This window comes from Coenobita brevimanus, chromosome 67, assembly GCF_032717465.1.
Source record: "Coenobita brevimanus isolate Jiangsu-jjx chromosome 67, ASM3271746v2, whole genome shotgun sequence".
Taxonomy (NCBI): domain Eukaryota; kingdom Metazoa; phylum Arthropoda; class Malacostraca; order Decapoda; family Coenobitidae; genus Coenobita; species Coenobita brevimanus.
Genome location: NC_137020.1, coordinates 12,412,371 through 12,537,370, shown reverse-complemented (window position 1 = coordinate 12,537,370; position 125,000 = coordinate 12,412,371). Strand labels below are relative to the sequence as shown.

Genomic DNA, 125,000 nt, shown 5'->3' with positions numbered 1-125,000 from the left:
AAAAAGTTTATCTAATTTCCTCTCTCCTTGCCTACCAGCCGTGCCTGTCATCATCCCTCCTATTTCCTTTTCCTTGTTACTTCCGCCAGCGAAGTTGGAGGGGGTTATGTATTCACATAAGTTTGTCTGTTTGCCCACACGATATCTCCGAAAGTTCTCAATGAATTTCAATGATGTTTTGTGGAGGGGTGGACCATGGGCCAAGAAAAAATTGATTACATTTTGGGGTGGATCTGGATCCTATGTATTCCACACAATATCTCCACGGATCCGGATCCGGATCCATTTTAATGGCAATGGCGTTGGTGGAGGTATGCACTGTCTGAGTGCTTTCTAGTTCACATTTACGTCTGCCCTCTAAGGCTCTCCTTTTGTTTGCCCTTTTTGTCTTTTGTTCACAGTCTGCTACTCCTTCTCTAGCCCCCTCCCTCTCCCATGTCTTTTCTTTACCTTATTCTCCTGTCATCTGGTCTCTCATATTTTTACTTCTGCCAATGAAGTTGGAGGAGGTTATGTATTCACCTATGTTTGTCTGTTTGTCCACACGATATCTCCAAAAGTTGTTAGTGAATTTCAATGAAGTTTTGAGGAAAGGTGGGCCACGGGCCTAGAGAAAATTAATTAAATTTGGGGGCAGATCTGGATCCGGATCCGGATCCTATGTATCCTGCAGAATATAAATTTTCAGTGAAAGTCAATGAAATTTTGTGGAACCCCATGGTCCAAGAAAGAACTGATTAATTTGGGGGCGGATTCGGATCCAGCACAGGTGGAGGTATGTGCTCTCTGAGTGCTTTCTAGTTACATTTTTTTCATCCTGTCAAATGCTGTCTCGTATTTTTTCCAGTTTCCTGCCTCTGTATATCTTTGTGCATTTTCCCCTTTGCACTTGTTTTAGTCGTCTGCTTCTCGTCGTTTATTTTTCCTTTGCCAGTCGTGACCCATGGCTGCCTCCTGCCTTACACTGACACCCAAGAGCCTGTTCAGTGAAAACAATGACACTCACTGAAACAGGAAGATACACATAGTAATCAGCAAAACTACGTGCGTTACCTCTTGATGGATTTGCCAGCAAGACACAGGTGCAGTCGACGAATATAATTATAAACCTGGGTTGGGATGAGTGGAAGGGGGAAGGGAAGGAGAGAGGGAGGGAGGGGTAGGAGGTAGAAAATATAGGTGTGAGTAGAATGGGGGAGGGAGGGAGGGATTGAGAGGTAGGAGATAGAAAATAAAGTTGTGAGTAGGATGGAGGAGGGAGGGGGAGGTAGGAGGAAGAAAATAAAGGTGTGAGTAGGATGGGGAGGGAGGGAGGGGTAGGAGGAAGAAGATAAAGGTGTGAGTAGGATGGGGGAGGGAGGGAAGGGTAGGAGGAAGCAAATAAAGGTGTGAGTAGGATGGGGGAGGGAGGGAGGGGTAGGGGGTAGAAAATAAAGGAGTGAATAAGATGGGATGAGATGGTAATGGCTGGTGATGAACCAATAGATATGAATACCCTGTGAGGATAAACACTGATGATGTACAAAATCATTCAGTGTCTAATGGAGTATTCTGTAATATCGGTGCCTCACAACACCACAGCTGCAGCACACTGCATGAAATGTTAATATAATGTTCTAGTCTCGCTGTATCCACTTCCTTTACCATATTAACTTCTCCCTCATATATATCATATTGGTCTTTTTATGCGGCTTTGCTTACCTGTTTTTTGAAAATAATATCTCCCCCTTCCTTACTTTGTTATTTTATTGTTTCCCCTCTCTCTCTCTCTCTCTCTCTCTCTCTCTCTCCTACGTTCTTCAATAAACTCGGCCCGTAAACCTCAGACATTTGGGGTATTTAGTATGATTCCAGTGTTATTTTTTCTCTTATCCCCTGCTGCGTCTCTCAAGCCACTGTTGAACCCCAATACATTACCTGGTGGCAGATTCACCTTTTCCTGTACCACAATAACACTTGGCAATTAATAAGCTGGTCCCTTACCACAGACGTACAGTATTATGTGTATAAAGTGACCCAGTTACCGGCACACAGTCAACCAGTTACCGACATACAGTCAACCATTTTCCAGCACACAGTTAACCAGTTACCAGCACAGTCAACCAGTTACCAGCACACTGTAATCCAGTTGCCAGCACACAGTGAACCAGTTACCGGCACACAGTCAACCAGTTACCAACACACAATAATCCAGTTACCAGCACACAATCAACCAGTTACCAGCACACAGTCAACTATTTTTTTTTTCATGTGTCCTACTCTGGCATAGGCTTCACAGCTCGTTTCCAAGGCCCAGCAGTCCTCCCACGTTCTGTACACCTCCACATGTCACCACTTCGGCACTAACACCCACCGTCAATATTGAATACATGCCAGGGCTGTCTCATACAGGACTGGTGTACTGGTAGTAGCGGAAGCATTTTATGACATGGCAGATCAGTAAAGTCTGCATCAATGAAATTCAGATCCTTAAACTGTTCCCTGCCCAAACCGAGATTCGAACCTGGGTCCATCAGGACTGCAAGCCACCTCTTTACCAATTCAGCCACCGCTTCCAGCACACAGTCAACCAGTTACCGACAAACAGTCAACCAAGTACCAGCACACAGTCAACCATTTACCTGCAGACGATGGGTGAATGGCGGCAGGGAGCACATGCCATAAAAATATCGTGAAGTCCAATGCCAACACAAAAAGTTGATGGTATCTCGGCTAATCCATAGGCCTCTTCCACACTGGGGTCTTGTATGGCACCAACACAAAGTTTCTGATGGTGCTGCCACATCACTGACACCCTGAAGGAAAGACTAGGTAGTATGATGATACACTTTTCCTTTTTCTTTAAATACAAGAAAGAAGGAAACAAAGGACAGGAGCCCGCAAGATTGTTCCCTCCAAGAAATAACAAAAATAAGATAACAGAGCCAAATTCAAGGTCTGTTCATCTCGAGATACCTGGACACACACTGTTTGAAAGAAAGGAGATCATAGGCAGTAGGAAATATAGACAGAGGGAGACAGTTCCAGAGCTGACCTGTACAAGAGCACCTATCATTCTTCTATTTCCTCTCTCCTATTTTCACGTAATATTTCCTCATCTCATTGCTATCTCTCAGGCTGCTCTCTTTTCCCCTCCCGTTTTCATCCCTCCTCATATCCTCTTATATTCTGTCTACTTGTGTCTATTATTTCCGGGCTTGATTTCTCTTTCATTGACTTCCTTTAAGCACACACACACACACACACACACACACACACACACACACACACACACACACACACACACACACACACACACACACACACACACACACACACACACACTTGCCTCTGTTGCCTGCCGCACTTACTCACCTCACTTGCTTATTCGCCCTACTCACTCATTCCCCTTTTGTCACCTCGACAACAACAATAACAACAACAACACACATACACACACACACACACACACACACACACACACACACACACACACACACACACTTACTCACCTTACTCACTAGTGCTACTTTTCTTACCTCAGTCAATCACTTACTCATTTTACTCATCGGCTTATCTTACTCAGTTGACATGCCTTATTCACCACTTTGAATGACGTTACTACATGTCTCACGTCACTGACCTCTCCCCTCACTCACTCTCATTCACTCACATTCTTCTTTCATCTCCTTCGCTCATTATATCATTCATTCACCATACTCCCTCATTCTTTCCCGCACCTGCCTCCTCTTTTTTTTACTCACTCTCGTTCACCCACATTCTTCTTTCATCTCCTTTACTCATTATATTCTTCATTCACCTTTCTCCCTCAGTCTTTCATTGGCCTAATTCATCTCCGTCACTTCCTCTCTACTCCTTTCTCTCATCATCCATCTAACGTTGTATTGTTATTTATCTCTCTGTAAACCTATTCATCTATCGGCCTGTGCAACTGTCTGTCCGTCTGTCGTTCTATTTTTGTCTGTCAATTTGTAAGTCTGCCTTTTTATTTCCTATCATTATGTCTGTCCAGCAGTCTTTCTGTTTCTCCATTATACTTCGTCTATCCTTACAGTATACAGTAGTTTATTTCATCCATCTCTAAGTCTACTGTCTTTTCATTGGCCTCTCTGTTTTTTTTTTATCTATTCTCAAACTATGTATATCAGTTTGTCTGTCTGTCCGTCTGTTGATCTAGCTATCTATCGTTTCATTCTATTATCGATCAACAAATACATCCAGTTGTATATCTATCTATCCTTATAATTATCCTTCTGTGTCAGCCTAGTGATCTGTGTCCGTCTACACATTTGTTTGATCTGCCAATGCCCAGTTATCGATTTTTGTATGTGTGTTTGTGTATGTATATACTGTATGCATGTCCCGGTGCGTGTGGGTATGTATACTGTATATGCATGTATGTATGTGTATGCATTTATATGCATGTATATGTGTGTATATCTGCATGTATGTGTGTATGTAAATATGTGTGTGTGCATAAGCTTTTATGTGTATGTATACTGTATATGCTTGTATGTATTTGTATATATGCATGTATGTGAGTGTGAATATATATGCATATGTGTGTACATAATGTGTATGTAAATGTGTATGTATATATCCATGTATGTTTGCATGTATATATGCATGTGTGTATATAGATATATGCATGTATGTATGTGTGTGTTTGTATATATATGCATGTATGTATGTATGTGTGTCTTTATGGTTGTTACTATGTGTGTGTGCTAATTAGTTAGTGTGTGTGTGTATGTCTCTTTATGGTTGTTACTATGTTTGTGTGTTAATTAGGACGTGTTTATATGTGTATACAGGTGTGTACTTGTGGTGCAGAGGCGTGTCTTCACGTGCTGACGTCTATATAGCCGGGAAGCTCCGCTGCCTGGTTATTTATACATCCTCAGCTTCATCCTGCAGTCCATAAGCTTCAGGTTTAGGTGTGTCTGGAACCACCACCACCACCACCACCACCACTTCCACCACAACAAATCAGTGTACAATAATGCTTTCAAACTATTGCAAGCTTGTGTTGGGTTAACCCGTTGCTCCCGAGGGTGTGTGTCTATCCAAGCTGGTGTGTAACTTTATATTCAGTATAGGATAGCCCCTACCGGTATGTAGTGTAGTCTACGAGTTACTGACACCTACAGCTAACCCACCAGTGCACATTTCAATACTTTGGTATGGGCTCAGTACAAGTGTTGGCATATTGCACGAATTTAATGGTAATGACATATTTATAGTCTTGTATATAAAACATTCAGTACAAACTTCATTAATGAATGCAGCATAGTGCCCCCTGGAACATCCAGCCACCTCCACAAGGAATACAGCATAGTGCCCCCGTGAACTCCGGGACACCCCCACAAGGAGCCCACGGAGGAGCAGCACCGGGACTCGGTGCGACAACGGCCTAAGTCAGCCCGGGCCACACGCCCCTATGACCTGGAGCCCGCCCGCCATTGCCATAGCAGGAATACTGCACTACTTTCCAGGCGAACCTCCACCAACCAGCTTAGGGGTGGAGCTGTCTGTTCAGCTCCTGCCAGCACCCCAAAGGAGTTGGCCTGTAGCCGCTCCCGCCTTCGTCAGGAAATGGCCGGTAGCCTCTCTGAAGGTGTCTTCCTCTTTGAGTCGGCCTGCAGCCGCTCGCCCCTCGCTAAGGAAACGGCCTGTAGCTGTCCTGAGGGTAATCAGAAGACTGCTGGTAGCTGCTCCTGCCTTCTTCAGAAGGTGTTCTTCTGGAGACGGCCAGTAGCCGCTCCAAACCCCCTCCTGAAGGAGTCAGTCTGTAGCCGCTCCCGCCTTTGTCAGACAGCTGGTAGCCACTCCCGCCTTTGTCAGACAGCCAGTAGCCGCTCCCGCCTTCGTCAGACGGTCGGTAGCCACTCCGAAGGTGCCCCTGGGTTTGCTGGCAGTTACTCACCCTCTCAGGCCACGGCCAGTAGCCGGGCCTTGGCGCCTTGTAGCCGCGCCCCTGGGAAGCCACGGCCAGTAGCCAGGCCCCACGACTAGAAGCGGCAGAGAGCCACCCCGCTGCCCCAGCTTGACACCAGTTCCCCGACCCCCGATGCAGAGGGCGTAGAGGAGTATTGGAGAGGCCCTATAGCTTTCCCCAGCCTCTGCTTCCTACAACTAGCTCTGGAGGAGACCCACCTGATGGACCCCGATGCAGACCAGTGCCGCAGCCCCTCCCTGTCGGCGCCGCCTAGCCCTGGGGAGTGCAGCCCTTGGGAACCCCAGACTCTCCCTAGAACGCCCGGATGGGAACTCCCTATGCCTCGACGGCAGAGGACCTCCACCTCCATCAGGAGCCTGAACGAACAGTTCAGGCAGTTGTTCGGCCCCAGTCCTGAGGACCACACTCCCGTCCCCAGCCCAGAGAGTATGGGCCCCTTCGCCACCTGCAGTCCTGGATGAGAGCAGACGCCCCTGCGCATGATCCTGTGCCCCTTGGCACGGCCTCCCCTGGCGGTGCCCCAGCCCTGGCAGAAGTAAAGCCGGGTTGCCCCTCTGCCGCACCCTTGCCGCCCACGACCCATAGTGACAGTGACTGCCATTATAGTAGTAAAACAGTGACGAGGCAGAACAGTGAATTAATAGAACTAGACCCAAGTGTTAGTAAGCAGAATAGACACAGTGGAATGATAATGGTCTAACAGTGACAAGGCAGAACAGTGAATTGTTAATCACGAACCTAAGTGTTAGTAAGAGAGACTGACACAATGTAACCATCATACAGAAATAAGAGAAACACCCAAGCAGTGGAGTTTGTAATAATAATTAACCAAAAGTCCCTTGCAAGTAGATAATAACAAAGTGAACACGCTACCAGTAAACTCCGCCTTATACTACCATAATCACAATTAAACCCCAGTGCCTTACATCCTCCCCTAGTGAGAACCATCTCTAACCTCTCCATGCACTTAGAAACCTTGGACTGTACTAATTCAGAATAATCCGCCTCGAGTGTTTTCCCTGAATTCTCTAACAGTATCCTGCGAGATACTGTTTACATTATCTAGATATAAGTGTTTATAATCACACAGTATATTGTGTTTGTAACATCTGCTGTTTCCCCTGTCTGATTGAGTAATACACATGCAAGGTTATTGCCTGGAGTTTTTGTGTCCTGCCTCTCTCTTATTTGTCCAAACCCCCCGTCTCGAAAGAGAACCCTGCTACACGTTAGGCGTTTAATCCTGCATCATCCTTGAACATGCTTGGGGTTTCATTTACTCGGGACTTATCTTGGAAAGATCATATTACGTCTCTTGCAAATTCTGCTTCCAAGAGATTAGGTGTGCTAAGCCGACTCCGTTCCTTCTTTACCCCTGCACAATTGTTGACTCTATACAGGGGTTTTATCTGCCCCTGTGTGGAGTACAACTCTCATGTGTAGGGAGGCTCCCCACATACAGCTCTTCTCAATAGGGTGGAGTCAAAGGCTTTTCGTCTCATTAACTCTCCTCCTCTTACTGACTCCCTTCAACTTCTGTCTCTTCGTCGCACTGTTGCATCTTTATCTCTTTTCTATCGCTACTTCAATGGTCACTGCTCCTCTGAACTGTCTGCATGCATTCCTCCACCTCTACGACGGGCGCATAGCACCCATCTAGCAGCAAACTCTCATCCATTTTCTGTCCAACTCTCTAATGCAAGAGTTAACCGTTACTCCTAGTACTTCATTTATACAACAGATCAACTCTGGAACTGTCTCCCTCTGTCTGTATTTCCTGCTTCCTATGATCTCCAGTCTTTCAAACGCAGTGTGTCCAGGCATCTCAAAATGATCGGATCTTGAATTTGGCTCTCTCTTGTACTTTGTTTTTCGCTTGGAAGGAACAACAATTGCGGACTTGCGGCCTTTGGTTCCTTCTTCCTCGCATAAAAAAAATAAATAAATAAATAAAGCTCTCCATGCTGCTCGGTCTCTAGCAGCCTCCCTATTCAGTCCCTTATCCTTGATGTCACTCTCAATGACCTCATCCTAGTTCTTTTTCGGTCTACCTACCGCAACCCTACCCCTAACGTTTACACTTCTCATTTTCTGCATCCAGTTATCAATTCCCATCCTCTCCACACGCCAAAATCACCTCAACCTTCTCCTCCTCATCACAATACCAACACACTCCAGTCCCATCCTACCTCTTAACTCTTCCATCATAAACCTAGCCCCCACCCCCAGGCCTCGCATGCATTGCACATCCACCTAATAATTGTCATTTCAGTACATCTGAGCCTCGAATATCCTCTTCCTTTACTGTCCAGGTCTCACAACCTTACAGCATTACGCTCCTAACACATGTTTCATACAAAGAACCTTTAGCACGAATGGGGTGCAATCTCAGTGTCAGGAAAGACAACAGCTCCCTGAACTTTTTCCAATCATTCCTCACTCTAGGCACAGAGCTAGATCCAGCGCCACCTCCAGAACTTAACATGTCTCTCAAATAACAAAACTCTTCTACACATTTGAAAGACTTACCAGATAATTCCTTTCGTGCCTAAAAATCTCCACATGATCTCCCAGACACACTGCACACATGAAATCAGCATTATCTCAATTTTTTTTTTTTTTATGTAAGAAACAAGGAACCAAAAGCCTGGAGCCAGCACCTCATCTCTTTTGCACTGCATCTCATAATTATGCACCCACTTACTCTATCACAAACACTGCATAAAATCGAATTACTTCCCACAGCCTTGTGGCAAACCACACGTGGCCACTCTCCCTCTTCGACAGTATCACAGCCCTACAGTAGATACCATGACCTTTGTTTTATCTGCATTTACTCCAAGGCCTTGTGTCCCGTACCATCTCTCCACTTCCTGAATCTTTCCTCCGCCTCCTTTTCATTGTTTGCGATCAACACCAACTCATCGGCATAGAACAACTCCCACCGAAGTCCATTTCAGGAGTCATGTGAGAAGGCTTCAAGTATCATGATAAATGACAAGTGCTCAAGACTGACCCCTAATGCACAACGATATTCATAGAAAACTCATCACTCAAATCTCCAATCATTATTATCTGAGTGTGACACCCATATATATATATATATATATATATATATATATATATATATATATATATATATATATCCATAACCACCCTAGCCAGCCACTCCTCGATCTCAAGCTTTCGCATTGTCCACTTCACCACCTCACAAGGGACTCTGTCAATTCCCGCCAACAAAAACAAAGTACAGATTCTTTTTTTTTTCCTATATATTTTTCCTGAAGCTGTAGAACAATGAATATGACATCAGTGGACCGTTTGCCTGGCATAAACCCAAACTGTATCTCATCAATGTTCACTCTTTCTTTAATCATACCTTTTTAGGACTGTCTCCTTTACCTTTATTAACTGGTCCAAAAGCTTTATGCCTCTATAATTTCCTCTTTCCAGGGCATCGCCCTTCCCCTTGTACACATTTACAGATTCACTCTTCTACCAATCATCTGGGACAACACACTCATATAATTGTATTTATTAAGTCTGTAAATAACCCCACTCCTATATCACCTGAGGCCTTCAGCATTTTGGCAGTCAACCAAGACACCCCTGCTGCCTTCCCACGTGCATCCTGCCTATTGCCCTGCACACAGTAGCAGCATCAATCAAAGACCAAGGGCCAAACCCTGGATCTGCTGGCTCCAAACCTTCCCTGTCCCAGTCAAACTCATCATTCAACAACTGGTTATAATGCTCTCTCCAGACGTCTTTAATATCCCCACTGTTCAACACTATCTTGCCTTCATCATTCCTCACACACTACTCTCCTATGATATCCCTTTTTTCCCTCTTCATCTGATTTGCCTCCTAAAATACCATATTCTTCCTTTCCGCACTATTTAGCTTATCCAGTAAAAGTCTCTGAGACTCAGATTTTGCCCTGTAAACCTCTTTTCTAGCCCTATGCGTGGCAGCCAAGTATTCTTCTGTGGGAAATATTTTCCCCCAGAGCGGTTTTGCTCTTTACCTTTTAAAATAGTTGTCCTGTTAAAGGCAGAGGAAAACTTGGAGAGTGTTAATAATTTATTCAAGCGGTTTTATAACCCAGAGTTTACCTTCTCTTTAATCATTCTTATTATTAATAAACTAAATGCTACTGCATTTAACCCTTATGGACAACTGTATTGTAAATACATAGCAAATTTCCATTGACCTAACTACGCTTGTATGGTGAGTATGAAGTGCCTCACGTGAAAAACGAATGAGGGTTTAATACATATTTACCTACTGTAGATAAAGGGAATATTTGACTTTAGTTTAATTAAAACTAAGATTAAATTAAGTCGCATTCACCTCGTATATATCATGAAGTGATTTAACCATATTAGTCTTGTAATTAATTAATAGTTGGCACCTCTACAATCCTATGAGGGAGGAGAGACTCGCTATGTTCACGCACTCTGCTGCTAAAGCCAGTTCAAGTTGCACGCTGTAAAATACCTAAGGACGCTTGGATGCCCAGGCAACCAACCGAAACACCAGGCACATCGTCATCTGTTGCCCGACTCATTCTAGCTAAGTAACCTTTATGATTTGACCAAATCTTGGGGAATTAGCTGGGAGATAGGAGAATAATTACTGGTGAGTTGAAATATCAATTACACTTAAACCTCCTAAGAGACTTATGTGAATTTACATAAGGTAGTGTTAGACTAACACTTGTCAGATAAAGGAGTGTATAAAAGTTTCTGACTTCTTTTTTGTTACCACACCTTTTCCATTGCTGGAATGACTTCTTTTCTCCTTAACTCAGCTTTTACACCCCCATCCCACCACCAAGTTATTTAATGTATGGGGGGGGCCCTCGTCCATCCACACACTGAATCAGTAACTCTCGGGAGATTATTCCTGATAACACTGAACTGTTCATTAACACTTCTGTTCTTGACTCTCTTTTCAGCCATCATGCTACTCATCTCGCTATAGAAGGCATCCTTTACTGCTTGGTTTTTCAACTTCCATAATTTCCTCTTCGGTGCATGGGTTCTCTTTTTCATCATGAACTCCCTAAGCACCATGTTACATATCAGTAACTTGTGTTGCTGCTCACACTCTTCGCGCTTTATAACTTTAACATCCCTCACTAAGAAGAGGGATTATTAAAATATAGTGCTAGGTAGCCAAAGCCATTTGGCATTAAGGTTAGAAAAGAGAGATACAATAAAACAGGGCATGGGAAATCACTGAAAAGAAAAAAACAAGGAAACTACTGTAAACACAAAAAACCATAAACTAAAAGAAAAAAACGAGAAAACGCCTCTAAACGAAACGATGAAGCAAAAACGAAAAACTAAAGACAAGATAAAAAAAAAAAAAAACAGTGCGGGATACAGACATCAAACGTGCCACAGAAAAGGTCTGGGACTGACATGGTACTGACTTAACCTATCTCCCAAAAGTGGGGGACGACCAAGATCAAATAAAAATGCAAAGCACTGATGATGGATAGCCCCTTAATGAGGGCAATTTAAAAGTACATAGTAAACAAACAAGGAGGTGCCACAGCTCGGACAGATCGGAGGAGGATCCCTGGATATTAAATTGCCATGGGTTAGATGGGTATGGCCACTCTGTAGACGGGCCAACGCAGTCTCCCAACGGCCAGACCAAGGAACATCGGAGGATTTAACAGCATGAAGTTTGGCATTTATAGCTAAGGACCAGCAAGACTGCCATCTATGTGACAAAACTTTGGAGAAGGTGGAGAAGTCAGTGACAGGGACAGAATGGAAAGGGAGGAGAGGCGACCGGACAGCAGCACGAGCGAAAGTGTCGACACTTTCATTGCCTGCGACACCAACGCAGCTAGGCACCCAACAAAACCGTACAGACTAGTGCTTGACATACATCTGGAACAGCCAAGCTAGGATCCGCAGAACTGTAGGGTGAGACCGAGAGGCCAAGAGCAACAGAAGTCGGATTCTGAGAGAATCGGAAAACAAAACAAATGACGTAGATAGATAGGTAAAAGCCTGCCACATGGCATCTAATAAGGCATAAAGTCCAGCAGTTAAAATAAAATCACAGAAGGTAAACTGTATTTGCAAAAGCAGTCAGGAAAAGAGACAGCAAACTCTGTACCTTCCAATGATTTAAAACCATCAGTATAGGCCTGGATAGCAGAGGAATGTTCACGCAAATGAACACAAAAAGATGAGTGGAGGGCAGAGGAAGAAGCAGAGGATTTTGAGCAAGGCAAAATGGAGGAACAAACCGACGGACAGGGTAAAAACCAAGATGGAAAGACCGCTGGACAAAACAAAAAAAAAGCTTTCTCAATCGAAAGCAGGAAAAAAGCAAGAAGAGACTGAACGCAAATAGAAAATGGGGGACTAAAGAGGGGGTGAGCGGAACAGTAATCTGTAACAGAGGCAGGCAAGCAGAGGACTGACCGACCTACGCACTGATGAAACAGGTAAAATAACAGAGACAGAAAAGTGCGCGGCAATGAAACAGAGACGGGATCCCCAATTCAACATACAGGCATTCAACAGGAGAAGATTTAAAAGCACCAATGCTAAATGGAGACCAAGATGACGAACAGAATCTAAACGACAAAGTGCACAAATAGAGACAGAAGAGTAAACTTGACAACCACAATCCAACTTCGATAAAAAAAAGAACCGTACGAATACAGAGGAGAGTCTTACGATTATGCACCCCACGACACGTGCGATAGTGTTTGGAGAAGGGAAAGACGTTGCAAGGTAGACACCCTCAAAGAAAAAATGACGGCATTCCACATCAACCTGCAGTCAAAAACAAGATCTAAGAATGTAACTAAAGGCCTATAAGGAAGGGGCATTCCATAAAAGAAAAGAGGTGGCAGAGGGATAATGCTGCAATGAGTAAAGGGAACAGCACAATCCTTGGAAGTTGAGAAGTGAAAACTGTGAGCAGTTGCCCAAACCACAGCCGCCGTAATCACGGACTGGAGAAGACGCTGAAGAACAGCTAGATCAGAACCAGCAGCATACATATCAAAATCATCAACATATAAAGAGGAGTGTACACCCGATGGGAGGGAAGAAACAATACCATTAATAGCAACAATGAAAAGTGTGGTACTAAGAACACAACCCTGAGGAACACCTTCAAACTGCTGAAAAGAAGTAGATAAGTTATTACCAAACGGACATGAAACTTACGATTGGCTAAAAGGCTTTGAATAAAAACCCCTAAATTAGCAACGATACCAAAATAACAGAGGGTAAGGAGTATATGATACTTCCATGTAGTGTCATAATCTTTTTCAAGATTAAAGATTACTCCAAAAACGGTTTCATGACATGAATAAACGTCTCCAATTGGCCCAGAGGGTCCAGAGTACTCTGAGATTTACAGGAGCCAAACTGAACAAGGAATAAAAATTGCAGAGATTCTAAGATCCACATTAGCTGAAGATTGACCCTGTATTCCTGCATTTTGGAACGACAGCTCATCAAAGCAATCAGACAAGAATCTTGCAGAAGGTGACCAGCTTTGAAGGTTTAAGGAATGGAACAAACAGGGTAATGCTCCAAGCTGATGGGAACACTCCCTCATTCCAGATCTTATTATACAGTGACAGAGGAAACATAAAACGGCCAAAGACAGGTGTTTGAGCATCTTGCAATGGATCTCGTCAAGGTCTGCACACGTATCCCCAAAGGAAGGGATAGCATCGCCCAATTCTGAAAGAGAGAATGATCCATTGTAGGATTCTACAGTGGACAAATGAAATTGAGCAAGGTTTGTTCAATAACTGAGCAAAGAGTATGAAAATCCGAAGATACGGGGGAGCCACTACTATCGTGACTAAACTGAGTACCCAAAGCATCAATGATCATTGCAGAATTACCAACAGATGTACTGTTCTCGTGGAGAACAGGAGCAGGGGAGGGATTAGGTTTGCCAGCAGTCTTGCAGACATGTGTCCATATGGCTTGAATGGGAGAGGAAGAGTTAGTTGTGCAGACAGATCACCAACTCGATTTCTTAGCCTTTTTAACTGTACGCCGAAAGAAAACAGATGCCCAGCAAAAAAGCATTAGATGGTATAAACTATCATCAGTATCACGATTACGACAATAGCTCTTCCACTTAGCATGCTTAACACACAGGGCCCTGGAACAGTCAGGAGTCCACTGAGGGATGCACTTAGACGTGAAGGAGTCCATAGAACAGGGAATCACGACAGCATGGGCAGCTCGAAACATGGTATCAAGAAAAGTAGCAAGCAGACCATGGACATTGCCCACTGGGAAAGGGGATAAGGTGGCTCTAAGAGAGGTGAAAGTCGGCCAGTCAGCTTTATCAAGACACAAACGTGGGGGACGGGGAACAGATTATGTAGAGAGATGAAGACAACGGAAAATGGTCACTATACGGGCAATCTTTTAGAACAGACCAACCAAAGACTCAGGCAAGGGAAGGAGTGCAAAACGACAGATCGATACAGGAGAAGGAATTAGTCCGAGCATCAAAGTGGGTGTAGTTAGCTGCATTAAGAATAAAAATATCTTGGGGTGGAAATGAAAGCTTCAAGAAAACAGCCACGAGGATTCATCACTGTATCACTCCACGAGGAATTGTGTGAGACAAAATTTCCCAATTAAAGATGAGGAGAAGGGAGATGAGATATCAAATCCACGAAGGCGAGAAAGTCAATGGCTGCCAAAGGAGAAAAATAAAATGACAGGACCGATACCTAATGACTGAGGAACAATGGTGCCAGAGTGAACGGGAATGAAGTAGAAATACACAAGACATCAAACGAAACGGATGAACTAAAATAGAAGTATCAAGGATAGAATAAGGGGAGCTAATAATAGTATAGCCAGGAACTGGGAGAAGAGGAGCTGTGAGGCGAGTTTCTTGTAAACAAATTACTGCAGGTTGGTGAAAGGATAACAAAGGACGTAAATTATTACGCTGAACACGAAACTTTGTAAATTCCGTTGTAATATGGACATACGTAAACAAAAAAGATAACACTATCTATCTATCTATCCATAGCCCGACGCCCTAATCCCGCAAAGGGTGGCCGCAAACAAAAAGCCTCCACGTCGCTCTGTCACCCACCATTTGACTACCCTCCCCCCAACTCACTCCCCCCTCCCTCATATACCTCTCAAATCCATCTCTTCACCTCATCCTCGGTCTTCTCATCCCTCTCCCTCCCTCCACTTCACCTACATACACCCTCTTAGTCAGTCTTTCATTCTTCATTCTCTCCACATGTCCAAACCACCTCAGTGTATTTCTCCTAATCTTCTCAACCACATCCACATCAACCCCACAACGTTCTTTCACTTCTTCATTCATCAACCTGTCCCTCCATGTCACTCCACATGCTCCTCTCGAGTAACTCATTTCCACTGCTCTCGCTCTTGACTTGTTCCCCTCTTGCAAGGTCCATGCCTCGCTTCCATACGTCAGGGTAGGGATCAAAATACTATCATGCAGTGACTTCTTAACTTCCATATTCACCTCCCTATTTCTCATCACTGCTTTCAGTGAACCAACAATCTTCCATCCCTGCTGTACCCTTTCACGCACTTCATTCCCCAAAGTTCCAGCCTTCCTCATCACACTACCCAAGTACTTGAATGCACTCACATTCTCCATATCCTCGCCATCCAACATCACTGTGCATTCTGTGACTTCATTCCTCTCAAACACCATAACTTTACTCTTGTTTCCATTAATTTTCAGATTCCTCTTCTTACACACTGTCCCAAATTCATTCACCAAACCTTGCAACCCTCATTCATCTTCACTCAACAATACTGTATCATCGGCAAACAACAACACCGGAATCTTCCAAATCTCACCCTCATTCATAAGAGCCACCCCCACATCCACTGCCCTACCTTGCACCTCCTTTACAACCCCATCCATGTATATATATTAAACAGCTTTGGAGACATCACACAACCCTGTTTTAGTCCCACATTGAGATCAAAGAACTCACTCAGCTCACCATCCACTCGCACCGTAGCCGTAGCTCCTTCGTACATACTGTTCACAGCATTCAACAATTTCCCCTCCACTCCATATATTCTCAATACCTTCCACATACCTTGCCAATCTATTCTGTCATAAGCTTTCTTCAAGTCCATGAAGGCAGCATACCTTTTCTTTCCCTTCTCTAGATACTTCTCCACTAAACATCTTAAAACATATATCTGATCTACACACCCTTTTCTCTTCCTAAATCCCCCTTGTTCTTCTCCAACTAGCTCCTCTGTTATATGCCTAACCCTATCAATGAGTATTCTACCATATATTTTACCAGTCACACTAAGAAGGCAAATGCCCCTATGGTTACCACATACTTCTCTCTCCCCTTTTCCTTTGTATAAAGGAACAATTATACCTGATTTCCAGTCCTCCGGAACCCTTCCCTCTTCCCAAGCCAATCTACACAACTTACATATCCACTCCACTACAATCTCACCCCCGTACCTCAGCATTTCACCACACACTCCATCAGTTCTTGGGGCCTTTCCCATCTTGATCTTCTTCATTGCTTCCATTATTTCCTCCCTACTGATCTCTTCCTCCCTCTTTTCATCTCTCCTTCTCCCAGCCATTCCCCAACCACTTATACTTGCACTGCTTTCACTCCCTACATTCAACAAATCCTAAAGTGCTCCTTCCATCGCCTCAGTTTCTCTCTCTTTTCCACCAACAATCTATTATTCCTATCTTTCACTCCCCGACTATTACCCCTTTCACACTGCCTTACTTTCTTTACCTCCCTCCAAAACAATTTCTAACTCTCCCTCCATTTCACACTCAGATTCCTCCCAAACTCTTCATCCACTTTCTTCTTACTCTCGTTCACGAATCTCTTCACTTCCCTTCTCCTGCTCACATATCTCTCTCTCTTCTCTCTCTCACCTTCTTCCCTACCTCTACTCACTAGCCATTCACTATATGCCTTCTTTTGTTCCACAGCTCGTTTCTCCTCATCATTCCACCATGCTGTCCCTTGCACACCCCTACGTCTCCTCCTCACTCCACAAACCGCCTCACACGCTGCGCCTATCTCTTCCGTGAATATCTTACATACGTCTTCCACCCCTTCCATCTGCTCTAACTCATACCTTCCCAATCTTTCTTCCACGATGCTCTTATACTTTGCCATTTTCTCACTGACTTGCAATTTCTCCACTCTTCTCACAGGAGCTGTTTCTTCTTGTCTTCCCCTTCGTCTCCTCAACCACTTTCTTTGCAGCTCTACCTTGGCCATCACTAAGTGATGGTCCGAGACTCCATTCCCCCACCCTCTCCACACTCTTGCATCCACCACTTGTCTTCTCATTAGCTCATCCACACACACGTAGTCTATCATTGCCTTTCGTTCAACAAGTTCACCATCCATCCTCCTCATTACTCTCCATGTATACCTGTGGATCATCTTATGCCGAAAGTAGGTGTTTGCTATTGCTAACCCCTTACCAGCACAGATGTCCACCAAAGCACTACCATTCCCATCTACTTCAGCTGGCACACCCCACTGACCAACCACTCCACCACTGGTACATTCCCGACTTTGCCATTCATGTCTCCAGTCAAAAACACTCTCTCACTCCTCTCAAACTTGTCCATACATGCCTCTACACTCGCCCAAAACTCATTTTTCACTCTTGCCACTCGGTCTTCTGTCGGCGCATACGCACACACAATCGCCCACACTTGTATACCTACTTATATCCTCACCCATACAATCCTTGCAGCCATTGTTCCTTACTTTCTTATATTCTCCTTCCACTTCTTGCTTATCATCAGTCATACTCCCTCTCTTGGCTCCTCATTCTCATTAACTCCTGCACATATTCCTAAACCGTATTCCCATTCTCTCACCCTTTCACCTCATCATTTAGTTTCAGTCAGTCAACATATATCCAGTTTCGCATCCTCAAGCACCTGCACAATCTCTCTCTCTTTCACTTCATCATTCACTCCTCTCACATTCCATGTTCCCACCCTCAGAAAGTCCTTTGTCCATTCCTTAGTCGTCAACGTATGGTCCGTCCTGGTCCGAGGCGCTTTATTCGCTTGTTTATTAGTTCTTTTTACAGGGTGGGGCACTAACCCACCACGAACCCCTTTAGTCGCCTCATACGACAAGCAGGGATACTCCTACCCCCAGGGGGGGTGCAAGGCGGAAAACAAGAAAGCAGAAAAACAAACCACTCAAGATAAAGAACCTGTGAGAGAAAAGTTTATTAACTGGTGACAATGGTGTGAATGGGGGAAACGGAAGAACGGGAAGCAGACGCTGAACACATCCTGGCTTTTGGTGTCGGCATCTGTACTAGTTTTTCACCATCAAGGCATTTCTATTGCTGCAGCAGACGTGTAGGTGGTCGTCAAATAAGTCCGTGTTGAAGAGTACGGTGGGTGGCAAGAAACACTCACAAGAAAAGGAGAAGGCAAGACAGGCGAGGATGTGAGGGAGGCTGTGTATCGTGGGCAGAGGGTGTCTTAGGATTGATATAGACAGTCTGATGGTTCTGGTTTTATGTATGTTGTTTCTGGATCATATACATCTATGAAAACAATGAGGATCAGGTTATAATAATGACGGTGAAGATGATGATGATGATGATGAGCAGGAGCGTCAGGGAGAATAATGACACAGACGGATATAGCAGAGTGACAGAAGGAAGTCTGAGTCATACTAAAGTCAATGTGAATGGAAGTGTGAATGGGACTGAGTGAAGGTGTGAATGGGATTGAGTGAAGGTATGAAGGGGATTGAGTGAAGGAGTACAGATGAACCCTATTGACAGGGTATAATGATGATCTGCAGCTGTGTCAGCCATCACCACACTGGATGACTTTCCTTGATATGACCTCACAATCTGTCACAAATATCTAACTTCCTTTATTTTTTTAATGACAGCGTCAGATTTCAGTGTTTGTATTGCAGACCCGTCAGCTGCAGGGAAGCATGTTAGTGAGTGAAGGAGGGAAGTGGAGAAGGATGATTTAGTGAATGAGAAAGGTACAACACGTGGGTGATTAAATGGGAGTGAGAAATTGCAAGATAGTGAGAAAAGGACAGAGTATAAGAGCATAGTGGAAGAAAGATTGGGAAGGTATGAGCTAGAGCAGATGGAAGGGGTGGAAGACGTATGTAAGATATTCACGGAAGAGATAAGCGCAGCGTGTGAGGCGGTTTGTGGAGTGAGGAGGAGATGCAAGGGTGTGCAAGGGACAGCATGGTGGAATGATGAGGTGAAACGAGCTGTGGAACAAAAGAAGAAGGCATATGGTGAATGGTTATCGAGTAGAGGTAGGGGAGAAGATGAGAGAGAGAAGAGAGAGGTATATGTGAGCAGGAGAATGGAGGTTAAGAGACTGGTGAAGGAGAGTAAGAAGGAAGTGGATGAAGAGTTTGGGAGGAATCTGATTGTGAAATGGAGGGAGAGTAAGAAATTGTTTTGGAAGGAGGTAAAGAAAGTAAGGCAGTGTGAAAGGGGAAATAGTAGGGGAGTGAAAGATAGGAATAATAGATTGTTGGTGGAGAAGAGAGAGAAATTGAGGAGATGGAAGGAGCACTTTGAGGATTTGTTGAATGTAGAGAGTGAGAGCAGTGTGAGTATAAGTGGTTGGGGAATGGCTGGGAGAAGATGAGTTGAGAGGAGGGAGGAAGAGATCAGTAGGTCGGAAGTAGTGGAAGCGATGAAGAAGATTAAGCTGGGAAAGGCCCTAGGAATTGATGGAGTGTGTGGTGAAATGCTTAGGTATTGGGGTGAGATTGTTGTGGAGTGGATATGGAAGTTGTGTAGATTGGCTTGGGAAGAGGGAAGGGTTCCAGAGGACTGGAAATCAGGTATAATTGTTCCTCTGTACAAAGGAAAAGGGGAGAGAGAAGTATGTGGTAACCATAGGGGTATTTGCCTTCTTAGTGTGACTGGTAAAATGTATGGTAGAATACTCATTGATAGGGTTAGGCATATGACAGGAGCTAGTTGGAGAAGAACAAGGGGGATTTAGGAAGGGAAAAGGGTGTGTAGATCAGATATTTGTTCTAAGATGTTTAGTGGAGAAGTATCTAGAGAAGGGAAGGAAAGTGTATGCTGCCTTCATGGACTTGGAGAAAGCTTATGACAGAATAGATAGGCAAGGTATGTGGAAGGTATTAAGAATATATGGAGTGGAGGGGAAATTGTTAAGTGCTGTGAAGAGTATGTACGAGGGAGCTAGGGCTACGGTGCGAGTGGATGGTGAGCTGAGTGAGTTCTTTGATCTCAATGTGGGACTGAAACAGGGGTGTGTAATGTCTCCATGGCTGTTTAATATATATATGGATGGGGTTGTAAAGGAGGTACAAGGTAGGGCAGTGGATGTGGGGGTGGCCCTAATGAATGAGGGTGAGATTTGGAAGCTTCCGGTGTTGCTGTTTACTGATGATACAGTATTGTTGAGTGAAGATGAATGGGAGTTGCAAGGTTTGGTGAATGAATTTGGGACAGTGTGTAGGAGGAGGAAGCTGAAAGTTAATGTAAACAAAAGTAAAGTTATGTTGTTTGAGAGGAATGAAGTCACAGAGTGTGCAGTGAGGTTGGATGGTGAGGATATGGAGAATGTGAGTGCATTCAAGTACTTGGGTAGTGTGATGAGTAAGGATGGAACTTTGGGGGATGAAGTACGTGAAAGGGTACAGCAGGGAAGAAAGGTTGTTGGTACACTGAAAACAGTGATGAGAAATAGGGAGGTGAGTATGGAAGTTAAGAAGTCACTGCATGATGGTATTGTGATCCCTACCCTGACGTATGGAAGCGAGGCGTGGACATTGCAAGGGGGGAACAAGTCAAGAGTGAGAGCAGTGGAAATGAGTTACTTGAGAGGAGCATGTGGAGTGACGTGGAGGGACAGGTTGACGAATGAAGAAGTGAAGGAACGTTGTGGGGTAGATGTGGATGTGGTTGAAAAGATTAGGAGAAATACACTGAGGTGGTTTGGACATGTGGAGAGAATGAAGAATGAAAGACTGACTAAGAGGGTGTATGTAGGTGAGGTGGAGGGAGGGAGAGGGAGGGGTAGACCGAGGATGAGGTGGAGGGATGGAGTTGAGAGGTATATGAGGCAGGGGGGGTGAGTTGGGGGGAGGGGAGTCAAATGGTGGGTGACAGAGTGACTTGGAGGCGTTTTGTCTGCGGCCACCCTTTTGCGGGATTAGGGCGTCGTGCTATAGATAGATAGATAGAGAATGTAAGAGATGTTAATATGAAGTAAATGAGTGAGTACTTGAGGAAAGGGAGGTGAGGAACTTTGCTAGTAGAGGCAAGTGATTGAGAGATTGAGACAATGACGACTATGAGTCAATTCAGTTAGGTGCATGAGTGAGGGAATGTGTAAGTGGGATAGGGCGGGATAAGTGGTTGAGGTGAAATGAATGCATGATGTAGGTGGGTGACATGTCTGAGGTAGGTAAATGAGGTTAGGAAGTAAAGAAAATTGGTTAGTGCAATAACTAAGCAGAGTAAACTGGGTGAGTAACGTAGCTAAATGATCTACTTGATTAAGGTGATCAGCGGAGGTGAGAGGTGAGTCCGTGAAGTAAGACAGGTGAGTGAAGGTGAGTTACAGCAAATGAGGGAGAGAAGAGAGTGAGAAAATGAATGAGGTTCGTTATGGTGGTGTGTGTAGGAAGTGACTGAAATAAGTAAATGTTAATGATCAGTGAGTTCGGTAATGGTTATTAACACTTGATCCAGTGATCACTGAGGTAAGTTAGATGAGACGGGTGGATGACAGGAGTGAGAGGGGGACTAAAGTTAATGCGATGAGTGAGTGAGTAAGAAACAAAGTTAAGGGATGTGAAGAACTCAGATGAATGTAGGAGGTGAGTAGGAGAATGACAGAATGAAGTAGGAATGAAGAGAAGTGGTTAGTGAGTAACTGAGAGTGAGTGTGATGAATATATAAGAGAGACCAGGAAGGTGACGGCGTACTAGTGTGACGAAGACCCATGAGTTAGTAAGTAGGGAGAGTGTAGAGTGATGAAGTGAAAGAGTAAGAGAGGTAACAAACATGAGGGACTAAGTGAATGGCTGAGGAAGGTGAAGAATCAGTGGGAGAGTTAATAACTGGGAAAGAAGGAAGATCAGGATTGGATGAAGGTATGTGACTGATTGCATGATAGAAGTGAACACATCAGAAAATGGAACTAATGAATGGGTATAGAATAAACAATAATACAGGCATGTGAATTATTTAGGCATGTGTGACAGGACGATCGGGGTGAGTGACTGCGTGAGCGGGAGGTGAAGAAGGAGAAAGGAAGACTTAGTGGGAAATGGAAGAAAGTGGGTGAGTGGGTGCAAGTCACTGAGTTAAATGAGTGAGAATGAACAAAGAGCTGAGTGACTGAGCGAATGAAAGACTGAGTGAGACAGGTAGATTACGTGGAAGAGTGAATGAATGAAACAAGTGAGTCTGTGAACACCGGAAGAAAGAAAAAAATTAAAGAAATGAGTGAATTGGTGAGTGAGTGAGTGAATAAGTGAGTGAGTGAGTGGGGGAGTCAAATAAATGAGTAAGGAAACCCTAGGATCTGACTAGTTATTTAGTTAGGAAGAAGTGAGTGAGTGAGCGAGGGAGGTACAGAAGCTGAGAGTTCATGAATGACTATGTAGGTAAAAGATTTATGAGAAGTTAGAAGGCGTGGTAAGCCTAGAAGATAGTGGATAGATACAGTAAATGAGTTTGTGTGAGAGGCATAGGGGCTAACAAGGCTAGGGAACTGAGAAGCGATCGAGTTGGCTGAATGAATTTTGCGCGGAGCAGCGGAGTAATGCATGGCAAGTGTTTGGCATCCCCTTTCGTACGGGACAGTCGTGGGATTGCCTCCCAGATACGTGAGTCAAAAGCTACATCCCATTTTTTTTTTTCTTTAAGAGGAGTCAGAATTCCGGAGACTTGAATGCTAAGAAAATGGGAGAGTGGCTCACTCTACAAGGCAAAATTTGTATCTAATTCCTTCATTTTTTTTTTCTGGCTGTCTGTAGCCTAGTTAACACCAACTTGGGGTGGGAAGGAGGTCTGGCTGATGATGATGATGGGGAGGAGGAGGAGGAGGAGGAGGATGGAGGACTAATACGACGACGACGGGAAGGAGGAGCAGGAAAGTGGGTGAGTAAATGGATGGAAGTGAGTGGGAGGTCTTTGTAATTGATGTGGATTACTGAGTAAGTAGGATGTGAGGAAATGATTGTATAAGGCTAGTAAAATGAGTTAGTGAGTAAGCAAGTTAGGGATGCGATGGAATGTGTAGAGGGAAAAAGTTGCTGTGGAAGTGAGATGAATGATAGAATGATAGTGATGGTAGTTAGTGAGACTAAATGAGGAAGAGAAGGAGGGAGAGAGTTGAGTGAACGATTGAGGAAGGTGTGTACATGAGTGAGGCCGTTGAATTGAGTTATTCTGATATTAGAAGCTGGGTGTGAAGGAGTTCAGTAAAGAAACCATGTGGGTGAGTGAGTGAGGAAAGACAGGTAAATGACATGAGTGGGTGAGTGACGTGAGTGAGGAAGTAATGTGCATCAGTGAAGTGAAAAAGGTGTGTTATTTGATTACGCGAAAAAAGTGATTCAGTGAGGTGATCTTGTGACTTAGTGAATGACATGAAAAGGGGAGCTGAGTGGGCAACGTCAGTGAGCAAGAGAGTGGAGTACTATAAGTGTGCAAGGTAAGAGAATGAGAGAGATACTGAAGGAAAATGGGTAGTAGTTTTTTTCTATAAGAGGCTGGAGGGCCTAAAGAAAATAGACCCCCCACCCCAAAAAAAAGAAGAAACGAGAGTCAGACTGAAGATTGCGACCGTGCGACAGGCGTGGCCCTTTTACATGTAAATGTCTTGGTGTCCTAGGCACAGGGAAATACCTAATGCTGAAGACAGCTTCAGAGCTGATCTGTTGCCTACACGATGGAATTTCAGTATTGGTTACCTGTTGCATTAGCGAGCTAGACACAAAATAGGTGACAATGCATTGCCATACTGGTGGTATGCACATCCATCAATGGAGGGGGAATGCAAGCAGGCAATTCAAGCCACCATTGACCATTGAAGTAAAAATAAGAGATACGAAATACGAGTGAGAGGAGTGGATGAAGGAAGCACTGTAAATGTGTGTGTGTGTGTGTGTGTGTGTGTGTGTGTGTAACTATGCCTGTGATTGTATCAGTATCAGTGTTTCTCAGTTTGCATCCGTCTGTGTGCGTGTATATTAGTGTATGTGAGTGCGACCCTGTACGTGTATATATTTAAGTTAGAAGATGTGTGACCGTTATTAATTGTCTGTGTGAATATGTGTGTGTTTACATGTGTGTGTACTTGCACCTGAGTTTGTATGTGTACACTTAGGGGAAAATGTAGAGGATAAATAAAGACAGTGAGATGAGGAAGGACTAGATGAAATTAGTGTAGATCAAACACAATAAAGATACATTGCCTCATACACTAATTTCAGTCTATATAATCTATCTGCGTGTATCTATCTACCTACCAAACTATCCATCTAGATAGATAGATAGATAGATAAATATAGATATCTGGATATCTATGTCTATCTATCTATCTACCTATCTATCTATCTATCAATCAATCTATCTATCTTTCTATCTATCTATCTGTCTACCTATCTATCTATCTATCTATCTATCTATCTATATATATATATATATATATATATATATATATATATATATTATATAGTGTTACGAGATGGGAGTACGCAACACAAGATAACAATCTGACGCTGAAAAAAACTAAGGATAAAACAAAGTGAAACGGGAAATGAACAAATGGTAAAGTAATGAAAAACAATAAAAAGCTAACTCCAATCTCACAACGCAGGTCCGAAAGTAAATAAAATTAGCTGACGTTAGCAAGGGCAAAGTAAACACAATGAAAAATATACCTAATATAATACAAGCGAGGCGTGGACCTTGCAAGAAGGGAACAAGTCAGGAGTGAGTGTAGTGGAAATGAGTTACTTGAGAGGGGCATGTGGAGTGACGTGGAGGGACAGGTTGACGAATGAAGAAGTGAAGGAACGCTGTGGGGTGGATGTGGATGTGGTTGAGAAGATTAGGAGAAATACACTGAGGTGGTTTGGACATGTGGAGAGAATGGAGAATGAAAGACTGACTATAAGTGTATGTAGGTGAGGTGGAGGGAGAGAAAGGGAGGGGTAGACCGAGGATGAGGTGGAGGGATGGAGTTGAGAGGTATATGAGGGAGGGGGGGGGTGAGTTTGAGGGAGGGTAGTCAAATGGTGGGTGACAGAGCGACTTGGAGGCGTTTTGTCTGCGGCCACCCTTTGCGGGATTAGGGCGTCGGGCTCTAGATAGATAGATAGATGGATATTAATATTTACAGTATTCACAATGAGGTAATGAAAAACACAAAAGAATGAGGGAAAAAGTCAACCTGATAATACCCTGAGTAATCACACTAAAGACTAGGAACAAACTTGCCAAATAAAAGAAATAAAACATTACAAAAAGAAATAACTAAACGGCACTCAATTGCCATAAATAATAATAATAATAATAATAATACAGTAATACTTGCGAAAGGATGCTGATAAGAAGTGAAAAAGATGTTCAGAAATATATACAATACACAAGACATTGCTTCTCCTCCCTCTCTTCTCCAGTCAAACACACCCTCTCTCGATGCCAACCCACAAAAAACTGTCACCATCCAAAATCCTCAACCTTATATACGCTCTGGTCGCATGCACGCAACAGCGCACAGCTGGGGCCAGAAGAAAAACGTAAGAAAATAGCTAAGCAACTCAGTCTCTCCTCCCACACTCCAAACATCATAAATATCTCTGGTGAATACAAATCTCTGTCTCGCCAGTTCAAGCTCCACCAAAGTCACTGACACCAAAAACAATCTTAGTCATACCCGAGTCGAGAGGGCACACAGAATTAACTTATTCTTCATGAATGTGTACCCACTAAACAGGCAAGAACGTGAGCAAGTGCATGTGCGTGGATGCTGGCGTACACGGCATCAATACACATGCACACACAGCGACATGCACTACACATAATAAACACAAAAATATATATACACTCTTACACAAGTAACAATATAGATAGATAGATAGATAGATAGATAGACAGACAGATACATAGATAGACAGACAGACAGATAAATAGATAGATACATACATAGATAGTTAAGGCAATGAGGGTGTGTGGTAGTGTATAGATTAATTCAGGCTGTATGTAACCCATCTAGGTACAGTCGCCCCAAGAAGTGATGGCAGAGTTTCGGATTGATTCGGTCACTCTGCACTGCCATACGTTCAATGAAAACTAAGTGAATATAACATAAAAAAATTTGGCCATCATCACGTCATATCAAATAAAATATATATCACACAAAAAATTATTTAAATGAGTAACATGAGCCAATGATATATTAGAAGTTAACACGTAAACACGTTTCCCGATTTGACTGAATGTGTAATGTATTACTTCACGCGCGGCAGGTATTATAACCCCGTGTTCCTGATGTATTTGCTTCTCAGGATTTCAAATAAAAATGCTCTGGGTTCGAAGACCAGTTAAGGAAATTCTTGTGATTGCATTACACCACATTATTTTCAGATGCTCTGGTGATGATATGGCAAAAATAAGAATGCCACAACAACGAAACTGTTGTCAGTAATACGAGTGATACCCTACCTGCAGTAAAAGCAGGACCATTTTGCCTTTTGTTCCTTGTCTTCACGCTTATAATATTTATAATCAGCTACTTTATTCTCAGTGATGAAAACTTACTTTCATTTGCAAGGAGGTATGACAGATTTTACCCATTTCTCTTACATTAGGAAATAAAGTGGACCAAAACATGAGTTTACGAGTATACATTCTTGCAGTGCAAAAACACATACTGCTCCATCTTTCAATCTGTAACATCTTTCATTTGAAATAAACCGTTACATCCTCGTTCACTGAAAGTGCTGATATCGAATGTTTGAACTCAATGAGTTAATTGTTTATAAACCTCTGCATTTTCTTACTCTTGCCAATCATTTATGCCAGGAATGGGGAATGTCTGGCCTCCGGGCCGTATAAGGCCCGCAAGACCATTTGATCAGGCCTGCGAGGCAATTCATAAATTCATACGGTACCTCTCAGAGCTGAACATCAAGCTACAGGGCCCCAGCCAGCTTCTCAGCTCTCTGCTTTCAAACGTGAAATCATTTGAAGGTAAATTAAAGCTGTGGAAAGTGCAACTCAAAAGAAATAACACTGTGCATTTCCCCACTCTGTGAGGACAAAAGCCTTCTACGACTTCTGAATATGCTGGTGAATGTGCGAAACTAACTGAGCAATTTAGTGAAAGATTCAAGGACGTGAAAAGTACTGTAAACAACAAGAGTTGAACATCATTGCTATACCATTTAATGTGGAACCAGCTGATGTGCCAATTAACCTGCAACACGAAATAATTCAGCTGCAAAGCGATGATGAGCTGAAAGCTAGGTACAGCAACCTCCCACTGTTTGATTTCTACAGACATTACGTAAGTGCTGATGAATTTCATACTTTGAGGAGACATGCACTGAAATATGCATCTGTGTTTGAACTGACTTACTGCTGCGAGCAGTTCTTCTCAAAACTTACCCTTGCAAAGAGTCGACTGCGCTCTGGACTGACCGATGCAAACTTGGAAAACCAGTTGCGAGTACTGTCGCATCACCATCAGTACCACCTGACATCATACGCCTCACCAAAGAGAAGCAGTTCCAGCCATCTCATTAGAGGTGAATTAAATGTGTGACCCCGCAAAAAAAGTTGATTTCAAGTTAATAATTTTGTATGGCCCGCAAATGATGTTAAAAATATTCTAATGGCCTTTAATAGGAGAAAGGTTCCCCACCCCTGGTTTCTGCGCTAGTAGGCTATGACGAGTTGACGTGCTCCAAGGAGCTCAGACTCCGCAATTGTCCAAGGTTCTTTCTTTATATTTCATTCACTTGAATATAATAATTCTTCCAGAGATTTTTCTTAATGGAAAACTGGCCAAAAACAGGTGTAATAACTGCATGTCTTTTTGAGTAAAAGTTGTTCCTTTTGTGATTGTTGATCGACCCATTTAAAATAGTCCAACTGACTTACGCCGCTTTCTCGCTTTCTGTCGACGTCCATGGAGGAAACAAAAACAGATATAAATTACTTTAAATTATTCCCAAGTATTGTAAGCAAAATTATTTTGTAAATGATAATGGCTGATTTTGTTTGTACAATCTTCTTTTCAGTCTTACATTACTAAAAATTTTTGCCTGTTCCCATACTTGATATGAACTCCGCACATTATTCCTTCCAGTCCATGAGCAATAGTTCTGAATTTTCAATTGGTTCCATTTAGGATTTCCTATTATCGTAACAAACGCACTGCTTCCTACAATTTTGAAATGTACTGGTATTTTGGCATTTGATTATTGTTTTCTGTAACAATTTTACATAAAAGCTTTCACTTTGTAAAGATATGAGGAGGAGTATGTGCATCACCGCTGACCAATAACTTCTGGATACTCTGCCGTCACATCTTAGGGCGACTGTACAAATGTCTCTAGTAAATGGAGTCAAAGCCTAGCACAGTGGCAAGAATACAGTCACAACCAGGCCATGCCAGGAAAGAACACAACTCCATCAACCACACCAGGTATTGTATGCTCCCCTCTGTCATCATCAACAGTATTATTTGCTAGTAATGTTATTATTATTATTATTATTGTTATTATTATTGTTATTATTATTATTATTATTATTATTATTATTATTAGGTCAGATGTCGCTTGTGGTAATTGTAATGCTAGGTGTTTTAGGTTCGGCTTCCCGTTCCTTAAGCTGATTATTGTTAAACATTAGTTAGTATACATGTGAAAGATTTTGTTGGGTTGATAGGTGTAAAAACTGAGTCTTTGATGCATTAAAAACAACCAGATTATTTTTACCCCAGTCAGAGAAACGAGCCAAGTCAGACATTAGGTGTGCCATACCATCATCCCTTGTTTGTTGAAGTAACTGCTGAGATGGACGTTGCGGGAACCGAATGGAAAGGTGAAGGGTGGAGCTATCAGCATAAGAGTGGATAGGGTTAGATGTACAGCTTAGAAGGTCATTGATGAATAAAAGGAAGAGAGTTGGTGATAGGACAGAGCCCTGAGGAACACCACTGTTGATAGATCTAGGAGAAGAACGATGGCCGTCTACAACAGCGGCTATAGAATGACCAGAAAGTAAGCTAGAGATGAAGGCACAGATAGAAGGATAGAAACAGTAAGAGGGCAGTTTGGAAATTAAAGATTTATACCAGACTCGATCGAAAGCCTTAGAAATGTCAAGTACAATGGCAAAGCTTTCGCCAAAGTCCTGAAAGGAGGATGATCAGGAGTCTGAAAGGTAAGTGAGAAGATCACCAGTGGAGCGTCGCTGACGGAACCCATACTGACGATCAGAAAGAAGGTTGTGACAAGAAAGATGCTTTAAAATTTTTCATTTAAGACTTGACTCGAAAACTTTTGAGATACAGGATGTTAAAGCAATTGGACGATAGTTAGAGGGTTAGGAATGGTCACTCTTCTTTGGGACTGGCTGAATGAGAGCAAACTTCCAACAAGAAGGAAAGGTACAAGTTGATAGACAAAGGCGAAAGAGCTTGCCAAGGCATTTGTTGACCAAGACCGATGCATGCAAGCATGTTGGAGTCTTTAAACACGAAAACGAAACGAAAGAAAACATTATTTATTCAGGTATCGCGATACTGGAAGGATTTTTGTAACACAGAAGAGGACAGTAAGGTGTAATAAGCAAAACGAGTCGCTTAGGAAACTACGTTAAGGAGCTAGCATCAAAAAAAGTCGGTGGGAAAAGAAAAGACACAAATCCATATATATCTGTTTATTTAACCATCTATCTGTCTATCTATGTGTGTGTGTGTGTGTGTGTGTGTGTGTGTGTGTTTATTAGACACGTTTCTTTATGTGCGCGCGCGCGTGTGCGTGTGTGTGTGTGTGTGTGTGTGTGTGTGTGTAATAGACATATATACATATGTGTGTAACTGTGTGTGTATGTGTGTATAAGTGTATGTCTCTGTATGTATGTGCATAAATAATAGTCCCGTTTGTATATATGTATATGTGTGTGTGTGTGTGTGTGTGTGTGTGTGTGTGTGTGTGTGTGTGTGTGTGTGTGTGTGTGTGTGTGTGTGTGTGTGTGTGTGTGTGCACTCTTAGTAGTCATGTGTGTGTATATATGTTTGCAAGTATATATGTATTTATGTATGTATGTACGTATCTTTAATTTTCACGTTTAAAGAATTGTGTGCGTTGTGTGTGGATTTCTGTGCGGGGGTTGGTTCTGGAGTGGGTGGGAGAGCAGCCTCGTAGACAGCAGCCCAAGACACACTGAAGGACTTCCAGAAATGTTAATAAGCTGGCCCCAAGGAGGAGACCCAGAACACCGCCTGTGGGGTGGGTTAGATTGGGTTAGACTGGGTTAGGTTGGGTTAGATTGGGTTAGGTTGGGTTAGATTGGGTTAGATTGGTTTAGATTGGGTTAGATTGGGTTAGGTTGGGTTAGATTGTTAGATTGGGTTAGAATGGATTAGGTTGGCTAAGATTGGGTTAGATTAGGTTCGATTTGGTTAGGATTGGGTCAGACTTGGTTAAGTTGGGTTAGATTGGGTTAGATAGGGTAAGAATTGGGTTAGATAGGGATAGAAAGGGTTAAGTTGGGTTAGGTTGAGTTAGAGTGGGTTAGAACAGGTTATACTGGGTTAGGATTGGGTTAGGTTGGGTTAGATTGGGTTAGATTGGGTTAAATAGGGCAAGATTGAGGCAGATTGGGTTAGGATTGGATTAATTTGGGTAAGATGGGGTTAGATTGGGGTTGGGTTAGACGGGGTTAGGTTGAATTTGATTGGGTTAAGTTGGGTAAGATTGAGTTAAGATAGGGTGTAATCTTTCTGTGTGTCTGTCTGTCTGTTTGTCTATTCATCCATGTGTCTGTCATTCTCTCTCTCACCCCTCCCCCCCTCTCTCTGCTGTAGGTTAAATTGGATTAGATTGGGTTTTGCTCTGTCTGTTTATGTGTCTGTCCGTCTATATGTCTAATCATTCATGTACCGATCTATCATTATCTCTCTCTCTCTCTCTCTCTCTCTCTCTCTCTCTCTCTCTCTCTCTCGTTATCTGGGGTAGATTTATATTTTGTTAGATGGGGTGTTCTGTCCGTCTGTTTGTCTATGTACTTGTCTGTTTGTCTGTTTCTATATATATTTTTTCTTTCATGTATCAGTCTGCCATTCACTCTCCCTCTCCTTTCCCCCCTGCTCTCTCTCTCTCTCTCTCTCTCTCTCTCTCTCTCTCTCTCTCTCTCTCTCTCCTTGCCAACTGATCTGCGTTTCTATATATCTACACATATATCATCATTCGAGCATTACGGAGACAAATACAACTGATTAGAGAGAGAGAGAGAGAGAGAGAGAGAGAGAGAGAGAGAGAGAGAGAGAGAGAGAGAGAGAGAGCGAGAGAGAGAGATTAACAGATAGATAGACAGAATCTTAGACAGATAGATAGGTAGGTACGTACGTAAGTAGGTGGGAAGGTAAGTAGGTAAGTAGGTATGGAGAGAGAGAGAGAGAGAGAGAGAGAGAGAGAGAGAGAGAGAGAGAGAGAGAGAGAGAGAGAGAGAGAGTATATCCCTGCCTACTCACCAACGTCACACATCAAAGGAATAATTGTATATGCCCAATCTTCCTTCACTTCTTGGTAGGATAAGTCCTGTAGGAGAATTATTATTATTATAATTATAATTCTTATTATTATTGTTATTATTATTATTATTATTATTATTATTATTATTATTATTATCATCATTGCTTTTACTATTACTGCTATCATCACCATCGTCGTCACCATCATTATTTTCACTACTACTACTACTACTACTACTATTACGACGACGACGACGACGACGACGTCTATCTATACCTCTACCAGCACCAGCACCACCACTACCACCACCACCACCAATACTACTACTACTACTACTGCTTTGACCCACCTGGAAGTAGATTCTTAGTCTTGTGTAGTTATAATCTTTTTTGGAGTCACTAAACACTTCATACTTCACGTCCTCACACGGGGCATTGCATCCACACCCACTGACACCCTGAAAAGATGGAGGAAACGTGGAGGAAAGAGAGAGAAGGAGGGGAGGGAAGAGGAGAGATAAAGATGGGAGGGACGGGAGGGAGGAGGAGAAGTAAAGAAGGGAGGGATGGGAAAGAGGAGGTGAGATAAAGAGGGGAGAAAGGGGAGGGAGGAGGTGAGATAAAGTGGGGAGGGAGGAGGGGAGATAAGGAGGGGAGGAAGGAGTTGAGATAAAGATGGGAGGGGGCAGAAGAGATAAAGAGGGAAGGGAGGAGGGGAGATAAAGAGGGGAGGAATGGGAGAGAAGAGGAAGAATTGAAAGAGAAAGAGATAAGGGAGGGGGAAAGAGTTGGAGGAAAAAGAATGAGGGAAGGCTGGGAAGGAAGTTGGACAGGTAAAGGTGGGAGACATGTGTAAGGAAGGAATAAAGATTTGGAGGCAGGAGAGAAAGATGGAAGGGAGAAGGAAAAGTTGTGGAAGAGAAGGAAGGATAGATTTGGTCTGCTGTACCAATGGATGCAGGTTCAAGTCGCAGCTGGGGAAGGGAAAGTTTAAGGATCTAAATTTCATCAATGCAGACTTTACTAATCTACCATAAGACCCACCGACATGTCCAAAAACACACACCCTCGCTAATACCATTACACCAGTCCTACATGAGACAGCCTTAGCGTGTATTCAGTATGAATGGAGGGTGCTAGTGCCCAAGTGGTGACATAGGAGGACTGCTGTATTAAAACCTATGCCCAGAGTCGGATGCATAAAAAGAAACAAGAAGGAAAAAAAATGGAATAACTAAACTGTGTTGCTGCATTCCTTTCCTTCCAGAACCCAACGTCATTTTTTAATTTGAGAGAGAAAATATAAGATTCATATTCTTTTATGTTTTTATTTTTTACTTACCCATTTTCCATAGAAGAAGAATCGATGGAGCAATGTAATGGTGTGGTTGTAGTCTTTGGCTGAGGTGCAGGGCCGGGCTGCGGATGGCGACATGAAGGGAATCCAGCAGCCACCAGCCTCCCTCACCGCTCGCTCCAAGCATGCCATCTCACACCCCATCTCGGAATACCCTGGGCTGTCCTCACACGGGTATTTGGCCGTGTTGACGGTGTGGAACTGGGAATTTTAGAATTTTGAAAGATTTAGGGACATTATAAGCAGTTCTAGGGATTCTAAGTCAATCTGGAATGCTCATTGCACCTAATTCTAAGCGATTTATCTTTCATACTACCCTGGCCTGTTACTGGATGGGTATTTTGGCGTGTTGAGAGTGTGGAACTTTTTTTTTTTTTTTTTAAAGATTAGTTCCATGTATTTTAAGTGGGTGTCGGATGCTTGTAACGCCTGATTCTAAGTGATTTATCTTCCGGAGTACCCTGGTCTGTTCTCGTATGGGTATTTTGTGGTGGTGAGGATGGCAAACCATGAATTTTAGAAGGTGGTTTACATTATATTATTATTACACTAACTTGGCCTAAAATTGTTATCTTTCCATCTTTAAATCTGAACCTTAACAATAGATTAACAGTAGAATATGGTGCTAGTCACGAAAAAGTGCTATGTAAGAGATGTAGAGTCCCAGCAATATATTTTTCTGTCACTGAGCTACGTGAAACAAGTTGCAAAAGGACAAAACTCTGCATCATGTTAAATATGTTATTCTTGATTTACCCGAATCTCTCCTGCTGAGCAGATCCATCAACCACAGGCAAACAATCACCCATGCAGGACCTTCCCGTGCAGTGAACCTATGTTGCGGGGAAGAATGGTTCCTGGATGGACGCCGCATTTGCATCTTTCCACAGTTAACAGGGATACCATAGTACTGTACGCTCCACATCTCCCCGTTATTTAGTTATATGATTAAGTTTATGTGAAGCTACAGAAAGTGGTGAATGGCTTTGGCGTATCCAAATGAGCCAGGATTCCGGGGGCTTGAATGGTGAGTGAATGCGAGCATGGTCCATTGGATTGGGCAATTTTGGGCTGTCTGGACACTGCTACTCCTCACCCTGCCCTAGGGTGGGAAAGGAATCCGGGTGATGATGATGATGATGATGATGGTTACCACTCAACGATGAAAATGATTTCCTGGGTTACAGGAAACCATTAGGCTTGTCACTCAGCGCAGAGTAACCCCAAGTGGAAAGAGGAGTAATGAAAGGCAAAATCGAAGCATAGAATTATTCGGTAAATACTTAGTATTATGTCAAAGCCATTTTCACATATTTACTTATATGTGATTACTGCTGAGAGAGAGAGAGAGAGAGAGAGAGAGAGAGAGAGAGAGAGTTACATAGAGTACATAGATACACAGACCACACAGACCTTACGGTCCCTACGAGGTGGTCCGGCCTCAATCCTAATATAGTGCATAGGAGCAGGAGAAAAGGATAGCACAGCAGAAGGCTCTCTCCCCCACCCTCCAAACCCTCCGGCATTTGCCGTACAGGAAACAAGAGAGGAAGTAATACCTTGCAGGAATGAAAAACCTGAAGGAATTTTATAGGATCGGTAGAAAGTGGAATAATATGGAAAAGGAAAATTTGGGCATACAGCCACATACTTACTCTATGCATGCAATTTTTTATTTTTAATCAAAAGATGAATAAAATGTTGATCTATTATTTATATTCTATAATACTGTCTGTGTCTAATAGACACATGAATGCAGACGCGAATATGCAATAATTGCTCCATCCTAACCAAACGATACCAATTGCGTCGAGATACATGTCCAGTCTCTTTTTAAATATATTTATGGTACCACTCTCAATCACATTCCCAGGGAGTTTATTCCATTCCCTTACAACAGAGTAAGTGAAGAAGTTTTTGGTTGTATCAAGATTAGCCCTCCTTGCTTGCAACTTCATACCATTTCCTCGAGTTACGGTCTCGGCAATTACTGTGAATAGCTTGCTTGAATCAGTATTACTAAAGCCTTTTAGAATCTTAAAACATTCAATCCGTTGTCCCCTGAGTCTCCGTTTTCTAAGAGAGAATAGGTTTAATTCTCTGAGTCTCTCGAGGTATGGTTTATTCCTCAGGGACGGGATTAACTTGGTAGCCCTACGCTGGACCGCTTCCAGTATTTCTATATCTTTAGGCGCCCAAAATTGCACTGCAAACTCTAAGTGTGGCCTGACTATGCTTTTGTATAAGGGGATTACAATATCTTTGCTTTTATATGTAAAATGTCTTTTGATGAAGCCTAGGGCCCTGTTGGCTTTATTGGCGGCAGAGATACATTGATTTGAACATTTCAGATCGTCTGACATTAGTACGCCTAGATCCTTAACTAGTGAGGACTTGCTAATGATTTGGCCCTTCATTTCGTAATCATACCTTTTGTTTTTCTTCCCACACTGCAGTACCTGACATTTGCTTACATTGAAGGGCATTTGCCATTTTTCTGACCAGCTGATAATTTTATTAAGGTCATTTTGAAGGCTAATTCTGTCTTCTTCAGTTAATATAATGTTGCCGATTTTTGTGTCGTCTGCAAATTTAGAAATGAAATTGTTTAGGCCAACATCGATATCGTTAATATACATAATAAATAGGACTGGTCCCAACACTGATCCCTGAGGAACACCAATGGTCACTGGAGCCCAGTCTGACTCCACTCCATTTATAACGACTCGTTGCTTTCTCTCACTTAACCAGCAACGTATCCACCTATGAATATTTCCATCAATTCCAAGTGATCTTACTTTTGTCATTAGTTTATCATGCGGCACTTTGTCAAAGGCTTTCTGGAAGTCTAAGTAGATTATATCACGTGACCTGGTACAATCATTCATTTTAAAAAGTGTATCGTAAAACAATTAAATTTGTCACGCATGATCTCAGCATTCTAAAGCCATGCTGGCTGTTCCTAATTACGTTATTAGTTTCTAGGAACTCAACTATCCTATCTTTAATTAATGATTCGAAGATCTTTCCCAAGACAGAGGTTAGGCTAATTGGTCTATAATTACCTGGTTGATCTCTACTGCCCTTTTTATATATAGGGGTCACGTTAGCCAGTCTCCAGTCTACTGGAACCTTTCCTTGTTGTAGGGACTTGTTAAAGATAGATGTTAGAGGGCTGCATATTACATCCGTCACATTTTTTAGTATTTTAGGGTAGAAATTGTCTGGGCCGGGAGTCTTATTACTGTTCATTTTATTAAGTTTATTTCTCACTTCATTACTGTTAATATGCATATCACTTAGTGAATTTTGGATTGACATTTGATGCTCTTCGATGGTGTCATTGGCGTCTACTGTGAAAACTGGAGAGAGAGAGAGAGAGAGAGAGACTCACATATAACTAAACACACATACATACATGCACACATACAGTATCGACACAAACGCACATACATAAACACACACACACACACACACACACACACACACACACACACACACACACAAATAAACATACATGCATACATACATACATACATATATACACACACAAACACACACATACATAAAACACACATACAGTATATCTACCTGCCTGCATAACTACCTACACCTACCTACCTACCTACCTACACACACACACACACACACACACACACACACACACACACACACATCATCATCACCAGCCGCTGAGGTCCACTGCAGGACCGGCCTATCCCTACCGAAGCAGGGACGATACAGCCAATGTATCTCCACCCAGTGGCTTAGGCTGTCTGGTAGAGATTGTATGTAGGGTGAGAAGTGCTTGTGAGTGTAACTGTAATGTTGGAGTGGCTTTGGATGTGTGTGTAGTCTGTGAACCAAGTGTAATCGGCCCGCCTTAAGCCAACTGGGTGCAAGCATACTAATATACGACACTGGTTCAACAAGAGTACCCCTTATGTCCGCTAAAGTAGTAAGTGGCTAGGTGAATGCTTCCCAAAGTTTTTACAACTCTGCTGGGAGGCGGACCCGCGTCCACCGGCATCCGAGACGAACACTCTTCCATTGTACCACAGAGGCTCCACATACACACAGGCATTCATACATATATACACTCACAAACACACACATACATAAAACACACATACACTGTACCTACCTGCCTACCTAAATACCTACACCTACCTACTTACCCTTACACACACACACACACACACACACACACACACACACACACACACACACACACAAAATAAAAAAATCCCTTCTGTCTATTAATCGTGCTTAATGGGGAGAGTTTGGTTCGTTCTTGAGAATTGGGCTCTTAATGAGGTTGGTATCGGCTATAATTTGACGGCCGTATCTAGCTATCTATCGATCTACCTATCAATTTGGATGGCTTTCTATTCGTCTATGTATGTTTGTATTCATGTACAGGGTGACCCAGAAAAACCTCCCACATTTCAAAGGTAAATGAAAAAAAAAAGGGTAAAAGATAAAATATTATTTGCACCCATGAAACTTCATTCAATACAGTTTTTATTCATCATGTTTTAAAGATGACATCCTCCAAATGGTGGCCGTCATTGTCTATACACGCTTGGAGGCGATTTCTGAAGGCTGCCATGGCTCGACGGGTCATGTCGGGTGGAACAGCGGCTATCTCCTGCTGAATAGCAACCTTAAGGGCTTCAAGAGTTTGGGGTCGATGAGTATACACTTGTGGTTTAAGGTAGCCCCACAGAAAAAAATCACAAGGGGCGAGGTCAAGGGAACGGGCTGGCCACCCAACATCGCCACGCAACGAGATCACCCGATCCGGAAACATTTCCCTCAGCACTTGCAATGATCTTCGAGCTGTGTGTGCCGTAACTCCATCTTGCTGAAACCACACATCGAGGTCTTCAAGCTCAAAGTGTTCGGGTTGTGGCCTTAGAAAGTTTTCGAGCATGTCAATGTAACGGTCAGAAGTTACGGTAACAGTTACACAACCCTCTTCAAAGAAATAAGGACCCACGATGCCAAAATCGGCAACAGCGATGGGGCTACCTTAAATCACGAGTGTATACTCATCGACCCCAAACTCTTGAAGCCCTTAAGGTTGCTATTCAGCAGGAGATAGCCGCTGTTCCACCCGACATGACCCGTCGAGCCATGGCAGCCTTCAGAAATCGCCTCCAAGCGCGTATACAGTAGACAATGACGACCACCATTTGGAGGATGTCATCTTTAAAACATGATGAATAAAAACTGTATTGAATGAAGTTTCATGTGTGCAAATAGTATTTTGATTACCCTTGGCAACTTTTTTTCATTTACCTTTGAAATGTGGGAGGTTTTTCTGGGTCACCCTTTATGTATGTATCTCTATCTATCTATCTATCTATTTATCTATATCTGTCTGTCTGTCTGTTTGTCTATCTATCCGTATATATGTTTGTATTCATGTATGTATCTGTCTTTTTATGCTTATCAATCTGTCTGTCCGTCTGTCGGCCGTATCGATCTATCTACCTATCTGTCTTGTGACTATGTTTGTATATATATATATATATATATATATGTCTGTATGTATGCATCCATGTATCTCTCTGTCTGTCTGTCTGTCTGTATTTATTAATTAAAGTATGTCTATCTACTCGTCTATGTATGTTTTTATTCATACATGTATGTATGTATGTATGTATGTATGTACCTATATCTATCCATCTATCTCTCTGTCTATTTGTCTACGTAATGTGGTCGGTATGGGTTTTAATGTTACCGCCATATGTCTATCTATCTACCTATGCATCTGTCTGTTTGTCTTCTTATCTATCTATCCATCCGTCATTTTATCGATCTTTCTATCCGTCTCTCCATCCATCCATCCACTTACCAACCTAATTTTCCATCTCTCTCTCTCTCTCTCTCTCTCTCTCTCTCTCTCTCTCTCTCTCTCTGTATGATTAATGATATTTGCTAAATCAGTCGATGTCATTTACCCTGATATAAAAAAAGCATTTGATAAAGTGCCACATATTTGACTTGTCGAGAAACTGTGCGTCTATGGTATTGATGGTATTGTATTAAGATGGACTGAAAGCTGGCTTACAAATCGTAAACAAAGCGATGTAGTGAATGGTAAGGAATCAGACTGGAAAAATGTTTTAAGTGGAGTACCACGAGGCACAGTACTGGGTCCTAGATTGTTTTTGGTTTATTTAAACAACACTGATGAAGGCGGTTTTTGTAAAATATCAAAATTTACTGATGATATGAAGAATGGTAAAAGAGCAGATACCCAAAAAAAAAAAAAGATCTTCATAAATTACTTCTATCTATCTATTGCCAGACGCCTTAATCCCGTACGAGGTGGCCACAAACAAATCGTCTCCACGTCACCGTCCCCCGCCATTTCACTGCCCTGCTCCCAACTCACAGACCCCTCTCTCTTATACCTCTCCACTCCATCCCTCCATCTCATCCTCGGCCTCCCCCTCCCTACCCCCCTCCACCTCACTAACATACACTCTCCTCGTCAGTCTCTCACCTTCCATCCTCTCCACATGGCCAAATACCTCAGTGTGTTCCTCCTAACGTTTCCTATCGCATCCACATCCTTACCACTACGCTCCTTTATATCCTCATTTGTCAGCCTCTCTCTCCATGTGACTCCACAATAACTCATTTCCACTGCTGGCACTCTTGACTTGAGTCCTCCCAACAACATCCAAGCTTCATTTCCATACGTTAGAGTTGGTATCACAATACTGTCATGTAGTAACTTTTTCACTTTCATGCTCACTTCCCTGTTTCTTATCACTGCTTTCAATGACCTAGCAACCTTTCTTCCTTGTTGTACCCTTTCAAGCACTTCACCCTCCAAACTTCCATCCTTACTCATCACACTCCCCAGGTACTTAAGCGTACTCACATATTCCATTTCCTCGCCATCCAACCTCACTGTACATTCACTGACTTCCCCTCTCTCAAATTACTTAAGTGGAGTTAAAAATGGAAAATGGATTTTTTTTCATTCATTTATTCATTGCCAGACGCCATGTATCCCAAACGGGGTGGCCAACGGCTTAGAGTTAATTGTTTTACAGGGAGGGGCACTAATCCTCCACCAACCCCACTTGACACGTAGGGATGCCAACAGCATCTGGTGTTCCCAGGCGGTCACCCATCCAAGTACTAACCAGACCCAACGTTACTTAATGGAGAAGAGATAGAAACTTAAAAAAAGGAGGAGGAATTATAATATTAACTAAGAAAAATCTAAAAGTCAATGAAATAAAACTAGATATACCCTCACAAGTAGAACTGATTGCAGTAGAGATCAACACATCTGAAGGGAAAGTAATTGTGGCCAATTTGTACATGCCACCCAGATCAAACACAAGGGAAAAAGACGAATATGAGGACCTGGCAAAGAGTACAATTCAGAGTTTAATTTTAATACTGATAAATGCTAAGTTGTAATACTGGGAGTAAAAATGAAAAATTTCGTTACACAATGAATCATTTCCAACTCACGAATGTAAACAATGAAAATGATCTACACATAATTGTAACATGTGATCAGAAGCCAACAAAATAGTGCACAGAAGCAATACAGATAGCTAAGAAACTAGTTGGCTTTATTGGCAGATCATTTCGGTTCACATCTGAAAAATCTTACCCTGTATGGTTTCTTAGTGTGTCCACATTTGAAGTACTGTGTGCAGTTCTGGTCACCAAATTACAAGAAAGATATAGAGATATTAGAGAGAGTGCAGCGACGAGTGGCAAAAATGATACCCAGACTGAGGAACAATCCATACGATGAGCGATTAAATGCGATAAAGTTATTTAACCTATCAAAGCACAGACTATGAAGGGATGTGATTCAAGTATTCAGATTATTAAAGAAATTGATAATATGGATGTTGGCAAGTACTTTCCAGTTATCTCTCAAACTATACTAGAGGTAATAGGTATAAGATTATTGGAAAGCATTTCCAGTCTATTGATGTCAAACATTGTTTGTTTAACAGGGTCGTTCACATTTGGAATAAACTGTCCAGTGATGTTGTTGACTGCAGTACAGTGGTGACATTCAAAAATTGCTTAGATAAGTATCTCGCTTCAAATCTCCAGCTGAACACCTTCATGACTGATTAATAATGTACGCTGTTTTCCTCTATTTCAGTTCATGATGAAACTGTAACAGGAAACACTATGTATAAAAATAATGATACTTGAGGCTTATTGGGATTTGCAGTGTATTGATATAGTAGGACAATATACAGTTTACTGCTTTTCAGCCTGTCCTATGAAATTTCCATGTCAGCTTTTCCATGTTGCATGGTGGTCCTCCTCACGTTTTTCCTGTCATCTTCGACTGCAGGGTTGTTGGTTGGGGGAGGGGGGACATTCCTGCTTTACTATCTTTCTACTTTTCAAATTACATATAATAATAGCCTTCTTTGCAACAAGCAGCCTCACTTCCATACATTAGAGTTGATATCACAATACTGTATGGAAGTGAAGCTTTGACCTTGTTGGAGGGACAGAAGTCAAGAGTGAGAGCTGTGGAAATAAATGAGTTATTTGAGAGGAGCATGTGGAGTTTCATGGAGAGACAGACTGACAAATGAGGAAGTGAAGGATCGTTGTGGTGTGGATGTGGATGTGATAGGAAGCGTTAGGAGAAACACACTGAGGTGGTTTGGTCATATGGAGAGGATGGAGAGTGAGAGACTAACGAGGAGAGTGTATGTGAGTGAGGTGGAGGGGAGGTGAGGGAGGGAGAGGCCAAGGATGAGATGGAGGGATGGAGTGGAGAATATATGAGAGAGGGAGGTGTGAGCTGGGAGCAGGGCAGTGAAATGGCGGGGGACAGGGCGACATGGAGGCGATTTGTTGCTTGTTTGTGGCCAGTGGCCACCCATTACGGGATTATGGCGTCTGGCAATAGATAGACAGATAGATAGAATAATAATAAATAAAAGTTAGTATGCTATTTCATTTAAATATCTCAATATTTTACAGTACTTCCCATAAGTATATGCAAATGGTTTGCGCTTGCGCTTTGTGACACTGCGCATGCTAAATATTTGTCAAATTGCGCACTTGCGCTTGCGCAAGGTAGTGAACTGTGGATTGCGGATTGTGTTTGTGCAAGGTCCTTTTTCGGTTGTGCTCCCCATCAGTGATAATAATAGCCTTCTTTGCAACAAGCAGCCTCGAAGGGACCATTAGGTCTGTTGCTGTTTGCTTTCCTTTGTACTCCTTTGTGTCCATCTGTCTATCTATCTCGATCTCTATCTCTATCTATGTTCACAATGAGTTCATACTGGTTATGTGACAGCCATATTGGTTCCACCGTGTCCCTGTAGATTTTTCACCTCTGACTCGTCCCCCCAATCCCGGCAGATTTTGGAAATTTTTTTTCTTGGCTCAAATCTTCGATTTTTGTGAAAAACAATGGCAAATCACAGAAAAAGTGCTCACCTGAGCTTAGAAAATAAATGGGCTATAAAGGTGACCCTTTAAACACCTGGTACCGTAATGTGTTCTCTGAAGCAGCGCTGCGGCCGTTGCGTTTTTTATGGTAGCGGTAACTATTGCAAACCACTCACAATAGGTAGATATTTGTTCACTTGGTACGACTTTATATATAGTACAAGAATATATTGGTATTCACACAATAATATAGGCAATATAAGTGTTGTTTCACCAGTGGTGTAGCCAGAAAGTTCGCAAGGAGGGGGCGGGAGAAAGATGTCTGTAGATTCTTCAAAGGTGGCGAGGGGCGATTAAAGCGAGGCTCTGAAGCTGGGAGGTCTGGGGGGACACTGTGAGCCCCTGGAATATTCTTGAAAATTAAATACTTTTAGGTGCTTTCTGAGGCCTATGAATGTATGTACTGGATTATTTAGATGATAACTCATTATAGTGAAAATGGCGAAAACTAGAGCAAGAAAATGATTTTGGCTGGCAAAATAAGCTTTTTTAAAGATCTAGGAATAAAAGAACAATAATGCATCTGGGAGTCTCATGTGCATTTTCCTCGCCTTTGAGAGCATAATAATCCTAGCTAAGTTAGTTGGAACCTGGAAATGTCAACATTAATATGACAAAAGGTGATAAAAACTTTTTATTGTATTCTAAAGGAAAGCAATATAATATCCAACATTTCACAAATATCTTGGTACCTCAAGACCCAAGTATCATATAACATTAACCCGCCCCATCCCGACCACTTTTCCACCACTGACTCCCCCCAATCCGGACCACTTTTGGAAAAATTTGTTTTTTGCTCAAACCTCCACTTTTGGTGAGAAACATCGAAAATTCATAGAGAAATCGCTCACCTGAGGTTTAAAATACTCGATACAGGTAACAGTACCTCCTTACCTAACTGGGTTTTCTAACAGGCTGGCACCAAAGCAAACGAGTTCTATGGGAGGGTAACTATTTCACACCACTCATAAACGGTATTTATTTTTTTACTTGGTACGAATTTATATGTAGTACGAGAGTATATTGGTTTTCAAACAGTAATATAGGCATTATAAGCATTGTTTCACTCACCAGCTCATCACCATACCTGACCTTTTTTTGCCACATTACCTGATCATTATTTCTGACTGTTTCTTCCTCTAATGCTATGTAAAGTTTGTCCTCCACATTGTCATTGATTGGGGAATCACTCTGGCCCTGAATTTCGTACCGTGGCATGACATGGCTTTACTGGCCAGGTCACTGATAACAGGTGAATTGCTGAGACAATGGAGTGCAGGGGGGGGAGGAGGTCATGCTGGGTAAGGCATTGTCCCTGCCTGGCATCTTGTAGAGGAAGGTGTCCTGTGTATACGTACCAAAAATCACTCGCGAAAATTGAAAATTGTGTAAATTAGGGACCTTGCAATTGATTTGCGTTTATGTATGTCGACGGGATTGGCAGTGACAAAACGTGTGGACGTTAATTCACGTCGACGGGACGCTGCGGGTTAAGAACCACATTCATAGCCCATACATCATCTACAATTATAAATGTGCCACGCATTGGAATTCTACCTACTGTACCTGTACCTGGTTAAAGTAAAAGGGTATGCATTTAAAATATGCTAATATACGTAGACTTCTCTGCTATTTTTAATTTACGGTTCTAAGAAAAAAATTTTAAACTATATATATATATATAGATATACACACACACACACACACACACACACACACACACACACACACACACACACACCTGATTTCTACTTTAATAAAAGGCAATAAAAGCTGTAGCACCCATTCAAGCAGATCATTTTCATTCTTTGAACAGATATTGCTTAAGAAATCATAGTTTTGATTTATTTAAATAGAAGGAAACCCTGATTAACAAAAACATAAGACACTGTCGAACTCAGACAAATAAATATAGTTTCATTCATACTGATACTCTACAACTGCTATATATACATATATATATATATATATATATATATATATATATATATATATATATATATATATATATATATACTATATATATATATATATATATACATATATATATATATATATATATATATATATATATATATATATATTTGACTTGTCCGACTCTGGGCAAAGACTCAGGGCCCATTTCTCGTGAGCAGTGACGTATCCCAAGGCCCAGTAGGCCTCCTACACCTCCATATGTCACCACTTTGGTGCTAACACCCATCGGCCATATTGAATACATGCTAGGGCTGCCTCATACAGGATTGGTATACTGGTATTAGCAGGGGTATTTTTACGACATGTCAGTGGGTCATCTGGTAGATCAGGAAAGTCTACTTTTAGGAAAGTCAAATCCTTAAACTATTCCCTGCTCCAGCTGGGATTCTATCCTGGGTCCATTAGGATTGCAGGCCATCTCTCTACCAATTCAGCCACCGCCTCCCCCTAGTTACATAAATATGCCATCAGCAATTTTGCATGCCACGACAGTACTGTACATTCATAACAGGTGATTCAGTCTTCTTGCTTTCCTCTTTGAGAACCAATTCAAAATTATGTCTGCAGATGCTGACTCAGCACGATTCTCTCTCTCTCTCTCTCTCTCTCTCTCTCTCTCAGGTGTTTTATTTATTTATTTTTAAAGATTTATTATTATTATTTTTTTTTGCCCCAAAAGATTTCAAGACCCCCAAGGGGAGGGGTGGCCACCTCCTCTGCTCCCCCCCTTCGCTACGCCCCTGTGTTTCACTAACTGAACACATCAACATACCGCAGCTTCCTTGGCGACGTTACCTCCTCATCACTTCTGCTCGTTTCTTCCTCTGGCGCCACTAATCATTGTCCTCCACCTCGTCATCGACTGGGGAATCACTCCTGCCTTGAATTTCATCATCAGAGAGACTGTGGCACAACATGTCTTTACTGGCCAGGTCACTCCTTACAGGTGGGCTGCTGAGACAATGGCGTGAGGGGGAGGGGGTGGTCAAGCTGGGTCAGGCCTTGTTGCCACCTTGTGGCGGGTAGAGGAAGGTCTCCCACATATGAGTACCAAAAATCCCCCATGAAACTTGAAAAATCTGCAAATGATGGACCTCGCAACTGCAAAACGTATGGGTACTTCGATGAGACTCGGCGTGATGAAACGTTGTCATGTACCCATACATCAATGAGACGCGGTGGGTTAATAGCAGGCGTGCAGGATGGACGTGATAAATACAGTTTCCTGCAATTCAGATCTAATGGAATATCATTGCCCTCCCCCCATCCCCCACTAGTAATTGGAGTGTGTTGCTGTTGTCACTGTTTTTGTTGCTGCTGTTGTTGTTGTTGAGTAACCCCGGTCTCTCTGGCCATTTAGAACCATCAACATACTTGACCTCTTCCTTACAACTAATCTTTCTGTTTACGCTGTTAACCCCTAATGCGCGGCCAATGGACAGCTAACCTTCCCCGGGTGGCGGGGTTCGATCGTGGTCTGAGTACCTGTAGGAAAGTATTAGTAAAAAATCAGAGATTAACCCTAGAACATTATACTTGGTATGGCAGATAGTACTTACATTCAGCTTTCTCCTGAGACAGGTGTTGAGCCTTCTTGGACTACCCAAGGACTTGTGGAGACTTGCAAAGTTGGGTAACCAAATCTTCACTTTCACACCTCCAGCAACCTGGTTTTCCCTCTACCACAGCCTCATTCTGTCACAGTAAACTTTATACTACAACGTACAGGTAGTTTGGAATCCGCATTTGTACAATAAGCACTGAAAATAAGGCTAAAATAAATGAAACGTACGGCCGACATGCAGCGCGGCGGTGGTCTTCCCATCACTCAACAAACATTTCCATTTTCACAGCTAAGAACATGTATACTACATTATTTTCAATCATATTACTTCCCAAAAGATCACCGCAGTGCGCTTTTTATTCTGCCCTACGCCCGTCACTTTATTCTCGTTCCTGTCGGCTGCTCGCACTGACTCGGAAGAGCTAGAACTCGCCATAATGTCATTTTGAAAGCCTGCGGTAAACTGACGCTAAACAGGGGAAAACCGTGCAAAAAAAAGCTAGTGTGACAACTGGGGAAACAAGCATTTCCTATTAGCATAAACTGCTTGTGAGAGGAGAGCGCAGATTTACAGTTCTGAGCAGTCAGAGCGCTGCCATGTATCATAGCCAGGCTGGCCGGGCCATGGTGGGGGGGGAGGGGGGAAAAACACGATACTTGGCAACAACGGAGGTCAGTAGTACAAAGGTAAAGTATGCTAATTGTAGCTAAAGGGTGGTGGTACTGATAGACAATACCAGCTGGAACATCCTTGCCCGCGTTTATTCAAAATTAACTCGAATCGCAAACGCGACGATCCGCCGTTATGTCCTTTTTGGTGAGCGTCGCAAACGCGACGCCCCTCGTTTTAGGGGTTAATCTCTCTTCTCCATTGGGCTCCTTCGATCACAACCTATCGCCTTATCCTATCCTATTGCCCCAGTAAAGCCTGTGAACCCTCCCAAGAAGCAGCAGCTGTGACATTTTGGAGCTGCTAATTGGTAGGCCCTCAGGTAGTACTTCTTTGACATTCTGTGGAATGATAATTGCCTCCATGGCCAAGTGCCACCTGAATGTGCCTTGCACATTATGGAGGTCATTCTCTCGGGCATCAAAACATACATTCCTTTCTCATATTCTGTGACTAATGCAGAAAAAAATTAGTTTAACCTGCCCCGTCCCAACCGATTTTCCACCACTGACTCCCACCAATCCTGACCAATTTTGATTTTTTTTTTTTTTTTGGCTCAAACCTCCACTTTTGGTGAGAAACATCGAGAATGCATAGAGAAATCGCTCACCTGAGGCTTAAAATGCTTGACACAGGTAGCAGTACCTCTTACCTTACTGGGTTTTCTATTAGGCTGACTTCAAAGAAAATGAGTTCTGTGGGATGGTAACTATTCCACACCACTCATAAACAGTATTTATTTATTGATTTGGTACGAACTTATACCGTATGTAGTATGAGAGTATATTGGTTGTCACACAGTAATATAGGCAATATAAGCATTGTTTCACTCACCAAACACATTGACATACCTGACCTTTTTTGGCGACATTACCTGATCATCATTTCTGACTGTTTCTTCCTCTAATGCTATGTAATCTTTGTCCTCAACATTGCCATCAATTGGGGAATCACTCTGACCCTAAATTTTGTACTGTGGCACGACATGTCTTTACTGGCCAGGGCACTGGTAACAGGTGAATTGCCGAGACATTGACATGCCGGGGGGGCGAAGGTCATGCAGGGTAAGGCATTGTCCCTGCCTGGCATCTTGTACAGGAAGGTGTCCCATGTATACGTACCAAAAATCACGTGTGAAAATTGAAAATTGTGCAAATTAGGGACCTTGCAATTGATTCGCGTTTATATATGTCAACGGGACTGACGGTGACAAAACGTGTGGACGTATATATACGTCAATGGGACGCGGCAGGTTAATCACGTTTGTTCTAATGCTGTTCACAACAAGGAGAAGGCCTACAACAGGTACTGGGGCCAACCCACCCATGAGTCTCATCTCATTTATGTTCTGCCCAGAACCATGCTACAGTTCATCGCTCTGCTAAAGATAAATTCATTTGTTCTAAATGATCTGAACTCTGCAACTAAAATTCTTCTTCAATAGTAAAGCACCTATTGGCCAAACGAGGATCAATCTTTCCCCAAGAATATGACATGCACTGGCCATTGTAGATCAAGGTCCAGAAGTACAGACTGGCTTACCTTTTGTGCTGCTGGGACTGCTCAATCTGCTGGTGTGGACGTGGGTGTGGCAGTGGGAGTAGGAAATGAATAAATGATGCAGGGTAGACACTGATAACGCTGACTGAGCAGTGCCCGCAGCACACAAGATCTTGCCCTGTTTTGAGAGAGAGAGAGAGAGAGAGAGAGAGACAGACAGACAGACAGACAGATAAAGAGATAAGACACACACACACACACACACACACACACACACACACACACACACACACACAGGAGGATATCATAAATAAAAGTAGTGATCAACCGAAGCTATTTTACAGCTACATCAGAAGCAAAACTAAAGTAAAAGATAAAATACATTCCATTACGGACGAGGGAATCACCTATACACACGAGAAGGATATTTGTGAAACACTAAACAAGAAATTCCAATCAGTTTTTACAGAGAAAAAAAAGTTTGAGAGGGATTATGTGGAACATGCATGCCCACACATACTACCAGATATACAAACATCAGAAAAAGTAACACAGGGGGAGCTACGTAAATTAAACAAAGGAAAAGCAAATGGTCCTGATGAAATTTTGTGTTGGGTACTACCTGAATGTGCAAAGGAGTTAAGGAGTTAAGTAAACCATTATTTATAATTTTCAAGAAATCCTTGAGTCATGCTTGGGGTTTCATTTACTCGGGACTTATCTTAGAAAGATCATATTACATCTCTTGTAAAATCTGCTTCCAAGAGATTGGGTGTGCTAAGCCAACTCTGCTCTTTCTTTACCCTTGCACAATTGTTGACTCTATACAGTGGTTTTATCCGCCCCTGTGTGGAGTACAACTCTCATGTGTGGGGAGGCTCCCCACATACAGCTCTTCTCAACAGGGTGGAGTCAAAGGCTTTTCATCTCATTAACTCTCCTCCTCTTACTGACTCCCTTCAACCTCTGTGTCTTCGCCGCACTGTTGCATCTTTATGTCTTTTCTATCGCTACTTTAATGGTCACTGCTCCTCTGAACTGTCTGCTTGCATTCCTCCACCTCTACGATGGGCGCGTAGCACCCGTCTGGCAGCAAACTCTCATCCCTTTTCTGTCCAACTCTCTAATGCAAGAGTTAACCGTTACTCCCAGTCTTTCATTTATGCAACAGGTCAGCTCTGGAACTGTCTCCCTCTGTCTGTATTTCCTGCTGCCTATGATCTCCAGTCTTTCAAACGCAGTGTGGACAGGCATCTCAAAATGATCGGATCTTGAATTTGGCTCTCTATTGTATTTTGATTTTCTCTTGGAGGGAACTGTTACTGCGGGCTCATGGCCTTTGGTTCCTTCTTCCTCGCATAAAAAAAAAAAGGTAAACTACCTGATATTTGGAAGAAAGCAAACATTGTTCCCTTATTCAAGAAAGGGAATAGACAAAATCCACTCAACTACCGACCAGTATCACTAACCAGTATTGTAAGCAAGGTATTAGAAAAGCTTATAAGAAAAGCTTGGGTAAATCATCTAGAAGAACACAATATGATAACAGAAAGACAGTTTGGTTTCAGAAAAGGAAAATCATGTGTTACTAATCTGTTGAGCTACTATGACAGAGTAACAGACACATTACAGGAAAGGGAAGGATGGGTGGACATCATCTATTTAGATTTCAAGAAAGCATTTGACACAGTACCACACCAAAGACTTTTATGGAAACTGTACCATCAAGGAGGAATTTGAGGCAAACTGTATTGTTGGATGCAAGATTTTCTCATAAAAAGAAAAATGAGAACAGTACTAAGGGGATATTACTCATCATGGAAAGAAGTGACTAGTGGAGTACCACAGGGTTCAGTGCTGGCACCAATCATGTTTTTACTGTATATAAATGATATGGACAATAAAACTGGAAATGAAAGCTATTTAAATATGTTTGCAGATGATGCAAAAATACAAAGGAGAATTACGAACATAGACTCTTGTAAAGAGCTACAAGAAGAATTAAATAAACTTCATGGATGAAGTAATACATGGCAAATGGAATTCCATGTGGACAAGTGTCATGTAATCAAGTTTGGTAAAAGTGGAAAAAGACCTGATTGGGATTAAACGTTAGGAAATAAAACCCTACACACATCAGAAAGAGAGAAAGACTGAGGTGTGATTATCAATAGCAGACTATCTCCGGTAGACCACATAAGTGAGAAGGTACGGAACGTGTATCCACTGCTTGCAAATATGAGAATAGGATTCACATACATAAATGAAGACATGCTAAGAAAGATAATAACATCATTCATCAGACCAACCCTGGAGTATGCATCAGTTGTCTGGAGTCCTCATCTCAAAAAACACATAGACAAGATTGAAAAAGTTCAAAGGGCCGCTACAAGATGGGTACTAAGCTTAAGGGATCTAAGCTACAAAGAAAGACTAAAAAAACTGAATCTACCAACACTGCAGGAGAGAAGGAAAAGAGGTGACATGATTATGCTATATAAATGGATATCAGGGAAGGAGAAAATAGACATAATGATTACTTAACCTATGGGGAAGCATCAGCAAGAGGACACTGGAAAAAACTGCATAAGAAGAGAGGTGATAAAGATATAAGGTAATTTAGTTTCCCAAATAGAGCAATTGATCAGTGGAATGCATTACCGAATGAAATAGTGTGTGCCAAAACAATTCACAATTTTAAGGATATGTACGATAAATATCGTTTAAGACACGGGACAGTACGAGCTTGACTCATTCCTGTAAAGACACAATTAGGTAAGAACAATTAAGGAAGAACACACACACACACACACACATGGGGGAGACAATACAAGAGTTGGGCGTACATCACTGAACTCCGCCTTGAGGATACCTAAGTTGTATCTATTTATGGGTCAAGCTCGTATCAGGCAAATTTAAGTGATGATTCAACACAGTGAAACAAGTTATAGCAAAGAAAGTGTAGCCTTATGTAAGTAAACATCTATAAATCAGTGTCAGGGAATGTGCTGATTTTCCTTACGTGAGCTGGACAACACGAAGGTTAGCAGACTACAGAGTGATGCAAAAACTGTAAGCAGAGATTTTCTTTTCTTTGCGATGGGTTCATATTTCTGAAAGATGCTTTTAGAAAGTGCTAAGAGAAAAGACAAAGGTAAAAAACAGGATGATGACTTCTACCCAGAACTGGTACTTACAAGTTGGTTGAAAACGTAAATAGATTAGAGAGAACTTTTCAAATGGAAATCGACGAAATCAAGAACGAGCTGCGCAGACAGAAAGAAAAAAAAGTGAGGAATCAGTAAAGGAAATAAACAGATAAGTCACAACAATAAATGAACTATCAGCTGAGGTATAATCACTGTGAACGACGGATAGTGAAATGGAATGTGCAGTTGTCAACCATGAGAGAATTATGGATGATTTCGGAAATGGTACGGAGACAATCAGGCAAGCAAGCAGTCTTATAGACCAAAGAAGTAATACTGAAGAGAAAATAACTCAGGTAAAGGTAATGGTGAGAAATTACGGAGATGAGGTACAAACTACGTATGCTGAAATGGTGAAAGTAAGGAATGATTTAGATATAGATGTAGAAGAAAGAAGCGTAAGAAAGGAAGTGAAAAATAATAAAAAATATTCCCAAAACTAGTAAGGGAAGCTGTAGAGATTAACAAATTTATAGTAATCAGTGGCATAGGTAAAGTATAAAAAAATAAAAAAATAAACAGAATATCAAGGGACAAAAAGGAAAAGGAAATTATAATGAACATCCTGAAGCAAGTATCAGAGGATATCTGTGATAAAGATATAGAAGAACATAAAAGGCTAAGGAAATATGAGAGACAGAAGTCAAGATCCCCAAAAGCAACATTCTAGTGCGGAAGCACTGTAGAGGAAATATTAAAAAATGCCAACAAACCTATGGAAAAAGAGGAATTTTAAAAGGTATGGATAAAAAGATGCCTAACTCAAGAGGAATTGGGAACACTAAAGGAGAAGAGGGAGGAAGCAAAAACAAGAACCAGGAAAGATCAGAGTAAGAGAAGAGTAAGTTTTTTTTTTAACAAATTAACTGGACTGCAGGTACGAAAATGGTACATAACAAGCAGGGAATAAAAAGAAGGAAGGTAACAGACTCAAGCTATGGCAAGTATGTAAAGAAGATGGTTAAGTAGATGTACTCAAGTGTAGAGGGAATGGCATGAAAGATTACACCAGAGAAAAGGAACCACATATTATTTGCCTAACTGAAACAAAATTTACCCCAAGGATATCAAACGATACCCTAAACTTGGAAGAATACAGTATATGGAGAAGAGGTAGGAATGGAAAAAAAGAAGGAATTATAATATTAACAAAGAAAAATCTACAAGTCAAAGCAATAGAACTAGATATACCCTGGCAAGTAGAACTGATTGCAGTAAAGATTAATACATATGATGGGAAAGTAACTGTGGCAAATTTATACATGCCACCCAAAACAATCACTTGGGAAAGTGGCGAATATGAAGACCTGGCAGAGAGGACAATTCAGAGTTTAAGAGCATTACCACATAGAATGGATGAGAAATCTGAAAGAATTATATTAACTGGAGATTTCAGTACAAATATAAATTGGAATAATCTAGATGTAAGAAGCCTTGAAAGCAGTTGGGAACAAAAGCTGTTGGATCTTGTGCAGGAGTTTTTCCTAACACACCATGTAAAGGAAAACACCAGAGGAGGACTTGATGATCTATCAGTACTGGATCTTGTATTTACTAGGCAAGATAATGATATTGACAGCATAATATATCATCCTCCATTCGGCAAAAGCGACCATGCAGTATTAAACTGCAACTTCAGGATTGCATATGACATAGTTAACAGTAATGAGAATTACAAAAAAGAGCCAAAACTACAAAATGGGCAACTACCATGACCGAAAGAAGTACTTGTTAGAAATAGACTGGGAAAACGAGCGTAGAGGAGAAGATTGAAATGTTATATATAAAAAATTCTGTGATTCTATGAAGTAGGTGTCCAGAAATACATCTAACGGCACAGAGAAACAGAGAGGAAAATAAAGAAATGGTTTAATACAAAATGTAAAAAATCAAAAGTAATGAGACTTCTTGTTGAATGGATACAGAAGACACAATAGTGAGAGGGCATATAACAACTATAAACAGGCAAGAAACGATTATACAAGGATAGGGAGAGAAGCCCAAAGACAGTTTGAGAAAGACATATATAAAAGTAGTGATCAACCGAAGTTTTTTTAGAGCTATATCTGAAGCAAAACCAAAGTTAAAGATATCATACAGTCCATTATGGACGAGGTAATCATCTATACACAAGAGAAAAATATTTGTGAAATACTAAATAAAAATTTGCAATCAGTTTTTACGGAAGAAAATAATTCTGAGAGAGATGATAAGGAATATGCATCCCCACACATATTGCCAAATTTACAAATATCAGAAAAAAAAAAAAAGAGTTAAGTAAATTAGACAAGGGAAAAGTAAATGATCCTGACAAAATGTCATGTTAGGTCTATATGAATGTGCAAAAGAGTTAAGTACACCAATATATTTAATATTCAAGGGCTCTTTAGGTCAAGGTAAACTACCTAATATTTGGAAGAAAAACATTGTTTCCCTATTCAAGAAAGGAAATAGACAGAATCCGCTCAGGTACCGACCAGTATCACTGACCAGTGTTGTAAGATACTAGAAAAGCTGACAAGAAAAGTTTGGGCAAACCATCTAGAAGAACACAATATAATAAAGGCAGTTCGGTTTTAGAGAGGGAAAATCTTGTGTTACTAATCTATTAAGCTACAATGAAAGAGTTGCAGAAACATTACGGAAAAGAGAAGGACGGGTGGACGGTATCTATCTAGATTTCAAGAAAGCTTTTGACAGAGTGCCACACCAAAGACTTTTATGGAAACTGTATCATCAAGGAGGAATCCAAGGGAACCTGTACCGTTGGATGCAAGATTGTCTCAGAAAAAGGAAATGAGAGCAGTACTAAGGGGTACTTATTCATCACGGAGGGAAGTGACTAGAAGAGTTCCACAGAGCTCATTGCTGGCACCAGTTATGTTTTTAGTGTATATGACATAGATAGTAACATTGGAAATGAAAGCTATCTAAATACATTTGCTGATGATGCAAAAATACAAAGAAGAAAATTACTAATACAGACTCTTGTAGAAAGCTACAATTAGAATGATATAATCTTCATGAATGGAGAAACAAATGGCAAATGGAATTCAATGTGGACAAGTGACATGTATATAAGTTTGGTAATCATCATCATCATCCGGACCTCCTTTTCCACCCAATGGCAGGGTGAGGAGTAGCAATGTCCGGACAGCACAAACTTGCCCAATCCAAATAGGCCACTCTTCCATTTACTCATCACTCAAGCCCCCGGAACCCTGGCTCTACCGGATACACCAAAAACATTCACCACATTCTGCAGCTTCACACAAACGTATCCGATTGAGTCAATCTGGACGCTGCCATGCTCACAAGGGGTGCCAATATCCCTGATCATGCACTTCTCCTCACAACATTCATCCAGCCAGCTCGATCTCTTGTCAGTTCCCTAGCCCAACCGACTTTCAAACCTCTCGTCCTCAAACACTCATCCACCATATCTCTCCACTTTCTCTTTGGCCTACCTCGTCTCCTCCCTCCTTTAAATTCGCTCAGGTATACCTTTTTCACCACTCTATTGTTCTCCATTCTTTCCACATGACCATATCATCTCAGGACACTCTCTTCGATTCTGGTTTCCACTGACTTCCTCACTCCACACCTTTCACGAATCACATTATTTCGTATCCTATCCACCCTCTGTACTCCACATACATTCCTCAGCAGACCCATCTCCACGGCTCTTACTCTTGACTTTTCATTTTCATGCCACACCATAGTCTCACACCCATATGTTAAAGCTGGCACCAATACTCCCTCATGTAAGCCTCGTGCAACTGCAGCACTAAAGCACTTAAGCCTCTGTTTCTTATCAAGGCCTTCATTGCACCAGCTACTTTTCTTTCTTGTGTCACTCTACTTTCAACTTCTTTTCTACATTTTCCTCTCATTTCTATCACTGTACCCAAGTATTTGAACTCTCTCACCAATTCCAGTCTCTCTCCATTCACTGTGACATCACACTGGGAGTCACCATCTCTCTCAATAACCACCACTTTACTCTTCTCTACATTTACTCTCAAGGCACGACGCTCACAGACATCAGCAAAACTCTGCACTAGCCTACCAAGTTCTTGTCCTGTACTTGCAAGCAGTACTGCATCATCAGCATACAACAAATTTGAGATATTCCATCTATCACCATTCATTACCAACGCCATCCCTCTCTTCATTACTCGTATTTTTACTACTCTCATCACCCCATCCATATATACATTGAACAATCATGGGGACATCACACAACCTTGTCGCACGCCCACACCGATCGTGATCCATTCACTTAGATGCCCATTAACCCTTACAAAAACTCTTGACAGCACCTGGCAGCTCACCATCTACACCATACATGCGCAAAACTTTCCACAATCCCTCTCTGTCTACTTTCTCGTATGCTTTTTCCAGATCCATGAATGCCATAAACACCTTATGGTCCTTCTCACAAACCTTCTCTGCTATCTGTCTCACTGGTAATACTCGATCCACACATCTTCCGCCACTCCTAAAGCCTCCCTGTTCATCACTCACTAGGACTTCTGATATCTCTCTTACTTTGTCTATAATAATTCTACTACACTCAATGAACTTATGCCACGATAATTCTTGCACTCACTTCGCTCACCTTTATTTTTGTCCACGGGGTACGATCACAGCCTTTTTCCACTCTGCAGGCACAGTTTCACTCATCCATGCCTTCTTACATATCTCCAACAAGCACGTCATTCCACTCTCTCCACTACACTTAAGCATCTCTGCATACACCTTATCAACCCCAGCTACTTCCCGATTTTTCAGCCGTTTCACAGCGCTCTTCACCTGTGCGACTGTCACGTCTCCTGGCACTGCATTCCTTCTCTGCACCCCCCCCCCCAACCAATAATGTTTACAGCCCCCTGCTGTCTCTATTCCCATTCATATAAGTTTGGTAAAAGTTGAAAAAGACCAGGTTGGGATCATAAGTCAGGAGGTTCAACTGTACACATATCAGAAAGAAAGAAGGGCCTAGGAGTAATTATCAATAACAAACTATCTCCGGCTGACCACATCAGTGAGAAGGTACGGAACATGTACAGTATACATAGTTTGCTAATATGAGAATGGCATTCACATCCACAAATGAAGACCTGCTGAAAAAGATAACGTAATTCATCGCACCAACCCTGGAGTATGCATCAGTAGGTAGAACCCTTATCTCAAAAAGCACATAGATAAGATTTAAAAAGTACAAAAGGCCGCCAAAAGATGCGTACTAAGCTTAAGGAATCTAAGCTATGAAGAAAAACTAGAAAAAATGAGTCTACCAACACAACAAGAGAGAAGATAAAGAGGAGACATGATTATGCTCTATAAATTCGTCTCAGAGAAAGGGAAAGTAGACATTAATTAGTAAAGAACTTATGGGGAAGCATCACCAAGAGAACACTCCAAAAACTACATAAAAAGAGAGGTGATAATGACGTAGGGAAATTCAGTTTCCGAAATAGGGTAATTGATCAGTGCGGTGCGCTACCGAATGAAATAGTGTGTACCAAAAAAGTTCATAAATTTAAGGATATGTATGATAAAAGTAATTTAATACAAGGGGCAGTACAAGCTTGACTCATTCCGGTTAAAATACAATTAGGTAAGATGACAGTTAGGTAAACACACACACACACACACACACACACACACACACACACACACACACCTATCTATCAATCTATTTATTTATCTAAAGAGAAGCGATTTTCCCAATCATCTCGCGCGTTTGGTCATTGATTATGCTAGAGTTATTGGGTTTATCTAACAGCAGTTCCGCAATGCCGAAGCGTGGAGTGGGATGCACAAAGGTAGTTACGAGGGGTATTTACAACGTAAATTAGTTTTCCCAGGACGCACAAGGGCATTAGAATCCCCCCGTCCTGTCATCAAAAAGCAATTCCTGGTTACGAGAGGTAAACCGTAGGAATTTACTTGTGTCTAGTTAACCCTGCAAACAAAAATAACGGTTACGACAAGGGATTATTTGTATGTTTCGTATCCACCAATATGAAGTTAGGGGAAGCTTTTGTTTGTGTGTGTGTGTGTGTGTGTGTGTGTGTGTGTGTGTGTGTGTGTGTGTGTGTGTCTCTCTCTCTCTTTCTCTAAACCATCGGACAAAATTATCTGTATGAAAATCTAACATGCTGAGAGAGAGAGAGAGAGAGAGAGAGAGAGAGAGAGAGAGAGAGAGAGAGAGAGAGAGAGAGAGAGAGACTGATACTGATACATTTTTTGGCCTCATGTAATACAATTAGAAACAATATACATACATGTGAATTCTGAAGCCCAGGTCTGTTGAGTTGGAGCTCTAATACAGACTTCGTACTAGACTTACCATGCAGAAGAAATACAAACGAGACTTACAGATAGCCTAATACAAACTTATATACAAATTTCTAACTTTAGTTCTCACAATCATTACACACATACATAACATTATGGTTATACATATACAAGCACATCGTATATAATGAAAAGATATATACACAACTAGACAGGTTATGCACAACTAATACGGATAATTTTTACAGTGCAAGAGAAAATAATGAATTAAAAAAAATAGAGATACAGTACCAATAATTATTTAGAAACCTTTGTTTCATATTATGCTTAAAAACATCACATGATGTAATGCACCTTAAATCTTCTGTTAGCTGGTTGCAACATTTCACTCCTCTAACCAATATACAATGCTGTGCATGGGATGTTCTACATAATGGGAGTTTCAGATCATTTGGCCTTCTGCTGTCTGGATTCTGTGATATAAACTGAAAACCACTGTCAATTGGATATAGGTACAACACTTTATATACAAATATGAGAGTCTGGAGTGACAAAACGTCATGTAATTTAAGTAATTTTAAGTCCTTGAACAGAGGGTTTGTGTGGGCATAATGCTGGCTGTTGGTCATAACACGGATCAACTTTTTGTGTGTGACGAATAGACTATCAAGGTAAGTTTTAAATGTTCCTCCCCATTTAGATGAGCAATACAACAGGTGTGGATAAGCTAATGATAAGTAAATTTGTCTTAAGCATTTAATGGTAATAGTATTTCGAATATTATATAGTACACCCATTATTTTGCTAAATTTAACCATTACTCCGAATACCTGAGACTTCTATTTTAATTTTTCATCAGTTATAACACTGAAAAATCTAGACTCTCTAACTTGATCGAACATGAGGTTGTGAATAAATACATCAATATGTGCTGGCTGTATCATTAAAGAATGTGATAACATAAAATGTGTTTTACTAATATTTAAAATTAATTAATTACTTCTTATCCAGTTAGATACGTTAACAAGTTCTTCATTCAATGTATTTTGAATTTCCCTAAGGTTTTGGCCTTGAAGAAAAATGGTCGTATCACCAGTAAACAGCAGGAATTTTAGTTTATCAGTACTATGTGTAATATCATTTATAAATAATAAAAATAAAAGAGGGCCCAAAATTGATCCTTGTGGTACACCATATTTAACTTGTGTATAAGAAGACGGTGTGTTGTTGTTTACTGTACACTGTTTCTTGTGGCTTAAAAAACCTTTGAACAATTCATGTGCCGTACCACGGATTCCATAAACCATTAATTTTTCAAGCAAGACAAAATGAGGTATGGTATCAAAAGCCTTGGATAGGTCACAAAATACTGTAACTTGGTATGCCTTGTTGTCTATTGCACTATAGATAGTTTTGCAAAGATGATGCACAGCAAATTCGGTGGAATATTTAGGACGAAAGCCATATTGATATTCAGATAATAAAGAACAATTAGATAAGTAATCCACAGGTCTACTTGCTATAATCTTATCAAAAATTTTACTAAAACATGGGAGGATTGAGACAGGTCTGTAATTAGTATGAATAGTTTTCTCACCTTTTTTTATGTATAGGTATTACTCTAGCAATCTGGAGGTACTTAGGGAAGCAGCCTTCTTTAAAAGATCTATTGATTATATATTCTAGAACAGGAGAAATTTCATTATTACATTCTTTTATTATTTTCACACTAATATCATCATATCCAGATGACGTTAACTTAGGGTTGCTAATAACTGTTCCAATTTCCGAGACAGTTGTTGGTCCGAGAAAAAATGAAAATACAGAAGGTTCGGGAAGATAGGAAGTAAATGGTACTGGAGATTGCTGGATATTAAAGGCTAATCTACTAGTAATATTACAAAAAAATTCGTTAAATGCTTCAACTATTTTATGATAATTACAAATGAATTTATCCTGAAATGTAATAAAATTTGGCCATTTATTATCACTATTTCTCCCCATTAAATAATTAATAATCTCTCAGGTTTTCTTGCTATCTACTGCATTTAGTTTTGATTCATAATAAGTTTTTTTAGCTGCTCTTATTAGTGAGAGAGAGAGAGAGAGAGAGAGAGAGAGAGAGAGAGAGAGAGAGATCAGTAGACATTTAGACATGTATTTATCTAAATCGACACATTTAAACAGACAGACAGAAGAAAGATAAATAAACAGACAAGAAGATAGACAGACAGACAGATAGATGGATACACAACCAACTGACCTGCCTTACAGTAATCTGTACATCTGGGCTCCATTGTGGGTAGACAGAGAAAGAAGATGTAGCCATTCTGACTGGTCCACCTCCCCCCTGACCATGGACCAACAGTTTCCAGCCTCTCTCTTCTCCTGATGGCGGTCCAATGGTCTTTAAACGGGCGTAGAAATTGTCACTGGGTCCTCTTGTGTGTACCGGTCCAGCTGTTCAAATATTCAAATAAAAAAAAGATAAGAGAGAGATGGCATCTGGTATCAGGGAAGGTCAAGGTGGAAGGAAAATAACATACACGATCATTACTGTTCCCTAACAAACTGAGACCTTGCATGTATTTTTTTCCTTCCACAGTAGGATATTTTCAACCATAGCTCCATAACTACAACACCTACAACTTTTAATGAACCCACCCTGGGTGAGCAATATATATATATATATATATATATATATATATATATATATATATATATATATATATATATATATATATATATATATACAGTATACACGTTGGGCCCCGCATGTGCACAAAATGCCAGTGATGTACATATATGTCATAGTTGAAGTATTTGCCAAAATTTAAATATTCAATTATAGCTCTAGATGTTTGCTTGGGATACTCCCGCTATGAGTCATCTCTGCATTCCTCCTCCCATGAGGTTCCCTACCAACTCAGTCTCACTTTGTGAGTGAGTGAGCACAATTGAGCATCGCAGTATTCCCCAACACGAGATTGACGAGCTCCTAAACATCCCCTGTGATGGAGAAAGTGATTCTCCCATTGATTATGATGTTGCTGATTAAGACTATGTCCAGCATAAGTTGGAATCAAGCAGCAGGGATGAGATTCCATCCCCAAGAAAGAGGAGGTATATGGTTGTCTGCATGGCTGTATCTCACCCTGCACCACCACCACCACCATTTCTCAGCTCACCACTCAGCTTTCGCTCCATGGACGATTCCTCTAGTGATGAGGAATATGAGGCCGACCCCTCAGGTGAACGTTGGCTGCCTTTGTGGGTAGGATCACTTAGGATAACCTACAGGAGTGGGGAAGAACTATTTAGTAAAAAGTAGAAGATGATTATTGTCTTGTTCTCTTCACATGGCGAGCGACGATACCCACCACCTCCAGCCTCACACCACACTGCCTTTCCCAAAACCAGCACTTTCAGTGCACCTGAACCTCCTTGTGCCCCCTCCCCACACCCTCCCCGGTCTTTCTCACCACAAACTCAAATGGTGGGGAAACGAGCAAAAGGTAAAATAAAAGGGAAGGGGTAAAGGAGGAAGGAAGAAATGTGAGAGTCATGGGGAAAGTGAGAAGGCAAACTCTATTCCCCAACCTCCTCCTCAACCTACTACCGAATTTACTCCCAATCCTGATAATGGCGACAGAGGTGGCCCCATTGATGACGAAGGTGGAACCAAAGGAGGGGATGCAATCATGTGGGAGTAGGAGGATGGGAGCAATTTCGTTCCCATCATTTATCCCTTCATAGGTGGTGATACGGCAGGTTGTACTGTGCCAGACCTGACTCCCACCTCAAGGAGATTTGATTTCTTCAGGATTTTTTCTATGATGGAGCTAATTTTGAGAATCGTTCTCCTCTCTGACAGCTATGCCGCCTTCTGCCATGATGCAACCCCACAGACACCCAACAAACGACTCTTTGAAGCAGACATAATGAGTGACGAACTGTACCTCTTCCTGGCCTTCGTTCTCCTGATGGGACTGATCAAGAAAAACCATCTGTTGCTGTACTGGACTGTCGACCCCCTTCTGTCAACACCTTTCTTCGGAAGAGTTATGGGGAGGAATGCGTTCCAGTACATACTAAGCCGCTTTCATATTTTGATGCTAAGGACCCCAACAACACTGGCATCACTGACAGGATGAGGAGGATTAGGCTCGTGTTTGATCATCTGAGGGCGCAGTTCTCTGCCTCTTTCTCTCTCAACAGAAACCTGGTCATACACGAGAGTTTCGTGTTATGGAGGGGAAACATTGCTTTCAAGCAGTACATCCAAAGCAAGAGACACTGCTTTGGGTTCAAGATTTTCGTCATATGTGACTGCAAGACTAGGTATGTGCAGGACATAGTCCTGTTCACAGGGGCACAGACGGACATTATGGAAAATAGAACAGTCAGACTGTCAGGGGCTGTGGTGAAGGCAATAATGCAGAAGTACTTCACTGTGGGCACGTCTTGTACCTGAACAACTGGTACACTAGCCCGATTCTCACTTGGTACTTGCACCAGCATGAAACAAGTATCTGCGTGACAGTAAAGAAAACCCAGCAGCACATGGTGCAGGTGGTCCAGTAACTGCAAAGGAAGGAGGTGGTGTTTTACCAGGCAAGCAATATTCTCACCACAACCTGGCACCACAATTGAAAAGTGAACCTGTTATCGACCTTTCACCCCATCTGATGCACCTCACCAAGACCGTGGACTACCTCAGCAAGAGATGGGTTCACATTTGGAAGCTGTAGGCGGTAACTGATTATAATATCAACATGCGGCAAGTGGATCAGTCTGACTCCATGATTTTAAGTGTGGACTGTGCCAGGCCCACGATGAAGTGGTACAAAAAACTTTTCTTCCATCATCTGCATAAAACGGCACTGAACGCCCACCTCCTCCACCCCAGCACCACGGGAACTAGTGAGACCTTCGAGGAGTTCATCAGAGAGCTGTGTAGGGAGCTGATTGGCACCCATGGGGGTGACTGTGGGCCTTGCCAACACCCACATGGCGGTGACAACCCCCTGCCACTCACCGAACGCCACTTCCCTAAACTTATCACCGCACAAGGCACGAAAAAGAGTCCCCAATGCAGTTGCCACATCTGTCAGCACAGCACAGCATGGCTACAGACCCAGCAGAAGGACACTAGGTACAAATGTGTGGAGTGTGATGTGGGGTTGTGCCAAATTCAATGCTTTGAGGAATATCACACCCTCCTCCCCTTCTAAGTGTTTGAAACCTGTGTTATGTGTGACAAAAAAAACTCCTATGAGTTTTACTGTAATCTTGATATAAATTAGTGTAAGTTATTTCATAAGTAACTGTAATGTATACATAAACTAGTGTAAATGATTTCATAATAAGTGCAGTGTAAGTACTTCATATATAACTTGTGTCAGGTGTCTTGTCTGTTCGAGAAAACACACACATACTGAGTACAATGTGCAAGATTAATTCGTTGTGTGAAAAAAAAGGTACAAATGTAAAATATATATGTGTGGGCAAACACTTATGTGAAAACTAGAAAATCCAAAAATACAAACATAATCAGAATAATGCCACTCACTCACTCGAAAGTCATAATGTGCCCTGCAAATAATTATGCTTGGGGACAGTTCCCACATCATCTGTATACCTTCCAAGAGTGTCCCTGGGTCATTTGGGATACTTACTTATGAAGAAAACAAAGATCTTCTACCTCAACTCGCTGTGTTTTGGCAGAGGCCGATGATGTCTACAGGCGTTACTCTGAACATTTCAGCTGCTCAGTGGGAAGGAATCAGCCTTATAATCCATCTTTTCGGCTTCTTTGAGTACTTTTATGGTTGTTCTCCATGTTTCCTCATCATTCCTAACCTATCTAGCAAAAAAAAAAAAAAAAAAAAAGGTCGAAATTTGGCTGGCACTGGGATGCCATGAAGGTCCCAAGTCGGCATGCACGTGGTGGGTTAAATATCAGAATACTCTCCAGTTCTCTATTTTAAATTGCAGTGTCACCAGATTTCTAAAGCCGTGTTTTTGTCGTCCAAGCTGGAGCTTGGCATTCAAAGCGCGTCTTGGGATGCTTAGTTTCTGTCCGCAAAAATTGTCCAGGATACGGAGAACCGAAAAATTACATGCCAATTGCAAAGTAAACAGAGGGGTTCGCCAAAGATCTTCTGACGAATATACAACTTACACGTAGCCGTTATTTGTGCTGAACTGGCTCTATATGTCGCTAATATTAGCCACCTGCACCCTAATGTTATGTACATAGTGCTAAATTCATTATATTTATCATTTACGTGTCTTTGCTGGCCATTCTCACTCTCCCCAAGCTACACCAAGACTGCTCCCGACCACGCTTGGGTGGAATACGAAGACGGTCTTGGTTTCAATGACAAATGCTTGGGCCGGCTTTGTATCATTTTGGCCAACAAAAACAGCGCAGCTTGGTTTCACCAAAGATGGCTTCGAATCCGATCCGTTAGCTTGGATGACAAAAATGTGGCTAATATGGAGGCATTGTGGAGGTAGGTGATGATGAATGGAAGCAATTTTGAAGAGGTTACTCAAGCTGTGTCTGTACTCATTTTTTTTTCTTTGGGTATAACTGGTCATACAGCCATATTGGCAACAAAGGATGGAGTGCTTTGAAAATGACTTGTCAACATCACACCTTCGTCATCACCCCCAAACAAAATAAGGTATGATTGTTGGTTTATATTAGTTTATGACTATTTTTATATGAAAAGAAGGAACAAAAGGCTAAACCCCCCAAAATGTTCCCTCCAAGAAAAAATAAAAGCAAGACTACAGAGAGACAAATTCAAAATTGGTCAGGTATAGGTTGGCATAATGTCAAAATTTGGCTTTTCTGATGATTTTTTTAGTTTGACTGGCCGAACTGTCTCATATGTTCCCGACAAAGATGCGCAGTGGCCAAATCATTTCTTGCTGTACTTGTCCTTGAGAAGACTAGTTATATCGGAAAAAATGGAGACCCCCCTCCAAGGGGGGAATAACACCAGCCATGAGCCGATACATATCTAGCACAGCTCAGAATATGACCTTGCCTTGACCTACTTTCACCAATTTCGAACTCGTAGGAGATTTTCATTCCTACTACACACCTGTAAAATTTTGTGATCATATCTTGAGTGGTTGCAAAGTAATCGTGCTAACAGACAACAGATACACATACATACAGACAGACAAATTGTAAACAATACCATTTTCGCTATCACAGCTTGTTATAAAAAAAAAAAAAAATGCAGGCAAGGCATGGGTGGAGGTGGCAGGGGCTGGGTAGTTGCTCATGGTGGAAGGGAATCGGACTTGTGGAAATAGAAATAATTGCTCATGTTCCTCCCAATGCATTTTTTTTTACTGTTTTTTAAATTTTGTTCAATTAGTCAATCAGCCTACATACCTACTCCTCACACTGGGCATCACAGAAAATGGGTTGAGATTCAAACCCTGGCAGGGAATCCAAAACATCTATTGCAGTTATCTGAGGAGTAGGGGTTAACCCTCCCGCGTATGAAGATGCGATTCGCGTCCCATGGATGTTTCGTGGTAAACACAAATTGACACGAATCACGTGAAAAAGCAGAAAAAAATTTACCCCAAATTAAGGTTTAGGCCGACTTGCATCAAATTTTGGTGCGTTCTAGCATGCCAGTCTCGCCTCCAAAGCAAATACTTGGCAACACTGTGGCTGCTCTGATGAGACAAGGTACAGCAGAAATCGTCAGTACCTCACAACCAGCCGGACTGAATGGTAGCGCTGTGTCAGTCGTTCCTTTAACCCGCCCCATCCCGACCACTTTTTGACCACTGGTACCCCCCAGTCCTGACCATTTTTCGACCCTTTTTTTTTTTTGCTAAAACTTTCGCTTTTGGTGAGAAACATCGAAAATTCATAGAGAAATCGCTCACCTGAGGTTTAAAATACTCATTACAGGTAGGAGAGCCTCCTTACCTTACTGGGTTTTCTATCAGGCTGGCACCAAAGAAAACGAGTTCTATGGGAGGATAACTATTTCACACCACTCATAAACGGTATTTATTTAATTACTGTTACGAATTTATATGTAGTACAAGAGTATATTGGTTTTCAAGCAGTAATATAGGCATTATAAGCATTGTTTCACTCACTAATACCTGACCTTTTTTTGCCACATTACCTGATCATCATTTCTAACTGTTTCTTCCTCTAATGCTATGTAAAGTTTGTCCTCCACATTGTCATTGATTGGGGAATCACTCTGGCCCTGAATTTCGTACCGTGGCATGACATGGCTATACTGGCCAGGTCACTGATAACAGGTGAATTGCTGAGACAATGGCGTGCAGGGGGGGAGGAGGTCATGCTGGGTAAGGCATTGTCTCTGCCTGGCATCTTGTTGAGGAAGGTGTCACGTGTATACGTACCAAAAATGACTCGCGAAAATTGAAAATTGTGGAAATTATGAACCTTGCAATTGCAGGACGTTGAAGTACGTCCCCGGGATTAGCTGTGACAAAACGTGAGGACGTGGAAGTACGTCCCCGGGACGCCGCGGGTTAAATCCTCCATTTTCCCCCTCCCGCCCAAGGCAGAAGCCATTAACGAAATATTGTGATTGTACAGTGTTTTTAACTACATTGTAAGGTGATTGTGTCAATGAACATATTGTTTGTAAAGCATTAGGGCCCATTATAAGCCATTAGGCCTAGAGGCAGGACTCAGATTTGTTATATCAGGGTTTGCCATTCTGCTTCACCCTGCCCGTAAATGATGTGAGTATTTTCCTTTATAGTGGAGCCAATACTTATATTGTGTGAAACATATAATGCCTTGATTAGTGAGATAACTGACCTACCTTAACAAGTGTTATGTACGCCATAGAGATACGCTATAGTTGCTAAGGAAACAGGCGGTCACACACACCATATTGTAGAGTCGGGAAGGGAGTAATAGAGGAGGTTGGGATGGAATCATTGCAATAGTGTTTTATATTGCATATTGTTTAGTGTGAAATGTATGTATAAAATAGTGCAGCAAGAGTTCATTGAGAAATATTGTGTGCATTGACTGACCTAGCACACACCTAGAGAAAGGATCAGAGACAACGAATATGCGACACAACCACAGACTTTAGTGAAAAGATATTGTACCAATCTCAGACAGTGTTGTATTGCATATGGTTTAGTGTGAAATATATGTATAAAATAATCCTGTGAGTGTTCACTGAGAAATTTTGCGTGCATTGACTGACTAGCGCAAACCTAGCATAAGGATCAGAGACAACAAATACGCAACACAACCACTTATACATACGTATGTTGTGCAGCGAATGTTCATGGAGAAATCTATTGTGTGCATTGCATGTGTTAGGGAAACGTAGCGCAAGGAGGAGAGAAGAAATACGCCACACACACACACACACACACACACACACACACACACACACACACACTACATAACTCCTCATCTTCAAAGCCTTCAAGGTCCTGCCGGCAGCCCAACACCTCTGGAGGAAGTGAGTTATCATATATTGCTGATTTGTATATTGACCTATTTCTATATTTCTATATTTTTAACACAAATAAGTATTGTTTTTATATATACACACATGAGATGGAAGAAAGTTCAGCTTCAGTATCAGTGCCAGGAAAATAAGATTAGTGGTCATGTCAAGTTTCTAAGAGCACTTTCAACAAGCTTATGATATTTTATGTGTAAACTTTGAATAAAAAGTAAATAAATAAATAAAACCTAGCGAGCGAAAATTTGTAGGTGTGGGTGAGGCAGGGGAAGAGAGTGTTTTTATCTCGCTTGCAGGTGAGGAGGAGTATTCTACTTATGTCGTCCATTTACTCGAAAAATATTGGACATATCGATTTCCTGAAAGAACCATGATAAAGTGCATAAAATTCTACGCATGTACATGAAATAGCAATGTAATATCTTTGATAAAAAATCGTTGTTACATAGGCAGGAATATAACAGTTACTGTGGGTGCATGACGAAAGTGCAGCACGGGCATGGGTACCCAGTAGTTTTTTGCGCTTTACTCAGAAACTGTGAGGTGCATGAAAAATCTGTGAGTCCATGAAGTTTTACACAAGACTTTGAAATAAAAACATAACCTCTGTGAGAAAACTTTTGCTCTAGAGCTCCCTGAGGAAAATATCAGTTACCTGTAGGAAATTACTTTTATCTATCTATCTATCTATCTATTGCCAGACGCCTCAATCCCGTTTGGGGTGGCCACAAACAAATCGCCTCCACGTCGCCCTGTCCCCCGCCATTTCACTGCCCTGCTTCCAACTCACACACCCCTCTCTCATATACCTCTCCACCCCATCCCTACATCTCATCCTCGGCCTCCCCCTCCCTCTTCCCCCCTCCACCTCACTCACATACACTCTCTTCGTCAGTCTTTCACCCTCCATCCTCTCCACATGGCCAAACCACCTCAGTGTGGTTTAGTTTTTAGCTATTTTCTCGAAGACTAAAAATCGTATTAAAAAAGCAGCAGAGCTTATTAGAAAGCTGATGAAATTCTGTTTCTAAACATATACTAACATTTTTTTTTTTGTATGATAGAAAACATCCAAGCTATGATGTTGGGACGTGAGAGTGATGTTCCAGAATGTTTATTCACACCGGCCAAATGTACTTTTATTTGTACTTTTCTGTACTTTTTTTTTTTTTTTTTTTTGCTTATCGGCTAGAACAAACATCGGTGAATAAGGTGATGTAGATTTTATGGCAACATATATATGGTTGGGTGGCAAAAGTAAGGCGAGAATGCTTGTTTTCATAGGCGCATGGGGGGGGGGGTGGCGGCAAAGAACGGGGTGGAATAAAATCGTGAGCCAGAATACTTACCAAAACTTAGCATGCGTGAGAGGATTACGTTGTTATTGCTTAGGAAGAAGAGGGTACAAATTGCAGAGAATAAGTCGCAAACAAGGAGGTACTGACCGAGGCGGTAGGTGTAGCACAGACCGTTGATGGAGAGTACAGGAAAAAAGGAACCTTGACTGTCACACGTCTGGTTGCGACCAAAGAAACACTGAAAGAGAGAAAGATTATTAGGATTTGCCTCTCTCCCTCTCTCTCTCTCTCTCTCTCTGTGCCACTACAAAAACCACCACCATCACTAGCCTGCTGTCAGAAATTTTTTGCACCCTTTTCTAACGAGTGTTAGTCTAACAACAACAAATATTAAATTTAAATACTAGAAGCCTCTTAGGAAATTAGGGTACAATTAATATTCTATCTCACCAGTAATTATCTCCTTATATCCTAGCTAGTTCCTCATATTTGGCCAAATCATAAAGGTGGCTTGAGGTCTCGGACGGTTTGCCTGGGTCTTTCCGAGGATCCTTGGTGCTTGTTTTTACAATGTGCAGTTCGAACGAGCTTGAGGAACCGAATCATAAGTGGTGAATCTCTCTCCCCTCATAGGATTCAGAGATGCCTAATTTTATTTAATTACATTTTCCTAAATATAGTGAATTACTTGATGAAATTTACAAGGAAAATCCAGCTTAAGCTATTTTTTTTTTTTTTTTTCAAGATAAAGCCAAATACAGTAAATTCTCGATATAACGAAACCTTTTATAGCAAACTTAGGATATAATGACCCACCATTGCCAGAGCGAACTTCACTGGATTTAGCAACCAAGGGTCGCTATATCTGGCGGAAGTTCGCTCCCTGGCATGGTATGTGTGCTGTAACAGTAGTACATTACATTATGGGCATTGTATTTGTATGTACAACTTCATACAGTATGTTATTTACTGTACATGTACTGCATAACTACATAAATCGTTGAATTCTCCATGGGAAACTTCATAGAGTAAGTTGTGGTTGCACACATAGGACCAAACGACTCTAAGGATATAGCAACCTTGGGTCGGTAATCCCTTGGTTAATAATGACCATCAGATATAGCAAACTTTTAGCTATAACGACCCACCCCTCCCCCCAAATAATTCGTTATATCGAGGATTTAATGTACTCACTTTATCTATACCAAAATATGATAGACCTTCCTCCATTTTCCTGTCAGAATACCACGTGATCCTACCATGCAGGCGCAGTCATGGCAAAGGGAAACTTCCTAAGTATTCACACGTACTTACAATATAGTTGTCCAGAAAGGTTAAACGTAGTGACACTTAATTTATTGATAATTAGAATTATTAATGAGAACAAGAGCTAAATCTATGGGTTAAACCACTCATAATAGTAACAAAAGTTCTCTGGTTTTTTTCTCTGTATTCAACAGGGACAACTGTCTCAAAAGGTAAAGAGTGGAACAGATACCTGCTCTGGGGAAAAATATTTTCCCTACTCTAGTAGCAGCCAATGAGTCTGAAGGTTTCATTATCGTGCCCTGGCAACCTAACGATCAACATCGCATCTGATTTTGTGTGTTATACTCATAGGAAACGGGTGTCAGTATTATTTGAATGGCCAAATATGCAGGCAGTAATGAAGAATATGGTTAATTTACTTGATTTTAAGTTTCAGAGAAGAAATACTGTAGCAAAGTATTTTCGTTAATTTAAACTGTAGCTCTAACATTCCACAGAGAGAGAGAGAGAGAGAGAGAGAGAGAGAGAGAGAGAAATGGAGAAATGAATTTCCCGAGCTAGGCAACTAAGGCCATATAGCCCCGCTGGGGTTACAGGAGGGAGCTACCCCTCCCGGCAACGGTAGCCCGGGCGAGGCTCGAACTTGCGACCTCCCGATCACAAGCTCAGCGCGCTACCACTGTGCTACTGTGCCCCCCAGAGAGAGAGAGAGAGGCATCCAGCAGAGTTACCACCTACTGACATACCATATAGACCCATTTGTGGTCATGTAATAAGGATCAGTTTTGATTCGTAGTTTATTTTATGCCTCTATCATGAGAATGTGTGAATAAATGAGTGAGTGTGTGAGAACGATTCGAGGTTTAGGAGTGTCGTAATTATCAATGTTACATTACGAATCACTTGGAAAAACGATACTGATGCCAGTATGGATGGCATGAGTACTGCACTCAAAATCTTTTCATAACATTAAAATGATATAGACTGACTCAAAATAATAAAGTGCAAGTACTCTGTATACTTTGTACAACAATAAATACTGTACTTCAAATTCAAAAGACTGACCACCAGCAAAAATCAGCAGCATTGCAATGTCACATATTTTGCAGATAATAATCCAGGGAATAAGGATACAAGGTAAACTATGTATTATGGTATGTCAGAATGCGATGTAGATATTTTGTAATATAACTTATAGTGGATCAGCGGGGTTCACCACTTTGGTCCACGGAGGGCAGTGTTCAAGCCCTTTATAAATTATAAGCAGCGTCTGGTGAATGAATTTGGGACAGTGTGTAGGAGGAGGAAGCTGAAAGTTAATGTAAACAAAAGTAAAGTTATGGTGTTTGAGAGAAATGAAGTCACAGAGTGTGCAGTGAGGTTGGATGGCGAGGATATGGAGAATGTGAGTGCATTCAAGTATTTGGGTAGTGTGATGAGTAAGGATGGAACTTTGGGGGATGAAGTACGTGAAAGGGTACAGCAGGGAAGAAAGGTTGTTGGTACACTGAAAGCAGTGATGAGAAATAGGGAGGTGAGTATGGAAGTTAAGAAGTCACTGCATGATGGTATTGTGATCCCTACCCTGACGTATGGAAGCGAGGCGTGGACCTTGCAAGAGGGGAACAAGTCAAGAGTGAGAGCAATGGAAATGAGTTACTTGAGAGGAGCATGTGGAGTGACGTGGAGGGACAGGTTGACGAATGAAGAAGTGAAGGAACGTTGTGGGGTAGATGTGGATGTGGTTGAAAAGATTAGGAGAAATACACTGAGGTGGTTTGGACATGTGGAGAGAATGGAGAATGAAAGACTGACTAAGAGGGTGTATGTAGGTGAGGTGGAGGGAGGGAGAGGGAGGGGTAGACCGAGGATGAGGTGGAGGGATGGAGTTGAGAGGTATATGAGGGAGGGGGGGGTGAGTTGGGGGGAGGGGAGTCAAATGGTGGGTGACAGAGTGACTTGGAGGCGTTTTGTCTGCGGCCACCCTTTGCGGGATTAGGGCGTCGGGCTATAGATAGATAGATAGTTAGACTTTATTAACCCCTCTGTGGCTGCCGACGTCAAATGACACTTGGCCGTAGCATGGAAGCTGGCTTCATTCGAGCATGGCTTTTAGAAAACAGCGAAAATTTTGGGGAAGTGAACGAACGTTCTGAACATATTGAGACTGACCTTTACTACACTCCCAGACACCATATCCATCAGTTTAGTGCACGCTGCTATGATGAGTGGACGTCAAGATATTGCACCTGGCCCTACCTTGACCCCCTCTCACCACCGCACTCTGTGCACATGTAAGGAACTAACTAGCCCTGAAATCAAGTCTAAACTGTTCCCCAAGAGTGGGGAGAATGATACAGACCAGACTGAGTCAGAAGATGGCCACAATAGCAGGGAGGAATGAAGCAGCGAAGACAGCGGCGAAGAGTGGTACAAAACATCTCCTGAAGAAGAGGACGACAGCAACGATTCCTCTGAGGGCGACGTTGCTACTCCACTACATCGTGAGAGAGCTGCACCTCCACCAAGAAGGCGGAAAATGGTTGCCAAAGAGCTCTTTCTGAGAGGAAAGAAAGCTAAGGAGAGGAGTGGCGCAGAGGACGATGAAGCGAGAGTGCAGGTGCACTCAGCCTGCACGGCCTCCCTCGTGCCACCACTTCCCGCCACTTTATATTCCGTCTCACCACTTCCCTCAGCCTCATGTGCCATCTCACCACTTCCCTTAACCTCACGTGCCCCCTCACTACCACGTCATGCACCGGGGACATCATCCTCTGAGCCTGGGGTGAAGTCAGTGCCTCGGTGTGCATGTAAGGTCTGGAGGACTGTATAACAAAGTGGGAGGCAGACCAGGCAGCAGCCGGGAGTGCAGGTGTCCCCTTTCCAAGCAGCCTAAGGATGGAAGGAAACGCAATAGTTCAGACCAAGGACTTTTGCCTTTGACAACACGATCTCTGGTGTTAGGCACACGACAGGGCTGATGGCGACGAGCTCTATCATGAGTTTTTTCCTCCTCTTCTTTGACGAGCAACTCATGACAATAATTGCCACAGAGACCAACCGTTTTTTTTCATCATACGGCGGCAGACGTGGCACAGGAAGAAACGTATAAGACAAGACATGGGACGAACGTGACAGTGCCAACCTTGTATGTGTTCATGGCACTGACGATGTTGATGTCCTTGGTAAAGAAACATGCATTTGTTGACTACCGGACCACCGATGTCTTGACACGGTCGATGCATTCAGCAAGTACATGGCACGAAACACATACCAGAACATCCTACGGTTCCTTCATATCTCCGACAACACAACCTCGAACCCAAAAGACAGTTTGCGAAAGATCAGAATTGTTTTGGAAAACGTCAAAGGCAAATTCAAATACTATTTTGGAGCTTTTCAAAAGACTGTGATTGACGAGTTGTTGATGTTGTTCTGGGGGCGTATATCTTTCAGGTATTACATTCCATCTAATCATCGTTTTGGCATCAAGATACTTGTGCTGTGTGATTGTGATACGGGTGTTGTCCTAGATATACAGCGGGGCAAACACCGTTATTCCCCATCATGATCATCTTGACATTTCTGGTACAGTTGTGAAGCAACTGATGGAAGATTATGTGGGTAGACATATACTCTTCACAGATAATTGGTACACGTCTCCTGATTTAGCAATGCACCTGCTATCACGAGGCATTGGTTCCCGTGGCACAGTGCGGCCAAGTAGACGTGATATGCCACGCTTCCGTGAGGAGCAAAGCACAGTGCTGTTGCAATGTAGCATTGATCTCCTTTCCCTGCGATGGCGAGACAAGCGTGATGTGCACATGCTATCAACGGTGCACACAGGTGCTCTCGTCAACACAGGGAAAGTTGATCATGCGACAAGCTAGTGTATTCGAAGGCCAAATGCAGTCACAGACTTCAATCATAACATGCACTTGGTTGATAAAAGTGACGTGCAGATTGGTAGTGTGAAGAGCATTAGTCGTTCTATCAAGTGGTACAAGAAACTCTTTTTCCACACTCTAAATCATGTCAAAACAATTATCAATCTTTCTAAATCAAACTTTCTTCATAGACAAATTAACAATCTACTAAACAACCCAAATGATAACAAAATATTCTGGTCCGTCCATAATTCATTCAAATCTAACTTCACTACCACCTCTTCCATTTCACTGTTACTGTGTAATGACGGAATATTTTAGTCATCAATAAATGACCCCAGTGAAATAAAGGAAATAATAGAAAACCACCAGAGTAATGCTAGGAAATTTTTGACATTATGGAAAATGGGTAGCGTGATCTTATTAGAGGGTTTATGGAAAATGGGTAGCGTGATCTTATTAGAGGGTTTATGGATAATGGGTAGCAAGATCTTATTAGAGGGTTTATGGATAATGGGTAGCGTGATCTTATTAGAGGGTTTATGGGAAATGTGGTAACGTGAAACTTTTGACGAGTGCGTGAGCCGTTATATATTAAGCACACTTTGCGGGCCACTCAATCCCGTCTGTACCATACCACTCCTTAGAGGATAACAAAGTTCAAAACTCGTAATGACTTAACTTAAGTTTACCAAGCATTAAGAACTGAGACAAATTACTCTTCACTGTGAATAAACCCAAATGAGATGATAATGAGGATCTACATCACTGGAGATTTAAATATTTTCAAGTTAATGTAATGGGGTGTATAAAAGCCCGCGTTGCCTAGAGGCAATGAGGGGATCCTCTCTTTGGCTCAGTGGTAACGTGCGCGCGTATCAAGCGCGAGGGCCCGGGATCGAATCTCAGCCAGGACTATGATTAAGTTTCATATCAGTTGTTACACTAAGTTAATATTGAAAGAACACAGATACACACATCCCGTGGTCACAATTGGACTCGCGGGAAAATTAAAAGAATACGGATGAACTTGGATATACTAACCCCGTGTTCACAGTTGGACTCGTGGGAAGAATCGAAAAATACTGATACATGAATATATTAATCCCGTGGTTACAGTTGGACTCGCGGGAAGACTCAAAGAATAATGATACACGTGAATATATTAATCCCGTGGTCACAGTGGGACTAGCGGAAAGATTCAAAATGTACCAAGATATTATCTCCAGATTAAACTTGTTTAACTCAAGAATCATATTCAGAAATTATATGAAGAGTTGTCAAGTGGATTGTAATCAAAATGGACCAGCCGATATATTCCTTACTTAAGCTACGTGAACTAGGTAAAAGGGGATGGGGTGTAATTGTGTGAGGAGTTGGCAGAGGCTTGAAACAGACGATCAGCAATGTTGAAGAGAAGCGGCGGTCTGGTTAATCAGTACAAGAAGGATCAGGGGATAATATGAATTTTTTAACTTCCGAATATGAGGACTTATTGCACGAGGGAGAGGAGAGGGGGGGAAGGATGAGAGTTCGACACCAAACTGCAATGTTCAAGAGAAGCGGCAGTCTGGCACTTGTCTTTTTTTTTTCTTTTTTCTTTCCGGGCTATCGACCACTGGGGCCAAAGCTCATGGACATTAAGGCCATATATATATATAAAAATACTTGGGTAGTGTGATGAGTAAGGATGGAGGTTTGGAGGGTGAAGTGCTTGAAAGGGTACAGCAGGGAAGAAAAGTTGCTGGTTCTTTGAAAGCAGTGATAAGAAACAGGGAAGTGAGCATGGAAGTGAAAAAGTTACTACATGACAGTATTGTGATACCAACTCTAACGTACGGAAGCGAAGCTTGGACATTGTTGGAAGGACACAAGTCAAGAGTGAGAGCAGTGGAAATGAGTTATTTAAGAGGAGCCTGTGGAGTCACGTGGAGAGACAGGCTGACGAATGAGGATATAAAGGAGCGTTGTGGTGTGGATGTGGATGTGATAGGAAGCGTTATGAGGAACACACTGAGGTGGTTTGGCCATGTGGAGAGGACGGAGGGTGAAAGACTGACGAAGAGAGTGTATGTGAGTGAGTTGGAGGGGGGAAGAGGGAGGGGGAGGCCGAGGATGAGATGGAGGGATGGGGTGGAGAGGTATATGAGAGAGGGGGGTGTGAGTTGGGAGCAGGGCAGTGAAATGGCAGGGGACAGGTCGACTTGGAGGCGATTTGTTTGTGGCCACCCCAAACGGTATTGAGGCGTCTGGCATTTTATTTATATATATATATATATATATATATATATATATATATATATATATATATGTATATATTGAGGTATTGAGGCGTCTGGCATTATATATATATATATATATATATATATATATATATATATATATATATATATATATATATATATATATATATATATATATATGGCATTATATATATATATATATATATATATATATATATATATATATATATATATATATATATAGGAGACGTGTTACCTCGTCACGACAAGCGTGGACAACAGAAAAATCACGCTTGTCGTGACGAGGTAACACGCCTCCTGGCTGAATCACTCCTCACTCACCACCTACAGCCCACACTGGGCACACATGACTGCTCCACGCCCCTTCTCTGTTTTTAAGGTTTGACTTATGTATTGTCTTATTACATGTATTTCTGTTTAAATTTTCCTTGTACTTAGTAGCATCCCACCAACGTTAGCTATGTATAATTCATTTCCTCATCTTATCATAATAATTCTTCACTTGTATTTTATTAGACATGGTGTTTTACTTTGGTTTTTTACTTTAGTTTTCGTATTTTTATCATAGACATGGTGTTTACTTTGATTTTATTGTATTTTCTATAGGTTTGAAAATGACAAACGAGTTGTCAAAACGTCACCAATTTATTAAAGATGTTCCTGATTACGTTGGTGTTTATCTTCATATTGAGACTACGCTTCCCCCATGGTGAATCTATTGCATATATATATATATATATATATATATATATATATATATATACAGTATATATATATATATAATAATTTTTATTTTATTTGTTTTTTGTATTTTTATTTTTATTATTTTTTTTTTTAATATTTTTTGACCTTACATTATTCATAAACAAAAATACCTAATCTAAATACCCTAAAACTAATCACCTAACAGACAAATCGCTAACCTATACTAAATCCTAAGAGACAAATACCTAGACCTATAATAATGGTAAAAAAGCCTCGACCAAGAGAACACCATCGACTGCAGATATGTAATGCCTTTCTACATTACATACCTGCACTCATCACCTGGTGACCGTCAGTCGAGGCACAACCTAATATAGGGAACATTAATATATGAAAGGGAACCAGACGAGTCAGGAACATTTCCATATACGTCAGCTGTCGGCCCTAATTAGAATAACTTAAACAAGATTGTATAATATATTTACGTAATATGTACAAAACGTGAAGGACCTCGCCCAACCGACCACCATCGACTGCAAGTGCCCAATACCGTTCTATATTGCACACTTGCACTCATCAGCTGGTGACTGTCAGGCGAGGAACCGGGTTTAATGTAGGAGAAATCAATATTAGAAATACATCAGTGGGAAGGAAGAACTATTTCAAATATGTCAACTGTCAACCCTAATTAATAGTACACTATATACATATTTACAGTCGATAGAAACCATATCCATACGGTAAAAAAGTCACATCACTCTGATCAGTCCGGTCTCTCTCAAGAAAGCCATCAATTTATTAGTCATAACAATGTCCCCATCACCTAGGATGGTGGAAAGGGTGAAGGGGACATCTGCTGCGCCGCAGTAATTTATAAGTGAAGCCCTTTCACGAATAAATCGCCGACAACGCAGGATGATATGACTGATAGATAACACCGCATCATAGATGTCACAGTGCGGTGGGAATCGTCTTTCCATATAAGGTTTCATGTGCGTTAGGATGGTGGCATTAAACCGCAAATGAGCCAAAACTTTTTCTTCCAGGTGACTGGGACGGTTGGCAGTGTCCCAGTCGCCCAGGTATGGCTTGCATGTTGGAATATTTAGTCTGGTCCACTGACCTTGCCACAGAAGATTTATTGATTTCTTTCCGAGAGAGAGAGACTCGACCATAGATCACGAGGAACGTCCCAAGTCTCCTCGAGCTCTACAGCCGACTTTGCAAGTAAGTCAGCCTGCTCATTGCTGTAGATACGACAATGACTAGGCACCCAGATCAGTATGAAGGACTTGTTGCATGAATGCAGTTTATTAACAATGCGGCCCTGGATCTCATTAGAATCCGTAGTGCAAGAAGCAATTGCCTGAAGGGCTGATGTTGAATCTGAAAATATGACAAATGAGTCATACCTAGAATTGAGAGCAGAGTCTATGGCTTTGTCAATAGCAAAAAGTTCGGAGGTAAACACAGATGTATGAGGGCACATTCGGTCGACCATACACTTGCACCCACACATTCACTCGACTTACAACCGTTGGTGTACAATTGGTGGGACCTCAAGTGACGCACGATGATGTTACAAAACAAGTGGTGGACCTCCGCCTCCGGCGCCTTGGCCTTTGGTGCTGGGAGCCATATTATGTCAACGGTAAAGCTGGGTGGCTCCCAAAGTGCTATATTTTTTTACATCAACTTGTCAAAGTCACTGAGGTCCACACCAAGCTCCTGAGTCAGTAAGTGGAGGCGAATGGCAAGTGGACAATGCACCCCCCGCAGAAGGTGGTGGTATTGACACGGGGGTACAGGCCACATTGCCGATATTACTTTTCCTATATGTTCTTTGTCCATAGGACAAGGCCAGATGGTCACGGCATATATGGAGGGGAGGCACATTCGCCTCCACTTCCATTCGAGCTACTTGGGTACACCGGACGGCTCCAAGAAACATTCATAAACATTTATTCTGCAATATATCCAAACCTTTCAGCGTGGCATCGGATGCCAAGCGATACACCTGTGTGCCATAGTCTAGCTACGATCGAATAAGGGACTTATATACAATTAAAAAAGATTTTCTGTCGGCACCCCATGTAGTACCTGCTAGGTACTTGTGGACATTTAATGGTTTATCACAACAAGCAAGCATGTTATTAACATGAATTTTGAAGTTCAAACGACGGTCAAAATGTAGTCTCCAAAACATTACATAATTTTGAAAAGGTATCGCCTGATTATCCAAAGTTAAGCACAAATTAGGTACGAGTTGTAAAAACTACAGCGGCACACTTAGGGACAGAGAACTTAAATCCTCACTGCAAGGCCCATTGGTGAACGGAATCAAGGGCTGCTTAAATCCTCCCAGCCGAAAATTGTGCATTATGGGAAGAGTGCCATATTGCACAATCTTCAGCATAGAGCGAGTATTAAAGATTCCTCAGGACGGGAGTTGATGACAGAATATCATTGATCATAATGCTAATTAAAGTGGGACTAAGCACACTTCCCTGTTGCACCCTGTTTTCCTGCATAACTATATCCGATGTTACGTTATAGGGCAATTTGACAGAGAAAGTCTTGCCTCTTAAGAACTTTGAAATAAAAATAGGCAAATTTCCTCTTAAACCATAAGCATAGAGCTTTATCAGCATACTGTGTCGCCATGTCATGTCATAGGCTTTATGGATGTCCAAGATCACCCCTATCATGAATTCTTTATTGGCAAACGCCTCTGCAATACAATGCTCCAAATTCATTAAATGATCTAGTGAACTTCTGCATTTACGGAAGCCACATTATTGATCATTTAACAAATTCTTCGACTCTAAAACAAAAAGAAGCCTATTATTAACCATACGTTCCATGACCTTACATAGACAAGAAGTAAACACAATAGGGATTCATAAGACGACCAGCCTCTTTGGGTATCGGTATGATGTGCGCAAAGTGCCATGAGTTTGGGAACATTTGAGATGCCCAAATCTCATTGTACAATGCTAACATCTTAGTCAGGCTGTCCTGATTAAGATGCTTGATCATACCGTATGTGATGGGTCTGGTCCAGGGCTGGTGTCTTTACAGGATTTAATGGCAAGGAGCAGTTCATATAGCGTAAACTCTTGATTGTACAGGGAGTCTACGTCTTCTGTGGCAAAGTCTATTAACTGTAGCTCAGCCGTGTGTTTATGATGTTGAAAACGCTGGTCATAAATGGCTGAGCTACTTACATGAGAAAAACTCCGGGCGAGGATGTTAGCAAAGTCCACGGGCTCGTCACGGATGGTGCTGTTCACCTGCAGGATGGTGACAGGCAAGTATGGGCCCTTATTATTAAATATTCTAATAGTGGACCAGCCTTTACTTAATGGTGTTGTACGAGTCACTGTGGACACAAAGGACCGCCAGGAGTCACGTTTGGCCCTTCTTATGTTTCTCCTTGCCTCAGCCCATGCCTGTTTGTACGCAATTAAATTTTCCTCAGTGGGCTGACTATCAAAAATCCTGTATCTTCTATTGCGTTTCCTTAATGCTTATCAGCAATCCGGCGTCCACCAATGTGCTTTATGCTTCGCATGAACTGTAGAAGTCTTGGGAATAGCAGCCTCAGCTGAGTGTAATATGGATTTAGTTAAATTTTTGACCTTAACATCTATGGTCTCTCCAGATATATCTAACATGGCGATCCATGAGAAGGATCCCCAATCTGCTTTCTTACGGTATAATTTTGGAGGTGGAGGGTCCGAAACGATGTCGCGTGTATAAGAAAGACAGATGGGTAAATGATCACTTCCCAAAGAGTCGTCATAAGGGTCCCATGAGAAATCTTGATGTATACCAGGGAAGGCCAGAGATAAGTCAATGGCCGAAAAGTTACCAGTACGATCATCTACACGAGTCGCTCTACCATCGTTCAGAAGACAGAGGTTGGACTGTAGTATTAGGTGGGCTACTTGCTCCCCACGACCATCAATCCTCAAGCTACCCCATTGATAGCGATAGGCGTTAAAGTCGCGCAACACTAACTTGTTTTCAGGCAGATGTTCAAATAGTGAATTTAAAGCATCACTATTAATGAGGCCATGTGGAGGACAGTACAGAGAACAAATAGACAGATACATGTTATTAAATTTTACTCTGCATACGACAGCTTCCAGAGTAGAATTTAGAATCACTTCCATTTGTGGGTGTGATTTGTGTGTGTATGACAACTCCGTGACCTTCATATCTTCTATACAAATGGTAGTGTTTGAACTGTGGAGGATCAGGATGATCCTTCAGGTGCGCCTCCTGTAAACAAACAATGTCTGGCCTGTGTAGGGAAAGCAAGATTGCTATATTTTGTAACTTATTACCGACACCTTTACAATTCCACTGTAATATAGTGAAAGCAACAGTTTAAGATTTACGAGGGTGGCCAGTGCTCTTAGTTTTTTTTATGCCACCTGGCAACAGGCGAGTGGCTACCGGGGGACCTTTCCCGGTGCTTGCTGACGGAAACCTCCATATTTTCGTCAATAACAAGGCTCCCAGACTCCACCGAGGAAGAGCTATTACTCATCTCCCTCGCTGGACCAGGAGCAGGAAGAACATGAGGACGTGACTGTTTGGTGAGGGTGGTCAGATTAATTTCATCAGACTTGTCAGACTTCGATTTTGGTCGCACCAACTGCAAAGGAGCAGCGGCAGCCTGAGAGTAGGAAGTAGCGACAGGAATGTCTGTAAGAGAGTTGGAACGTACAGGGGGTCTAGACTGAGAGGTAGGGCGAGTGGCATGAGGAGTGAAGGTAAGGTCAGTCTGTGTTTCCACTGTGCACATCACGGGACGGGAAACAACCGCCGATGCATAGGAGATATTAGGCTTGGGAGTTGCATGCAACTCCTTCACCTTCTTCCTAGCATCGTAGAAGGAAATGCCCTCTGTCGCTTTCACTATGCAGACTTCCTTCTCCTCCTTCCACTTCAGACAATCCCTCGAGGAAGTGGAGTGAGCATCCTTGCAGTGAAAGCAGCACTCAGTCTCGGATGTACAATTGTCAGCAGAGAGACCTACAACCATGCACTTGCCATACACGAAGTTCGAAGCCCAACAAGTCTTTTCGTGGTGTCCATAGAGCTGACATTTTCCACAACGAAGGGGATTGGGAAGGTATGGTCTCACACTGATAATTTCGTATCCTACTTTCACATTAGTAGGAAGAGATACTTTTCCAAATGTCAAGATTACTGTGGCTGTCTCGTCCTTTTGCCTTCCTGGAATCGAGTTATAAAATGGGCATCAATTACATCTTGCTGAGCAAGTTCACGGATGATGTCGTCCTCTTCCATTACCATGAGGTCCCTGCATGTGATAACATTTTTGCAGGAATTCAGAGGATGAGGGATCCTCGGCTCAACACCATAACAATGAAATTTGCTCAACTTCATCAAATCCTTAACCTGGGACGAGTTTGCAGTCTTTACTAGAAGATCTCTGCTAGCAAGTTTTTTCACCTGTTCCACTTCTTCTGCACATCCATCATTCACCTTCTTGATAATGAAGGGATTGAGGTTGAACAGGGGAGTAGAACCAACTGCGTGCAGCAAAACAAAACAGGCGTTTTTTAAGTCAGTGTCTAGTGGAGGGCGTGTCCGGGGCCATTCAGTCTGGGGGCTGTCTGTCTGTTGAACAGTCGAGTCGTCAGGACCATCTCCCGCCCCTGAAGGGGGGGGAGAAGGCAGTAGAGGCATCCACTATAGTAACCACTTCCCTCTTTGGGGGAAGTGGGAAGGAGGAGAAGAAACAAACAAGGGACAAAAAAAACTGGGCAAGACACCTAAGGCAAAGATTGCCCTCTCAAACTACTCCAGGGAGGCCCGACCGTGTTGATTCACGCCCCAGAGCGATCATTGGGGGGGAGGGGCTGCGTGGCCAATAAGCAAAGGTAATCTCAGTAAAGAGGAACAGACACCTACTGTTCCTAGCTAATAGGGATGGGAGGATAGTGAGGAACTAGCTATCCTAACATCACCAGAAGGGTGAAAGAAGTTAATTGCTGGTGTGGCAGCCCTGAAAAATAGAGGAGAGAGCAGATGAAAACACGTCTGACCTCCCCGCAACCATGCATCAAAGTCCCGGCACTTGTCGCCGTCTTGTTCCTTTTTATACTAAATCAAGACAGTGTTCGGGAATCGGCTAAAATTTTAACTAATTCTATCTATCTATCTATTGCCAGACGCCTCAATCCCGTTTGGGGTGGCCACAAACAAATCGCCTCCAAGTCGCCCTGTCCCCCGCCATTTCACTGCCCTGCTCCCAACTCACACACCCCCTCTCTCATATACCTCTCCACCCCATCCCTCCATCTCATCCTCGGCCTCCCCCTCCCTCTTCCCCCCTCCACCTCACTCACATACACTCTCTTTGTCAGTCTTTCACCCTCCATCCTCTCCACATGGCCAAACCACCTCAGTATGTTCCTCATAACGCTTCCTATCACATCCAAATCAACACCACAACGCTCCTTTATATCCTCATTCGTCAGCCTGTCTCTCCATGTGACTCCACAGGCTTCTCTTAAATAACTCATTTCCACTGCTCTCACTCTTGACTTGTGTCCTTCCAACAACGTCCAAGCTTCACTTCCGTATGTTAGAATTGGTATCACAATACTGTCATGTAGTAACTTTTTCACTTCCATGCTCACTTCCCTGTTTCTTATCACTGCTTTCAAAGAACCAGCAACCTTTCTTCCCTGCTGTACCCTTTCAAGCACTTCACCCTCCAAACCTCCATCCTTACTCATCACACTACCCAAGTACTTAAACGTACTCACATTTTCCAATTCCTCAATATCCAACCTCGCTGTACATTCACTGACTTCACCTCTCTCAAAGACCATCACTTTACTCTTCCCTACATTCACCTTTAGATTCCGTTTCTTACACACTCTCCCAAACTCATCCACCAAGCCTTGCAGCTCCCCTTTGTCTTCACTGAACAACACAGTATCATCTGCAAACAACAGTACAGGGAGTTTCCAAACACTATCCTCTCTCACCAGGGCCACTCCAACATCCACTACCCTACCTTTTACCTCTTTTAATACCCCATCCATGTACAGATTGAACAACCATGGAGACATGACACATCCCTGATTCAACCCAACTTTCAAAGAGAAAAATTCACTTAGTTCACCATCCACATGCACTGCAGCCTTCGCACCGTCATACATACTCTTCACAGCATTCAACAACTTCCCATCTACTCCATATATTCTTAACACTTTCCACAATCCTTGTCTATCCACCCTGTCATATGCTTTCTCCAAATCCATGAAAGCCGCATACAACTTCTTTTCCTTCTCTAGAAACTTTTCCATGAAAGATCTAAGAATGAATATCTGATCTACACAACCTCTTCCCTTCCTAAAGCATCCCTGTTCTTCTCCAACTAATTTCTCTGTTCTTTCTCTAACTCTGTCAATAAGTATCCTACCATACACTTTTCCTATTATACTAAGAAGACAAATGCCCCTATGATTACCACACACTTCTTTTTCCCCTTTTCCTTTGTACAAGGGAATAATTATACCTGACTTCCAATCCTCCGGGACTCTACCTTCCTCCCAGGCCAATCTGCACATCTTCCACATCCATGCTACTAGTATCTCTCCCCCATGCTTCAGTATTTCACCACACACTCCATCAATTCCTGGGACTTTCCCCGATTTAACTTTCTTCATTGCTTCCACAACTTCTATCCCACTGATTTCTTCCTGTCTTCTCACCTCCCTCCTTCTCCCAGCCATTCCCCAGCCACTTATACTCGCATTACTTCCATCCTCTACGTTCAACAAATCCTTAAAGTGTTCTCCATCTGCTCACTTTTTCTCCCTTCTCCGCTAGTAATCTACCATTTTTATCTTTCACTCCCCTGCTAACTTCACTTCCACCCTGTCTTACTCTTTTCACCTCTTTCCAGAACATTTTCTTACAGTCCCTCCACTTTACACTCAAATTCCTTCCGAATTCATCATCCACTCTTTTCTTACTCTCTCATACTAATCTTTTCACCTCTTTCTTTCTACATATAACTCTCTCTTCCGCCTCTCAACTTCTTCCACGCCCTTATTTCTCATCCATTCATTGTATGCTTTCTTCTTTTGTGCCACAGCCTGTCTCACCTCTTCAGTCCACCACGCTGTTCCTTGCACCCCCCTCCGTCTTCTCTTCCTTCCACACACCACATCACATGCTGCACATATTTCTTCTGTAAATATCCTACACACCTTCCACGTCTCCCATCTGCTCCAATTCATATTTGCCCAATCGTTCCTCCACTTCTCTCTTATACTCTGCCATTTTCTCATCCTCTTGTAACCTTTCCACTCTCCTTGCAACTACTCCTTCCTCTCGTCTTTCCCTTCTTCTATTCCTCCATCTTACTTGAATTCTAATTCTGTCCACCACCAAGTAGTGGTCAGAAAGTCCACTCCCCCAACCTCTATACACTCTTGCATCCATTACACATCTTCGCATCCTTTCATCCACACACACATAATCAATCATTGCCTTCCTTTCATTCAGTTCACCACCCACCCTTCTCATCACTCGCCATGTATACCTGTGGATCATTTTATGCCTGAAGAGGGTATTGGCTATCACCAACCCCCTCCCAGCACAAATGTCCACTAATGCGCTCCCATTCTCATCTATCTCAGCAGGCACACCCCACTCACCAACTATTCCATCCACCTTCACATTCCCAACTTTACCATTCATATCACCAATCAAAAACACTCTCTCATTCCTTCCAAACTTATCCATGCACACTTCTACATTTGTCCAGAACTCTTCTCTCATTCTTCTAGCACGATCTTGCGTTGGTGCATACACACACATAATCGCCCACATTTGTATTCCAACTTTCAACTTTACCCAAACAATCCTTGACCCAACTGATCCATACTGTCTTATGCTCCTCTTCCATCTTTTACTCACAACTACAGTATACATACTCCTTCCTTTGCCCTCTCATTCTCACCTACTCCTGCACATATACCCCATCCATACTCCCATTCTCTCACACTTTCTCCTCTCCATTTTGTTTCAGTTATTCCACATACATCCACTTTCGCACCCTCAAGCACCTGGACAATCTCTCTCTCTTTCACCTCATCATTCGCTCCCCTTACATTCCAGGTTCCAATAACCATGTCCTTTGTCCGGTCCTTGGTCGTCATCGTTTGGTCAGTCCTTGTCTGAGGCTTATTGTTTGTTTTTTTAGTTAGTTGTTTTCCGGGGAGGGGCACTAACGCTCCGCCAACCCTTTTAGTCGCCTTTTACGAAGAGCAGGGATACTGGGGGAGTATTCTTGAAAAAAAAAATAAATAAATAAATACTTTTGCACTTGACATACGTAGCAAAATGACTTACGATGTTGAAATTTTTGTGATAAGTGTACAGGAACTACTATCATAACGAAGGCAAATCAGTTAGGAATCAGAGCAGTATTATTACCCGCATCGAGTTATATGCCTACGTGACTGTAAACACGTTTCAATAACATAAATCTCGCGCTTCACAAACGACTATCTTCAATATTCTTATTTCAGACATTTTCAATTCATCACTGCATAGTGCAAAAGGGGAAATCTAATAACTTCAGCACATAAATCTCTAGATTAGAATACGAAGATAGACATTCGCGATTTTTAATTTCTACTAACTTTCGCGGTTACACGTCTTTGTTGGCATGGAGCTGGTTCATTATTCACATTAATACTTGACTTAGTACTGTCAGTATCAGAAACATGTTCATATTATGAATATCAACTAAGACTAGATTTCAATATAAGATTTAACGGTTAAATGATCTGTACAGACTATATTTATAATAATGCCTAAGATTACACCCACAATACTAGCCTATACCAACTTATACTAATACTTAAAATTATGGCACTACAACAGTACCCCAATGGAAATCTAGCACATGACCCATGTGGAAAAGCCAACCCTCTTGTTGATATTTTAAAAACAAATTCAACCCTAATTACAGAAAATCACAATATTCCTGTACTTGATTTTGATTCCCCTCAAATACCCCCTTTCAAGATTCGCACAAGATACATACAAGCTGTAAGTAGACGAAGCTACTGGTCCAGATGAAATTCCTTCAATTGTACTTAAAAATTGCTCCTCAGTGTTGGCTCCTGTGTTGGCAAAATTTTTCCACTTATGCATCTGTACCTCATGTTTTCCAGCCTCTTGGAAAGAAGCAAATATCCATCATGTTCCTAAAAAGGGGACCACTTCTGATCCATCAAACTATAGACCAATCGCTATAACTTCCGTTCTCGGTAGTTTTTGAGACACTAATGAATAAACACATACCGTAGTCAAGCATCTAGAAATCAATAAATAAATCAATGATCGGCAGTATGGATTTAGACAAGAACGTTCAACTGTAGACATTCTTTACCTTCTTACCCATCAGATTAACAACATAATAGACCAACATGGTGAAACACACACAGTAGCACTTGATATTTCAAAAGCATTTGACAGAGTATGGCACTGGGCCATATTGTCTAAGATGTCACACTATGGCCTTGCATCACAGGTTCCTCTAATTTCTTCTTACCTTCATAACGAAAAATTACGGGTCATGGTAGATGGAATTTATTCCCACTTTCATTCCATAAATGCTGGCGTACCTCAGGGATCTGTTTTGGCCCCAAACCCTCTTTCTCATTCATATAAATGACCTCCTACTGTACCTGTCACACACAACCCATTACACTCTTATGCTGACGACTCGACACTTCATAGTTCTTTCACATTTAGTACCTCCTTTACACAATCTGGTATTATGAATTCCCAAATAAACACAGCAATTTCTCTGAATCAGGACGTTTCTAAAATTTATCAATGGAGACAAACAAACCTGGTCTTATTTAATGCTCAGAAAACTAAATACATTAATTTCTCCAACAGAAAGAATTCCTCAGACTCCCAAATAATTTTAAATGATGTCAATATTCCTATATCTACTACAATTGATATCCCAAGTGTCACATTAAACACCAACCTAAGCTGGACAGCTTATGTTAAATCCCTTGCTAAAAAGGCTTCTAAAAATTTGGAATTTCTGTACAGAGTTCGTGAATTCTTCACTGACGAGCAGTTGGCCACAATATACAAAAGTCATGTGCGTTCTCAGATCGAATACTGTTCGCCACTGTGGAGTGGATGTGGAGTAGTTGCATTGAGGCATTTGGACGAAATTCAGTATGAAACCATTAGATTAATCAATGATCTTGCTGTTAAGCAGGACCTTCCTTCATTATCAGTACGTAGATATTGCATCTTTAGCATTATTTTACCGATATTTCTACTGTAAGTGTTGACGAACTTGCTTCAACTGTGCCTCCCCGTCACATTATCTCCCGAAATACTTGGGCAGCTGGGAGCACCCATGAATTCACACTCTCTCCCCTGCAATGCAGAACCTCTGCCTATCGAAGTCATTTTTCCCCAGAACTACTACACTCTGGATTTCACTTCCTGGGAGGTGCATCCCGCAAACATGTAATCCACTTCAATTTAAATCCAGTTGTTATAAATATTTTATGAATGGAGGATGCCTTTAGGCACATGGACTTTTTTTTTTATTTCCTTTGCTTTTCCTTCCTCCACTCATTGTCTCTTAAAAAAAAAAAAAAAAAAAAAAAATGGTAGACGTGTGCATGTTCAATACGCATCACTACTACTGCCAGAAAACCGGAAAGACAATCTCGATGCGGAAGATCGTGCATGATTGTGTGTTTGACTATTGCAGGAGTACGGTCACCAGTCGGCAGTGCCATGGGGCATACAAATGTGGTAAAAGACACACCAGACAGACTCGCTGCAAAGAATTGGGCCGCACAGCACTATATGGTGAAGTTGCCGCCACTCACTGAAGCACAAGGTATGGCGAGAGGGTCAAGAGGTGCAAAGTTGCTCTGCCATGTCTGTGCAACAACTGACAGGAGGCAATGAGAGTGAAAGCTCACCACCTGGCACTGCAACGGATGTAAGGTGCCTCTCTGCCCTCACCGCTTTCCAAAGTATCATCCCTTGGCGAGATACTAACTCACTGATTTTCCAAATAATGCAGTGTAATTATAAGTGTGACTGTACGTAACTTTTACTGTAATGTGTTTATTTCTAAAAGGAAGGAATTGCTATAGTGAAAGATGAAAGTAAGTGTTTGGAAAAGTAAGGGAAAATAAGTAAGCCTCGAAGATAAAGTGAAATTCAGAGACGGTGACTTATCTATGTTTACTAATGACCTGCGAAGGGACGGCAGAGAGGGGTAAATGTTGGCCTGGCCTGACTCCAGATCTAGCACTATGCACAAGAGGTTAGTATTTATTATTGATTTATTTTTTTATATTGTTTCATCCGTTTAGTGTATTTTGTTTGCCTTCATTTATTTTCCATTTCTGTTGCTCTTGTATTTGATTGTGAAGGACTTAAATTCGATGTTGAATGCTGCTGAAAGATATATTTACAAGCGCAGGGCACCAAAATGCTTTCTCAAAAGTGACCATGCTAATACCAGACAATATCGTCTTTTGACCGTGTGAATTTTCGCCAGAAGACAAAGGGAGACACATGATCTCGACTTAGACAGAAAATATCATCTATCTCCTCCCTTGCGACAGACAGACAGCAACTAACTTTACGAGAATAACAACATACATGATAAACAAGAAATACGTAAAAGGCGACTTAAAGGGTTGGCGGAGGGTTAGTGCCCCTCCCCGGAAAACAACTAACTAAAAAAACAAACAATAAGCCTCGGACAAGTACTGACCAAACGATGACGACCCAGGACCGGACAAAAGACATGCTTATAGGAACGTGGAATGTAAGGGGAGCGAATGATGAGGTGAAAGAGAGAGAGATTGTCCAGGTGCTTGAGGGTGCGAAAGTGGATGTATGTGGAATAACTGAAACAAAATGGAGAGGAGAAATTGTGAGAGAATGGGAGTATGGATGGGGTATATGTGCAGGAGTAGGTGAGAATGAGAGGGCAAAGGAAGGAGTATGTATACTGTAGTAGTGAGTAAAAGATGGAAGAGGAGCATAAGACAGTATGGATCAGTTGGGTCAAGGATTGTGTGGGTAAAGTTGAAAGTTGGAATACAAATGTGGGCGATTGTGTGTGTATATGCGCCAATGCAAGATCGTGCTAGAAGAGTGAAAGAAGAGTTCTGGACAAATGTAGAAGTGTCCATGGAAAAGTTTGGAAGGAATGAGAGAGTGTTTTTGATTGATGATATGAATGGTAAAGTTGGGAATGTGAAGGTGGATGGAATAGTTGGTGAGTGGGGTGCGCCTGCTGAGATAGATGAGAATGGGAGCGCATTAGCGGATATTTGTGCTGGGAGGGGGTTGGTGACAGCCAATACCCTCTTCAGGCATAAAATGATCCACAGGTATACATGGCGAGTGATGAGAAGGGTGGGTGGTGAACTGACTGAAAGGAAGGCAATGATTGATTATGTGTGTGTGGATGAAAGGATGCGAAGATGTGTAATGGATGCAAGAGTTTATAGGGGTTGGGGGAGTGGACTTTCTGACCACTACTTGGTGGTGCCCAGAATTAGGATTCAAGTAAGATGAAGGAATAGAAGAAGGGAAAGACGAGAGGAAGGAGTAGTTGCAAGGAGAGTGGAAAGGTTACAAGAGGATGAGAAAAAGGCAGAGTATAAGAGAGAAGTGGAGGAACGATTGGGCAAATATGAATTGGAGCAGATGGGAGACGTGGAAGGTGTGTATAGGATATTAACAGAAGAAATATGTGCAGCATGTGATGTGGTGTGTGGAAGGAAGAGAAGACGGAGGGGGGTGGAAGGAACAGTGTGGTGGACTGAAGAGGTGAAACAGGCTGTGGCACAAAAGAAGAAAGCATACAATGAATGGATGAGAAATAAGGGCGTGGAAGAAGTTGAGAGGCGGAAGAGAGAGTTATATGTAGAAAGAAAGAGAGAGGTGAAAAGATTAGTAAGAGAGAGTAAGAAGAGAGTGGATGAGGAATTCGGAAGGAATTTGAGTGTAAAGTGGAAGGACTGTAAGAAAATGTTCTGGAAAGAGGCGAAAAGAGTAAGACAGGGTGGAAGTGAAGTTAGCAGGGGAGTGAAAGATAAAAATGGTAGATTACTAGTGGAGAAGGGAGAAAAAGTGAGCAGATGGAGAGAACACTTTAAGGAATTGTTGAACATAGAAGATGGAAGCAATGCGGGTATAAGTGGCTGGGGAATGGCTGGGAGAAGGAGGGAGGTGAGAAGACAGGAAGAAATCAGTAGTACAGAAGTTGTGGAAGCAATGAAGAAAGTTAAATCGGGGGAAGCCCCAGGAATTGATGGAGTGTGTGGTGAAATACTGAAGCATGGGGGAGAGATAGTAGTAGAATGGATGTGGAAGATGTGCAGATTGGCCTGGGAGGAAGGTAGAGTCCCGGAGGATTGGAAGTCAGGTATAATTATTCCCTTGTACAAAGAAAATGGGGAAAAAGAAGTGTGTGGTAATCATAGGGGCATTTGTCTTCTCAGTATAATAGGAAAAGTGTATGGTAGGATACTTACTGACAGAGTTAGAGAAAGAACAGAGAAATTAGTTGGAGAAGAACAGGGATGCTTTAGGAAGGGAAGAGGTTGTGTAGATCAGATATTCATTCTTAGATCTTTAGTGGAAAAGTTTCTAGAGAAGGGAAAAAAGTTGTATACGGCTTTCATGGATTTGGAGAAAGCATATGACAGGGTGGATAGACAAGGATTGTGGAAAGTGTTAAGAATATATGGAGTAGATGGGAAGTTGTTGAATGCTGTGAAGAGTATGTATGATGGTGCGAAGGCTGCAGTGCGTGTGGATGGTGAACTAAGTGAATTTTTCCCTTTGAAAGTTGGGTTGAAACAGGGATGTGTCATGTCTCCATGGTTGTTCAATCTGTACATGGATGGGGTATTAAAAGAGGTACAAGGTAGGGTAGTGGATGTTGGAGTGGCCCTGGTGAGAGAGGATAGTGTTTGGAAACTCCCTGTACTGTTGTTTGCAGATGATACTGTGTTGTTGAGTGAAGACGAAGGGGAGCTGCAAGGCTTGGTGGATGAGTTTGGGAGAGTGTGTAAGAAACAGAATCTAAAGGTGAATGTAGGGAAGAGTAAAGTGATGGTCTTTGAGAGAGGTGAAGTCAGTGAATGTACAGCGAGGTTGGATAGTGAGGAATTGGAAAATGTGAGTACGTTTAAGTACTTGGGTAGTGTGATGAGTAAGGATGGAGGTTTGGAGGGTGAAGTGCTTGAAAGGGTACAGCAGGGAAGAAAAGTTGCTGGTTCTTTGAAAGCAGTGATAAGAAACAGGGAAGTGAGCATGGAAGTGAAAAGTTACTACATGACAGTATTGTGATACCAATTCTAACGTACGGAAGTGAAGCTTGGACATTGTTGGAAGGACACAAGTCAAGAGTGAGAGCAGTGGAAATGAGTTATTTAAGAGGAGCCTGTGGAGTCACGTGGAGAGACAGGCTGACGAATGAGGATATAAAGGAGCGTTGTGGTGTGGATGTGGATGTGATAGGAAGCGTTATGAGGAACACACTGAGGTGGTTTGGCCATGTGGAGAGGATGGAGGGTGAAAGACTGACGAAGAGAGTGTATGTGAGTGAGGTGGAGGGGGGAAGAGGGAGGGGGAGGCCAAGGATGAGATGGAGGGATGGGGTGGAGAGGTATATGAGAGAGGGGGGTTTGAGTTGGGAGCAGGGCAGTGAAATGGCAGGGGACAGGTCGACTTGGAGGCGATTTGTTTGTGGCCACCCCAAACGGGATTGAGGCGTCTGGCAATAGATAGATAATAAAAAAATACGTTTGGGACAGTTTTTACTTATTTGTTCCGGATTTTTTTTTTTTTTACTCTTTTTGAGCATTTTACATATTCCTTGCCTTGCACTAGCATTTTACCATTGTTTTAGGCATACACGTAATGTCTGTCTGGCTGGAAAGGCCTCCACTCCCTTATCCCCAATCAGATTTGGTCAGATGGTAATCCCGGCTCGCCTCGACTTTCAACCCTCATGGGAGATCCGGTACACTTTATGACTCATCCTTTTTACTTTTTCTCGCATAGGTCTAAAAATAGAATCTCTCACCTCTCTTTTCCCACAAACTCCACCACCCAGACAAAAAAAAAAAAAAAATGATGCTATAATAAACATAAACACCAAAAAAAATGAAAATAATTTCATATTGTTTTTCTTGTTCAAACCACGTATTATTTACTGAAATGTTTCCTGATACTTGTATCTTGTAATTTCACGTCATTTGAACACCACTGATTTTTTGTGTAAAAAAAATATATAACACTTTGTGCGATGCTGCACTGCTTCAAGACCACGCTGGGAACGATATCATCTGTTGATATTATCGCAACTTCCGCGTTTAATTGCACGCCGCAGGATGGGTCTAGGAAGCTGGAATTTTGCACTGGAAAGTGCATCGAAACTTGTTTTTCAATATGGCAAAAAAAAAAAAAAAAAAATCGATTATCAAAACTTTGAAAAATGACTGCAGGGTGGGCCTGTGGGGCGCGATATTATCCACTCGTTAGGCCACGGAGGGGTTAATTAATAAAAGAGCTGCCTGAGACAGAATTTATTCTTTGAAACTCAAAATCAACTATAATTAACGGTATTCTTCATTACTACCTGTATACTTGACCATTCAAATAATACTGATAACTGTTTCCGAAGTGTATCATAATTATACACGAAATCGGACGCAATGTTGATTTGTAGGTTGCCATGGCACGATAACGATACCTTCAGACCTTTGACTATACTGCCACCACAACCACCACCACTACTGCTACTGCTACCACAACCATCACCACTCCTACTACTACTGCTACTACTACTATTACTACTACTACTACTGGTGCTGCTGCTGCTGCTGCTGCTGCTGCTGCTGCTACTACTACTACTACTACTACTACTATCACTCCAACAACTTCTGAACACCAATAATACTACCCCCACCACCAGTCACCAACACATCTACCTCTACTACCACACCTGAAATAGCTGGTCTTCGATGTGGTAGCCAATGCGTTCCCACAAAGCGGCCGTGTCATTGCTAAGTTCCATTAGGTCAGACAGGGTCACCTCGCTCTCTCTCACGCCCAGGATATTTCCGGCCGCTGCAATGAGAGGCGAGGCGCGTTCTGGGCTGAGAGAGAGAGAGAGAGAAAGAGAAAGGGTTTATCAGTTTCTTCAGTCGCAGTCAGACGAAAGATAGAGAGAGAGAGGGGGGGGGAAGATAGACATGACGAGATGTTAATATAGATAGACAGGCAGATTGATTGACAGTGTGTGTGTGTGTGAGAGAGAGAGAGAGAGAGAGAGAGAGAGAGAGAGAGAGGGGGGGGGAAGTATAAAGCGATAACTCTTTTACAACTGGAACATACTGTAGTATATCAGGGAAAGTGAGACGTAGGAATATGTCTCCTTGCTTACTAGTCAAAATTATCCCCAAGTCTAACTACAGATGAAGGAGAGTTAGGATTGAGTCTCCTTGGTTACTAGTCAAAAATACGTACTTGTAACTAGCCCTAGGACAGAGCGTGACGTCAGGAAAAGTGAGGGAAGTGGTTCTTTTCACTCTCATAGCCACCTTGACTGGCTTGCTTAGGTAATACTGCACCCTGTTGGTCATCTGTAATATTATTTTGATTATTGGAAGATTAGAAAGATGCTAGATAGATTAGGTTAGATAGGTAGAGATTACACAGATTAGAAGATTAGATAGATATTACATTAGAGGATTAGATGGATAGATATTAGATTTGAAGGTTAGATAGATAGATAATAGATGGATTAAAAGTCTGGGTAGATAGATTTTATATAGATTAAAAGGTTAGAAAGGTGTTAGATAAATGAAAACGTTAGATAGATACATATTAGAGAATTAGAAGGTTAGGCAGGTAGATATTAGATGGATTTGAGTTAGGTGCATAGATATTAGGTAGATTAGAATGTTAGAAAGAACAGATTAGGTTAGATAGATACTGGATAGATTAAAACGGTTGAGAGATTGATAGTAGATAGATTAGGTTAGATATCTATTAGATTAGAATATTCAATATATAGTTATCAGATAGATCAGAAGGTTAGATAGGTATACATTAGATTGGTTATAGATATTGGATGGATTAGACGTTTAGACAGATAGATATTAGATAGATTAGAACTTTAGACAGAAAGATATTAGACAGAATGAAACGTTAGAGAGATATTTGATGGATTAGAAGATTAGATAGACTTAGATTATAGGTTAGACAGATAGATATTCAATAGATTAGAAGGTTAGAAAATGATTTAGTTTAGGTTAGAATAGAAATATTGTCAACTTCACCATTAATATTCTCTCTTTTGGCCAGCTACAATAATTTTTAGATTATTAGAAGGTTAGAAAGATATATGATGTATTAGAAGCTTAGATAGATTTGTGTTTATCTATCTATCCATTTATCTTTGTCTAACAGCATATCTATCCGGTATTAAATATCTATCGATTATTCTACGGTTTCCATCTGTCCATTTGTCTCTCTATCCATCAATCTATTTGTATATCCATCTGTCTATTTATTTATGTCTATTTATTTTAGAGCTAAATTACAATCTGTCTGTCTCTATCTGTCAGTATATCTATCTATCCTGTAATAAATATATATCAGTATCAACCTATCAGTTTGTCTGTTTGTCTATCTATCTATCTACCTACTGTACCTATCTATCTGCCTATATGTCTGCATTTATCAGTCTATCAATCTACCTATGTATCTCTCGTTATATTACAAACTATCTGTCTATCGGTTATTCCGTATATCTGTCTATTTCTCTATCTATCTATCTATCTATCCTGCCTGGTGATAGATATAAGAGTACTGATAAGATAGATAGCACTGACCTGAGCGAGAAAGAGAGCAGACATGGTGAACAACGTCAGAAACCAGAATGTTCTTACAAATGCGTTCGTCCTTCTTCCACACACCTGCCTCATCCCCACCACACCTGTCGATAGAACAGTTGTGTCCTTAATTACCTTTGACCCCTGTGACCTTGATGTCTGAGGTATTTGTGCCCCGGAAATAACAGGCTCGATATCTGGGTACCCTTCTACCGGTTCACCACGTCTGGTTACCTTCGGATTCAATTTGGTTGAGTTGATGGGTTGGTTGTTGGTGGCGACTTTCATCCACTCACCTGAGATGGTGCTGCCTACTTCTTCCTTCACTCTTCCTTCATCTTTATCTTTCATTTTCTGCGCCTGCCCTCCTCTATTCCCAATTCTCTCATCTTTCCTCTTCTTTCCTTTTCAGGTGGTTTTATATTGCATGACAACCCTATGGGTGGTAAACATATAATCAGCCCATACGTGTTCCCTACGTGTCAACAATTGGTTGGCGGAGGATTTGTTCCCCTCCCAGTAAAACTAATTCAAATACAAACGGCTACCCCTTATGGGATAATGGCGTCTGGTCACAGACAGATAGATAGACAGATAGGTAGAGCTAATGAGTAGAATAATTCTGTATGTATGTATGTATGTAAGTATGTACGTTTGTCTGTGTGTGTGTGTGTGTGTGTATTTACCTATTTGTAGTATACAGGAATTGAGCAATGCTCGTGTTGTCCTGTCTCCAAATCCACATGTGTGTCAATCTGTCTATCTGTTGATCTATCTCTCCATCTATCTATTTATTCTTTGTGTATGCATGTGTGTATGTGTTATGTGATCTCTCTCTCTCTCTCTCTCTCTCTCTCTCTCTCTCTCTCTCTCTCTCATCAAGTTACATTTCAGACAACTGCTCGGCTAGCCCACTTGGAAGTGATACTTCTTTTTTAGTGTGTCCCTACATTTGTTTCTTTTATTTGTATGGATTTACTGTTTAGAGGCGTTGGAAGGGAAAGAAGGAGGGAGGAAGGGAGGGATATATATATATATATATATATATATATAATATATATATATATAAAATGCACGACATTATGTACGGGTACGGTGAGTTAACGAGGCATCTGACGACATAGCGTGGAAATTGCACAGTGCACAGTGTGGATGTTCAGGGGTGGTGCGGCAGCCTTGCCTTGCGCTTTTAAGTTAGGCTCTGCCCACTCCACTGTGCAAGGAACTTTCCCATGCGACCCAAGTACACAAGTTACCTCCTGAAGCAGTGACCGCTGGTCTATCTATCTATCTATATACCTAGGCTGCTTCCCCCAAGGAAAGGGAGGTAGCCGAGACAGGACGACTCACTCTCCATTTACTCATCCATTCAAACACATTTATTCGCATCTTAGCCCCAAAGGGGAGAACGGACAGATCCTCACTGCATCACAACGCACAAGGGTCAACTGCGCAATGCAATCAGTGACATCCACAGCAGGGCCCGACAGCAGAACTGGTTTACCCCTGCCACATCATAACAGACCCATCCCCTTACCCGCACCTGACCTGACTAGCTGATCAGACCAAAAGCGGGAGAATATCCCCTCAGGGCTGCGTCATCACTGTACCGCTGGTACATTAAAAAAATCCCGATGGTGGTAATTAAACTAACAGGGGCCCTCAGTGATCCACAGCCCATCATAGGTCTAAAGTAAGAGTTGTGACCTTTAACTCAGGTCACTCTGTGCAGATCCTAGTCTGTGCTCATACTACTGTATTTGCATTTAATAAATTGATAAATATATAATGATGTGATGCGACGCTATATATAGGTACGCTAAGTTTACAGTGTCTTGTAATCAGGGGGGGACTGAACTTATGAGCAGCTGGAAAAAGTAAGTTATTTGGACAGAAACAGAGTCAGCTAAGGATCCTTATGCAAGTACTTGTCTATTTTGTTTTTAAATGTCTTAACAGAGAAACTGTTCATGGTATCTGAGGGTAACCTGTTCGAGATATTTACAACCCTGTTGAAGAATAGGTATTTTGCTTCATGGCATTAGAAATGCTTTCCCATAATTTTGCAGCTATTACTCCTGGTTTGATTTGGCCGGTTTATTTCAAAGTAATCCCTCCAATATCCGACGTAATGGAGCCAAAGGCATGTCCGGAAAGTGGTCCTGTCCGGATAGTGGGCACCAGCCTCCTGGACTTGTACTTAAGGACACTAACTCAGAAAAACACCTATACAACTCCCTCTGGACATGCATAGCATCTATTTAAGATCCAAATCACACCAATAAGGGACATAAAAGACTGAAATAAATGCAAAAGAACCATAAAATGAGGTTTTTGAGGTAGGTTTATACAATATTAAACATTCTGGGTACTTAGAAGTCCCTGGCTCCTGGACTGGTAGTTATGGACTCTAACCTAACCTAACTCAGAAAAACACCTCCCTACTGCACATCCATAGCACCTAAGACACTACATATTCACACCAATAAGGGACATAAAAGAGTGAAATGAGGTGTTAGAGGTAAGTACAGTATGGAAAATACAGTACAGTACAGTATGAAACATTCTGCATACTTACAGCAAGTCCCTGGCCATCTCGATGAATAACCGCCTCCTCTCAGACTCTGACAGTAAGAGGGATTTCCTGAAGCACTTGCAGTACACTTTTCATGAAGTCTTGCACTTAACTTAGTCATTCTCACTCAGAAGTCCATTCTCTTTACACTGCGCATTCTTGTCTTACTTATGCTCCATTGTAACTTAATAAGTTTGCACACTGCACTTTAAGTCTTTCCACTCATAAAACCATTTTCTAAACAAATCACACTCAAGTTAATTTATGTTAAATTTACAGTCCAAAAATTATTTGTCTTTTCACTCAGATTTCTAATTTCTTAACAATACTGTATGCACTGTTTTTCTTTCACTGCACAACACTAAATTCCCGTGTGGTCTAGTGGAGAAGTTCTTGCCGTTTAATCACTGTCAGAGTTTGAGAGTAGCACAGGGAGGTGACCTACGGGTGCGTTGCTGGGTCGTGGTGATGGCGTACCCACTGCAGACGACTCTGAAGATAGACGCAAACTCATGTCGAGCAGTGACTCCACCGTGGCTGATGTGCTGGGCTGTGGCTCAGAGCATAAGGGCCTGTCTTGGGGAGCAACGGAGTGGAGCCAGGGCTGGGCACAGCAGGGGTCACTGACCTGAAAAAGCTGTCGATCGTTGACTGATACAAGGAACGACGATTCTGACAATTAATGATGCACTGCCTGAAAGCACGCACTTCTTCCACAAGTCCCAAGGGCCCCATCTCCCTGTCGCAGTCCAGGTGTTCCAGGTAGTCCAGAATGAACTCTAGGTGTTCCCGGAGTGCACTCACCTTGGGGATGGCTGGAGTAGTGTCATGCTGAGAGGAGTCCGCATCATTGTCTCCGTCCCGTTGGAATCTTCAAGCTGGGTACTGACACCTGCAACTGAAGATGCGATCCTGATATCAGACAAGGTCTGATACCCAGGATCGCCCTCGTCGTCATCCAACTGCTCACGCACTTCATCCACATCAACATCGTCTCCATGTGCATGTAGACGTGCATGGAAGTCATCCACGTCGAAACCTAGGAAATCGTGCTCCACATCCATTCCAAGAAGCAGACGAGACCAACCATTTTCTAGAGTCTTGACAGGAACTTCCTTCCATCCACTGGCCCAGTTGTAAATGGCAGACTTGATGTTGTAGCAGCGAAGGTTTTCCAAAGTCTGCTGGCCTCGCGTGTCCCATCCCTCCCTTCGCTCATCCTCGTCCTCGAGAACAACCATCACCTTGTTCAGGAACTTCTGTCGGTATAGCTGCTTCGTTGCCATGATCACTCCTTGGTCCATTGGTTGGATGAGAGCAGTAGTATTAGGTGGCAGAAACATGCACCTAATGCGGCCATTCTCAGCCACCAAGTCCTTGTTGCACGGGTGGGCAGGTGCATTGTCGAGGAGAAGGAGGGCCTTTACCTGGTTGCGTGGGATTCCCAGTTTCTCCGTCTGGTAATGTATGACCTCCTTGATGAAATGGTGGTGGAACCAGTCTTTGAAGATGTGGCCTGTGAACCATGCCTTCAAGGAATGGTACCAGATGACATGAAGGACATCCATCACCCCACGAAGACACCGAGGGTGCTTTGCATGGCCAACAATAACTGGCTTAAGCCGGTGCATGCCGTTAGCATTAGCACAACACAAAGCAGATATCCTTTGCTTGGAGAGCTTGCGGCCAAATACACGCTTCTCCGTCTCCTCGGCTAGAGCGTTCATAGTCAAAGAGAGATAGAGTAAACCAGTTTCATCAGCGTTGTAGACTTGACTGAGAGTGAGGCCTTCCCTGCTGATCAAGCCCTTCACCTTGTGCCGAAACTCCTCTACTCCATCCTCGTTAGCATCCAAAGCTTCACCATGAGACTTATGGTTGGTAAGGCCATGTTGTAACTTGAGACTTATGGTTGGTAAGGCCATGTTGTAACTTGAAGAGCCAACCCTCGGATGCCTTGAAGTCTAGGGCATCGTGAAGCCTTGCGAACTTCTCAGCAGCAGTCTTCAGCTCCATACCACATACCATCACACCAGCACCACATTGCTGTCGATACTAAATCAATGTGGAGCGGTCGACTTCAGCAGACTTGGGAGTAAACATTATCTTCCTCTCCACGTTGCGTTTGCTTTTTAATGAGAAGTCAGTCATGTACTGCATGAGTTTGTCTCGGGATCTCTTGATATCAAACAAAGTAGATCGGGCCAGGTTGAACTCATGAAGGATGCGTGATGAAGACCATCCTTCATCTACTTTCTCCAATATCTCCCTCTTCTTCTCCAGAGTCAAAACCACTCTCTTCCTCTTCTCAGGCGGCAGGGCCATCATCATACACACGAAGGAGAGGCACGAGAGCAGCAGGAGAACCTGCAGCAGGTAAGACACCACCACAAAAGCGAGCACGTGGGCAGCCATGACAATGAGCGTACACTCACAAGAGACGGGCGGAAAGTGGGGAGGATGCAGGGGCGCTCTAGCGGATGTCGGAGGAATGAGGCACCAAAACAAAGCTGTTCCGCGCTGCACGCGCCAAGTTCAAATTACGGGCAGGGAAAAGTTGGATTTTTTTCAAATTTTTTGCGGTTTTCAGACCATTTTGGGAATATTGGATCCCGGGATGATTATGTCCAGTAAGTGGAGATGTCCGGAAAGTGGGCTTCCGGATAGTACAGGGATTACTGTAATTATTCATGTCTAAGTTGTCATATCCCTTCATGATTTTGAAAAGCTTCATCCTTTTGTGCACTATGACGCAATGTGAGTCATAGTCCTTGCAATCTGAAGAGTAACTGATGATGCAACATGATGTAACTTCCTTATAAATGATCGTAGAAACTTTTCCTTTGGCTGAAATTGCGTCAGATTTTAGTGAGTCAAAGGTGAGGGTGGCCAGGTCTGAGGGAAATATATGGCAACACCCACCAGCTTATCACAGGGACAAGTGGCATATTTTTAGCTCAGTGTCCTTTTGGCAGTCAGCCTAGGTTATTCCTTGTTTTCTATTACCGCACCGTCCATACCTTACGTGTATTATACTGATAGTGTGTTATGTCTACTGCAGTGTGCTTGTGAAGAAGGTTTATAAGTGTTTCTCATATATTTTCAGAGAAAGCCAGATCTGAAATTTCATAACCAATTTTTATTGTTCCCCTCCCATACACTGAAACTACAATGGCAGGCAAAGGCTTTTCGGAGGAGGAGTATTTGAAATACTTGTTTAGTGGGAGTGAAACTGAAGAATCCAGTGACAGTGAATCTGATAGTGAATTTGGTGAGGAGGAGAGAGGGAGAAGAAGGGGAGAGGGAAATCCTCCCCCAAGGGAACAGATAAACCCAAAGCCACGGTCAAGGCAGCGGCGATTAGCACAACAGGCAGTAACACCATCATTACCACCACTCCTTTCACCATTGCCACCATTGGTCTTACCACTGCTATCACCACTGCCACCACTCCTGTCACCACTGCCATCACTCCTATGACCACTGCCACCACTGATATCGCTGCCACCACTCCTACCACCACTGCCACCACTGGTATAACCCCCTGCCCCCACTGGAACCACCATGACTATGGAGACTGAGCTGTATTATCGCCACCTCTCTTTCACCCCTCCACCACAAACACTGACCTCGTTACGCCCAGTCACCCTACACTCTCACAACACTCCAACCTGCCCACATCTCACAACCCATCCAAGATATCTCTATATCATCTTCCCCTACAAAATCAAAGTCACTGTCCCCTTCAGACTTCATTCCCCCTGAATTTCAGCCATCATCATCATCATCAACATCAGTAGCACCAGAATCATCTCCTCCACAATAGTTTCCACCACAACCATCTTTACCACAACCATCTCCTCCACAACGATCTCCACAACCATTTCCACCACAACCATCTTTACTGTAACCATCTTTACCATAACCATCTTCACCACAACCATCTTCATCACAACCATCACCATGATCACCTGAACCTTCATCCACCCAGCCATCATACACACAATCATCATCACCATCTCCCTCCCCACCACAAAGACGAGGGCGACGTGGGCCTAGGCGAGGTATTGGTGGGTGGCCGAGAGGTAGTGATCTGGCTCGGGGTTGTGTGCACCACACACGTACACAGCCAAGCATTTCTTCAGGTGAAGACCATCAGGATGAAACCTGGAGTTCTGGGTCATTCACACCCAATGCTGGCCCCTTCACTGAAATCCCAGGTTTGAGAGTGGCAGCACCAAGAACACCATTCTAATACTTCCAACTTTTTTTACAAGGGAGTTGTTGCTCTACCTGACGGTCGAAAACAACAACTATGCAAGGTTCCTGGGGACTGCACTAGATGTTTGGTACCTTTGCAACAGGTTCCTCGAGTTATACTTTCTTATGGGGGTTTGTGAACTGCCAACCATAAGACACTATTGGCGGTCCACAGTGGTTCACGATTACCCCATATTTCGGCGGTCAACGAATGGAAAGCGCTTCAGGGTCATCCGAAGCACTTTCATGCTTCAATTGTCTTGCCATACCCGAGAACAATCAAGACCAGCTAATAAGGATTCACACAGTGATGCAGTATCTCCTTCAAAGGATCCATGAGGTTTACATCCCATCCAAACATCTAAGCCTGGGTGAGGGATCTCTGGGTTGGAAAGGGCGGCTCTTCTTCCATGTATATAATCCTATGATGCCCCCAAAGTATGCCATCAAACTTTACATCATGGCTGAGGCAAAGAGTGGCTACATTTGGAATTTTGAGGTATACACAGGGGAAGAAGAAATCACTAGAAAACACAGTGTGGGGTCTCGTTGAACCTTTGAAGGGCAAAGGATACAAGTTGTATATCGACGATTATTACAACTCTGTATCACTGGGCAAACGCCTCTTCACAGAGGGAGTGTATGTGCCTGGCACAGTATGACTTGCAAGGGGAGCAACGTGGGAGCTGCAGGACATCAGCAATGTTAGACACCTTCCTGACAATGGAGTGGAAGCTAGGCACAAAGGCAATGTAATGGTGTTGCAGTGGAAGGACAAACGTATTGTAAGTATGGTGTCCACCTTCCACAGCGACACCACCATTCCTAAGCAGGTGCATGGGAAGGTAAAAGACCCAGATGAGAAATTCCACCACATTATCAAAACCCTGAACAAGCCCATCATGGTGGAGGACTACAATTGGCACATGGGTGGGGTGGATCATTTCTATCAGATCATCCAGTACTATCTTGCGCCAAGGAGGACGGTCAAGTGGACCAAGAAACTGACCTAATTCATTCACATGGCCCTATTCAGTGCCTACACCCTCTACAAGAATGACAACAGGCCTTTGACCCTCCTAGAATTCCAGGAGCACATGTACGACAAACTCCTGGCATTCTGGGGGGAGGACTGACCTGCATCAGGTCTTGCCCTTCACCATGCTCCTGACCTTCCCTCACGACGAAAAACACCAATACCTGTAGCAACCTCTCCATCAAGTGCAGCCTTCACTGTACTTGCAACAATCACTCCACCTCCTGCAACAATTGCTCCACCTTCTGCAACCATTGCTCCACCTCCTGCAGTAGCTGGTTCGTCAGGAGTAACTCGGCCAGTTACTGCCACGACCGCTCCACCTCCCACAGTAGCTGGCCCATCAACTTGGACAGCTCCTGCCACTGCACCTCCAGCAGGAGTACGGAGGCGAGGAGATGGAGGAACACTGCCGTCCAAGCGCCGTCGATATGTGGATTACAGGACATGCTTGGACTCAGCACTGCACCACACCTTAGAGAGAATCCCCGACAGGAAAAGGTTGCGGTGTTTGCTGTGCTATTAGCACAAGAGGAGGAAGAACACCAGCTATACATGTCCTGTTTGCGATGTGCCACTCTGCACAGGATTATGCTTTCATCAGTACCATACTGATGAAAGCATACAGCAGTAAATCACATCGGAAACACACACACACACACACACACACACACACACACACGTTGTGATCGTATCTTTCCTCCTCTCTGCAACTCCATCTCCTCTCAAGAAACACTACAACACTGCTAGAGGACGTGAGTAACCAGTTTATTTGTCTAGTTTTTATACTATTTTGTATTGTATGGTATAAAATGTGTGTTTTATATATTTCTCATAGGGAAAATGTGGTGCATGTCATTGCTACTCTCTCAGTCATTTTATTCGTAAAGTATAGGTCGCATTAAAAATCTGAAGAAAGCATGATCAAGCTGATAATTTCTTATGCATACTTTTGTAAAGCATAGTAACCTATGTGTGCAAATAATTATTTTCCGAACAGTTCTTAATGACAAACATACTCAGCCTATGGGCCGGAGCATATGAGCTGTTGCTGCACTCAACCCTTCTCAATAACAATAAGGGTTATAACACTCTGAATTATATCATGGGCTTCCTGAACCTTTGGGCTAAAAAACTGGATGTAATTTACATATATTTTTGTTACAGTGTCACTAATAACATACGAAATAAACAACTCTGATGTGTTTGGGCAATTTTTGTAGTTTTTTTTTTTTTTTTAACTTACTGGAAAACTATTGGACGTATCAAATCGCAACCAAGCTCATTTGAAAGATCGTGAAATTCTGCATATAGAGATGTCCTTAGCAACTGCACATCATGGGAAAAATTTTTCACAGTGATGTTGGAAATTCATTGGAAGCTAGTTTTCACATGAATAAGGTTTATTCTCGCTTCATTTGTGTACATTTATTCATCTGTTTTATGTTTTTTTTTTTTTTTTGCTTATCTGATAGTATAGACATCAGTCAAGATGATGGGCTACGATATACTGTATAACAATATAAGCATTTTCCGAGGGTAAAATTGACCATAGAATTTTTTTCCTTTCCGCGTGAATGGAGGCAACCTGAGCGGAGTTTTGCTTCTGTGCAGGGAATGGAAACTTATTGGAAACTTATGGTGCGTGAGAGGGTTAATAAGGTCGCCTCTCATCCTGCGATTCGTTAGAATGAATAATATAAGGTCATCAAGGCATTCCTCATATGGTTTGTTTCTCAGTCGTGGTATCTTTTTTGTGATTCTTCGCTGTATTTTCTCTTATTTTTCTGTCCTTTCTGTAGTATGGAGACCAGAACTGCACACAAAACTCGAGATGGGGGCGCACTAGTGAGCTGTGCAAGGCAAGTATCACTTTTCCCAATTTAAAGTCAAAAGTTCTTCCAATAAAACCCACTAACTTGTTTGCAGTTTTAACTGCCTCTCTGCATTGCCTACTTGGTTTTAGGTCTTTTGATATTCCCACATCAAGATCCTTTTCATTGTCTGTACTTGATAACTGGACATTGTTCATTTTGTAATTTGCGTGGATGTTGTTATTTCCAATATGAAGTCTATCTATCTATCTATCTATAGCCCGACGCCCTAATCCCGCAAAGGGTGGCTGCAGACAAAACGCCTCCAAGTCACTGTCACCGACCATTTGACTCCCCTCCCCCCAACTCACCCCCCCCCTCATATACCTCTCAACTCCATCCCTCCACCTCATCCTCGGTCTACCCCTCCCTCTCCCTCCCTCCACCTCACCTACATACACCCTCTTAGTCAGTCTTTCATTCTCCATTCTCTCCACATGTCCAAACCACCTCAGTGCATTTCTCCTAATCTTTTCAACCACATCCACATCTACCCCACAACGTTCCTTCAGTTCTTCATTCGTCAACCTGTCCCTCCACGTCACTCCACATGCTCCTCTCAAGTAACTCATTTCCACTGCTCTCACTCTTGACTTGTTCCCCTCTTGCAAGGTCCACGCCTCGCTTCCATACGTCAGGGTAGGGATCACAATACCATCATGCAGTGACTTCTTAACTTCCATATGAAGTACTTTGTATTTTTCTATGTTGAATTTCATGTGCCACTTGCTCACCAATGTATTAAGGTCATGTTGTAACTACTCCCACCGTATCGTTGTAGTTACTTTATTGGTTATTTTAGTATCATCAGCAAATTTGATTATTTTACAATCTAAACCCTCATCTCTATCATTTATGTAGATAATAAAAGGTATCGACCCAAGTACTGAGCCCCGGGGAATGCGACTAATCACAGTACGTCATTTGGATTCCTTTCCACTTATTACAACTCGCTATTTTAGGTTTGAAAACCAGTCTTGTAACCAATACTGCGTATTTCCTTTTATTCCATGGGCTTCTATTTTGCACATGAGACGCTTGTGAGGGATAGCGTCAAATGCATTTTGAAAGTCGAGGTAAATTATATCTGCTGCACTTGAGTCATCATATGATTTGTAAACATCGTGGAAGAAGTCCAATAAGTTAGTTAACCTGTGGATTGTGAGCCACAGCTCAGGCGGGGTAGCGTTGCATTGCAAGCCACAGCTCAGGCTGTGCTGGTCATGCATCACTGCTAGCTACTCCACCTCTATGCACACTTACACATGGCGCTACACAGACGGAGAGAGAGAGGGATCTTTTTCTTTTCACTGGATGATGCCCTAGATGTTTATCTTCAAGTTTATAATAAATAAAAAAAAAAAATCATTTTTTCACTTCTCCTCTACATAAACTTACGCATGGCCCTACACGAAGACGGAGGATTTTTTTTTTTTTTTACAAGATGATCCCTGGATGTTTATCTTCAAGTTTATAATAAACAAAAACTAAGATTTTTTTTTCTTCATTTTTTGTGCATCACAGGGTAGGATAAAGAAATGTAATTGTGCAATCCAAGGGTTAAGCCCGAACGTTGATGTCTGAATCCATGCTGCAAGTCTCGGATTATATTGTTTTCTTCTAGATAATTAACTATTTTATCTCTTATGATTGTTTCCATTAATTTGCACACTATTGATGTTAAGTTGTTAAGTTAACTGGTCTGTAGTTTCCTGGGTGCGACTTATTTCATTCATTCATTCATTCATTGCCAGACGCCATGTATCCCAAACGGGGTGGCCAACAGCTTAGAGTTAATTATTTTTACAGGGAGGGGCACTAATCCTCCACCAACCCCACTTCACACGTAGGGATGCCAACAGCATCTGGTGTTCCCAGGCGGTCACCCATCCAAGTACTAACCAGACCCAACGTTGCTTATTTCCTTTTTTGAAATTTGGTGTTTCATCAGCTAGTTTCCATTCGCATGGGACCTTCCCAGTATTTAATGATTTATTAAATAAGACAGTGAGTGGTAGTAAATAACTAATTTATTGCTTCTGAGAATTCTCGGTGATATTTTATCAGGGCCAGGAGTTTTGTTTATGTTTGTACTATTTATGGCTGAAAGGATATTGCTATTGTGGATAGTGTAGTTAATGAGAAAAGTGCTGTTTGCATGGTTTATAGCTGACAGTAGGGTTCTTGTGGTATTTTCTACTGTAAAAACAGATTCAAATTAATTGTTAATAATGTTTGCCATTTCAACCACAGTTTCTGTGTTGTTTGCCATTGTTTGTTTCTAGAGGGCCTTTTGCTTTAGTCATAACCTTTTTCTTTCTAATATAACTGTAAAATTCTTTAGGATTTGATTTGCACGTATTAGCAATGTGGATCTCCAGTCCTATGTTGCTTCATTTGATAAGTCTTTTCAATGCACGGCGTAGATTATCATACACTAATTTATCATCAATGATTTCTGTAGTTTCATATTTATGGTACGCAGGTTTTTTGGGTATTAGGCTACTTTTAATTTCACTGGACGACCACTTTGGTTTACTGTTACCAGCTGGACTCCTGTTACATAGTGGTACACATGACTTCACTGCTTCATTAAATTTTTTGGTGAATATTTCCCATGTTTGGCTTATGTCATCGGTTTCAGCCATCTGATTCCAATTCGTGGTTGTAAACAGTGCTCTGGTGAAATCTGCTCTATGATAGTCTGGAACTTTTCCTTTTCTCTGTTTCTTTCACTTTTTCAGTAGTAATATTAAACTGGATAATCGAATGATCCCTGGTACTAAACTCAGGTCCGATTTCAACGTTGTTAACTAGTTTATCACTTCTAGTTAAGATAATATCTAGGGTAGTGTTATATTTCGTTGGGATTTCTACGTGTTGGTAAAGGGTACTATCTTGAAGATTCGAATAAAGCTCATGTCCTGAGTGAGCAGTTAGTTGTTCATCCCACTTTGTTACTGGCAGATGGAAGTCACCAAAAATTACACTATCCTCTTGACAACAGATACCCAAAATTTGATAGTAAAGTTTTTCATCTGTGTCAGCTGACTGTCCTGGAGGATGATAGACGAGACATATATTCATTTTATGTGATTTAATATTTAATTGATCATAACTGGCATCTACTGTATGTTGACAGTACAGGGTTTGGACGGCACAAGTGGGTGGAGACTAGTTTTCATGTATAGTAAAACACCACCACCAGCACGGTATGGTCGCTCACAGTTGAAATATTGTACGCAATTTTTTTTTTTATATGCTTGACTCTGGACATAGACATCTCAGCCTGCTCCCAAGGCCCAGTAGTCCTCCTACATATCGTACACCTCTACATGTCACCACTTAGGCGCTAACACGCACCGTCCATACCGAATACATGCTAGGGCTGTCTCATACAGGACTGGTGTATTGGTATTAGTGGGGGTATTTTTACAACATGTCGGCGGGTCTTCTGGTAGATCGGTAAAGTCTGCCGTAATGAAATTCAAATCCTTAAACTGTTCCCTGCTCCAGCAGGGATTTGAACCTGGGTCCAGTAGGACCGCAAGCCACCTCTTTACCGATTGAGCCACCGCCTCTACTGTGTATTCCGCTAAAAAGTCACTGTCAGATGTCTTAATCCAGGACTCTGTGATGCCAGTAATGTCATAATTTCCTAGGTAAACAAGAGATTTCAAATCCTCAAATTTGTTCCACAAACTACATGTGTTAACACTGCAGACTCTAATTCTATCCCAAATAGTTGATGGACTGACTTTATGGGTATTTACTTTGAGGTTGCTGCTCCTGGATGCTCCGTGTTGTCTTACTTGAAAAGGGCAACTTTATCATGTGAAAGCCTACTTAACAGTGCCGCTCCTACTGAGTTGAAACGGAGACTATCTTTCTGGAAAAGAATATGTTGATCATAGAACTGTTCCCACAGATTGACAAAGTTTACTCTTTCTTGTGTGCAGAGAGATTTTAGATGGTTATTTGTGCTGAAGGCCTTGTCGTAGAAGCTATTTTCTGCATTTATCCTTGGGAGTACGCTGGATATAGTTATATTTGTGGACTTTTTTATTTTAATCGCTTGATCATCTCATGATATTATACTAGCATTTTTTTTCCATCTGTTGTGCTTCAAATCGTTTGTACCGACATGAATGAAAGAGAGTTTCATTGCTTGCGTCTTTTGTGACCTCATTGCAGGCTTCTGTTATATCACGTAATCCACCTCCTGCAAAATAGTACCTCTTCCTGGTGCTGGGGGCGCATCCACGAAATTCCTCCAGCTGACCGTGTACAATGGAGTCCCCAGTAAGCCTTGTTTCTTAAGTCTCGTTAACTACTTCAGCAAGGATCTGGTAGCAATTGTACTTAGTTATGAGCAGGTGCTTCCTTGTACTTTTTACTGGTTTTGCACAATTTCTTACGTAGTAAAGGGGACTACACTTGGCGAGGGAAGTACGGAATTGCTGGGCGAAGAAGATACACTATCATTTGTGACTGCCTGATGGGCGGGGACTGGTACGGGCTCGGTTAGCAAGTGTCTTCCTGAATATTGTCATTGATTCCCTGCACTTGCTGCTACAAACGCTTTCATTGTCTCAAACTCTGCCTTGATTTCCCTGTAATTTCCCTGTGATTCAGCTAAGCCTTCTTCAAGGTCTTTCCTCATGATGCATAGTTTGCACACAGGTGACGAAAGGTAATCTGAAAAATATTGGTGAGCAAAACGACCAGTACACTCATGACACTTGTCCAACATGGACGGCATTGTGAAAGGTAATATTTCTAAAATACCATGACAAGAAAATAGAAAAATTTACAACTGCATAAGGATATTATTATAAATGTATAATTTACTCTATAAATGTGTTACGTCCTTACCCCACATTGCCACAGGCTCCAGCAGCAGTAGTACAGTACAGGAAGGACGTTGCCCAGTGAATTATTCTTCCTATGGTCAGCCTTAGGTGTCCAGTACACAAGATCAGCTAAGGCGAAAATAAACACTGGCTTCTTAAAGTTCACTGTCTTTATTTTCCAAATAATTCCACTTAATTCTTTCCAACTTCACTGTTCTCACAAGCACTGGAGCTATACACACTTTACTAACTGCTGTTACACTTAATGCTTAACAACACTTCAAAGTTATTACACTTAATGCTTGACACTCCACTGTTTTCTCAAGTTCCAATGATATACAGATTTCAAAAACTGGTCACTATTTACCACTATTTTCACAAGTACTAAAAATACACAATCTTCACTGACACTTGACACTGCACTATACCAAAACCGACCGCACTTCACTCAAACTGACTTGACACCCGACTAAACTCGTTCTAGTCTCTTATCCATCCTTACATTGTTCGAGCATCATCTACTTCTCCAACATTCTCGGACGTGCTGGTCTTGCATCAGCCCCTAGTAACAACAGTTACCAACTACGAGACATCAAACATGCCAAAGTCTTCTTACATTACATAACACTCTAAATCATTTACCATACGAACTTAAATTACATAATTTAACAAGCAATCACTTAAATAAATCACTATAGAGAAAAAGACCACAAACATTAATGCATAACTTACGAAATAACTGCGCTCACAAACAGCAAGAAAACTGGCAACTCTGACTCGTACCGGAACTTACGGTACGAGAAACGTCTCGAAGGTGCGAGACTACCTAACTGGCAAATCTCCCTTCATAACAAATGAAATACTGAATTACTAGGGAGATACGCTTTCTATATACTAACTTCCATTGAAAAAAAGGAATAGAAAAACCTCTTACTGTGATATTATCTAACTTAACATGAAATGTAGAAATATGCTATAAACTGATTCACTGAAAATAATAATAGAATAACAGGAAAAATCGAAATGAAACGTAGCTACTGTACACTTATCAAACAATTGTTTGTACAATGTATATACTATATTACTAGTGAAACATTATACACAGACTTAACACACAATTGTATCTCTTTACACAAGACAGTGTTAATTACCAAAACAGCAAACAACCAATCATACACTAGTTAGACCTTACAGTTCCAAACGTAAACACCTGATGGTCAGAAAGCACAGTCCAGACAAAAAAAAGCTCTAACTGGTGAATACACTTTCAATATGCTAACACCCTTTACAAGTAAGTAAAGATAATATACTAGTTATGGTGTAATGCTAGGTGTAAATAGGCTCGACTTCTCGTTCCTATTTCACCTAACGTGGAGCGGGGTCCTCTTTTGACCCCGGAGCTTAGTGCCATAAAGAGAGGCAGGACACAAAAACTCTAGGCAATCACCTTTACACGTATCTTACCACAATCAGACACATGACAAATCAGCAGATATCACAACATAACATATAGCAAAATAAAACCTTATCTAGGACATGTGTATCTCGCAGGATACTTGCTTATCCGATATTAATGCCAACACAATCAATCCTAGTGTATTCAGGGTACAGTGAATATAGGCGCGCGCGTGAGGCGCGGAGAGTGAGTCTCACAAGGGTGGGGAGAAAGGGGGTGGGTGCGGGGAGTGACTTGTGACGGCTAGGAGGGAGTTATGGTAATACTGGAGAGAGGCAAGTATTAACAATGAGGATTACACGTTTTCCAATAGCGAAGGGACTTTGGTAATTGATTTTATTCTTGGTTTACACTTACACTAGATACTGGGACGAGAGGGTGTCGTACAGGGGAATATCACTAACACCTTCTCGTATTACTTCTTTAGAGCTCACAGCAGTAGGGGTGTATTACTACGGAGGAATTTCCAGGTGGCACAGTCTTACTAATTGTATATAAGGGACATCACTCATAAATACAGTTCATCAGATCTTGGTTCGCACACTCGTCCTTTATTCTCTCACTGTGATCTTACTTGCCCCGATTTTCACTATATTAAGTCACTGCACGATACTACACTAGGCAAAGTCACACTTAACCTAAATCACTTGCACTGTTTCTGGGCAGCGTCACATGTATTCATCGTGGGGGCAGGGGCGGGAACACACCGTCGGCAATCCTGCCGGGCTAGGGGCACCGCCAAGGGGAGGCGTGCCAAGAGGGCACGGGACAACTCGTAGGGGCGTCCTCTCGCGTCCCGGGCTACCCGTGGCTTCCGGGCTGGGCTCAGGGGTATGGCCCTTGGGACTGGGGCAGAATAGCTCCAGGAACCTCTGGTGTAAGTCTCGGCCAGAGGTGGGAGCCTTACATCGTCGTGGGGGTATATGGAGATCGCGCCCGGGTGTCCTGGGGAGGATCGGGAGAGACTGCGGACTGCGGTCTCCAGCGTCTAGGGGCGCTGACAGGGGAGGGCTGCGGCATCGGCTTACGCTGGGGCCCGTCAGCTGCGTCTGTTCCAGAGCCAGGCATGGGAAGCGGAGGCCAGGGGAGGCTGTGAGGCCTGTCTGGGACACTCTGGTATGGGAGGCCTGGGCTCTTGTCTCCTGCCGGGGTGACATCTCGCTCCTTGCCTCCTTCCGTGCACCTTCGGAGTGACAGTGGGCCGTCTCACGAGGGCGGGAGCGACAATAGGCCGTCTCTACCGGGGCACCTTCGGAGCGACAATAGGCCGTCTCACGAGGGCGGGAGTGACAATAGGCCGTCTCTACCGGGACACTTTCGGAGCGACAATAGGCCGTCTCTACCGGGACACTTTCGGAGCAACAATAGGCCATCTCACGAGGAGGGGCGCCGTCTGGAGTGTCTAGAACAACTCCACCCCTACCTGGTTCAACAATCTCACTCCGTGAAGGTAGTGTCCTTCTCCTGCGACGGCGACGGTGTGGTGGCTGCGTGACATAGGGGCGAACGGCCCTGGCTGACATATGCCGTTGTTGCCGGGGGTTGCTCCGAGTGGTGGCGGCTACCCCGGGGGGTCCATGTGGGGGTGTCGGCACGTTCCCGGGCATACTGGGCTGTATCTCACTTGCCCCGTTGTCGGGGGCACTACGGTATTCTTCTGTTTCCATTTCAGGGGCACTGCTTTGTAAGTCACGCATTTTATATGGTACTGTTCTAACTTACCTTGAGCTGTGGGAAATAAAGTAACTGAGATCGAAACAACAGGCGGGAAATCGATAACAAAGGCGTGGGTAACAAAGATAACAACTGGACAGGTGAATGTTTTACATCTCTAACACGCTCAAAACATTTGCATGCAAGCTATTTTATGCTTAACAAGGTGGAAGTATGTGTGAGACTCTTATGCACAGATCTATTCACATTCACACCGATAAATACACCACTTGATTGGTAATTCACTGGGTAGTGAGGAGCACTCCGGGACGCGTCTTGACAACACGGGTGCTGAGGAGAAGGAGGAGGAGGAAGAAGAATAGAAGGAGAACGAGAAGAAGCAGAAGAAAAGAAGAAGAGGAGGAGGAGGAAGAGAAGAGGGAGAAAAACCGAGAATAGAAAGAAGAGGAGGAAAAAATAAAAAACTGGAGAAGAGGAACGGAAGAGGGTTGACTGTGAGGTATGGATGAAGGAAGGGAGGGAGATATAGAGCAAGAGTGTGACATGAAAGCATTTCATTGTTTTATTGTCTCATTTGCCATTCATTACACTCACTAGCTGTGTATCTGCTCAATGCTCCCTGGCCTGAAGGAGGACGTCGTGAGCAGGGTCTCATGTGTCTGTCTGTCAGTCTCTATCTGTCTCTCATTGTCTGTCTCTCTGACTGACTTTAGGTATGTATATATGTCTGTTTGTCTGTCTGTCTGTCTCTTGCTATATCTGTTTGCCTGTTTGTCTATCTGCCTATCTATCTATCTATCTATCTGTCCGTCTGTTCTTTATTGAAATCGAAGGGGATGCAAATAGAGCTGCCACCCTGTCTTTCTATCTACCGGCCTTTCTGTCCGTCTGTCTGCCTGTCTGTCTTCTATCTTTCTGTCTGTCTGTCTGCCTGTCTGTCTTCTATCTTTCTGTCTGTCTGTCTGTGTGAATGTATGTATGTATGTCTCTGTTCCTCTGTCTGTTTGTCTGTCTGTTTTTCGCTTTGTCTATCTGCCTGTCTGTCTATCTGCCTGTTAGTCTATCTCCCTCTCTGTGTATCCTCCATGGAAATTGATGCTTTTAGAACTCTCTCTCGGTCACTCCGTCTTTCTGTCTAGCTATCTATCTGCCTTTCTGTCTGTCTGTCTGTCTGTCACTCCCATTGTCTGTCTTATATGTGTATCGTGATTATCAGAAATCACGATATTTTTGTATTACTATTCTATGGTGATTATTTAGATGCATATTTGTCTATCACAATTGTGGATGTATATGTGTAGGATTATTTATGTGTAAATACTGTATATACTGTATATTGTATGTATTAAGATTTCACTGATTGTTTATTGGAATAACGAGGAGTATGTTGATACCCTTGGGTGATTTGGTACTGTTAGTGATATAAGCTTAAGTTACATTTATGTATAATCATAGTGTACTGTTAATATTAGTTAATATTGGAATGTCTTGAAAATGTTGTATTTGCGAGGTTCAGTGTTTTAACTGATACTTGTTTATGAATGGTTAAATTTAAGCTGTACGGTTAACGTGTGAAACAAGCCGAATGGCGGCAGTTTGTGATAAACTATTAGTAGCCAGTCACGTGACCATATTTCAAGGAGTCCTGGGGTCAGTTGGTACGAGGTTAAGGAGCTGAGCAGAGGGGCCCCGAGTTTAGGTCTGGCAGCTGTCCTGTGTGAAATTGTCTATACTGTATGTGGACTGATGTTATTCGGGTGGATGTTTGGAAGACAGTGCGGCCATGTTGTAAGTTTACTGCATTTTTTAAAGTTTCAAAATATGCTTAAGTTCATGAATAATTGTCCATTTTATTTTGCATATTTAGTATGGTCGGTCACATTGTATAGTGTGATATTATTATTTGATATCATACTAAGGTTCTTTGTAATTATATATATGACGTGTGTTTGCGATTATTGCTGGGAAGTGAATCTGAGTTCATTCTTTTGTTGTTTATTATTTATGAAGCTGTATTTACCAGGTTGAATCATTAAACGGATCCGACACCGCAGAACTGCAGTGTTCATTCAAACCTGAATAACAATACAATTCAACAACTCGCAACCATGGATGAGCTCAAGAAAAACCGGACAGCAGCCAAGAGAAGGTTCACTAGGAAGGTCAACATCTTCAAGGAAGCCCACGGAAAGAAGTTATCATGTGAAGTGCTTCAACGAATGTATGAGGAGGTTAGTACGTGCTTCAAAGTGGTGGATGAAAGGAATGAGGAAATGATCGCTCTTTTAAAGGAATCTGAACCTTATGATGAGTATGAACAATACATAACTGAACTTGAAAATATAAAAATGAAGTTTATAATATTTTGATAACTGAGACTGGGAAGGTGAAACAGAAACCATCACTTGCCATAAAGAAACTGGAGCCTCCTAAATTTCGTGGTTCTGTCAGAGCATTTCCTACTTTTGTTAAGGATTATGAAAGGTTAGTTGTGTCTCAGCAAGGAATGGACCCGTACGTGCTGAGGAATTCCTTGGAAGATGAACCTAAGAAATTAGTGGAAGATTTAGACGATTATAACCGAATGTGGGCTCGTCTGAAAGAGACTTATGGTGATCCAGCTAAAATGATAGATTCTATTTTAGGAGATATCAGAGCAACTAAACCAGTGGTTGAAGGTGACAATAAAAGGCTTATTAACATGATTAATACTGTAGAGAAAGTGTGGTTGGATATTGATAATTTGGGTCAGTTACAGGAACTTGAAAACACTACTGTAATTACTCAAGTGGAGAGATTGTTGCCACCTACTTTGAAAAGAGAATGGGCAATAAAGGTACAGTCTATCGGTACTGACAGGTTTAAAAGCTTAGTAACATTCTTGACTGAACAGCGCAAAGTTATAGAGTATTTGCAAGATGAGTCAAGGATTGCAAGTGCTAGGGCGACAGTTCATGTGTGTGAAGAAGAGACTTCCAAGGACTCTGAACTTGCAGAGGCGATTAAGCAGTTAGCTACAGGTCAGGAAAAATTTCAAAATCAAATGTTCAAATGTTTATCTAACTTATCCTTTGCTAGTAATAACTTTCAGGGAATGCCAAGCAGAAATGGGTCAAATTTTGGACCAAAGGGAAATACCAAGAGATGTTGTGTGCATGAGTCTGATACTCATGATCTAAAAGATAGTGCAACCTTTAAACAGTGGCCTAAGGAGACAAAATTTGAATTTCTGAAATCTAAGGGTATATGTTATATGTGCTTGAAGGAAGGACATTTAGCAAGGAATTGCAGTCAAGGATATTCATGTAGAGTTCTGGTAGATGGGGAACGCTTTGGAAAATATCATCATTCTGCCCTTCATCCCATATTCATTAGCCATGGAAGTACTACTGTGGAAGCATCAAGTAGCCATGTGACAAGAGATGGAGTAATGCTCATGACGGATTATGTGAACAGTGCTAATCAGGTAATACCCACCCTTTATGATCCAGGAAGTAATTTAAGTTTAATCACCAATAGGATGGCACGGAAACTAGGTCTTGTTGGGACTCCTGTGAGTTTAACTTTAACCAAGGTTGGTGCGCAAACAGAACAGGTAGAAAGTTACGTGTATAAAGTCTTGTTGAAAGATAAATTTGGGAGGGAAAAAATAATTGATGCCTGTGGTATAACTGAAATCACTGGTGTGTCAAGTGAGATAGACGTGACTCCATTTGCACATATGTTTGGGTTACAGGAATGGCAGTTAAAGAGACCCAGCGGACGTATTGAGTTATTGATTGGATCAGATTACTGTGCTCTTTTACCTCAAGTTGTAAAAACAGTGCACAGTGTTCAACTGTTGGCTAATGACTTTGGATTTTGCCTTAGAGGAAGTATAGATGGAGAAAGAAAGCAAAGCGTTAGCCTTAATGTTCAGGTGAATCATGTTGCATGTTCTAAGCCTGAAGAGTGGCTTCTTACATCTCGGCTAAACCCTTGTCAAGTAATTGAAGAATACTTTTTGACTGAAAGCTTAGGAACTTTGTGTACCCCAAGATGTGGGGGATGCAAGTGTGGAGGTTGTTCCATTAAAGGAAATTTAACTATAAAGGAAGAAAGGGAACTTAGACTTATTGAAGATGGATTGCACTATGATAGGGGAAATAAATGTTGGATTTCAGAATACCCTTGGATCTGTGACCCTTCTAAGTTACCTAATAACTTCCCCATGGCTTTGGCTCGATTAAGAGCTACAGAGAAAAGATTAAAAAAGATGGGAATGAAGTACTGTTTAAAGTATCAGGAACAAATTAATGACATGGTATCTAGAGGAGTTGCGCAGAAGTTGACCCAACAAGAATTGGAGAGTTATGAGGGCCCTACTTTTTACTTGCCACACCATGAAATCCATAAGCCAGAATCTCAGTCAACACCTCTAAGGATTGTGTTTAATTCAGCTGCATCATTCCAAGGAATGGCTCTAAATGATTTTCTTGCTAAAGGGCCTGATGTTCTAAATAATTTGTTGGGGATTCTTTTGCGTTTCAGACAAAATAGGATTGGCATAGTTGGCGATATCAAGAAAATGTACAACAGTGTTAAAATATCAGAGTTTGATATGCATACTCACAGCTTTCTATGGAGAGATTTAGATGCAGAGAAAGTTCCTGATCATTATATACTGAAGACTGTGACATTTGGAGATAAACCAGGGGGGGCAATAGCTATGGTGGCATTGAGGAAGACTGCTCAAATGAATGAGGAATATCCTTTGGCTATAAAGACTATTATTGAAGATTCTTATGTGGATGATGTGTTAGGAAGCTTTGATAGTTCCGAAATAGTTGTTGAAAGGATGGGACAAGTGGAAGAAGTGTTGGAAGCAGGAGGATTTGTAATGAAACAGTGGATCATGTCTGGAGATGATGGATGCATCAGTGAGAAAGTTGTGGATACGAATCATGAAAAGGTTTTAGGTCTAGATTGGAAACCTAAGGAGGATATCTTTTTGTTCAAAGCCAAACTCAATTTTTCAAGGAAAACTCGTCAAGGAAGGTCTGAACCAGATGTTTTGTTAGGTGATCTAGAAAGGCGTTTGCCAAGCCAGTTGACGAAGCGCATGATTCTTAGTCAGATTGCAACCTTGTATGATCCTCTTGGATTTATTACTCCATTTACCCTTAAAGCTAAGCTATTGATGAGAGATGTAGTTACAGACAGTGAGGGGGATCGATCAAGAGGGTGGGATGAACCAATTAATGAAATTTTGTATGAAAAGGCAAAATCACTGTTTGAGATGATGTTCCTGTTAGAAGAGTTGGAATTTCCCGGATGTATAAAACCGATACCCACCGTAGGCCACCCAGAATTGGTTGTTTTCTCTGATGGTAGTAAGAAAGCATATGGGGCCGCTGCATACGTCAGATGGGAATTGTCTGATGGTTCAGTTAAATCATATCTATTGTGCTCCAAAAACAGAATTGCACCAACAAGACAGATCAGTATACCGAGATTAGAATTATGTGGTGCTGTTGTAGCTAGTCGTTTGAGATCTACAATTGAAAGGGAAATGCAGTTTAAGTTCCAAAGAGTTATTCATATCACAGACTCCTCTATAGTACGAGCTCAGATTCAAAAGGAATCCTTTAGATTTAATCCTTTTGTTGCAAATAGGGTGACTGAAATCCAATCTAGGACAAAACCAACAGAATGGTATTGGGTGACATCTGAAAATAATGCAGCAGACCTGACAACAAGGGAGTGTACCCCATCAGAATTAGGACCAGATTCTGTGTGGCAAAGAGGCCCAGAATTTCTCTACTTAGATCATGATCAATGGCCGGTGAAGCAGAGTTTTGAGGGAGATGTACCTGATACTGTGTTTGTGAAAGCAACTACCCATGCATGTGAGGCTGAGGTAAAGACAGTGATAGATATTGGTAGGTTTAGCAGCTACAAGAAACTGCTTTCAGTCACAGCTCGGGTAATGCAAGTTGTCAAGGCAAAGTCATTGAAAGGATTGTGTGAAGAGCCTACCGCAGAATGCCTACAAGCAGCAGAGAATTACTGGATCAGACAAGTTCAAGTCTCAATCCATCCAGATTGGAGGACTAGGTTCAAACGACTGGGGCCCACGCTAAATGATCAGAAAGTAGTAGTGGTAGGAACCAGAATATCGAAGTGGATGAAAGCTAATTGGAACCGTGATTAATTCATTCTTTTAACATCAGACCACCCATTCACAAAACTATACATTAGTCAGATACATCAGGAAAATCATGATGGTGTAGAGGCTTGTCTTGCTAAATTGCAGTTAAAATTTTGGGTGCCTGGTGCTAGAAGAGTTATTAAATCTGTGAAACGGCACTGTACCACCTGTCGTATGATTGACAAGAAAGTGACCTCTCAATGCATGGGCGAATTACCAAAAGAGAGACTTGAACCTTCACCACCATTTTTCAATGTATCACTTGATCTTTCTGGACCTTATTCTGTTTGTGATACTGTAAAACGAAGGGTGAAAAGGAAGGTATATGGAGTCATATTTAATTGTATGGCTACCAGAGCTGTGTATACAGATGTTGCAGAAGGCTATGATACTGGCAGCTTTCTTAAGGTATTTAAAAGATTCACATCTATTAGAGGTTTTCCAAGAAAGGTGTTCTCAGATAATGGTGCTCAGTTGGTGTCAGCAAACAAGGAGTTGAGAGACATGGTTTCTAAGTGGAATCTTAAGGAATTAACTGAATTTGGAAGATTTGAGGGTCTTTCTTGGGAGTTTAATAAGTCAGCAGATGCACCGTGGCAGAACGGATGCAGTGAGGCCTTGATTAGGTTGGTTAAGAGATCCCTGTGTAGAATTGTTGGGGACTGTGTCTTGTCATATGGCGAGTTACAAAGAGTAATGTTTGAGGTAGCTAACCTTCTCAATGAAAGACCGATTGGACGTAACAAAGTATCTGACCTCGAAGATGTTTCTGTTGTTCGTCCTAATGATCTTCTTTTGGGTCGTTCTACAGTCACAGTGCCAAGTGGGATGTGGGATGAAAGTAGCAATTTTAGTAAGAGGCATGCATTCATGAACAGAATTATTGATTCATTCTGGAAGAAATGGATGCGAAACTATTTCCCTAGTCTGCTTATTAGGCAGAAATGGCATGTAGATGTACGGAATGTCCAGACTGGAGATATAGTCTTGGTAAAGGATTCTAATGTATTGAAAGGGGAATGGAAAATGGCACAGGTCGTAAGTGCTCTCAGAAGTAAAGATGGAAAGGTCAGGGATGTGTTGCTCCGGTATAAAATTAATAAGCCAGGAGGCAAATATTCAGGCCAACGGGATGTAAATGTAACCAGATCAGTTCATAGCTTAGTTGTACTTCTTCCGGTGGAGGAGCAGTAATCAAGATAGCTTAAATGTCAGGCGGGGAGTGTATCGTGATTATCAGAAATCACGATATTTTTGTATTACTATTCTATGGTGATTATTTAGATGCATATTTGTCTATCACAATTGTGGATGTATATGTGTAGGATTATTTATGTGTAAATACTGTATATACTGTATATTGTATGTATTAAGATTTCACTGATTGTTTATTGGAATAACGAGGAGTATGTTGATACCCTTGGGTGATTTGGTACTGTTAGTGATATAAGCTTAAGTTACATTTATGTATAATCATAGTGTACAGTTAATATTAGTTAATATTGGAATGTCTTGAAAATGTTGTATTTGCGAGGTTAAATGTTTTAACTGATACTTGTTTATGAATGGTTAAATTTAAGCTGTACGGTTAACGTGTGAAACAAGCCGAATGGCGGCAGTTTGTGATAAACTATTAGTAGCCAGTCACGTGACCATATTTCAAGCCTGGCTCACAGCCGGACCGGGAGTCCTGGGGTCAGTTGGTACGAGGTTAAGGAGCTGAGCAGAGGGGCCCCGAGTTTAGGTCTGGCAGCTGTCCTGTGTGAAATTGTCTATACTGTATGTGGACTGATGTTATTCGGGTGGATGTTTGGAAGACAGTGCGGCCATGTTGTAAGTTTACTGCATTTTTTAAAGTTTCAAATTATGCTTAAGTTCATGAATAATTGTCCATTTTATTTTGCATATTTAGTATGGTCGGTCACATTGTATGGTGTGATATTATTATTTGATATCATACTAAGGTTCTTTGTAATTATATATATGACGTGTGTTTGCGATTATTGCTGGGAAGTGAATCTGAGTTCATTCTTTTGTTGTTTATTATTTATGAAGCTGTATTTACCAGGTTGAATCATTAAACGGATCCGACACCGCAGAACTGCACTGTTCATTCAAACCTGAATAACAATACAATATGGAAGAGTGTGAAAGTTTGGTTCCTGGATGGACGCCGCATTTGCCTCCCTCTACGCAGTTAATAAGGGGACCATAGAACCACCCCTTTATTTGGTTATATGGTTACCACCCAACGTTATAAATGGTTTCCTGGGTTACAGGAAACCATTAGGCTTGTCACTAAGTGTAGAGCCACCTGAAGGGGAGGGAGGAGTAATGATAAGTGACAGGAAGAATGGGAGAAATAAGAAGAGAGGAAGACAGACACAGAAAAAGAATGATAAAAGGGAAGGGAAAAGTAGGCAGCACTACATCAAGTGAATGGATGATAGTCTACCACAATTAAAAACAAATAACCACCACAGTCAGTGATGTATAGGGCTGTGTTGACGTATAATTTGTAACGTGTTGTACTATAGAGAAGTCCTACCACACTACACCGTACCACACCACATCACAAACACCTGCACCATACCCCACCCTACCACACCTACCCTACCCTACCCTTTGCTTCCACACACCCCATCACAGTCTACTACACCACACCGTACCTAACCCCACCCTACCCCACTCCACCACACCACACCCAACCCTACCACACTCCACCTCACCCCACACCACACATTCCATACCCCACCCCACACTACAACCTACCCTACACTACCCTTGCGCACTCCACCTGTCCCTGCTCCACCAAACCACACCGCAGCACACCACACACACCACACCTCACCCCCATCCACCACACCGCACCCCATCGTCACTCCCTTTTGTCTCCTAATTGGCAGTATTCACAGTAGGTGATATAACACATCTTTATTAACATCCCTATTCTGTCCTCTCTTCACTCTTTACCTATCGTTTATATCACATTTCTGGCCATTCTTATGGTTCGTTCATTCGTTAAGAGATTTCCTGCACCTATAGTGCAGGCCGGGCCATACATTGGCCCGGTCAGTGGGGTGTGGGCTGAGTAAAAAAAAAAAAAAAAAGTAAGGGGAAATATAGGGCCTGGGGATTGCCCAGCACACGCCCTCTCTTCTGATTGGCTTTGTGGTGTGTGTATTCTTATCGTGTTATCAGCCTCGTATATCTTTTTTTTGGCTTTGGATGTCTTTTTCCTGATTATCATTTTCAGACGTATCTTTTTTCGACTTATGGTTTAAAATTTTCGCTTTTTTTTTTTCGACTTTGTCGGTATTGCTTCACATTTGATACCCGTTATACCCTTGCCAGAAAAGTAACTAGATATCGACTAGCAGAGCAGATATGGAGGTGGAGGAGGGTGGAAGAAGAATAGCAAGGTGGCAGACTGTTATTGAGGTTAAGGAAGCTCCCTAACGCCTTTTCCTAATCGATTTATTTTGCTTATGACGCCTTATTGTTCTCTTCTGTGTTATATAAATCGTTCTGTACATAAAAAATATTTGAGATGATGATACTGGATATTTTTGAAGAAAAAGTTTTTCCTTGTCCAAGCCGGTTTGGCTTCCAACGAGGTATGTCTACGACAAGCGCTTGTTTCTTACTTAAAGAGATAATGAATAAGTACAGTTGCAACGGTGGTAATGGCATTATAACTTTTATTGATCTCTCTAAGGCATTTTATTTGGTTAACCATTTCGTTGTAGGGAAGACAATGTTACGGTTGTATATTCCAATACATATTGTGTACATAGTTATGCACTATTTAAGGAACAATATGGCCAGTATTAAATGGAAGGGGGTGCATGGTGCACTTTGTTACGTGGAGCAGGGGGTTAGACAGGGTGGTGCTCTATCTCCCTTTTAATTGAAACAGTATATAAACAATGTTATATATCTGAAATTTCAAGCATGAACCAAGGGTGCATGATTGGTGCAAGCTCAATAAGCATTCTAGCCTGTGTTGATGATATTGTGCTATGTGCTAATGTCATTATGACCTTGAATAATTTGTGTAGTAAATTTCCATCGATGATAAGTCATATAAAACTTAAAATTAACAAAGATAAAACAAAATGCATGCTCCTAGAGCCAAAGGTAAGCAAAATGATATAACTCATTTAACTTTCAACAGCAATGAATTGGAGATTGTCTATGAATATGACTATCTGGGACACATAATCAGGCATGATCTTAAAGATGACAAAGATGTAGAAAAAATGCATGACAGGTTTTTTCAAGTTTTAATTGCATTTTTAGAAATTTTAGTGGTGTAGATATTAATATGTTCTTATTCCTTTCTAATTCGTACTGCAAGCAAAACTACGGTCTGCCTCTTTTAAACCATATGGATACACGAAGATCCTGTACATTTAAAGCATTTGAGGGGACTTACAGTAAAGCTTTAAAATGAATGACTAGAACACCAGCCTATGCCAGCAACCATGATGTGGCTGCCTCTTGTAACTAGCTGTTACTGAGGCACCAGGTGGCCCTCACACAGTGCCGCTATTACAAATGCGAATACAGTCTTATAATGCCGCCATTAAAATTAACGTGCTATATTTAAAAATGGATTTCTTTTGTAAACATGTTTTTAATGATTTTTAGCTACTGTACACTATGGAGTGGACATTACCTGTCGTGCCGTGGATATGGTTCCATCACGATATCTTGGGTGCAGAAACATGAGCACAGACGAAACGATATAATTATTTGGTGAGGTAACTTCATTTGTTTTATATTTTACTAACGGCTGTTTTTATTATTCCTTTTTATATAAACGTTATTATAAGAATGACGATTTCATTGGCAATTGGAACCTGTATACTATATTTTAACTTGTTTGTGAACCATCTTTTTAAAGAAAAAAAAAAAGTGTTTGATTAGTTGCCCGCTGCTGCTGTTTCGCTAATCATGGACAGATGCCAAACGTTATATCCACAGCAAAGGTACTGCTACTATGTTCTTCATACGAACTGAAAAACTGATAAGTTACGACCACGTACAATGAATATCATAAGTAGTAACCTGTCCCACACTGTATTTCAGCATGTAATATATGAAGGCCTTGTAATGTACAGTATTTCTGAACTTCTATGTTATTCATTTTTTACGTAGTAGCACTATGAAATAAAGATATGATTGATTGAATGATTGACTACTACTACTACTGCTACTACTACTGCTGCTACTGCTACTACTGCTACTACTACTGTACCATAACGACCACCATCACCACCACCACAACTACTACTATGACTACTACTGCCAC

General features: G+C 42.0%; 2 protein-coding genes across 2 annotated transcripts; one reads left to right on the top strand and one right to left on the bottom strand.

The window, feature by feature from the left end:
- Positions 1–30,351: 30,351 nt before the first annotated feature.
- On the bottom strand, positions 30,352–96,053 carry LOC145405552 (uncharacterized). Its single transcript, XM_080276890.1, has 13 exons — positions 95,901–96,053; positions 94,396–94,511; positions 93,872–94,025; positions 68,697–68,883; positions 63,406–63,485; positions 62,725–62,958; positions 62,109–62,189; positions 61,018–61,123; positions 60,093–60,217; positions 33,112–33,327; positions 32,120–32,227; positions 31,770–31,836; positions 30,352–30,518 (listed from the first exon to the last, which is right to left on the bottom strand). The coding sequence occupies exons 1-13, from the start codon at positions 96,051–96,053 to the stop codon at positions 30,352–30,354; spliced, it is 1,794 nt and encodes a 597-aa protein (XP_080133016.1).
- A 21,740-nt stretch (positions 96,054–117,793) lies between these two features.
- Positions 117,794–119,686, top strand: LOC145405550 (uncharacterized). The gene has a single exon (XM_080276888.1). It carries the CDS (start codon positions 117,794–117,796, stop codon positions 119,684–119,686), a length of 1,893 nt encoding a protein of 630 aa, XP_080133014.1.
- Positions 119,687–125,000: the final 5,314 nt, after the last annotated feature.

What these genes read in the sequence shown, in the direction of transcription:
- LOC145405552 (XM_080276890.1), bottom strand. Translation starts at nt 96,053, where the DNA reads ATGAAAGTCGCCACCAACAACCAACCCATCAACTCAACCAAATTGAAT. An exon ending in TGTCCTAGGGCTAGTTACAA is followed by an intron (nt 94,026 to 94,395) that starts GTACGTATTTTT and finishes TCTCTCTCTCAG; the next exon opens with CCCAGAACGCGCCTCGCCTC. An exon ending in GTGGTGCTGGGGTGGAGGAG is followed by an intron (nt 62,190 to 62,724) that starts GTGGGCGTTCAG and finishes CCCTGTGAACAG; the next exon opens with GACTATGTCCTGCACATACC.
- LOC145405550 (XM_080276888.1), top strand. Translation starts at nt 117,794, where the DNA reads ATGGTATCTAGAGGAGTTGCGCAGAAGTTGACCCAACAAGAATTGGAG.